The 144,179-nt window shown below is 37.2% G+C and overlaps 1 protein-coding gene across 1 annotated transcript; it reads left to right on the top strand.

Annotated features, from left to right (window-relative positions):
* Positions 1–27,368: 27,368 nt before the first annotated feature.
* Positions 27,369–135,792, top strand: FAM47E (family with sequence similarity 47 member E). The gene is made up of 8 exons (XM_007495747.3): positions 27,369–27,682; positions 43,015–43,381; positions 75,529–75,668; positions 77,214–77,358; positions 84,558–84,764; positions 92,932–93,087; positions 116,276–116,353; positions 135,549–135,792. Exons 1-8 carry the CDS (start codon positions 27,612–27,614, stop codon positions 135,699–135,701), a joined length of 1,317 nt encoding a protein of 438 aa, XP_007495809.1. The 5' UTR covers positions 27,369–27,611; the 3' UTR covers positions 135,702–135,792.
* Positions 135,793–144,179: the final 8,387 nt, after the last annotated feature.

The raw sequence follows: 144,179 nt of genomic DNA, 5'->3' as shown, positions 1-144,179 counted from the left end.
GAAGTGATGCAGAGCGAGAGGAGCAGAACCAGGAGAACATTGTACACAGAGACTAATACACTGTGGTATAATCGAACGTAATGGACTTCTCCATTAGGGGCGGTGTAATGTCCCTGAACAACTTTCAGGGATCCAGGAGAAAAAAAACACCATTCATAAGCAAAGGATAAACTATGGGAGTGGAAACACCGAGAAAAAGCAACTGCCTGAATACAGAGGTTGAAGGGACATGACAGAGGATAGACTTTAAATGAACACTCTAATGCAAATACTATCAACAAAGCAATGGGTTCAAATCAAGAAAACATCTAATGCCCAGTGGACTTACGCGTCGGCTATGGGGGGTGGGGGGGAGGAAAAGAAAATGATCTATGTCTTTAACGAATAATGCTTGGAAATGATCAAATAAAATATATTTAAAAAAAAGAAAAAAAAAAGAAAAGTCTATTAAACCAGATTGTGCCACAGTGTATCAATCTCTGTGTACAATGTTCTCTTGGTTCAGCTCCTTTCGCTCTGCATCAATTCCTGGAGGTCATTCCAGTTCACATGGAATTCCTCCAGTTCATTATTCCTTTCAGCACAATAATATTCCATTGCCATCAGATACCATCAGATACCACACTCAGCCATTCCCCAATCAAAGAAAATCCCCTCATTTTCCAACTTTTTGTCACCACAAAGAGCATGGCTATAAATGTTTTTGTACAAGTCTTTTTCCTTATTATCTCTTTGGGGGGTAAAAACCTAACACTGGCATGACTGGGTCAAAAGGTAGGCATTCTTTTAAAGTCCTTTTAGCATAGTTCCAAATTGCCCTCCAGAATAGTTGGACAATTCACAACTCCACCAGCAGTGTATTAATGTCCTAATTTTGCTACATTCCCTTCAACATTTATCACTTTCCTTTGCTGCCATATTGACCAGTCTGATAAGTGTTAAGGTGGTACCTCAAAGTTGTTTTAATTTGCATTTATTTAATCAGGAGGGATTTAGAACACCTTTTTGTGTGCTTTATTGATGTTGATTTCTTCTTCTGAAAACTGCCTGTTCAGATTATTTCACCACTTGTTTACAGGGGAATGGCTCTTATTTTTCATAAATTTGATTCAATTCCCTATGTCTTTGATTCTTTCTGACTGCCTACTGTAGTTTCTCCTTGACTTCGGGGGGGGGGGGGAGGTCTTGAATATAGCTGTTATGTTCCAGGGAGTTGTCCTTTGAGTATTTTTTTTCAGGAGGTGATTTGTGAGATTTTTCAATTTCTATTTTATTCTCTTCTTCAATAATTTGGCAGTTTTCTTTGATAATTTCTTGTATTATGATGTCCAAACTTTTTTTTAATTGTTTATCATGGCTTTCAGGAAGTCCAATAATTCTTAAATTGTCTCTCCTGGCTATTTTCTATTTTTTTAAATGAGATTGAAGTGGTACATTTCACAAATGAGTTCAAATACCTAGAATTTCAATTATTGGAACCATAATTTATTAATAAAAGAGAGAATTAAAGAATCTATCAGCTGGGACAGAATTCCCTAATGTAAGACTTCATCAGTTTGACATTAAGAGACAGTTTATATAGGGTTACAAGATACAAGTTATTTCTCTTCACATATAGGTTCTTATCTGACAACAAACAAACTTTAATACAGGAATTTGAGGTCAGAGATGAGGAGACCATCCTTAGATTTACTGGAGTTGTTATCTAAGGAGTGTTTATCTTCACTTAGCCAAATGTTAGTTTGATTCCATCCTAACTTTTTGATATTCCTGAAACTCCTCTTTGTCTCCTGACCCCAAAGCTAAGTAGAGACTAGTTTGTTATCTGCATAAACAGCTTGACCTCCTGGGGGAAGGAAGCCAGGTTTGTTTCCTGAAAAATGTTGACAGGGACCTATCTGCTTTATTTACTTTTAATTTTTCCATCTTTGCCATTTTGGGGGCTACTTCAAGATGTTTCATGTTTTTTTCTGTTTTTTTCCTTGTTATTTTGATTTTGTTTTGTTGTTTCTTGATTTATCAGATTAACTGGAAAAAATACAAAACTATTATACAGTCAGAAAAACCATTCTTTAATTTAGGAAAGGAGTTCAGTGCTTTTCTCAAGGCCTCCACACAGAGCTGCTCATTAAACACTCATACAGAGTGCCAAGACTCTGGTTGCTCTAGTCATTAACTCCTGGGAACACCAACAATACCCAAGAACCATTAAATTTGGGAAGCTTAAATACATTTTTAGGGGAACTGGGGCCTGAGGATAACAGAGGAGAGTTGATTGGTTTTACAATGGTAACAAAGAAAAATGAGGAGTCCCAGACAGATAACAGTGAGGGGCTGATGCTTTATAATAGACACAAAAGGGAAAGGTCCAGCCAAAGGCTGGGCTACCTTGGTAAAGGACTTTGACCTAAGGGGAGAAACCACTGGGACAAAAGAGATACTCAACAGCTGATGGGATTTGCCCTATGTTAGTCTGAGACTCCTGAAGATGGACTTACCCCTCAGGGAGAGACTCATGTAACAAGGTCAAAGTTGGGGCTTTTCACCTTTAAGCTAACTAAACTGGGGGTCATCAAATCTTACTAGGCTACAAATTTGGGGGCTTCTAGATTCCACACTGATAATTATGGAGTCATTAGCTTCTAGTTGCCCAATTCTAATTTTTAAAGAATAATTTTCTTACATCAGATTTTGAGCCTCCTTTTTCTCTTGGCCCATTTCTTCTTGCATTGCTTTTATTTCTCTTCCCCATTTTCCCTCTGCCTCTCTTAATTAGTTTTTCCTATTCATTTTGAGCTCTTCCACAACCTGAGTCCAATCATATTTTTCTTTGGGACTTAGTATGAGTTTGCTTTGCTTTCACTGTCCCCTTCTGTGTCTGTGCCTTGATATTTGTCTCCATAAAAATTTTCTGTCTAGGTGTTTGATTTTTAAAAAAAATATTTGCTCATTTTCTCAGCCTTTTTCTTGACTTTAACTTTTTTTTAAATGGTAGGTTCTATTCTCTGAGAGGATAGGGCACTCCCTTAAACTTCAATTCTTCCTTGATACTACCCTTAGCCTTATTTCTGGGTTTCTGCAAGTTTCAGTTCTTCCAAGATGGTATATGGGCTCAGAGCTCAGAGAGCCACCTCCCACTGCTGATTCAGTCACCCTCTGAGACTACTGATGGCTCAAATTCTAGCTTTAGGCTTGGCCCAAGCCACTTGGCTTTAGGCTTTTGATTACACTCTGGGCTTGATCAAATCTGGTACACCAAATACAGCAAACTGCCCTGCCCTGGGGCTCCACCTAGAACTTTGACAAAGGCTAGCCAGGCTCCCATAGGCCAGCACCCTGGGTACTATCCCTGCCAGAGATCAGAAGCCTAGCTCTGGGTCTTCCAACTGCTTTAGACTGGAATTCAGATCCTTACCACAAGACCAGCCTGGGACTCTTGGCCTTGCTCTGATCAAGATGTGCAACACAAACTGCCTTGCACTGGAATTCTGGACCTCACCTCAGGTTTGCTTGGAACTTTAAGGGGTGTGCCTTGAGTTGGACTGTTGTTAGTCCAGGCAGGGTGTCAGAGTCTGGATGTTGACTTGGGCCCAGATACAGAACCTGGGACAGTAGATGTGGAATGGGGGTGAGGGAGCTTGCTGTTGGCTTACTCCTCACTCCTTGCTGTAGCCTCCTGCTGACTGTGCTCCTCTCTCAGCCCTGTGTCCCACATGCTTTCTGCATACCTTTCAAGTTGTTCTCTTCATGAAAGTTACTTCACTCTGTCTCCTTGTTGTTTTTTTCACACCTATGTTCATTTTGTGCCATTATTTTAAGACTGGTTGGAAAGGATTCTCATGGTGGTTTCAAGCTTCCCTGATTCTGCTCTACCATCTTCCAAAGTCACTTCCCTTATATCTTTTAGAAATGAGGCCTTGTTCAGCAAAACTTGTTGCAAATGTTTTCCACAGTTTCCTGTTTTTCTTCTAATTTTGACCATATTCATTTGGTTGGGTAAAAGCTTTTAAGTTTCATATAATCAAACTTATACATTTAACTCTCTATAATCTTCTCTGTCTCTTATATGGTCATAAACTCTTCTCTTAATCATAGTACATTTTTCTACTTTCCCCTAATTTGCTAATGATTTTAGCATGGGCATTGTACCCCCAGAAACTCAGGCAAACTATTATCAGGGAAATTTCTTTGCTCCCTTACATCCTTGTGACTCCTAACCCAAAACATCTGATAACTTCTATAAGACCCTGAGAGGATTATCCTCCTTGGATTGTCCTTTAGATTTAAGATGAACAGAGAGATGCACCTCTAGGCTATACCTCGATAACCATTGGGCTGTATCTCAGACATCCATCTCTCCCCTAAACTATGAGAGTCACCCCCTTTGTTTACAGGCAGATCCGGTCAGATGACCAACCCTACTACTGAATGCCTGAGTGTTTACCACTCTAGGTTCACCATGGGACAGCATAACATCTAAACTATTGTAAAGAATATAAAATCCCCAGAATAGATGTCATCTGGGGGACAGCTTTTCCATCCATGCTGTGCTCCCAAGGAATGGCTCCACATCTTGCTGTTCCACCTTGCTATCTTCCTGGCCATTCTGAACCTTACTTTCTAAATTAATAAAGTTCTCTTTTTTATTTTTAAGCTATTTTGGAGTCTTGCATTCCTGCAAAAGGTATCCTTCCAGAACTCCAGGGGTTCAACTTTAGTACTCCACAGCAATTCTATTCCTTATGTTTAATTCATATACCCATTTTGACTTTATCTTGGCATATAATGTGAATTATTGGGTAAGACCCAGTTTCTGCCAAACTTCTTTATGGTTTTCCCAGCAATGTTTGTCAAATAAGTTTTGTCCCAAAAGCTTAGATTTTGGGATTTATCAAACACTAAATTACTACAGTCATTTTCTACTGTGTGTTATATACCTAATCTATATTATGTTCCACCATTCTATTTCTTAACCAGTACTAGATTGCTGTAATAAATACTGTCTGAAATCTGGCACTGTTAGCTACCTTCCTTCATCTTTTTTTTTTATTGAGTCCCTTGATATTCTTGACCTTTTCTACCAGATGAATTTTATCATTATTTCTAGTTCAATAAAATAATTCTTTGATAGCTTGATTGTTATGGCTTTGAAAAAGTAAATAAAAGACTTCCAGGTAAACATGGCAGCAGTCTAGACGTAAGACTCATCCTCTCCTCAGCACCCACTGATACAAACTACCTCAAAAGACTAAAAAAAAAAAAAACCAAATTCATAAGAATGAAGGGACTCTACAGTAGGGGACAGCATTGAAGGGGCATGGGATTGGGCATTTCCTGAAAAAGCTCCCACCAAAACCTGAGCTAATCTACCCTCCCCCACCCCACCTATGGAGCCAGAGTCAGAGCCAGCGCGCACCAGAATCAGCGAGTGAATGAGGGACACCTCTAGAGTGAGTAAGGGGCACCTCTAAGTCCTTGGGAGCTGACTAAGAACACCAAAGACCTGTGACTGAGAGAAGCTACACCTGAAACATCAGCAGGCTGAAGAGCGCAGACTGTGGACACTCATGGGAAGATAGCACAGAGAAGGGCAGCAAACAGCAGAAGCTGTGAAGATTTGAGAGCTGGCCTCAACCAAAATCCTTGCTCCTTAACTCCATACACAGAAAGCCTACCCATCTCACTTAGATTTCTGACAAAAAAGGGAAGGAAAACCCTTTGATGGCAAATTGCGCCCAGGAACAACAATCTCCCTTCACCAAGAAAAAAAAAAGAAGAAAGAAGGGATTGACTCTGGAAAATTTTTACAGAGGAAAAACCCAGGCTACAGAGGAAATAGAGGAGAAAATTCAAATAGATACACCAAAACCTTCCCAAAAAATGGAAATTGTTCATAAGCTCTTGAAGAATTTAAATTGGAGCTTATCAAAAAGATGGAAACCTTCTGGCAAGAAAAGTGGGAAATAGATAAAAGAGAAAAATAACAATTTAAAGGACAAGAACTCCCAATTGGAGAAACAGCTGGAAGCCATAAAAAACAGGATAGACCAAACTGAAAAGGAAAATCAGTCTTTAAAGACCAGAATTAGGTAACTGGAAGCCAATGATCTTGCAAAAGAATAAGAATTAATAAAGCAAAGTCAAAAGACTGAAAAAAATAGAAGAAAACATAAACTATCTCACTGAGAAGTGTAAACCTTAAAATTTCTTAGACTTATGAATGTTGGAAATTTCCCCATTGGGAAATCTCATACTGGAAAAAATTTCCTACTGATAGTAAGAACTCTATTGAAATGTGAACCCCCTTGGCATGGGAGGATCCTTCTCCTCCCTACCTAAGACTACTTTAGGACAGAAACCTTTTGCTAAACAATGGAAAGGGCTTTGACCTATGCTTAAGCATAGAACAGGAAGTTCTTTGAGTCATGATTGATTTTAGAATTGATACAATAGAGATACTTGGAATGACAGAACCAGGTCTTGGAACTTACAATCTCCACCCTACTCAGTCTAACAGGATTTAGGAAGGGCTGCAGCATAGATCAAGATTTAATTATTTGAGAATATGACCTACAACAGACATGTGCAAAGGAAAAAGCCCTTTGGGCAGTCCTGGGTTAAGCTAGAGCCACCATTGGCAGAGGGGAGAGATCGACAGTGATTGGTAGATGGGAGAACTGAGGGGAGGAGACTTAGATGGTTTCCTTAAAGATAGCAGGGTCTAAGGAGAGAAGAGGAGGAGGTTTTGCTCTGAGCAAGGTGGCTCTGAAGGAGGACTGAGGAGGTTGCTCTGTGGGAGAACCAGGAGAGAAGGCTGGCTCTGAAGGAGGAGAATGCTCTGGAAACATTTCTTGAAAAGGAGGCTGGAGGTGGAGGCCCCTGAGACTGTTTCTCCATTTTGGCCACGTGAGTGATAGGGACTGATCTCTTTTCTTTGCCTCAGCTATCTAAGGGCTTGGGCCTTTTGGCCCAGCCTAAACAGAGGGGTATTTAAGCCCTATTCCCTTCTCTCTCTCTCTCTCTCTCTCTCTCTCTCTCTCTCTCTCTCTCTCTCTCTCTCTCTCTCTCTCTCATACCTTTCTTCCTCCTGTTTGTAATTAAAAACTCCATAAAAGGTTGACTGCTGACTTGAGTTTTCATTTAGGAATTACATAGCTGAATTCCTTGGCGACCTTAAATTAATATATATCAGTCTTTTAAAGTGATTTCCTTGTCACAGAAGATGACCGATCAGGAAAACAGAGCAAGGAGAGACAATTTGAGAATCATTGGTCTACCTGAAAAACAAGAAATAAACAGAAATCTTGACATCATAATACAAGAAATCATCCAAGAAAACTGCCCTAATGTTCTTGAACAAGGGGGGGGAAATAGACATTGAAAGAATTCATAGAACACCCTCTACACTAAATTCTCAAAAGACAACTCCCAGGAATGTAATTGCCAAATGCAAGAGCTTTCTAGCTAAGGAAAAAATTCTACAAGAAGCCAAAAAGAGACAACTCAGATACAAAGGAGCACCAATTAGGATCACACAAGACCTGGCAGCTTCCACACTAAAACACTGCATAGCCTGGAACATGATCTTCAGAAAGGCAAGAGAATTGGGTCTTCAAACAAAAATCACCTATCCATCAAAACTGACTATATACTTCTAGGGGAAAGTATGGGCATTCAACAAAATAGAAGATTTCCAAGTATTTGTAAAGAAAAGACCAGAAATAAGTGGAAAGTTTGATATCCAAATACAAAGATCAAAAGAAACATGAAAAAGTAAATAAGAAAGAGAGGGAAAGGGGAAAAATGTTTTTTTTTTAATTCAAACTTTCTTCTATAAGGGTGACAATTAGATCAAATTATATATATTAATAAATGGGGAAAATGTTAGTTGTTACTATCAAAATTATATTCACTACTATAGTAATTAGAAGAATCATTCACAGGAAGATAATGAGGTAATAAGTGCTATAAGATGATACTCAAAAAAAAAGAAAGAAAGAAAAAGGCAGGGGGAATGGAAGATGGCACCAAGATATACCTGAAGAAATAAAATCAATAGGATAATCTTTATGACACAAAGATAAGCATGGGAAGGGGAGGGGACAAATACTCTTATAAGAAGGAAAGGAAGAGAGTGCTAATAGGTAATACTTAAACCTTACTCTCAGTGAAATCAGTTCTGAGATGGAAGAGCATCTAGATCCATTGGGGTCTTGAATTCTATCTTATCCTACAGGGAAAGTGAGAAGGGAAAACTAAGGGGGGGTACAAAAAGGGAGGAAAGAGGAGGCAGGGAACTAAACAGACCCTAAAAAAATAAGAATGGAACAAAAACGGAGGGGTCAGAAATGGATACATATTAAGGGAGGGGATGATTAAAAGCAAATCACTAGTTTAAAAGGATATAGCAAAAGAAGAAAGGAAGAAATAGGAGAGAATATAAAAATGCTGGGGAATACACACATGACAATCATAACTTTGAATGTGAATGGGATGAACTGACCCATAAAATGAAAACAAATAGGAGAGTGGATTACAATCCAAAGTCCTACCATGTGTTGTCTACAAAAAAATACACCTGAGGTGGGTAGATACTCACAAGGTTAGAATTAAAGGTTGGAGAAAAACGTATAGGGCCTCAACTGATAGAAAGAAAGCAGGATTTGCAATCATGATATCTGACAAAGCCAAAGTAAAAATAGATATGATTAAAAGGGATAGGGAAGGTAAATACATCCTGATAAAAGGGAGTATAGACAATGAGGAAATATCAGTAATCAATATGTATGTACCAAATGGTATACCATCCAATTTTCTAAAGGAGAAACTAGTGGAATTGGAGGAGGAAATAGATGGTAAAACTAAACTACACTATCAAATTTAGAGAAGTCAATTAAAAAAATAAATAAGAAAGAGATAAAAGATGTGAATGAAATCTTAGAAACACAAGAGTTAATAGATATATGGAGAAAAATAAATAGGGACAAAAAGGAATACACCTTCTTTTCAGCAGCACATGGTACATTCACAAAGAATGACCATGTACTAGGTCATAAAAACATGGCAAACGAATGCAGAAAAGCAGAAATAATAAATGCAACCTTTTCAGATCAAAACACAATAAAAATAATGATCAGTAAGGGTACATAGAGAGCAAAATAAAAAATTAATTTGAAATTAAATAATATGATTCTCCAAAATCAGTTAGTTAGAGAAGAAATCATAGAAACAATTAATAATTTCATTGAAGAAAATGACAATGATGAGACAAGCTTTCAAAATCTATGGGATGCAGCCAAAGCAGTACTCAGGGGGAAATTTATATCCCTGAATTCACATATTAACAAATAAGTGAAGGCAGAGGTCAAAGAATTGGAAGTGCAAATAAAAAAATTTGAAAGGGAACAAACTAAAAATCCCCAGAAGAAAACTAAATTAAAGATCCTAAAAATTAAGGGAGAAAATAACAAAAATCAAAAGTGAAAAAACTATTGAACTAATAAATAAGACTAGAAGCTGGTACTTTGAAAAAAAACAAACAATATAGACAAAGTACTGGCCAATCTAATTTAAAAAAGGAAAGAAGAAAACCAAATTGATAGTATCCAAGATGAAAAGGGAGACCTCACCTCCAACGAAGAGGAAATTAAGGCAATTATTAAAAACTATTTTGTCCAATTATATGGCAATAAATATGCCAATCTAGGTGATATGGATGACTATTTACAAAAATATAAATTGCCTAGATTAACAAAGGAAGAAATAGAATTCATAAATAATCCCATATCAGAAAAAGAAATTGAACAAGCCATCAAAGAACTCCCTAAGAAAAAATCCCCAGGTCCAGATGGATTCACAAATGAATTCTATCAAACATTCAAAGAACAACTAATACCAATATTATACAAACTATTTGACAGAATAAGCCAAGAAGGAATTCTACCAAATTCATTTTACGACACAAACATGGTACTGATCCCAAAGCCAGGAACTTTTTTACTGAATTAGAAAAAAACATAACAAAGTTCATTTGGAAGAACAAAAGATAAAGGATATCCGGGGAACTCATGAAAAAAAATGTGAAAGAAGGAGGACTTGCAGTCCCAGATCTCAAACTTGTAAAGATTAAAATTTAGGGGAGATGGGGAGACCGAGGCAGGTAGAAATTAGTTTCTCTCTGCAAGGAGTACTATATTTTTTAGAGGTTTATTAAAGGTTAAAGATTAAGAATATACAAGTAAGAAACATGTGCCTAGGCCAGAGGCCTAGACAAAATAACCTCACATCATGGAAGAGACGCCTCTGCTCCAAAACGCAAGTCCAAAAAAGCCCGAGCCCTTCAAAAGCCTTTCCTTAAATATCTTCTCGATCTCGGCCCAGGTGAGATTACAAGGCATTCTGGGGAAGTGGAGCAAAGGCTCATGGGGATTGTAGTCCTGTATTCGAGTCTATTTTTTACATCCCCCCATGTGATCATTTGTGGAAAAATTAATTTTTCCCCAAAAGGATCATAAAAACATAATAAACTTAAAAGATTACAATAGTGTGAGGATAAGAGAAAAAAGAATAAAACCAATAATTTCTGAACACATTGACAAAAAGCCATTAGGGGGCAGTCCCCTTTGGCATAAAAGTATACATACAAATAAATATTCAATCAACCACACCCAAAGTTCAATTTTGTGCAACTTGTGGTCTGGAGGCTTCTTCATGGTGGCTTCTCCAACAGTTCAGTTCTGGATTCAGAGAGGTAGCATCTTCTTCACCTAAAATTCTTCTCAAAAGGAATTTAAACTTTGCAATTTAAATAATGATATTTTTTACATTCCCCCGTGTTGTGGGTGATTGAAAGATTCAGAATCAGTTAGGGATGCATGGCTGAGGTATGAGGTATATGAATCAATTGGCAAGAGATATTAAAAAGACACCAGAAAATCCAAAAGAAAAGAAAAATTTCTGGATGAAAATATAGACTATCAAAGTCTTATGTGTAAAAATTCCAAGTAGAAGAAAAATAAATCTATAACAGGTCCTTCAATCAGGGCCCAATCAAAATGATCTAAGTAATGATGCATTTACCCAATCAGCGCCAGGACTACAGAAAGGTACCACACTATGAGAGGCAGAAAAGAAAGGGACCAGAGTATATAAGCCAAGGTTCCGGGAGCCAAGTTTGAGGTACTTGGTAGAATGTGGAACAAGGAAGACCTGCTTTTAACACATGTTAAACAGCCGCAACCTCGAACCCCAAACACGTTCAAGTCCTCTTTGTCTAGGCTCAAAGTGACGTCAATTTCTCCAGGATTGGTTGGTCTCTTTGACCTTATGCTCTATTGGCACTATGCAGTGGCTCTTTTGTGTATATCTTGTCCTAGAATCAGACAGAATCATTAAGCAAAGTCCCATAATTTATTTAAATAATTAGTGGCATAATTTTTATAGTCACAAGCTTTCTAGGGCATGCATTAGCAAATGTATTTCAAACTTGTAGCACTGAAAAGTCAAAAAGTTAAAGAAAATCTTAATGCTGGTGACATGTGCTTCAAATATAAAAAGGAGAGAAAAAATAATAAAACAAACTGAAAAAGTATATTGCACATGCAAGAAAAATATAATAAAAAAGAGCTTTAAAAAATTCAAAAATATAGCTTATAACCATTGACACTCTGTGTCAGTTAAGAAAATATAAAATACAAGGCTTTCTCACCAAAAAATGAGATCCATTTCCTCTTTGTATCTGGCCATGATCACTGTGAGTAGAAGGCAAATGAATTGAACAAGGTTAACAATTTTTTCATCTTTAAAAATACAGTAGTACAAATATGTAGATATCAAAATCCCCAAAATTCTCAATAGCCCAATTAATTACAATAGCAAACAAACACACTTTCATATTTCACATAAGTTGCTGTATGACATTAAAAAAACCTATGAATTGATGGACATTTGTCACAATTTTTACAAACATAGCAATCCTTCAACCTTGGTATTTAAACATATTTTTTAAAACAAAGTAAAACTCATCTTGGGTTTAGAACATAATCAAGAAATCTATATATCATTCTGGTAGAAGTAAAATAGTGAGCTGAAGAGCATAAATAAAGGTGCTCCTTTTTCTTGGAGGCTTTTCCCAAGGGTACAAATGCCCTGAAATTAACTGCCCAACTTCCATTCACATGTGGGAAGGTTGGGGGTTATAAAATACATTTCACTTCAGCTACTAGAATGGGCCTTACCTCGTGGTAGGGGCAGGCAAAAATAACCAGACTGTTAAAAAAAATTCCAAAATCATATTTAAAAAACCCTTAAAATCAAATCATTTGAGGTATTTAGCACATTACATTTTTCCAAGGTTGTTAATACAATTATAACCAGTTCTGAAGTCCATCTATCCTCAGCAAAATAAAAAAAGCTGTTTTTTCATATATGGGTTTATTCACAATAATATTTGTTCAACACAGTTATAGGGGAAAAACAACAGAATTTTAAAACTCAGTACATTCAAAATAAATTCAATCAACCTTCAGTTCAAGCAGAATAATATTCAATCCAGTAATATATGAACTTAAAATCACAAAGTTAAACCATAACAAAAAATGCAATAGAATACAGAGATTTTTTAATAAACCATTGGAGTCTGAAATGCCTTAGAGCCTTTAGTCTCTTCAAAGTTCCTTGGGTTGTTTTTTCTTGTTTGTTTGTTTTTAATTATCCATTTAAATGTCTATTGTCCGAAGGTAGAGTAGTAAAGGCTAGGCTACGGGGTTCAAGGGATCCGTCCAGGGCCCCATAGCTGGGAAGCATCGGAGGCCAGATTTTAACTAGAGACCTCCCGTCTCTGGGCCTGGCTTCCAGTTCGCTGGGCCACCCATTTTCCTCCCCAAAGTTAAAGTTGAATCTTTGGGCTGAGTCTGCTCCCAGACAGGCAGGTAAAATCAATGAAACTGCCAGAAGAGTCAAAAATCCTTTTAAACAGCCCATTGCTATTAAGTTTCTGTTTCTTCTCTTTAGTCTTTTCTGTCTTTCCCCTCTCTGATACCCCAGTGGCCAATACCCCCAGCCACGTGGAGGCTTAGCCTAAGGGAAAATTGCCCGTTCTCCTTTCCCTCTGGTCTCTCCCCTCCGCCCACGTGGCCAATACTGTTACCAGCTGGTCGCAATGAGTCCTCAGCGATCTGCTCCAAGGATCTGGGTGATGAGCCGGAAGCCAGATGGGTGAGAGACAGACTGCCGGGGTGGGTCGGGCTGGGAGCTGGAACACAGCTCAGGCACCAGGTGAGAGGCCAGGAGCAGAAGCAGGAGCTGGAGAGGGCCGCAGGCAGGAGCTGATCAAGATGGTTTTCTAAAGAGCATCTCGGAGAACCTTAGCTTTAAAAAAAAATTCTCTAGGCTAAAAATTTTTTGAGAAGATCTCATCCAATCTAGTGGTCGCCAACTGTAAAGATTAAAATTTAGGGGAGATGGGGAGACCGAGGCAGGTAGAAATTAGTTTCTCTCTGCAAGGAGTACTATATTTTTTAGAGGTTTATTAAAGGTTAAAGATTAAGAATATACAAGTAAGAAACATGTGCCTAGGCCAGAGGCCTAGACAAAATAACCTCACATCATGGAAGAGACGCCTCTGCTCCAAAACGCAAGTCCAAAAAAGCCCGAGCCCTTCAAAAGCCTTTCCTTAAATATCTTCTCGATCTCGGCCCAGGTGAGATTACAAGGCATTCTGGGGAAGTGGAGCAAAGGCTCATGGGGATTGTAGTCCTGTATTCGAGTCTATTTTTTACAAACTACACTCTAAAGCAGTGGTCAGCAAAACAATTTGGTACTGGCTCAGAGACAGAGAGGAGGACCAGTAGAATAGACTTGGGCTAAGTGACCTCAGCAAGACAGTCTATGATAAGTCCAAAGATCCCAGCTTTTGGGACAAAAATCCACTATTGCATAAAAACTGCTGGGAAAATTGGAAGACTGTATGGGAGAGATTAGGTTTGGATCAACATCTTACACCCTACACCAAGATAAACTTGGAATGGGTGAATGAACTGAATATAAAGAAGGAAACTATAAGCAAATTAAGACAAACACAGAATAGTATACTTGTCAGATCTTTGGGAAAGGAAAGACTTTAAAACTAAGCAAGAGCTAGAAAAAAATCACAAAATGTAAAATCAATAATTTTGATTACATCAAATTAAAAAGTTTTTGTACAAACAAAACTAATGCAGCCAAAATTAGAAGGGATGCAACCTATTGGGAAACAATCTTAATAACAAAAACCTCTGACAAAGGTCTAATTACTCACATTTATAAAGGGCTAAACCAATTGTACAAAAAATTAAGCCATTCTCCAATTGATAAATGGGCAAGGGACATGAAGAGGCAATTTTCAGTTAAAGAAATAAAAACTATTCATAAGCACATGAAAAAGTGTTCTGAATCTCTTATAATCAGAGAAATGAAAATCAAAACACTGAGGTATCACCTTTCACCTAGCAGATTGGCTAACATGACAGCAAAGAAAAGTAATGAATGCTGGAGGGGATGTGGCAAAATTGGGACATTAATTCATTGCTGGTGGAGTTGTGAATTGATCCAACCATTCTGGAGGGCAATTTGGAACTATGTGGAAAGGGCAATAAAAGACTGTCTGCCCTTTGATCCAGCCATATCACTGTTGGGTTTGTACCCCAAAGAGATAATAAGGAAAAAGACATGTACAAAAATATTCATATCTGTGCACTTTGTGGTGGCAAAAAAATTGGAAAATGAGTGGCTGCCCTTCAGTTGGGGAACGGCTGAATAAATTGTGGTATATTTTGGTGATGGAATACTACTGTGCTAAAAGGAATAATAAAGTGGAGGAATTCCATGGAGACTGGAACAACCTCCAGGAATTGATGCAGAGTGAAAGCAGCAGAACCAGGAGAACATTGTACACAGAGACTGATACACTGTGGTACAATTGAATGTAATGGACTTCTCCATTAGTGGCAATGCAGTGATCCTGAACAACCCAGACGAAACTACGAGAAAAACCACTATCCACATCCAGAGGAAACACTGTGGGAGTAAAAACACCAAAGAAAAACAACTGCTTGAATAAATGGGTTGAAGGCATATTGTTGGGGATGTAGACTGTAAATGAACATCCTAGTGTAAACAACAACATGGAAATGGGTTCTGATCAAGGACACATGTAATACCCAATGAAATTGCTTGTTGGCTGCAGGAAGAGTGGATGGAGCGTAAGGAGGGAAATAATGTGATTATTGTGACCAAGGAATAATGTTCTAAATTGACTAAATAAGCTCATTCAAATGAAAAAAAGAGTTGTGATTTAAAATCTAGATTTAATTATTCGCCAAATAAAATACCCAAGTCAGTCTAGAAATTTATGGTAATTTAATTAATATAGAGGGAAGGAATTAAGGAGAGTGAAGGAAGAGGATATAGAATTTCTCCCGCTTGGTCTGTGCCAGGAGGAAATTTAAAATCCCTGCCTCTATGTCTCTGAAGAAGATGAGAGGCTTCTAAGAGGATATAGTTGGAAAGTAAAGGAGGAAAATTCAGCCAGAAACTCACCACTGAACAGGATAATAGCTTGTAGCCATGGTAAGATGTAGAAAGGCTCAGCACGCTCTTCTCAGCTAACTCTCCACCACCAATATGGGAAAGAAAGTCCCTCCAATTAAGATCCTCTTGAAGACAGCAAGGGAACCAAATATATAGACCTTTCACCCTGTGCCTCCTCCTCTAAATGCCCATTCCTAGTTCTCATCTTCTTTTGATTAGATTATATCTTTAGAGTTACTTCACACTTCTTTGTTAAGTTCACTTTTTGTTAGTTACTTGACCTTTTTGTGATTAATTTAACCTTTATAGTTACCTAACACCTTTTTGTATTAGGATACTAAAAATAGACTTAGCTTAAAGTTCTACCTTTACTATAAGGTGAGGATATATAGCCTTCATTGTTCAATCAGGAGATTACAACTTTATCTTCCTATAAAGTAAGGTTTAAGAAGGGTGGAGTAATTTAAATTTAAAATTCAAGCTATTTGACAGAATGAGCAAAAAAGGAGTTCTACCAAATTCCTTTTATGACACAAATATGGTACTTATTCCAAAGCCAGACAGGTCAAAAACAGAGAAAGAAAACTATAGACCAATCTCCTTAATGAACATAGATGCAAAAATCTTAAATAGGATACTAGCCAAAAAATTCCAGCAAGTCATCACGAGGGTTATTCACTATGATCAGGTGGGATTTATACCAGGAATGAAAGGATGGTTCAATATTGGGAAAACCATCCACATAATTAACCATATCAGCAAGCAAACCAATAAAAATCACATGATTATCTCAATAGATGCAGAAAAAGCCTTTGACAAAATACAACACTCATTCCTATTGAAAACACTGGAAAGTATAGGAATAGGACGGTCTTTCCTAAAAATAATAAACAGTATCTATCTAAAACCATCAGCCAACATCATCTGCAATGGAGATAAACTAGATGCATTCCCAATAAGATCAGGAGTGAAACAAAGATGTCCATTATCACCACTATTATTTACCATTGTACTAGAAACACTAGCAGTAGCAATTAGAGAAGGAAAAGAAATTGAAGTTATTAAAATTGGCAATGAGGAGACCAAGCTATCACTCTTTGTGCATGATATGATGGTATACTTAAAGAATCCTAGAGAATCAACTAAAAAGCTAGTGGAAATAATCAACTTTAGCAAAGTTGCAGGATCTAAAATAAACCCATACAAGTCATCAGCATTTCCATATATCTCCAACACATCTCAACAGCAAAAATTAGAAAGAGAAATTCCATTTAAAATCACCCTAGACAATATAAAATACTTAGGAATCTATCTGACTAGACAAACACAGGAACTATATAAGAGAAATTCTATTTAAAATCACCCTAGACAATATAAAATACTTTGGAATCTATCTGCCGAGACAAACACAGGAACTATATGAACACAACTACAAAATACTTTCCACACAATTAAAACTAGATCTAAACAATTGGAAAAACATTCATTGCTCATGGATAGGACAGGCTAACTTAACAAAAATGACCATCCTACCCAAACTTATTTACTTATTTAGTGCCATACCCATCAAACTACCAAAAAATTTTTTTACTGAATTGGAAAAAAAACATAACAAAGTTCATTTGAAAGAACAAAAGATGAAGGATATCTATGGAAATCATGAAAAAAAAATGCGAAGGAAGGTGGCCTTTCAGTATCAGGTCTTAAACTATACTATAAAGCAGTGGTCATCAAAACAGTATGGTTCTGGCTAAGAGACAGAAAGGGGGATCAGTGGAATAGACTTGGGGTAAGTGACCTCAGCAAGACAGTCTATGACAAGCCCAAAGGTCCCAACTTTTGTGCCCAAAATCCAGTATTTGATTAAAACTGCTGGGGAAATTGGAAGACAGTGTGGGAGAGATTAGGTTTGGATCAACACCTCACACCCTACACCAAGATAAACTCAGAATGGGTGAATGACTTGAACATAAAGAAGGAAACTATAAGCAAATTATGTGAATACAGAAAAAGAAAGAAAGAAGGAAAGAAACAAACAAACAAACAAACAAACAAAGAAAAAGAAAGAGAGAGAGAGAAAGAAAGAAAGAGAGAGAGAGAGAGAGAGAGAGAAAGAAAGAAAGAAAGAAAGAAAGAAAGAAAGAAAGAAAGAAAGAAAGAAAGAAAGAAAGAAAGAAAGAAAGAAAGAAAGAAAGAAAGAAAGAAAGAAAGAAAGAAAGAAAGAAAGAAAGAAAGAAAGAAAGAAAGAAAGAAAGAAAGAAAGAAAGAAAGAAAGAAAGAAAGAAAGAAAGAAAGAAAGAAAAGGAAAGAAAAGAAAAGAATTGGTCTTTTTTTCTTTCTCTAATTATGCATATTGTATATACCATTGGAATTAATGATTCCTAAATGTTTGGAGGACAGCTAGATAGCTGGCACAGTGGATCTATATCCCAGGCCTTGACTGTAAAATTCTTTTTCCTGAGTTCCAATCTGGCCTCAGATACTTACTCGTTGTATAACCCTCAGTAAGTCCCTTAACCCTATTTGCGTCATTTTCCTCATCTATAAAAATGAGCTGGAGAAGGAAACACAGAGCACTAGAATATCTATAGAGTCAGTTAGAAGGTCTTCAACTTCTCTGGCTTCTCAGGGAGCAGGACTTTGGGGGTTTCTCTGAATCAAGAAGTTTGGGTAGTTAACTATTGAGAGTTGAAACTAAGATACTAAATTGAAAAGAAAGCTATTGCTGAGGGGGTTTCTTTTCCTTCAGAAGTCTGAGGGAGAGGTGCTGCATTGTCTGTGTCAAATGTGACAGGTTTTCTCCACTGTCCGTTAAGGAAGAAAAAACACTGTTAAAGAGGTGGGGGAGATTAATATGCAATTGGTTTAGTTTACATAAAATAGTAAATTGTAATCTGAGAGAGTGTAGGTTAGTTTAGGCCTGCTTTGTTGGGCAAGAAGATTTTAGATTTAGGGTTTCTTAGAGACTTTAGTATTAGGGTTTGGATTTAAACATAATATAGATTTAAGAGATATAATCTCCTTTTCCTTTCCTCCTACACCTATCCAACTTCTCCTCTGTAATAAATAGTGCTGCTGGTTTTCCATACTGATCTACAGACGTATTTCATACTCCTGTCAAAATTAATTAATGTAAGATAAGAGAGACTTTACATGGACAAAAGATCCCATCTCTTGAAGAGACCTGATGAAGGAATCTAATAGGATTATATGAAGAGAATATACAGTTATACAGAGCCACAAAATCAATATAAAATGAAGTTCCTAAATTAAATTATCTCTGACAGCTACAGAATAATTAATCCAGCAGGAGGCAGCCTGAGCACTGGGGTGGGAGGTAAGTCCTGCCTGGGGAGGGGGTCTGCAGATGCTGCCTTCTTCTTCCTGTCGTCTCCCTCCAGCTTGAGCTGAGGCTTCACTTTGCTAGGGTTACTCAGCTCCATTATCTGTTCCAGGAGTTATCCTCTCCAGGACTCGTTCTTAACCCCTCCGGAGCCAGCGACCGGGTGCTCTCTCTGGGTCTCTGTTTGAGTCCGGTCTCCAGGCAACAGGATTGTTGCTCCTCATAGGGGGAGGGCTGCTGATAGGTAACTAATATGAGTACAATGTGCACTGTCGATGTCTCCCCTGTGCGAATGGTGGCTCTAGTTTATCCCAGGACTGCCCAAAGGTCTGTTTCCTTTGCACATGTCTGTTGAAGGTCATATTCTCAAATAATTAAATCTTGATCTTTGCTGCAGCCCTTCCTAAATCCTGTTAGACTGAGTAGGGTGGAGATTGTAAGTTCCAAGACCTGGTTCTGTCATTCCAAGTATCTCTATTGTATCAATTCTAAAATCAATCATGACTCAAAGAACTTCCTGTTCCAATGTGCAGGCAGCAGGGTCCCCGTTCTTTCTGAGATCTTGCTGTAAAGTAGCGCAATTTCTCAGCAGCTAAGCTAAAGCCATTGGAAATATGTATTTTCTGATGACTTTAGGCAACCCCTGTGTTTTGGTCGTTCGACCCCCACCAGGTTGAGAACTGCTGAGCTAGATGATCTAATGGAAAATTCCTATTCTTTTTTTTTTAATGTCCAAGCAATATTTCACATCATTTCCTGCATTAGCATCATGGAGAAGCTACTCAGTTGGTTGCCAAAGGGTGGTTGGTCTAAGTATTTTCAGGGTGAATACCCACTAGTGGCCAGTATTGGGGAGTGAGGAGGGAGGGATTATACAGTCTTTTAGAAGGTTTTCCTATGACTGCAAAGACTTGGAGAATACTATTTGGTGACTCTAAAAGATGCCACCCATTGGACAATTCATCATACTCCTTTGATGGATAATTAATACAATGAAACCCTATCTTTCTGTAGGTAGCAGTTAGCTGAACTGATTTGTGCTTCTTATACTACTAAAAGTCTTCAAATGTCACAGGTACTAATTGTACCCTGTTACAAATAAAAAAGTGGTTGCCTTAAACTGTGACCACGGAAATATGGTTTCAAGACATTGTCTTGAGTTAAATCAAATATAAAGTGGTCTCCAGGGAAAAATTACCAAATATGAAATATACCCAAGTCAGTTGGGGTTTTTTTTGGAGATTTTTAATTAATACAAATAAGGAATTAATGAAAAAGAGATAGTAAGAGGAAACAATGAGAAAAGGGCTAGGCCAGCCTAGACCAGCCTAGGCTCAAGCCCTAAGAGAGAGATCAGTGAGTCTTTAATCCACTCACCACAAGATTTTTCCCAAGCAAGATTCTAATGTTCAGAGACCCACCAGTTCAGCTCCTGAGCTCCACTTCAGCTTCCAAGGCTGAAATCTTACTTTCAGCCACAGAGAAAGAGATCAGCCTCCAATTTAGTTCCATAGCTGAATTCTCCTTCAGAGGCCTTCTGATTCTCCTTTTAAAGAGAATTTTCTCCTATGTCACCTTCCCTAAGTTTTCACATCTACCAATCACAGTAGATGTTTTCATAGGACTGACCATTCTTAATTCACAGCTGAGTAGACTAAACTTTTGAGTAATTCACACCTGAGTAGACTAAAACCTCACACCTCTTGCTAAGCTTGCTTGAACTTTTAGTGATTAATTTGACCTTCATAGGTACTTAGCATCTTTTTGTATTAGATCTAAAAATAGACTTAGCTTAAGTGCTTGGCCTCACTATAAGTATGGGTTAAGTACTTTTCATTGTTCAGTAAAGAGTTTACAACTTTATCTTCCCCTAAAGTATGCTTAAGTATGGGTGGAGTAATGTTAGAGTTCTCACATTCCTGATCAAGTACTTTCATTGTTTTAAAATGGGGAATGGTCTTAACCAAATGTTCTAAGGTAGAGTCTGAGAATTTTTTTAATATTAACAAGTCTGAGAAATTTTAAGATTCACAACTCACAAAGGATTATATAAACCACAGGTGTGTTCTCTCTTCTCCCCTCTCCTAGAAATCTCTACTTTCTTTCAAGTATCAGCTCCTACAAAAGGTCTCTTCTGATTATCCCTGTTTTTAATATTTTTCTCCTTCCCTGAAATTACTTTCTGTTCATTTTGTATTTCCTAATCTCTGTACAGGTTATTTTCCCTGAATATAATGCAAACTTCTTGAGGATGGGAACTGTCTCATTTTTGTCTCTGTATGCCTATCACAGGAACAAGTATGTGATAAAGGCTTATTGAAATGAATTGAACTTGAGTGGATTGAATCCTTTGACTTTTTCCAAGAGATAGCACCCAGATAGCTTCTAGAAGCTAGAAGCAGAGAAGTTACTTATTCCCTGTGTGATTCCTTAAGCCTCAGTTTTCCTATCAACATTTAAGGTAAACTCAAAGGTTAAAAAGGTTTTTACTGATGCAAATATTTATGAGAGGAAAGGTGAAATACTGCATAGAGAACTAGGATAGAGAATTAGGAGAACCTGGATTGGAATCCTTTTGTAAACACTAGCTATATGACCCTTCTAGAATTCCATTGGGAATATGAGAAAAGTTCCCAAACTCTACAGTTTGAAAAATCATCTTCCAGCCAAGATGGCAGAAACAGAGAGGGAAGGAAGTTGAAGCCGAAGTCCGAGGTGCTCTCTTCTCCCTCCTTACCCTAAGTAATTCCTTCTCAAAGAATTATCTTTCTCCACTCTTTTACCAAATGCTAACTTGACTCTTGGTCACACTAGCATGACATTTATATGAATCCTCTAGGACAGGACAAAATTTCCTTGGTTAACTTTTACTAAAATCACTGCCAATTTAGTCAGTGCCCCATCAGTGACATCTAAATTGACCAAGGTCTTTTCATTCTTAGTTAGAATGCCTTTGTTTGATAGGATCGAATTTATTCATATTTGGGAAGGTACCAGAGAATTAAAATGATGTCATTTGATGAGGAAGAATGAGAATAATTTGGTTTACTTGATCAATATCTACTCTTACATTGGTATTTCTTTTGCTCAGTATGGTTGCTAGAATCTTTTATAAATACTTACTGACTATACAATGAACCTAGCAAAGGCCAGGAGAAATGTCCAGGAAGTCACAATTGGTACAGATAAATGGGTCAGAAAACAGAAGAGGCAGGGAGAAGAACTTGCCAAGGAAGCCAGCATACTTCACATGAATGGATAAGAGGTTAGCCAGCCAGAGAGTTTAGCAGAGAGGTTCAAAACCCTTTACTAAAGTGGCACAGTAAGTACAGTTGTTACTTTGGGGATAAAAACTTGGGGGCATATTACCTTGGGAACATCTCTTCTAATATCAATGATGTATTCTCTCACAAGTACAACATAAAACATAAGTTTATATATTCTGTAAGATTTAAAATGGTTGAGGTTGTAAACTGTGGCAGTTAAAAGAGTTGGGGTCATAAACTGTAGTGAGTAAAATAGTGGAAGATATAAATTATGCTAGATATATGAGTGGGTGAGTAGATTTGACCACAGAAAATATGTTTCGCTACAGTGTCTTGGTTTTAAATCAAATATAAGGTGGTCGCCAGGGAAATATTCCCAATTATTCAAATACCCAAGTCAACTGGGTTTTATAGGGATTTTAATTAATACAAATGTGGAATTAAAGAAAAGAGAGAAAGAGAGAAAAAGGAAATAAGTATGAAGGGCCTTAAGCCAACATGGCCTAGACCTGAGTCTTAAGAGAGAGAGATCAGTCAGTCAGTCTTTTATCACTCACCACAAGGTCTGTCTAAGCAAGGATTTTAGTGACACCAGGCCAGCTCCATCTCAGCTGACTTCACCAGAGAGAGTTCTAGCCAGAGTCCTCCTCAAAGAGAGATCCAGCCAGAGACTGTTTCAAAGGGCCTCTCTCCAGAGCCACCAGAGGGACAGAGTCCCCTCAGAGGAGCTCCAGCGAGACCTCCTTAGAGATTGTCCTCCAAGAGCTTCCCTTCTCCAGAGCCTCTCTCAAGAGATTCTTCCCAAGCGATCCTCATAAGAGCTTCCTCCAAAAGGATTCTCCTCAAGCGATCCTCATCCACCTCATAAGAGATTTCTCCAAAAAGATTGTCCTTCAAGAGATTCTGCTTTTTCTTATATAGGGGGTTTTCTCCTATGTCATTTCCCCTAAGTCCTTACATCTCCCAATCACTGTAGACATTTCCCAAAGGACAACCCATTCTAAAAACACTGCTGGGTCGACTTAATCCCTTTAGTAAGTTTGAATCAGAAAAAACACTGCTGGGTCGACTAATCCCCTCAAGAGAAAACCTCTGAATAAGTTTTCACCTCTTTGCTCCTGGCAAGTTTACAAGTTGCCCAACCTTTATAGGTACCTAGCATCCCATTGTATCAATTCTAAAAACAGGCATGGCTCAAAGAATTCCCTGCCTCATCATAAGCATTGGTCCAAGTACTTTCATTGTTTAGCAAGGAGTTTTCTCCCCTAAAGCAGTCTTAAGTATGGGTGGAGTAGAGAGGTCCTCCCATTTCTGATCCTGGCGAGTTCTTACATCAAAATGGGGAATGTTCCCGGTAGGAAATTTGTTCCAATGGAGGATTCCTCAATGTAGAAATTTTTAACATTCACAAGTCTGAGAAATGTCAAGACTTACAATTCCTTATAAGTTATATATGTCCACTTGGGTTATCTAGAAGTAGTTCCTGAGAGGCATTGATAGATATTTCTGAAATCTTAACTTCTCTCCAAGAAAAGCTGAGGGGTCAATTTAATAATACCCCTTTCAAGACTGAACATAATGCTACAGGGAGGAAAATGGATATTTAATAGAATAGAGGACTTTCAAGCATTCATGAATTTAAGTATGATAAAGATGTCAGAATTGAATAGATGCTTTGACACGTAAACAGGAATTGAGAGTAAACCAAAGCCATAAATATATTTGAAGATGGAAAAGGTTAAATAATTAAGTTCTTATATTCTTTTTTTCCCTTTTAAACCTTATCTTTTGTCTTAGAATCAATACTGAATATCAGTTCCAAGGCAGAAGACTGGTAAGGGGGAGGCAATTGGGGTTAAGTGATTTGGCCAGGGTCACACATCGAAGTTCTTACATTCTAATGGGGGAAGTAGTTGCAAATGTCTATTCAGAATCCTATTGTCTTCAAAAGTTACAGATAGAGTTAAATACAACAAGCACAAAGAAAAGAGAAGGGAAAAGGACTGCTGAAGAAAGGAAGAAGAAAAGGGAAGAACTATTTCTCATAAATGAAGTACAAAAAAGAATGTACAAACATAGAAGAGAAGTTGTGGGGAGTAGACATCTCATGGCCTCACTCTAAACCAAATAAAGAAAAGTTGAACATGCATGTAGACACAGTTTATGGTATTAGAAAAGAGAAAGGAAGATATATGAGAACATATATTTTAAAAGTGAATGTTCACAAGCAAAACAAATTCCAATGTTAAAGTATTGGTCTTGAAGGGTGATTTTAAAAGATAAAATAAATGTGAGACCCAGAGACAGCTCTGAATTTGGTGAATAAAGGAGGGGCAAAAGTGATAGTTTCAAGTCACTTCAGTTATAAATTCCCAGTGGCAATCTATTTCCTTCTCTTTCTCCAATTCCTTCTTTATAAACATGAAAGTAAGAGGAAAATGTATAAATAAGATTGTAATGGAGGAAAACAGCATTATAATAATGAGTGTAAATATGATGAACTTATCCACAAAATAGAGGATGTTAAATAGATTGGATTAGAAAGCAGAATCCAATTATATTTTACTTACAAGAAATGTACTTGAAACAAAGATTTACATAAAATGAAAATGGAGAGAGCAAGGTTTATTATACCTCAGGTAAATGCTGAGATGGTAATCCAGTGGTGTTTATCATACTTCTACAAAAGGTAAGAACATTGTTAAAAGATAGATGACTAAAACTTACTGAATTTATGTAAGAAGAAATATACATATTTCTCAACTATGTATGGCACCTTTCCAAAAACTGACCACATGGAAGGACTTAAAAACCTCAAAAATATAGGAAAGCAGAAATATTAAAACATCCCCTACTCACCACAACTTGACAAACATTATCATGGGCCTTTGAAAACATCACTGAAACTTAGATGCACCTTTGAAGTTCTTTCTGAGCTTTCTGGGCTGGGGGCTTGGTAAAAGATGACATTGTATTGATCCTAAGAAGGAAGGTTAGTGTGTATTGGTTCCAAGGCAGAAGTGCTAGGTAATGGGGATTAAGAGACTTGCCCAGGGTCTAAAAGCCGGGAAGTGCCTGAGGCCAAATTGAGGACCTCCCATCTCTAGGTCTGGCTTTCAATTCACTGAGCCACCTAGCTGACCCCAGGACCTTCATTCTTCATTGCTGAGTCAAATATGTTACTGAACGTTATCTCAGAAGCTCAGTTCAACTCCACCCATGTTCCATCTAATAGTCTTTGAAAGGCCAACCTTAGGCATGGTTGTTTGAATGTGTTTCAACCAAATTCTTGCTGCATAAGGCAGGGTGGAGGGGACCTCCAAACTACCAAACAAACAACTTACTGATAATTAAATCTATTCAAAACTGTTATGGACTGTCTTGGGAACCAGTGGGTTTCCTGATGCCAGAGGTCTCCAATTAAAAATCTGGATAACTACTTTTAGTAGAATGATTCTCTAATCATGTACAGTTTGGATTAGAACACAGAAATCTCTCTGATAAAAAAAAGGGGAGGGGTGACCTACTTGTACAAAAATATCTAAAGTTCCTCTTTGTGGTGACAAAGAATTGGAAATTAAAGGGCTGTCCATCATTGGAAAATAGCTGAACAAATTGTAGTATATGATGGTGATGGAATACTATTGTACTGTAAGAAATGATGAACAGGATGATTTCAGAAAGAGCTGGAAAGACCTTCATGGACTGATGCAGATGAAATAAGCAGAACCAGGAAACCATACACAGTAACAGCAATATTGTGCAACCACTAACTAAGATAGATTTAGCTATTATCAGCAATCCAAGGAACCAGGACCATTCTGAGGGATTTATGACAAAGAAAGCTCTCCACTTCCAGAAAAAGACCTGTTGGAGTCAGAATGAAGATGAAAGCATAAGATTTTTTCACTTGTTTATTTGGGTTTGTCTTTGAAGATTTGGGTTACAAAATCTTACAAAAATGAACAATGAACAATGTGGAAATTTGTTTTACATGATAAAACAGGTATGACCCTGACTGAATTGCTTGCCAGCACCAGAATGAGGAAGGGAAGGGAGGGAGGGAGATAAGTTCTATCATATAACTTGGAAAACTTGTGTGGAAATTTGTTATAACATGTAATTGGTAAAAAAGTAATTAATTTTTTAAAATCGCTTCTCTCAAATTCTGTATGTCATGTAGAATAAGGAGAGTGTGCATTTGGTGGAAGCAGGGTGGACTCACACTGAGGAAATCAAGATTTCATTTATGTCTTGAAATAAGACACTAAACTATACTTGTGGAGCAGTTCTTTCCCTTTACCATGCAGAAGAAAAGAGGATGTGTGCAAAATAGGGCCAAATTCAGTCTCAAGTCCATATACAGTCCTTGAAACATTGAAAAGCATCAAGATCTTGTAGCAGAATTCCCCTTCTGTGACTTCATGGTGTTGGCCAGGTAGTAGGATACAATAAAAATGCTGGAGTCAGTCAGCCTCAGTTGTATTCTCTAGTCCTTCCTTTTCTTCCTCTATTAAATTGAAACATTTGTACTACATGAGCCCTAAATCCTATTTTTTTAAATCATTCACCCCCCTACCCGAACTGTCCCCCCAAAACAACCTGCAGTAAAACAAATAAAACCTAACCATAGGAAGCAAGCAGTCTTTTACTTTTTTTGTAAAGATAGTTTATTTTATCAATTACATGTACCAAATTTCCACATACATTTTCCGAAGCTATAGGAACCCGATTGTCTCCCTCCCTCCCTCCTTTCCAGCCCTGCTCCTGGAGATGGCAAGCAAGGCTTAAAAAAAAAAAACGACAACTTTGCGTGAAACAAACAAACAAACAAACAAAACCCTCTAGAAATTCCTGAAACAACCAGCAATGGTCAGTTGAAAAAGAAAGGCAGGAAAAGGGGAAGTAAGGAAACAATTAATCCTTTCCCGGGGAAAGGAAAGGAGATTCTTCCTTTAAAAAATTAGAGGGGGCAACTTTGTAGCTCAGTGGATTGAGAGCCAGGACTAGAGACAAAAGGTCCTAGGTTCAAATGTATGGCCTCGCTGTGTGACCGGGCAAATCACTTAATCCCCATTGCCTAGCCCATAGCACTCTTCTGCCTTGGAACCAATACACAGCATTGATTCTAAGACGGAAGGTAAGGGCTTTAAAAAAAAAAAGGCTAGAACGCCACAGGTGGTCTGTTGCTGTAGTAACCGTCTCTAAGCGACGAGACCAACTTTCTTCCGTGGTAAACGAAGACTCGGTGGTAGCTGAGGTCCAGAAAAAGCTGGGAACGCGGGCTTTGCTGCCTGGGACAAAGGGCAAAAACAAAACAAAAAACAAACAAACAAAAAACCTTGCTGTAGTTGCGGGGAGGAAATCAAGGAAGAGGAGGAGGAAGAGGGAGGAGAAGGGCGAGGACCAAGAAGGCTCAGAGCAGAGCAGCTACGATGAGTTCCAGGAGGCTGCCTGAAGTGCAGACCCTGTGCCCGGTTCCCGAGGGCATGAAAAGCAAACCTTGGTAAGCAAAGGAACATCTCGATGGAGAGAAACAAGGATGCCAAAGGAGGTCCGCGCTGTCGAGTAGCATAATCCAGGGGCGCGGCTGAGGCTGAGTGGAAGGTTGTGAGAGTCTGGGGGACAAGGGAAGAGACGGGGAGGGAGAGGGAAGCCAATAGAAAAAGTTCACTAGCGGACAGATTATTGTTAATGTTATCACAAACATTAAATTTTGCTATCAGAAGATCTGAGTTCAAATCTCAACCCTAATTCTTAGGCTTTATGAATTTAGGCAAGTCACTTAACCTCACTTAGTCTCCATTCCCTCAACTGTTAAACTTATCTACGTAGATTAATAATTCTATAGTACTACTGTGGGAAGGACTGAGTGCTTGGAGCCCAAGATTTGGTTTTAATAGCTAGAATTTGGGGGCAGCTGGGTAGCTCAGTGGATTGAGAGCCAGGCCTAGAGATTGGAGGTCCTAGGTTCAAATATGACCTCAGACACTTCCCAGCTGTGTGACCCTGGGCAAGTCACTTGACCCCCATGGCCTAGCCCTTACCACTCTTCTGCCTTGGAGCCAATACACAGTATTGACTCCAAGACAGAAGGTAAGGGTTTAAAAAAAATAGCTAGAATTTATTTAGCACTTTAAGGTTGGTAAAGTGCTTTGCCAATATTATCTCATTTTATCCTCACAACAACCTATTCTACTTTCCACCCTGAAGCAAGTCACTTTTTATTATTATGAATTGACTTAATTATTATTAATTATTAATAGTCACTGTTGGGGAAATAATAGTAACAGGAACAATCCCAGTAATAACTGACATTTCTATAGCACTTTAATCTGGGTTGTAATGATGTATGCATCAGATATATCAGATATGTCCATTCTAGGGGTACAAAACTCTTTTAGGAGTCCTAGATAAATACTCTAAAAGAAAAGATAACAGTTTGGGCTACTAGGTGGCACAGCGAATAAGAGCCCTGGGCTTGGAATCAGGCAGATTCATGTTGGTGAGTCCAGGCTTAGACACTAGCTGTGTGGCTCCTGGCAAATCATTTCACCCTGTTTGCCTCAGTTTCCTTACTTGTAAAAAGAGCTGGAGAATGAAATGGCAAATCATTCCAGTATCTTTGCCAAGAAAACCCCAGATGGAGTCATGAGGAGTCAGACAAGACTGAACAAATGACAGATAGTTTGTTGTTCAACTTAATTACCACCCAATATTTATTACACAAAATATAATCACAGATAGTGAACAAACTTATTTATCTAAGTAAGCAATGAAACAAAAATCAGGGAAGTTTTAAAGATCAGTGGACACAATAAAATGCCTAAGAGTAAAAAGTGCTCTGTGATTGAGAAACAAGATAAAATTCCAATTCAATAGAGATAATGATCTCACCAGAGAAGTGGACTCTGGGAGTGCTAATAATGCTGCAAATCAAAGGATGTGTTGTAGAGGAGGGGTCCCTATCTTTCAGTATCTGTCTTTCTGTCTCTCTGTCTCTGTCTTTCTCTTGCTGTCTCTCTTTGTCTCTCTGTCTCTCTGTGTGTCTCTGTCTTTCTCTCTGGCTCTCTTTTTATCTCCTCTCTCAGTCTGTCTCTCTGTCTCATTGTCTCTGTCTGTTTTCCTCTGTCTATCTGTTTGTCTGTTTCTCTGTCTCACTGTCTTTGTCTCTGTCTCTGTCTTTGCCTCTCTGTCTCTTTGTCTCTGTCTATGTTTCTAGTTCTACACCCCCCACTCTCTCTCTGTCTCTCTCTCTTTCCCTGTATGTCTGCCTCTTTCTGCCTGTCTTTGCCTCTCTATCTGTCTCTCTCTTTCTTTTTCTGTCTCTTTGTCTCTGTCTCTTTCTCTTTCTAACTGTCTCTCTCTGCCTCTCTGTCTCTTTCTCTCTGTCTCTTTGTCTTTCTATCTGTGTCTCTCTCTGCCTATCTGTCTCTTTCTCTTTATGTCTGTCTTTGCCTTTGTCTCTTTCTTTCTGGCTCTCTGTCTCTGTCTCTGTCTCTCTGCCTCTCTCTTTCCTCTATACCAAGACTCATCTTCTTTATATATACTATATATAAGGTCATAAACTCAGAAGAGTCTCAGTCAATCCAGAGTCACATCCCCTTCCATGTAAGCAACATATAGCATCATAGGGCTGTCTTTCAAGGAACTGCTAGAACATTTGGGACTGTGGCTCCATTCTTATTACTACTAATAATACAAATTCCTTACAATGCAAACAACAAACTCTCCTCCTCCTCCCCAATCCCTCTATTAGGATCCCATTTCTTACTTTAGTAAGAAATTAAGGTTATTGATTACGGAATCCCTCATCTCCTATGTTCCACACACAACTACATTCACTCTTGTTCTTTATTCCATCTCTGAAGAAAAGGTGATCTTTCTCCTTTTTTTTTTTGAACATTATTTGGTCATTTTCAAACATTATTCATTGGAAACAAAGATCATTTTCTTTTCCTTCCCACCCTCCCACCACCTCTCCCATAGCCAACGCGCGATTCCACTGGGTATCACATGTGTCCTTGATTCAAACCCATTTCCATGTTGTTGGTATTTGCATCAGAGTGTTCATTTATAGTCTCTCCTCAGTCAAATCCCCTCAACCCCTGTAGTCAAGCAGCTGCTTTTCCTCAGTGTTTTTACTCCCACATTTTGTCCTCTGCTTTTGGATAGTGTTTTTTCTCCTAGATCCCTACAGATTGTTCAGGGATATTGCATTGACACTAATGGAGAAGTCCATTACATTCAATTGTACCACAGTCTCTTGTTCTCCTGGTTCTGCTCCTTTCACTCTGCATCACTTCCTGGAGGTTGTCCCAGTCTCCATGGAATTCCTCCACTTTATTATTCCTTTGAGCACAATAGTATCCCATCACCAACATATACCACAATTTGTTCAGCCATTCTCCAATCGAAGGGAATCCCCTCATTTTCCAATTTTTTGCCACCACAAAGAGCACAGCTATGAATATTCTTGTACATGTCTTTTTCCTTATTATCTCTTTGGGGTACAAACCCAACAGTGCTCTGGCTGGATCAAAGGGTAGACAGTCTTTTATCGCCCTTTGGGCATAGTTCCAAATTGCCCTCCAAAATGATTGGATCAATTCACAACTCCACCAGCAATGAATTAGTGTCCCTACTTTGCCACATCCCCTCCAGCATTCATTATTTTCCTTTGCTGTCATGTTAGCCAATCTGCTAGGTGTGAAGTGATACCTCAGAGATGTTTTGATTTGCATCTCTCTAATTATAAGAGATTTAGAACACTTTTTCATGTGCTTATTAATAGTTTTGATTTCTTTATCTGAAAACTGCCTATTCATATCCCTGCCCATTTATCAATTGGAGAACAGCTTGATTTTTTGTACAATTGATTTAGCTCTTTGTAAATTTCAGTAATTAAACCTTTGTCAGGGGTTTTTATGAAGATTGTTTCCCAATTTGTTGCTTCGCTTCTGATTTTATTTATATTGGTTTTGTTTGTACAAAAACTTTTTAATTTGATGTAGTCAAAGTTATTTATTTTACATTTTGTGACTCTAAGTCTTGCTTGGTTTTAAAATCTTTCCCTTCCCAAAGATCTGACATGTATACTATTCTGTGTTTGCCTAATTTACTTATAGTTTCCTTCTTTATGTACAAGTCATTCACCCATTCTGAATTAATCTTGGTGTAGAGTGTGAGGTGTTGATCCAAACCCAATTTCTCCCACACTGTCTTCTAATTTTCCCAGCAGTTTTTATGAAAGAGTGGATTTTTGTCCCAAAAGCTGGGGTCTTTGGGTTTGTCATAGACTGTCTTGCTTAGGTCATTTACCCCAAGTCTATTCCACTGATCCTCCTTTCTGTCTCTTAGCCAGTACCAAATTGTTTTGATGACCACTGCTTATAGTATAGTTTGAGATCTGGGACTGCAAGTCCTCTTTCCTTTGCATTTTTTTTTCATAATATCCCTGTATATCCTTGATCTTTTGTTCTTCCAAATGAACTTTGTTATGTTTTTTTCTAATTCAGTAAAGAAGTTTTTTGGAAGTTTGATGGGTATGGCACTAAATCAGTAAGTTAATTTGGGTAGGATTGTCATTTTTATTATGTTAGCTCAACCCACCTATGAGCAATCAATGTTTTTCCAATTATTTAGATCTAGTTTTAACTGTGTGGAGAGTGTTTTGTAGTTGTGTTCATATAGTTCCTGTGTTTGTCTCGGCAGATAGATTCCAAAGTATTTTATATTGTCTAGGGTGATTTTAAATGGAATTTCTCTTTCTAATTCTTGCTGCTGAAATGGGTTAGAGATATATAGAAATGCTGATGACTTATGCAGGTTTATTTTGTATCCTGCAACTTTGCTAAAGTTGTTGATTATTTCCACTAGCTTTTTGGTTGCTTCTCTAGGATTCCTTAAGTAAACCATCATATCATCCACAAAGAGTGATAGCTTGGTCTCCTCATTGCCAATTTTAATACCTTCAATTTATTTTTCTTCTCTAATTGCTACTGCTAGTGTTTCTAGTACAATGTTAAATAATAGAGGTGATAATGGGCATCCTTGTTTCACTCCTGATCTTATTGGGAAGGCTTCTAGTTTGTCCCCATTGAAGATGATGTTTGATGATGGTTTTAGATATATACTGTTTATTACTTTTATATAAGGCCCTTCTATTCTTATACTTTCTAGTGTTTTCAATAGGAATGGGTGTTGTATTTTATCAAAGGCTTTTTCTGCCTCTATTGAGATAATCATGTGATTTTTGTCAGTTTGCTTGTTAATATGGTCAATTATGTGGATGGTTTTCCTAATATTGAACCATCCTTGCATTCCTGGTATGAATCCTGCCTGGTCATAGTGGATGACCCTTGTGATGACTTACTAGAGTCTTTTTGCTAGTATCCTATTTAATATTTTTGCATCTATATTCATTAGGGAGATTGGTCTATAGTTTTCTTTCTCTGTTTTTGACCTACCTAGCTTTGGTATCAGTACCATGTTTGTGTTGTAAAATGAATTTGGTAGAACTCCTTCTTGGCTTATTCTGTCAAATAGTTTGTATAGTATGAGGATTAGTTGTTCTTTGAATGTTTGATAGAATTCATTTGTGAATCCATCTGAACCTGGGGATTTTTTCTTAGGGAGTTCTTTGATGAATCCATTCAATTTCTTTTTCTGATATGGGGTTGTTTAGGTAATTTATTTCTTGCTCTTTTAGTCTAGGCAATTTATATTTTTGTAAGTATTCATCCATATCACCTAGATTGCCATATTTGTTGCCATATAATTGGGCATAGTAGTTTTTAATGATTGCCTTAATTGCCTCTTCATTAGAGGTGAGGTCTCCTTTTTCATCTTGGCTAATGTCAATTTGGTTTATTTCTTTCTTTTTTTTAATTAGACTGACTAGTACTTTGTCTATTTTATTTGTTTTTTCATAGTACCAGCTTCTAGTCTTATTTATTAAATCAATAGTTCTTTGACTTTCAATTTTATTAATTTCTCCTTTGAGTTTTAGGATCTCTAATTTAGTCTTCATCTGAGGAGTTTAAATTTTTTTGCTTTCTAATTTTTTAATTTACATGCCGAATTCATTGACCTCTGCCCTTCTTAATTTGTTAATATATGAACTCAAGGACAACATATGGTAGGGTTTTGGATTCTAATCCATTCTGCTATTCGCTTGCATTTTATGGGTGAGTTAATTCTATTCAAATTCAGAGTTATGATTACTAGTGTGTATTACCTAGCATTTTGGTTTCTACTCCTGTTCCTGCCTTTTCTTCTTTCACTATTTCCTTCTACACCAATGTTTGTTTTTAATCAGTCCCCCTAGTTCCCACCCTTATTTTACTTCCCTTTCTACTCCCCTCCCTTCTTATCTCCCCCTTATTTTCCCTGTAGTCTTTCTAAAATTGACCCCCTTTCCCTTCCCTCCCTTGTACTACTTCCCTCCCCATCAGTCCGTTTGTTACCCTTCTACTCCCCTATAGGGTGCAAATCTATTCTCTGCCTTCAATGGATTGGATTGTTTTTCCCTCTTTGAGTCACTTTCAAAGCATGTAAAAGTTGAGTATTTCCTGTCTCTGATCTCTTTACCCTTCCCCCTCTCCCACCATGAGCTTCTTTGTGACATTTAAATTTACCCCCATTTGTTTCTTTTTCCATTTCTTTTAATATTAACCTATTTTTAAGCTCTAGTTATATATGTATATATATTCGTACACATGTGTATTTATGCATGCATATATCTATATACCTATTTATGTGTTGTCCTTTCATCCTATGCAGTTTGTCACTGTTCCCTCTAAGTATACTTCTTTTTCTGCCCAGATAATAACAACAGTTTTTAAGAGTTACCAATGACCTCTTTTTTTAGAGGGATACATATCATTTTAACTCATTGAGACTCTTAAAGAAAAGGTTTTTTTGTTTTGTTTTGTTTTTCTTTTTTCCCTCTTTTTTAATTACCTTTTGATGATTCTCTTGTGTTCTGTACTTGGACATCAAATTTTCTGTTCAGGTCTGGTCTTTTCTTTACAAATTTTGAAATTTTATTTTGTTGAAATTCCATACTTTCCCCTGAAAGAATATAGTCAGTTTTGCTGGGTAGTTGATTCTTAGTTGTAGACCTAGTTCCCTTGCTTTCCAGAATATCGTATGCCATGCCTTTCGGTTTTTCAGTGTGGAGGCAGCCATATCCTACATTATCCTCACTGTGGTTCCGTGGTATATGAATGACTTCTTTTTGGCAGCTTGTAATATATTTTCTTTGGTCTGATAGTTCTTCAATTTGGCTTTAACATTCCTGGGTGTTGTCAGATGGGGATTAAGTACAGGAGATAATCTGTGGATTCTTTCAATCTCCACTTTTCCCTCTTGTTCTAGGATATCTGGTCAGTTTTCTTTAATAATTTTCTGTAGTATGATGTCCAGGCTTTTTCTTTTGTCATGGTCTTCTGGTAGACCAATGATTCTTAAAATTTCTCTCCTTGAATGATTTTCTAAATCCTCTGTTTTGTGAATGAGATGCTTCATATTTTCCTCAATTTTTTCATTCTTTGGTTTTGTTTTATAATATCCTGCTGCCTTGTGAGGTCACTTAATTCTAGTTATTGTATTCTGGTTCTTAAAGACTGGATTTCATACTTTGCTTTTTGGTCATGCTTTTCCTTTTGGTCTGATTTTCTTTGGAAGTCATCTTTCATCCTCTTTACCTCGTCTTTCATCTCCTTTTTCTCATCTTTCATCTTCTTCACCACATCTTTCATCTCCTTTGCCTCATTTTCCATCTGGTTGATTTTGGCTTTCAAGACACTATTTTCTGTTTCCAGATGATTTATCTTAGTTTTTAAGTCCTTTTCCCAATTGTCTTAAGCCTCTCTTAATTGTGTTTTGAATTGCATTTTGAGTTCTTCCAAAGCCTGTATCCAATTCACTGGGTTTTCTGTTTTATTGCTTGGTGTTCCCTCCTTCTCTGTTCTGTTTGCTCTTTTTTCATTGCCTGTATAGAAGCTATCTTTTATGAGAGTGTCACCATCAGAGGATAGCAAGGGAGTGTTGGTGGGTTTTAATGGCCCATAGACAGTCTTGAGGGCTCTGAAAAAAAATTGCTATCAAGCATAGTTAAAACTATAAGGGAACAGTTTTTGTTCCCAAAGAATTTTACTGAGTAAAAACAAATTCATATTTGTTCTGTTTAATTCTGTTCCTGGGAGTGTTTATTTTCATTGGGCATTTCCCACTTTATTTATTTCTCCTCAAGAATAAAAAACAGAAAGCAAGCCTGCTTAACCCAAATGGAAAATTTTGAAAGAATGTTAAGTAAGATCAAGATGCATCCATCTTGATGTTCCCCATCTATGCCTCAGTCTGAATACCTACTCTCTCCCCTAGTGCAGCTCCTGGTCAAACCACCATTCCCCCTGTCTGTTCTCCCCACCCCCTTTCCTCTTGCCCTGCCTCCCCATCCCCAGATCAAACCCTCCCTCTCACCTCACCCACTCTTCCCTCTATCCCTCCCCTTACTTACTCTGTAACAACACAGACATCCTGCCAAGAGACAAAACCCACATAGTCCAGTTAAATAACTTTTCCCCTTAAGAGAAGTGCCCACTTTAAATAACAATGGAGAAGTGGTGACCTTAAGGCACCACACATCTTTTATCCCCACCCAAGATAGAAAGAGATTCAAGCAAAATACCCCTTCTTTTGGAGACAAGTCTATTGTAATTATTAAGACGCTTGACAACATTTTTCATATGTATGGTCCTTCATGAGTTGGACATACAAAATTTGCTTTAAGCCTTTTTGACAGAGAGAAAAATAAAATTGTTTCTCTTGTTAATAAGGCCCAAGAAAGAATGAGGTTCACTAGCCAGAGAAAGACCCTAGATGGGATATTAATGATGGGGGTGGGTGGGTGGGGATTATTTATAAGTATTCCAGACTAGAGAAGCATTACTAAAAGCAATGAGAGATTTTTCTGATAGGCCAGGTACATGGACCAAGTTTGAAAGTCTTAAGCAATCAGAGGAGGAAACTCTCTCCCAGTTTATGAATAGAGTTATTGAACTTAGAGGAAGATACATAGATCTAGATCTCTTCAAAGAGAGAGGTGTCAGGCAAATTAGGAGACACTTTGTAAATAACTGTTGCAAAGTGGTCAAAGACCATTTTAAGACAAACTGCCCAAACTGGCCTAATATGGACCTTGAGGAAATTGAGGAGAGTTGCAGTTTATCTAAAGCCCATGAACAGAAAAATGATGAGACCATTGAATTAGTAGAAACATTAAGGAAGGAAGGAAATAATTGAAAGATTTAAAAAAGCAAAAACGGGTCAAGCAGTGACCATTGCCCCTTTGCAGGAATCCAAAAATCAATCATTTACATGTCACTTCTGTACAAGAAGGGGACACATAATGATGAACTCTAAGTAGTGGAATCAGGTGATTAGAAAAAATAACTTTAGAAATAATAAATTATAGAAATAATAATTCAAATGATGAAAATGATAAATCACACCAAAACACCGAAGAACAATATATCCAAAGTGGGACTTGTCCATGCTATAATCAGGGTAAAAATGCCCCATCAGCATGGGAGATTACAGAGAATTACCCAAGGATCTTTATGAAGGTGGGGGGGGGGTGCTATAATCAGAGAGTGAAACCTTTGGTTACCCAGACCCTGATGTTTTAATACCAATTTTCCTTATCCATTCACCATACCCCATGGTGATGAACCTCATGTAACCCTGAAAGTTGGAAATATATATTATGATTGCCTTTTGGACACTGGAGCCTCTAGATTGGTATTGATTAATATGCCTGATTTTTATTGTGATTCCATTGGCTCACTAAATATAGTGGGGGTTTCAGGGCCACCCCTAAAAGTCCCAAAACTTTCTCCTTGAATGCTGTCTGTGGGACCCCTATCAGTAGAACATTCTTTCTTTCCTATAAATTTGCTAGGGAGAGATCTTTTATGCAAGCTTAGAGCCACCATAACTTGCTCTCCAGAAGGCTCTATGCCACTATAACTGTCTGAGGAATCCTTAAATTTTCTCCCTGTACTCCTTTCAGACAGATAGGAGATAAAGGAGCCATCCACCTTTGAAATCCCAGCTAATATATCTGAGTCTCTCTGGGCTACATTGTCTTCCAGTGTTGGCCTACTTAAATCAGCAGTTCCTGTTCAAATCAAGACAAAAGGTGGTCCACCTCTTTCCATTCCTCAATATCCTCTACCAAAAGAGGCAATTGAGGGAATTACCCTAGGGATAGATTCATTAATTAAGCAAGGAATAATAATTCCATGCAAATCTGAATATAGCACACCCATCCTACCTGTAAAAAAAGCCAAAATTAGGCCCCGATGGAAAAAACTGTCTATAAATTTGTCCAGGATTTAAGGGCTGTAAATAATCATGTCATAAAAAGACACCCTGTGGTTCTGAAGAGAGCCACAATTATCTCATCTATTCCCAGCACAGTAAAATATTTCACTGTGGTGGATTTGTATTCAGTTTTCTCCTCAATCCCTATTCATGAGAATTCCAGAAATATATTTGCCTTTACCTAGAAAGGTTTCAAATGGACCTGGTGTCAATTGCCACAAAGGTATGTGGACAATCTGATGTTGTTCTAACAGATTTTAACATAAGATTTATCAAATATTAAGTTTCAGGAGAGCTGTTTGATACATTTTGTAGATGATTTGCTCTTGGCCTCATCAAATACTACAGTATGCCAGGAAGATAACAGATATCTCTTTTTAGAGCTTCATAAGAGAGGCCACAAGGTCTCGAAGGCAAAGGTTCAGTGATGTCTTTCCAAAGTGAAATATTTAGGGTTTAATTGCTCCCACTCTATTTCCCCTAAGTGCATTGAAGATATTCAGAAATTGAGCACACCCTTCAGTAAGAAACAGTTGAGGGCAATTCTTGAAGCAACAGGATTTTGTAGGCAGTGGATCCCTTGCTATGGAGAAGTCACTAAATCCCTAATATCACTGACAAAAAAATTTAGTCCATGAACCACTATAGAATCAGAACACTTGTCAGCTCTTTCTAACTTAAAACAGGCTATCCCATTTGCCCCTACTCTAGGCATCCCAGATTAAAACAAGCCATTTATTTTGTATGTACACGAACAAGAGAGGTGTAGCTTTAGGTGTTCTAACTCAAACTTTGGAACCTGCTCAGTACCCTGTCACTTATTATTTGGCCCAGTTAGACCCAGTATCTTCAGGAGCATCACCATGTCTTAGAGGCATAACTGCCACAGCTTTGCTAGTAACTAAATCTGCTGATCTAGTTTTGGGATGCCTTTTATGAAGTTGAAACATTGTTGCTAAGACACAGAACACAGGCATTTTCTGATCAGAGACTTGCAAGGTAAGAGGTAACCTTGGTGGACAATGAAAATATTACCTTGAAACATTGTATAGTTTGAAATCCTGCAATCTTGCTTCCTGATTTACCAGTTTCAGGAGAACTTGCACAGTTGTGAATCTCTAGTATCCATGGCAGAAGAACCTTGAGATAATCTCCTGGACACTCCTTTAGACAATCCAGATTTAGTTTTATTCACTGATCATTCTCATTTCATGAAGGAAGGCATACACTACACTGGAGCTGCTGTAGTCACAGAATTTGCCACTCTGTGGTCAGCTTCACTGCCCTCAAATATAAGTGCTCAAGGTACAGAACTGATGGCTCTGAAAAATGTCTATATAATTGTCGAAGATAAGAAGGCAACTATTTACACAGACTCTAGATATGCTTTTGGAATATGCCATGCAGTGGGTATGCTATGGCTTCAAAGGGGATTTTTAACCTCAGATGGAAAATAAATAGCAAATGCATACATTATTAATGAAGTTCTTTCTGCCCTTCATCTCCATGAAGTCATATTTGTAGTTCATTGCTCTGCCCATACAGGTGGCACTGATCCTGTCTCTGGGGGGAGGGGGGAATGACTGAACAGATACTGCTGTAAAGCTAGAGGCCTTAGAAGGGCCTGAGTTAATTTTAACATTGGCAACTAGTAATGACTTAAATTTGTCCCTTTCTCATAATGAAAAGGAAGTGAAAAAATGGAAGCATAAATTTAAAGTGAAATCAATAAATGGAGTATGGGTATTACCTGAAGGAAAACCACTACTCCCTAGAAATTTTTATCACCAAATTTGCCAAGCCATTCACAAAAATGGTCGCTCTGCTATCCAGAACATTGTTGTCTCTGTTAAAAGAGTATGGATAGCCCCTGGCATAACTACCACAGCCTCTAAAGTGTGTACAGCCTGCCCTCTTTGCCAGGCATTCAATCAGCACTCCTTTAATGGCAAAGCTTTTGGTGGGCATCCTCTTGCTTATACACTTTTTGAACATCTTCAAATTTATTTTATCACTGTGCCAAAAGCTGGACAGTATAAACTTTGTCTGTTCATAGTGGATCAGCTGACCAGATGGCTTCCTACTGCCTAAGCCATGGTGGCTTTTGTTGTCAAGGTGCTCTTAAAAGAGATTATTCCTCACTTTGGCCTGCCAACAAGAATTGATTCAAACAGGAGAACTCATTTCACCAATTCAGTTTTGTCTCAGGTATATTCTTATTTGGGGATAACTCCCAAATTTCATGTACCCTACCATCCCCACAGCTCAGGCCAAGTTGAGAGAATGAATAGAGATCTTAAAACTATGATTAAAACTATGGTAAATTGTGTACAGAGACCCACTGAAATTCTCCCTCTGGCCATATTTTATCTTTGTAGCAGGCCCAGGGAAGATTTACACATCTCACCATTTGAGATGCTTTTTGGACATCCCCCTATGCAGGCTAAACCTTTTTCTCCTACATATGCATCATTACTAGGAAGAGACACTTCTATTGCCTCACATATCCAGGATTTGCAGATCAAATTGAGAGAACTCCATGAATCTGGAGCTGCTGTACAAGCAGGACCTATAGACTTCTCACTCCATGACTAACACTCAGGTGATAAGGTGTATATAAAGAACTTTTCAGCACACTGGGGCAATTCAGCCTGCCTGGAAAAGTCCATTCTAAGACCTCTTAACTACTTAAACAGCTATCTAAATTGAAGAAAAGGACTCATGGAGCTATTGCTCACATGTAAAGAGAGCACCTTCTTTAGATAATGAGTGACTGTATCCTATCATGCTTATTATATTTGCTGATTATTTGTTTTAAGATTTAATTTTGTTTTTAAGTTTATATATTAATTTATCTATAATATTGTTATACTATGTCATTTTCTGTTACTGTGTTTTTGCTATTAGCTATATATTCTGTTACACTGTCTTTATTTGTACTGTACTATGCTTGAATTAAAGAAAATATCATTATAAAAGCCCATCAACTAGTTGGACAAAACCTGTATTAAAACCTTTGGAGAAGTTGATGTGCTTATGTGATTTGGGGAATTTTGGTATTTCCTTGAATGTGTATTACCTGTGCCGGTTTTGAATTGATGTCCAATACTCCAAGTATTAATTTTATAAAGTTTATTAATAATCACTTGAAGTGAAGGAATAAAAGGGTAATTATCTAACAAAATATAAGGCCACATGATAGATTCTCCTGCCACTCAGCTCATGCCACCTCCACCAAATGGGATCACAAGAAGAGAGAGTGAGAGGTAGGGCTAGATCAGATTTATATCCTCCTTACATAAGCACATAATGTGAGAAGGAGCATGGGATGCTGGGAATTGGAGTTCTAGGGTATAGAAACTAATTACAGACCTGCTGTACTACTATTTTATAAAGCTGTTTACTTGGTGAAAATTCTGTGTAGTCATACTGTGGATCATGGCCAAGTTAAAAAGGAAATGGATCACATTTTGTGGTGAGAAGTCTTTGTGTTGTGCCTCTGCTTCACTAACAAAGAGTTTCATGGAATGTGAACAATATATATTTATTTTATTTTATTATTGTTTTTCCTTGTATGTGCAACGAGTATTTGAGTTTTCTTTTTTCTCTCATTTTTTTTACTTGAAACACATATTACCAATATTAATGTTTTTTTTTAATTTTATGGTAGGGTAAGTTTAAAATGTCCATTAGCCCTAATGTCAATGCATACCCAAAAGCTATATATTTATGGAAACTTGCCATTGATTGTTAAATATTATGGGACTTTGATTAATGATTATATTTAATTCCAGGAGAAGGGATCACAAAAGATCCACCACACAGTGCCAAGAAGCTCAAGGTCAAGACCAACCAATCCCAATGGGGTTGATGAGATTCTTTGCCAAGATAAGGGACTTGAACTTATTTTGGGGTTTGAGGAAGTGGCTCTTTGCAAAGTCAGATGTAGGATTCCCTCGTGCCAGATCCAGACTTCTACCAAGTACCTCAGTTTGGCTGCCATTTTGACTCCCCTGGCCCTAAGAGCAAAGGTAAAATCAGACCAAGGAATGATATTTCCCTTTCTGCTTCAAAATCTAGTCCCTTTTTGCTCTCTTTCATAGTGTGGCAATTTTCTGTAGTTGGCCTTGATTCTATGACCTGTTATAGGTTTATTTTTCCTTACTTAGAATTTTTACACATGAGGATTTGATGTTTTATGTTTCATTCAGAAGTTGTTTTTTTCTTTTATCTTTGGGTTTTTTGATGTTTTTTATTTTCTTTTGACATTTTCCTCATAACTCATCCATGTATTTCTGGGTGATTTGTGTGTTGGTCAACATTCTTCTTGGGGGGTGGGGATTATACTATTGCCATAAAATTCTAGATTTATAAAATTTTTTCTTATTTGAGAGTAATTTTAGGATGAGAAACCTGCTACCTCCCTGAATACAGAAAGTGAACTGTTTGGAGAAGGTGCCATAAAGAAGCCTGCAAAAACCACACACTGCACCAAAAGATCCAGAAGGAACTTTGGGATGTAGTGAAATTGAACTGTGGGGAGTTGAACATATTCATTTTGAATGTATACTCTTATGCCAAAGGGAATTGCCCTCAATTGGCTTCTTGTCAATGTTCCTAGCAATCATTGGTTTTGTTTTCTCTTTTTTAATTTCCCCCTTATCCCCAAATGATTGTAATTTCTCCTTAGAAACTACAATATTTTATTTCTTTTTAGTTAAAGATCTTTAGAGATATAACTTGGTTATGTGTACTGATTCCATGGGGAAACTAGGCATGTAAATCTGGGAGATTTCTATATGCTCATTTCCCAATAGAACCACAGGGGGGCTGTATAATTAAAATCTGCACCCCAGGACTCTCTCTCAGGATCCCCCTTTATCCTCACAGTAAGTCCTTACATTTTGGTGATAAAGTTTTTGTGTAACCCTCCCTCTCTCTCTCTCTTTCTCTGCTAATGAGGTTGGAAAAACTTCTCTTTACTCAGGCATTTTACTTTTGTCTTTTTATTTCTTCTACTTCAAGTGATTATTAATAAATCTTATAAAATATAATACTTGGAATTATTGGCTATTAATTTTAATCTTATATTTTATATAGCTATATCTACATAGATATAGAGATAGAGATAGATATAAATTTCTTTTACAACAAGCGTGTGAGAGAGGTGGCACATTTTATTATTTCCATTTTTCACATGAGAAAACTGAGACTCCAGAATGTTCAATGACTTGCCCATGACCACATGTTTCCTGGCTTCCAATCTGTGCCACACCATCTGACAAGGGCAATGTTTAGCATTCTAGACAGATAATTTTGCAGAGGGTAGGAAGGATGCCTAACCTTCCTTGAACTCACATTGCATCTCTCCTGAGTCATCTTCCACTCCTTTCCCTTCCCCCTGTGCCTTTATTGTCCATACTAATTAGATGTCATGTTTTCCAGGTACAGAGACAGACTGCCTTCCAGGTGTTTCCGGAGTTCCACAAAAGGGCTGAAGTTCACAGATTCTCTAAACAGTCAGCGGTGGATCTTCCTCAAAAGTGGCATTGATGACTTCCGCCGAGGCAATGTCCCTGCCTGTAGTGACCTCATTTCCCATCATCCAAGAGAGTCCATCTTTCCCCTCCTTTACCACAAGGAAAATCTTCCTGTCCAGAAGAGGCCACCTAAAAAGTCATTTTCAGACTTACTTTCAAGGCTCTCCTCAACCCAGAAAACCACCAGGCAAAACATTGAAAAGATTGACTACTACCTGGCCCAGCATCCGTTGGCTCTCTACCCCAACTTGGAAGAAAGTTTGCCCCTAGAGGTAATTAATTGTTCTCATTTTTCACTTACTGCTCTAAATGTGCCAGTGTCTTAACTGTGGACATGGAAATTGCTACTCCTTTGGATGACTAGTTGATACCCCTGAAGAGGTCAAACTAAAGGGGAAGGAGGAAAGGGTGTTTGCACAAGTTGAATGCCATAATCTCACCTTTGCTGCTGTTAAACAGTAATGATCTTACCCTTCACTCCTATTTGCTTTCTGTGGTAAGAGGGTTAATGGGAGCTATAAAGTTACAGCAACAGATCAGTGGATTTTTCTTAAAAGAGGTTCATTTCTTAAATTTGACTAGGGAAAGGGAAGGGAAAACATATTTTTTCTACAACTTTGATGAAAGTCAACATCTATGGAGTGTTTTAGGGGTTATAAAGATCTTTCTTCACAACACCCAGGTAACAGATGTTAAATAATAACTAGGTTTCTTTTTTAAGACAATTTAATTGATATCTCTTGCTTTTTCATCATCTTGATTCTCCTTAAATCTCCTCTTTCCTTCTGGAGAGTTATCCTTTATAACAAAGACTTTTAAGAGAAAGGAAAAGAAGAGAGAAAAATAGTCAGCAAAATAGAGTATCAGAAAAAAAATCTGATATCATATTCAACATTCCACCTCTTGGATCCCCAAGCTCTACCAAAAGGCAAAGAAAGGCCTTTTTTGTGGCTGTTGTAGATATTGAAAATATTGTTTTCCTCTGTTTATTTCACTTAGCATTACTTCACATAGATCTTTCCATGCTTCTCTGTATTCATCTCAGTTGTCATCTCTTATGACAATTATATTCCTTTATGTATACTTAGGTAGCATAATTTGCTTAGCCATTTTTTAATTGATGAGTATCTAGATTGTTTCTGATTCTTTTCTATCAAAAAAAGTGATGTAAATATTGTGGAGTATTTAATAGTGGAGCCTTTCTATTTATTAATAACATCCATATTATAGAAATAAGGAAATTTTACTCACTTCTTTTCCATAATTCCAAGTTGCTTCCCTGGTTGTGCCACTTCACATTTCCACCAGCAATGCATTACCATATCTGTCTTTCACCAAGACTTCCAACATTTACTACTGCTTTCTTTCATCATCTGGCAACTCACTGGATGTAAAGCGTAATCTCAGGGACAATTTGACTCCCATTTTTTTATTTTTTAATGAGTTAGGTCATTCTTTCATATGGTTGTTACAATTCTTTTGAGAACTATTTGTTCAGATCTGCTGGGTAGTTTTCTTTTGGAGAATGGTTTTTGGTCATATGTATTTCTGTTATTTGTCTTTTTATCTTGGATATCAAACCTTACAGGAGATAATTGATTACAAATTTTTTTTTTATAATTGACCAGATTCTTTTATTATCTTAAATGCTTTCATTTTGTTTGTGAAAAAAAGCTTTTCAATTTTGCATAATTAAAATTGTCTATTTTATTTTTTTAATGGCCTCTATACTTCAGTTAAGATTTCACCCCATTCTCCATAGCTCTGAAATATAGATGATATGTTCCTACTCTAATTTTTTATGCTCTGATATTTGTTACTTATGTCACATAATTAATTAAATTTAATATGGATTATAGTTTAAAATACTGATTGGTCCAAGGCAAATTTCTGAAAGATTTCTTTTTTTTCTCTAGGAATTTACATAAAATAGGGAGCTATTTTCTAGATTAATTATGTTTTCAGGTTTATTTAACAGAGTTATTTAGTCAATTTATTTCTGATTCTTCCTGATCTAGTATACTCTGTTTATTTTTTAAATAACCAATAGCAAACAATTTTGATGATTGCTACTTTATAATATAGATTGAAATCTAGAAGTTCAGTTTTCTCCTTTATTTCTGCCTTTATAGTCCTTCACATGAATTGTGTTGTTATATTTTCTAACTCTGAAAAATACCTTTTTGGTTGTTTGATTAGTATACCATTAAATCTGTAAGTTAACTCAAATAATGTTCTCCTCTTTATTAAATTGTCACAGTAAATTCCTCCAGCTTTTGAAATTTTTGTAGGAATGCTTCAAATATACTTCTTTTATTGAATGTCTTTTTTTCATTGATGAATAGGTTCTGGTTTGCAGGGTATGTAATTTTGGGGTGCTTCTTGAAGTCTTTTGATTGGGGGAAATTATTCTGAGCCCTTCTGTGTATCCTATTCCTAAGAATATCCCTGAAGATTTGTGGTCAAAGTCTTCCACAGATGTAAGTCTATTGAAATCAGCTACTCCAGTAAGAATGAGAACCAAGGAAGGAACAGTTCCTTGTGTACCTCAATATCTCTTGAGTAAAGAATCAATAGATGATATCAGACCTATCATTGAGTCCCTGATCCAACAAAGGATCATAGTACCATGCTTCTCAGAATATAATACACCAATACTTCCAATAAAAAAAGCCAAAGCTAGATCAAAATGGCAAAATCATCTACAGATTCATCCAGGATCTGAGAGCTGTAAATAATCATGTAATAAAGACACATCAAATAGTACCACACCCAAGTGCTATAATCTATTACATCCCAACCCATACAAGATATTTCACTGTGATAGATTTATGCTCAGAATTTTTCTCAATTCCAATCCACAAGGATTCTCAAAAGATCTTTGCTTTTACATGGGAGAAAACACAGTAGATGTGGACTCATCTTCCACAGGTATTCTGTGATATCCCAAGCCAATTCTCACAAATTTTGAACAGAGACCTTAAAACAATAACATTCAAAGAAAGTAAAATAATGCACTTTGTTGATGATATCCTCCTAGCATCACCATCTGCTAAAGTGTGTTTAAGGGATAACAAGATTCTTTTGATTGAATTATACAAATATGGGCATAAAATCTCTAAGGCAAAACTACAGTGGGTATTTCCTCATGCTGAATATCTTGGCTTTGTGTTGTCAGAGGGTTCAAGAAGTATCACGGAGAAAAGAATAGCTGATATCCATAAACTGAGTGCACCTAAGACCAAGAAGCAACTCAGAGCTATTCTTGGAACAACTGGTTTCTGTAGACAATGGATACCTGGGTATAGTGAAATTACTAAATGTTTAACAGATCTTACCAGGAACACAGGAAACTCAAACCTGAACATCTGCAAGTCTTAAGTAAGCTTAAGGAAGTGATTTTATCTGCACCAGCCCTTGGAATCCCAGACTATACTAAACCTTTTCAACTGTTTCTGAATGAGACCAAAGGAATTGCTTCTGGTGTACTGACACAGACTTTAGGACAAAGCTATCATCCAATTGGATACTATAGTTGTCAACTAGATCCAATTTCTTCTGGTACAGTTCCTTGTCCAAGGGGTGTAGCAGCTGCAGTGTTAGTCCAGAAGTCAGCAGATTTAGTTTTGGGATGTCCATTGACTGTATATTGTTCACATCAAATAGAAGCACTAATGAGGACATTTAGTCCTCAAGCATATTCAGACCAATGAATATCAAAGTATGAAATTGTGCTTCTAGGTAGTGAAAACATTGAGTTTTCTGATTTGCCAAAGAATGGCTAACCATTACATGAATGTGTAGAAGTAGTAGATTTAGTGGATATGCCTAGGATAGATTTAAAAGACACCCCTATCAATAATCCAGACTTGGTTTTATTCACAGATGGTTCCTCATATTTGTGTAATGGAATCAATGTACAGGTGCTGCAGTTGTCACAGAATTTGGAAAGTAAGGCACAAAACTCAAATGGTCAAGGGCCAGGCTGTCCTGCTGGAAGGAAGCACACACTGTGGTGTGGCTCATTACCTAGTAACCTTAGTGCTAAAGACACAGAATTGTTCACTTTAAAGCAAGCATGTCTTCTGGCTGATGGTAAAAATGCAAATGTTTCTACAGGCTCCCATTATGCTTTTTCTATTTGTCATGCTACAGGAAAGATCTGGAAACAATGAGGTTTTATTACTGCATTGGGAATACCAATGGCTCATGCAGAAATAATAACTGAATTGTTGGATGCTATCCAGAAGCCTAATCAGCTAGCAGTAATCCATTGTAAAAAGTCATACTTATGGCAAGGATTCAATCTTCACAGAGCTGATGTAACTGTGAAATTTGCTGCTAAAAATGCTCCGGTGTATATCATGAACTTATCAACTATAGAATCTGATGATCTAGAAAAAGCTTATGTAAACTCAGAAATACAAAAATGGAAGAAGTTTGGAGCTAGGAAAGAACATAGCATATGGGTTTCAGATACTGGAAAACCATTGTTACCTAAAGACCTGTATACATATGTGTTTTAAGTCATCCACACAAAAGGTCATTTTGGTACTCAAACTGTTATTGACACCATAAAGAGACAATGGGTAGTGCCTGGAATAAGTACTGTAGCAAATAAGATCTCTTCAAGCTGTTCTGTTTGGCAAAAATTCAATCAAAGGGCATTCAGACTGAAAGGTTTAGGTGGTAGACCTTTAGCATACTGTCCATTTGAGAGTCTGCAAATTGGTGACATCAGCATGCCAAAAGCTGGAAGATACAAATTTTGTCTAGTAATTATTGACAGATTGACCAAATGGCCTGAAGCTTTTCCATCAAATACAAATACAGCTAGCTTTGTGGTGAAAGTGTTGATTAAGGAAATTATACCTACATTTGGAGTACTGCTAAGCATAGACTCTGATAAGGGATCTCATTTCACCCAAGACATCCTGAAAAGAGTCTATGAGAATCTAGGAAAAACACCAAAATATCATGTTCCTTATCACCCACAAAGTTCAGGTCAGGTGGAGCATGTAAATAGGGAACTCAAGACTATGGTGGGGAAGATCTGTGCTGAAACTCATCTCAAATGGCCAGAGAGTCTTCCCATAGCTTTGTTTTACCTATGTACAAAACCAAGAGCAGATTTACATATATCATCCTATGAAATGCTCTTTGGACATGCTCCACTACAGGCAAAAACTTGTAAGACAATTTATACATCTCCCTTAGAAGGAGATTGTCAACTTGCTTCTTACTTACAACAAAGACTCAAAGAATTACATGATATTGGAGCATTAATTCAAACTGGTCCTTTGGATTATTCTCTCCATAATTACAAACCAGGAGATATGATACATGTAAAAATTTTGCTAAAACATCAACAACACAAGAGTTTTGGTTAGTTCCTTACACTGTTGTATTATTTTCTTCATCTTCAATAAAAGTTTTGGGTAGAGATTCGTGGTATCATTGTTCACATATCAAATTAGCATGTGGTATAAATAATGAAAATGTACAAATCATCAAAGAAGAAAATGAAGAAGAGATTGTAGAAAGTTAGAATCATCAGTCAAATTGAGTCTGCAGTCAAAAAGATTAGTAAGGAGAGGACCATTTCTGCGGAATAGAAGAGGACAATGAGGATGAAGAGAAGAATTCAGGAATTAATGGACATTGTTAAAAGACTGAAAATTTATAAATTTAAAGACTGAGAAATTTGCAATGAAGAGGAGGATCACAGGATTAATGGACTGATGAACTGATACTTTTGGGTAATGTATAATAGCATAAAATAACATAACACTTATTCACACACAAATATATTTATTACTATGGAATTGAAAAAGAAGAATTCTTCAAGCAAGAGGAGATGAGCAGAGAAGAAAAGATCTGAAGAAGTAGTAAGTATATATTGCATGCAATAGTAACATAACACTAACATAACAGTAACACTGATATTACACTAGCAAAACAACATAACATAACAAAAGTAACAATGTAACAAAACATAAACATGGTTAGGTTACATTGAATCACTACTTAAATGAGTGAAACAATGTATAGTTAGGGTACTAGCATTGTTATGATTAGCTATAGATAAGTTGGTTACTAACAAAACATAGTTAGATACTTAAATTTCATTTAAGTATTGAAATCTAGTTAGAAGAATTTTGAAGATAGGGATTAGTTAAGTAGGATTAAGTAGATAAAATTAGATACTGAATTGCACTACATCATACATTACACAACACAAATAACATATGGCATCACATAGCAAACAAAATTGTAAATATATATGTAAATATATGTAAATTGTGTGTATAATAGGATTATAATTTAATTGTATTATAGTGTATGTGTATGTATACATGTAATATATGTGTAAAATATGTATAAATATGAAGTGTATATATGTGGATGTGTATAGCTTACAATTATATGTTGTATATATGTACTGTATTTGTAATGTATGTATATGTGTATGTACATATGTTTGTAAATTATGTACATAGTTCAATTATATCTAGTTACATGTATTTGCATGAGTGAGTTTAATGTTTGGTTTGATTTTCAGTATAAAACTTATGCAGTGTTGTGTTTAGTGCAATATTCAAATATTTTCTCTAAGTTCGATGTACATGTAGTACAATATAGTACAATATTAGTAGAATATTCTGTATTAGCTGATAATAGTAGTATTTTGAGTTTGATGTTTGTATGTATTTGTATTTGCATTTTGATTTTGATGTTATTTTCTTGTGCTTTTGCATACATTTGATCTGTATTTTGAACTTTGTAGTAATTGTTCATTGTATACTTTCCCCTTTTTCCTTTCCTTTATTAAATTCCTAGAATAGGATAGCATTAGATAGGATAAGATAGTTGAGTTTAGGTTGTTTATTATTTGGGGTAGAAATTTTAGGAAATGTGTAAGTATGTTAAGTGCACAAATGCCAAAATAGTGTTTTTAACATGATTTCAGTTTTTTGCAAAGGGGGGAATGTAGGAAATGTTTTCTAGCAGTTTGGAAGGTAAAGGAGAAAGAATCAACCTAAACTCTATGAGAGTTCAGTAAGATGCCTTACCTGAACTTGGCTACTCAGCTTCCTCCTGTATGGTATCAAGGAAAACTCACCATTAAACTTGGACAATAGCAGCCGCCACGCCAAGATGCCGAAATGCCAGCCATCTCTCCTCCTCCAAAGAGGCCAGAGAGAGGAAATGACATGAATATATTGATAGTTTTACATCACTTTCCTGCATCTCACATGTACCAATGGTAGTTTAAGCTTGACTTGGGACAGCCCAGGGGTCTGTCAATTGTTTCTGATTTGTCATTTGCTAGCACATGTCTGTCATAGGCCATCCTCCTAAATACTTAATCCTTAAGTATGGATGTAGACATTCCTGTTTTTGTTAAACTAAGTAGGGTGTAGTAATCTAAAGTTCACACCTAAATAAAGGGTAGCCACAATGGGGAATTAGTTGGATGATAAGTCAGGTTAAGCAATTTTATTTGGTTGAATCAACTCAAGATAGCCTCAGTACCTATCCTTGTTTTGAATATCATCCTTCTGTTATGGCCAAGTAAAATCCTTTTTTGTTTATTTGTTTGTTTGTTTTTTAATCTCTAAATGACTTATGTGTCTCATTTTGTTTCAATATTGAATCTAAACTGTTATCAAGTCCAGATTAAGACATCTATCTAACCTAAATTTTTATATGCTGCTTTTTGCAGACTTGAGAAGGGAGCAGATATATATTCTATGTAGTCTTTATAGCCTTGAGGTACCCTATCATGAGGACCAACCCAGGCTTCTTGAGGACAGAAACTTCCCTTTGCCTCTTTTTGTTCCCCTAGTGTTCAGCATAGTAGGCCCATTATAGGAGTGTAAAAAATAGACTCAAATACAGGACTACAATCCCCACGAGCCTTTGCTCCACTTCCCCAGAATGCCTTGTAATCTCACCTGGGCTGAGATCAAGAAGGTATTTAAGCTGATTCAAAGGCTTTTGAGGGGTTCTCTTGGCTCTTGGACTTCCGTTTTGGGGCAGGTGTGGTTTTTTTCATAATGTAGGTGAGGTTGTGTCTAGGCCACTCTATGGCCTGGACACGTGTTTCTTATCCTGTATTTCTTTAATCCTTAATCTTCAATAAACCTCTAAAAAATATAATACTCCTTGCAGAGAGAAACTAATTTCTACCTGCCTCAGATGCCTCAGTCTCCCCATATTTCCCTAATTTTAATCTTTACAGTTTGGCGTAACCACTTCGGGAAAATGAAATATCTCAATCTTCTGATTTCTTTTCTAATCTTTAGTTTAATCTTTAATATCTAGTACCTAGAAAAAAAAATTTTTTTTGAGCCATATCTCTCTGGCCAAGGTTTTTTACCCTCGCAAAGCTGCTGCTCAATCCAGACTTGTTGCATTTGCCACCCACCCCACCCCACCCCACCCAGCTCAGCCACTCTTGCCTGCGGGCGTTCAGCCCCCCCCGATCCAGACCTGATTCAACCAAGATTGCAATCACCTGGTTCCCGATCTCCTGGCCCTCTGGCCCTGCCTGCCTGTTTCTGCTCCCCAGACCCACGAGCTCGACACCAGCCGGCTCATCACCCAGATCCTGAGCAGATTCACTCATCGCTCAGGACTCATTGAGACCAGCTGGTAACAGTATTGGCCAAGTGGGCGGAGGGGAGAGATGAGAGGGAAAGGAGAACGGGCAATTTTGCCTTAGGCTAAGCCTCCACGTGGATGGGGGTATTGGCCACAGGGGTATCAGAGCAGGGGAGAGAGAAAAGAGAGACTAGAGAGAAGAAACAGATCTTTTCAAACAGAAACCTAAAAAGCAATGGGTATAAAAGGATACCTTTTGACTGTTCTGGTAATAGCATTAACTTCACCTGCGTGTCAGGGAGAAGATTCAACTAACTTTGAAGGGGAAAATGGGTGGCCCAGCGAACTGGGAGCCAGGCCCAGAGAAGGGATGCTTTCCAACTATGGGGCCCTGGACGGGTCCCTTGAACCCCATTGCCTAGCTCTTACTACTCTGCCTTTGGACAATAGACATTTAAATGGATAAACCCCCAAATAACTTTGAAGAGACTAAAGGCTATATTCTAAGGCATTTCAGACTCCAATGGTTTATAGAAAATCTCTGTATTCTATTGCATTTTTTGTTATGGTTTAACTTTGTGATTTTAAGTTCATATATTACTGGATTCAATATCATTCTGCTTGAACTGAAGGTTGATTGAATTTATTTTGAATGTACTGAGTTTTGAAATTCTGTTGTTTTTCCCCTATAACTATTGAACAAATATTATTGTGAATAAGCCCATATATGAAAAAACAGCTTTTTTCTATTTTGCTGAGGATAGATGGACTTTAGAATTGGTTATAATTGTATTAACAACCTTTGGAAATTTAATGTGCTAAATACCTCATATGATTTAATTTTAAGGGTTTTTTAAATATGATTTTTGGAATTTTTTTTAACAATCTGGTTATTTTTGCCTGCCCTAAGGCCCATTAGCTGAAGTGAAATACATTTTATAACCCCCAACCTTCCCACATTTCTAAATATGTGAATGGAAGTTGGGCAGTTAATCTCAGGGCATTTGTATCCCTAAAAGCCTCCAAAAAAAGGAGCATCCTTTTATTTATACTCTTCAGCTCACTACTTTACTTCTACCAGAATGATATATAGATTTCTTGATTATGTTCTTAACCCAAGATGAGTTTTACTTTGTTTTAAAAAATATGTTTAAATACCAAGGTTGAAAGATTGCTACATTTGTAAAAACTGTGACAAATATCCATTAATTCATAGGTTTTAAAAATGTCATACAGCAACTTATGTGAAATATGAAAGTGTGTTTGTTTGCTATTGTAATTAATTGGGCTATTGAGAATTTTGGGGATTTTGGTAACTATATATTTGTACTACTGTATTTTTAAAGATGAAAAAATTGTTAACCTTGTTCAATTCATTTGCCTTCTACTCACAGTGATCAGGGCCAGATATTAAGAGGAAATGGATCTCATTTTTGGTGAGAAAGTCTTGCATTTTATGTTTTCTTAGCTGACACAGAATGTCAATGATTATAAGCTATATTTTTTAATTTTCTTAAAAGCTCTTTTATTGTTATATTTTTCTTGCATGTGCAATATACTTTTTCAGTTTTTTTTATTATTTTTTCTCTCCTTTTTATATTTGAAGCACATGTCACCAGCATTAAGATTTTCTTTAACTTTGTGACTTTTCAGTGCTACAAGTTTGAAATACATTTGTCAGAGCATGCCCAAAAAGCTTGTGACTATAAAAACGATGCCACTAATTATTTAAATAAATTATGGGACTTTGCTTAATGATTCTGTCTGATTCCAGGACAAGATATACACACAAGAGCCATTTCACAGAGCCAAAGAAAAGCCAATCTAGGATGGATTGATGCACTTCTAGGCCAATACAAAGGTCTTGAACCTAGTGTGAAGACTCGAGGTTACTATGTTTAACGTGTGTTAAGACATAGGCTTTCCTTGTGTCCACACTCACCCTGAAGATACTCACAGACGAGTATCCCCAAAACCTTGGCTCCTACTTGGCTTCTATAATCTGGTCCCTTTCTTTTCTGCCTCTCATAGTGTGGTACCTTTCTGTAGTCCTGGCTACTGACTGGGTAAATGCATCATTGCTTAGATCATTTTAATTGGGCCCTGATTGAAGGACCTGTTATAGATTATTTTTCTTTTACTTGGAATTTTTACACATAAGACTTTGATAGTCTATATTTTCATCCAGAGATTTTTCTTTTCTTTTTGATTTTTCTGATGTCTTTTTAATATCTCTTGCCAATTGATTCATATACCTCATACCTCAGCCATGCATCCCTAACTGATTCTGTATCTTTCAATCACCCACAACACGAGGAAATGTAAAAAAATATTATTGTAAATTACAAGGTTTAAATGCCTTTTGAGAAGACTATTAGGTAAAGAAGATGCCACCTCTCTGAATCCAGAACTGAACTGTTGGAGAAGCCACCATGAAGAAACCTCCAGACCACAAGCTGCACAAGATCAAATTGAACTTTGGGTGTGGTTGATTGAACATTTATTTGTATGTATACTTTTATGCCAAAGGGGACTGCCCCCTAACAGCTTTTTGTCAATGCGTTCAGCAATTATTGGTTTTATTCTTTTTTCTGTTATCCTCACATTATTGTAATCTTTTAAGTTTATTATGTTTTTATTATCCTTTTGGGGAAAAATTAATTTTTCCAAAAATGATCACATGGGGGGATGTAAAAAATAGACTCAAATACAGGACTACAATCCTCACGAGCCTTTGCTCCACTTCCCCAGAATGCCTTGTAATCTCACCTGGGCTGAGATCAAGAAGGTATTTAAGCTGATTCAAAGGCTTTTGAGGGGTTCTCTTGGCTCTTGGACTTCCGTTTTGGGGCAGGTGTGGTTTTTTTCATAATGCAGGTGAGGTTGTGTCTAGGCCACTCTATGGCCTGGACACGTGTTTCTTATCCTGTATTTCTTTAATCCTTAATCTTCAATAAACCTCTAAAAAATATAATACTCCTTGCAGAGAGAAACTAATTTCTACCTGCCTCAGATGCCTCAGTCTCCCCATATTTCCCTAATTTTAATCTTTACAGTTGCCAATGGATTAGAAAGCTAAGTATCTCTCTACCTCTCTCCTACTCTTCCTCTCTTTACTACTACTACTACTTTTGATTTAATAAAGTTATTAAGCTACAAACAGTCTCATAATTTTAAATATTATAACATTTCTATTCCATTGTCTCATCTGTATATTGACAATATGGAGCTCTCCTCTTAAGTCTGTTTGTGGAATGAATGAATGAATACCAAAGCATTTGTTAGGTGCTTATTATGTGAAAAGTACTGTTTGTTCTAAGTACTCAGGACATAAATAGAAAAAAAGAGATCATCTCTGCTCTTTGGCTTACCTTTTAATTGGAGACAGAACACAGTTAAGAGATTTCACCACAAGTCAGATGAAAAGGTCTTTAATCTATTATTGTGAGGTAGCAAAGTACATGATAACACATCTTTAATGTCATTGCTATTGATAAAATCATATCCATTTCTGATCCTGAACCATTTGGCAGTGCCACAGCACAAGTTTTCACTTTGATAGTGAGAACTTTATTTTCTGGGTCCTTAAAAGCTATGATAATTCTTGAGGAGGAAGGCATTTCAGTACCTGCAGAAGCTCCTCTTGACAGGTTTTATTTACAATGGTATTTCCCAAGTTGATGGTTTTAGGAGATGAGCTATCTTAATAAGAGTCTGAAAGAACCTCAGGTTTCAAAATAGTTGTGGTGGTTTGCCTTACCTGGCACATACTGTTTCCCATGTCTGCCAAAAGAGGCAGCTAGGAGGAACAGTTGGCAGAATACTTGGTCTAGAATTAAGAAGACCTGAGTTCAAATCCAGCCACAGATAGTAGCTGTGTAAACCTAAACAAATTGCTTAACCTCTGTCTGCCTTGATTTTCTTGCAATATTGATATAGGGTCAAGAGAAATAATATGGTGCTTGGCACATAATAGCTACTCAATAAATGCTTCCTTCTTTCCTTCCTTCCTTCTCCCTCAGAATGCATTGCTGCTTCATCCAGGCTGGCTTGCCTGCTCTGTGAATGGCAACTAGTTGGCAATAAAAGGTAGAACTTCTCAGAGCACGAGTAAAGAAGAGGTCTCCTTCCTAGCAGTCTAACGTTGGCTTCTCTTTACTAAATTTCTCCTCATCATTGATACCTACACATAATATGATGAAATTTGCTTTTCCCTATCTGCACCAACACTCTTCTATGAGATGGGCCTCAGATGGTCAGTTACCCTTCAGGATTGCTTACAAACTCATTAGAAACATGATCATCAAAACATAAGTTAGCCAGGAATTTCATCTTTGATGAGAACAGTTGGAAAAACTGGAAGGCAGTCTGGAAGAAAGTAGGTTTAAATCATCATCTTACATCATATTCCAAAAAGGAAATAAAAATGGATACATGATATGAATGTTAAAGATTATACCATAAACAAATTTGACAGGAAACCGATCATATACCTTTCATAGCAATGGGTATGAGATGAATTCTTAACCAAACAAAGGATAGCAGCAATTACAAAGAATAAAATAGATAATTTTGATTACATGAATTGAAAGGCTTTTGTGCAATCAAAACTAATACATCTAGGATAAGAATGAGAACTCTCACATTGGGGGGAAAATCTTTGTAACAAATATATCTAAAAAGAGTTTGAGATCTAAGATATACAGATAGTAAACAGAAGTTTGTGTCCAGAAGCCAAAAGAGGAATAATTGAATGTTATAAACAATTCTTACAAGATTTGCAAAGAATGTTCAAAATCACTAAATAAACCACAAATCAAAATGATCATGAAGTTTTACCTTACACTTACCAAACTGGAAAAGATGACAAAAAATGGTGGTAAATATTGGACAGGTGGCAAAAAGACATACACACTAATGCAATGTTAGTGGAGCTATGAAGTGGGAGACAACTTTGAATTATGCAAATGAAATAACTAAAATGACCATATTCATTGACCCAGAGAGTCTGTGTTAGGCATATATCATATGGAAACTACTGACAAAAAGAAAGGCTTCAATACTAAATATGTGAAAATATTGATAGCACTTTTTGTGGGTAGCAAGGAACTGAAAACAACATAGATGATCAAGTAGAGAATGGCTAAACAAATTGTGGAACGTGAATGTAATAGAATATCATGCTGCAAGAAATAATGTATGTGGGGCTGTTAGGTGGCTCAGAGGATAAAGAATCAGGCCTGGAGACAGGAAACCCTGGGTTCAAATTTTACCTCAGACACTTCCTAGCTGTTTTACCCTGGGACAGTCACATAATCCTTGTTGTATAACCTTGCCATTCTTCTGCCTTGGAATTCAGTATCAATTCTAACCAGAAGGTAAGGGTTAAAAAAAAAAAAGATAACATGTGATGACCACAGAAAAATATGGAAAGATATACATAATAAAGAGTAAAGTGTGCAGAGTTTAGAAAGCAATTTGCACAGTTATATTATTAATGGAAAGAACAATCACCTCAAAACAATTTTAAAAGAATGCTGCTCAATGGTAAAAATCAATCTGCATCTCAAAAAATAGATATGAGAAGATCTCTTTCTTGCTTGATTTGATTCTATATTTCCTTCTGTTCCTTTGTATAGATTTGGGATCCATGGTATAGAACATTGCCTATGATATCAACATGTTTAGATGTGTTGATTGGTTTTGCTAAATTGTTATCATCTCCTTTTTTGAAAAAAAAAATCTTCCATTTAAAGGATAACTGCTTTAGGATGAGATTAGGAGGAGGTGCATAGGGGAAATCTAGGCAATGGAGAAACTAAATATATTAATTTTTTTAAATTTTTATTTGGTCATTTCCAAACATTATTTATTCATTGGAAACAAAGATCATTTTCTTTTCTTCCCTACCCCTCTCCCACCACCTCTCCCACAGCCGAAGCGCAATTCCACTGGGTATCACATGTGTTCTTGATTCAAACCCATTTCCATATTGTTGGTATTTGCATTAGAGGGTTCATTTAGAGTCTCTCCTCAGTCCTATCACCTCCGCCCCTGTAGTCAGGCAGTTGCTTTTCATCGATGTTTTTACTCCCACAGTTTATCTTCTGCTTGTGGATAGTGTTTTTTAGGCCCCTGCAGATTGTTCAGGGACACTGCATTGCCACTAATTGAGAAGTCCATTACCTTCGATTGTACCACAATGTATCAGTCTCTGTGTACAATGTTTTCCTGGTTCTGCTCCTTTCACTCTGCATCACTTCCTGGAGGTTGTTCCAGTCTCCATGGAATTCCTCCACTTTATTATTCCTTTTAGCACAATAGTATTCCATCACCAACATATATCACAATTTGTTCAGCCATTCCCCAATTGAAGGGAATACCCTCATTTTCCAATTTTTGGCCACCACAAAGAGTGCAGCTATGAATATTCTTGTACAAGGCTTTTTCCTTATTATCTCTTTGGGGTACAAGCCCAGTAGTGCTATGGCTGGATCAAAGGGCAGACAATCTTTTATCACCCTTTAGGCATAGTTCCAAATTGCCCTCCAGAATGGTTGGATTAATTCACAACTCCACCAGCAATGAATTAGTGTCCCTACTTTGCCACATCCCCTCCAGCATTCATTACTTTCCATAGCTGTTATGTTAGCCAATCTGCTAGGTGTGAGGTGATACCTCAGAGTTGTTTTGATTTGCATCTCTCTGATTATAAGAGATGTAGAACACGTTTTCATGTGCTTATTAATAGTTTTGATTTCTTTGGCTGAGAACTGCCTGTTCATGTCCCTTGCCCATTTATCAATTAGAGAATGGCTTGAATTTTTGTACAATTGATTTAGCTCTTTGTAAATTTCAGTAATTAAACCTTTGTCAGGGGTTTTTATGAAGATTGTTTCCCAATTTGTTGCTACCCTTCTGATTTTAGTTACATTGGTTTTGTTTGTACAAAAACTTTTTAATTTGATGTAGTCAAAATTATTTATTTTACATTTTGTGACTCTTTCTAAGTCTTGCTTGGTTTTAAAATCTTTCCCTTCCCAAAGGTCTAACAGGTATACTATTCTGTGTTCACCTAATTTACTTATAGTTTCCTTCTTTATGTTCAAGTCATTCACCCATTATCTTGGTGTAGGGTGTGAGGTGTTGATCCAAACCTAATCTCTCCCACACTGTCTTCCAATTTTCCCAGCAGTTTTTTATCAAATAATGGATTCTCATCCCAAAAGCTAGGGTCTTTGGGTTTGTCATAAACTGTCTTGCTGAGATCATTTAAGCCAAGACTATTCCACTGATCCTCCTTTCTGTCTCTTAGCCAGTACCAAATTGTTTTGATGACCACTGCTTTATAGTAGAGTTTGAGATCTGGGACTGCAAGTCCTCCTTCCTTTGCATTTTTTTTCATGATTTCCCTGGATATCCTTGATCTTTTGTTCTTCCAAATGAACTTAGTTATGGTTTTTTCTAAATCAGTAAAAAAGTTTTTTGGAAGTTTGATGGTCATATTTATTATGTTAACTCGTCCTACCCATGAGCAGTTAATGTTTTTCCAATTGCTCAAATCTAGTTTTAGTTGTGTGGAAAGTGTTTTGTAGTTGTGTTCATATAGTTCCTGTGTTTGTCTCGGCAGATAGATTCCCAAGTATTTTATATTGTCTAGGGTGATTTTGAATGGGATTTCTCTTTCTAGTTCTTGCTGCTGAGCTGTGTTGGAGATATATAGAAATGCTGATGACTTATGCGGGTTTATTTTGTATCCTGCAACTTTGCTAAAGTTGTTGATTATTTCGAGTAACTTTTTGGTTGATTCTCTAGGATTCCTTAAGTAAGATTTCATTCACTTCTCTTATCTCTTTCTTATTTATTTTTTGGTTTGATTTATCTAGTTTGGATAGAGGAAGGTTCAGATCTCCCAGTAGTATAGTTTTTCTATCTATTTTGTCCTTGAGTTCCTCTAGTTTCTCCTTTAGAAATTTGGATGCTATGCCATTTGGTGCATACATGTTGAGAACAGATATTTCCTCACTGTCTATACTGCCTTTTATCAGGATGTAATTACCTTCCCTATCTCTTTTAACTAGATTTATTTTTACTTTGGCTTTGTTGGATATCATGATTGCAACTCCTGACTTCTTTTTGTCAGTTGATGCCCAATAGATTTGGCTCCACCCTCTTACTTTCACCCTATGTGTATCTACCTTCCTCATGTGTGTTTCTTGTAGACAGGATATGGTAGGGTTTTGGATTCTAATCCACTCTGCTATTCGCTTGAGTTTTATGGGTGAGTTCATTCCATTCACATTCAGAGTTATGATTACTAGCTGTGTATTTCCCAGCATTTTGATTTCTGCTCCTTTTCCTGCTTTTTCTTCTTTCACTATTTCCTTCTACACCAATGTTTGCTTTTGAACAGTCCCCCTTGTTCCCACCCTTATTTTACTTCCCTTTCTAGCCCCCTCCCTATTTATCCCCCCTTATTTTCCCTGTAGTCTTTCTAAAATTAACCCCTCACTCCCTCCCTCTCTTGTACTGCTTCTCTCCCCACCAGACCTTTTGTTACCCTTCTACTCCCCTATAGGGTGCAAATCTATTCTCTGCCCCCAATGGATTGGATTGTTTTTCCCTCTTTGAGTCACTTTCAAAGCACGTAAAAGTTGAGTATTTCCTGTCTCTGACCTCTTTACCCTTCCAGAGTATTGATGTTCTCCCCCCTCCCACCATGAGCTTCTTTATGACATATAAGTTTACCCCCAGTTGTTTCTTTTCCCATTTCTTTTAATATTAACCTATTTTTAAGCTCTAGTTATATATATATATATATATATATATATATATGTGTGTGTGTGTATATATATATATATATGTATATATATATGCATACTCATGCATATGTATTTTTGCATGCATATATCTATATACCTATTTATGTCTTGTCCTTTCATCCTATACAGTTTGTTGCTGTTCCCTCTAAGTATACTTCTTTTTGCGGCCCAAGTAATAACAACAGTTTTTAAGAGTTACCAATGACCTCTTTTCTTATAGGGATACATATCATTTAAACTTATTGAGTCGCTTAATAAAATTTTTTTTGTTTTTCTTTTTCCCCCTCTTTTTTAATTACCTTTTGATGATTCTCTTGAGTTCTGTGCTTGGACATCAAATTTTCTGTTCAGGTCTGGTCTTTTCTTTACGAATTCTTGAAATCCTTCTATTTTGTTGAATGACTATACTTTCCCCTGAAAGAATATAGTCAATTTTGCTGGGTAGTTGATTCTTGGTTGTAGACCTACTTCCCTTGCTTTCCAGAATATCGTATGCCATGCCTTTCTTTTTTTCAGTGTGGATGCAGCCAGATCCTGAGTTATCCTCACTGTGGTTCCTTGGTATCTGAATGACTTCTTGGCAGCTTGTAATATCTTTTCTTTGGTCTGATAGTTCTTGAATTTGGCTATAACATTCCTGGGTGTTGTCAGTTGGGGATTAAGTACAGGAGGTGATCTGTGGATTCTATCAATCTCCACTTTTCCCTCTTGTTCAAGGATTTCGGGGCAGTTTTCTTTAATAATTTCCTGTAATATAATGTCCAGGCTTTTTCTTTTGTCATGATCTTCTGGTAGGCCAATAATTCTTAAATTGTCTCTCCTTGAACGATTTTCCAAATCCTCTGTTTTGTGAATGAGATGCTTCATATTTTCCTCAATTTTTTCACTCTTTTGGTTTTGTTTTATAGTGTCTTGCTGCTTGTGAGGTCGCTCGATTCAAGTTGTTGTATTCTGGTTCTTAAAGACTGGATTTCATCCTTAGTTTTTTGGTCATCCTTTTCATCAGATTTTCTTTAGAGGTCATCTTTCATCTTCTTCACCTCATCTTTCATCTGCTTTGCCTCATGTTTCATCTCCTTTGCCTCATTTTCCAGCTGGTTGATTTTGGCTTTCAAGACACTATTTTCTGTTTCCAGATGACTTATCTTAGTTTTTAAGTTCTTTTCCCAATTGTCTTCAGCTTCTCTTAATTGTGTTTTGAATTGCATTTTGAGTTCTTCCAAAGCCTGTATCCAATTCGCTGGGATTTCTGATTTTTCCTTTGCTGGGTCCTCCCCCTCTGTTTCATTCGCTCTTTGCTCATTACCTGTGCAGAAGCTGTCTATTGTAATTTCTTTCTTCTTTTTCTGTTGTTTGCTTGAGTTTATCCCTTCTTTGCTCCCCGTATTTGGCTGTGCTCTTGCTCCTCTCATTTTGTTTTGGTTTTGGGGCTGTCAGTCACCCCTCTTGGAGCTTTGTCAGATCTCTTGGTACAGTCTCTAGGGGAGGAATGTTAGCTTTCCTGTCCTCTGGAGGCTTTTGATTGGATTGAGTTCAGGTGGGTTGGGCTGTATGTGGTATGAAGCACTGAGGCTCTGAAGACTCCTAGAAGGCTGGGCCACCCAGGCACTCTCCAGTTCTCTCCAGCTTCTTCTCCACTATCTGCAAGTGCCTTTGCCCGCCTCCCTAAACTCTGAGGAGTTCTGATGGCATTAGTTCAACTGGATTGGTCTGGATGTGCCTGAGGCAAGGGTGAGACTGGAGCCTGATGGAGGGACCCAGCCACCGCCCGTTTCACCCTGGCTTCCTCCCCACTGTCCAAGCTGGATGCTCCGAGCTCCGAGCCCGGCGCCTCGCTGCTCACAAGGTAGATCCTCCAAACCAGCACCTTTGCCCTCTCAGAGGTTCCCGCTGCTGCTGGGGGCTCAGCCCTCTGGGTTGTGCGGGAGGGGTCCTGGGACCTTTGCTCTGCCTTCCCCTTAGCCCTGAGTATTCTCGGATTCCGGCTTTTGGGGGGCGTACTTTTTGATTTGAGTCCAGAAGGAGGGTTCCCCACTTCTGTCCTGTTGTTCAGATTGAATTTCGGTGCCCTAGGAGCATTCAGTCTGTATCGGTAAGGAAGGGTCTTCCATGAGATCTGAACTTTTGATGCTTGCTAAGCTGCCATCTTGACTCCGCCCCCTAAATATATTAATTTTTAAAATGTGAAAGGTCATCAGTATGCCATGTAATCAGCAAGACAGCAGAAGAATCACTTTCTCTAAACTTTTGTCAACCCTCTAAACCTTCCATAAAGAATTAAGCATCAGTTGTAGTCTGCTTTTAGCAGGCTCAGTCAAAATTTCCAACAACAAAATCCTTTATGATTTGATACTGAGGAAATAAAAAACTTAGAGAGTACTCATTCAACATCTCACCTGTAAGGGAAATTGGTAAACTGTAGGGAAAACTGAAAGGTGGATGATAGACTGTATCCAAATTCCCTTACTTTGTAACTGTTGCTAAAGCAATCTGTGTTCGAACTGAAGAGAGAGTTGTATAACTCTGGTAAAGCATTCCTTGGAGGCAGATTACAAAAGCAAATTTTATTTATTATGTTAAGGTTTAAAAGGAAGAAAGGATAGTAATAAGAGTTTTCAAAATTAGGGTTCCCGAAACTCTACCAGGGGTACTAAGCTGTTGTTTCCCACTTCCCTCTAGGCCTCACAGCCTTTCTTCTTGCCTTGAGTAAACTAGAACCTTTCCTATTATTCTATCTTCAATTTCCAACTATCTGATATAACCTACTTCTAAATATCCTTATCAATTAACTTATATGTTGCCTCCAAGGTGGGCCCTGGTGGGCCAAAATTGGCTCCTGGCCCAACTTGGGCCAAGAGTCTGTCTCCATATGGATAGGTTCATAAAGACCTGGAAAGAAAGATCTTTGCTTCTTTCTCAGTTGGTAATATCTCTTTGATCACAGTCACACAGTCCCTAAATACTAATATTGGTATTCCTGAATTGACACAGAAAATGCCAAGAGCTCCTCCTTTGCCAAAGCTCCAATGGGTCAGAGCACTCCGCAAAAAAACACTTCAGTATTCCACAGAACTCTGCCTTGTAACCCCACCTGTTGCTTGCAATTTTTTTTTTGCTTTTTTATTTTTATTTGGTCAATTTCAAACATTATTCCTTGGTTACAAAAATTATTTTCTATTCCTTCTTCCCCTCCCCCGCCCCTCTTATAGCCTAGGTGTAATTCCACTGGGTATTACATGTGTAGTTGATCAGAACCCATTTCCATGTTGTTGGTATTTGCATTAGGATGTTCATTTAGAGTCTACATCCCCAGCCAATATCCCCTCAACCCATGTATTCAAGCAGTTGTTTTTCTTCGATGTTTCTACTCCCACAGTTTTTCCTCTGAATGTGGATAGTGTTCTTTCTCATAGATCCCTCCAGGTTGTTCAGGATCACTGCATTGCCACTAATGGGGAAGTTCATTACATTCGATTGTACCACAGTGTATCAGTCTCTGTGTACAATGTTCTCCTGGTTCTGCTCCTTTCACTCTGCATCACTTCCTGGATGTCATTCCAGTTCCTAAGAAATTCCTCCAGTTTATTATCCTTTGAGCACAATAGTATTCCATCACCAACATATACCACAGTTTGTTCTTCCATTCCCCAATTGAAGGGCATTCCCTCATTTTCCAATTTTTTGCCAAAGAGTACAGCTATGAATATTCTTTACAAGTCATTTTTGCTTATTATCTCTCTGGGATTCAAACCCAGCAGTGCTATGGCTGGGTCAAAGGGCAGACAGTCTTTTAGTGCCCTTTGGGAATAGTTCCAAATTGCCCTCTAGAATGGTTAGATCAATTCACAACTCCACCAGCAAAGAATTAATGTCCCGACTTTGCCACATCCCCTCCAACATTCATTAGTTTCCTTTGTTGTCATGTTAGCCAATCTGCTAGGTGTGAGGTAATACCTCAGAGTTGTTTTGATTTGCATTTCTCTTATTATAAGAGATTTAGTACATTTTCTCATGTGCTTATTAATAGTTTTGATTTCTTTGGCTGAGAACTGCCTGTTCATGTCCCTTGCCCATTTATCAATTGGAGAATGGCTTGAATTTTTGTACAATTGATTTAGCTCCTTGTAAATTTGAGTAATTAGACCTTTGTCAGAGGTTTTTGTTATGAAGATTATTTCCCAATTTGTTACTTCCCTTCTAATTTTGGTTACATTGGTTTTGTTTGTACAAAACCTTTTTAATTTGATGTAGTCAAAATTATTGATTTTACACTTTGTGACTCTTTCTAAGTCTTGCTTGGTTTTAAAATCTTTCCCTTCCCAAAGGTCTGGCATGTATACTATTCTGTGTTCACATAGTTTACTTATAGTTTCCTTCTTTATGTTCAAGTCATTCACCCATTCTGAGTTTATCTTGGTGTAGGGTGTGAGGTGTTGATCCAAGCCTAATCTTTCCCACACTGCCTTCCAATTTTCCCAGCAACTTTTATGAAAGAGTGGATTTTTGTCCCAAAAGCTGGGATCTTTGGGCTTGTCATAGACTGTCTTGCTGAGGTCACTTATTCCAAGTCTATTCCACTGATCCTCCTTTCTGTCTCTTAGCTAATACCAAATTGTTTTGATGACCACTGCTTTATAGTAGAGTTTGAGATCTGGTACTGCAAGGTCACCTTCCTTTGCATTTTTTTTTTCATGATTTCCCTGGATATCCTTGATCTTTTGTTCTTCCAAATGAACTTTGTTATGTTTTTTTTCTAATTCAGTAAAAAAGTTTTTTGGAAGTTTGATGGTATGACACTAAATAAGTAAATTAATTTGGGTAGGATGGTCATATTTATTATGTTATCTCGTCCTACTCATGAGCAGTTAATGTTTTTCCAATTGCTCAAATCTAGTTTTAGTTGTGTGGAAAGTGTTTTGTAGTTGTGTTCATATAGTTCCTGTGTTTGTCTTGGCAGATAGATTCCTAAGTATTTTATATTGTCTAGGGTGATTTTGAATGGAATGTCTCTTTCTAATTCCTGCTGCTGAGAAGTGTTGGAGATAAATACAAATGTTGATGATTTATGCGGGTTTATTTTGTATCCTGCTAAAGTTGTTGATTATTTTCACTAGCTTTTTAGTTGATTCTATGGGGTTCTTTAAGTAGACCATCATATCATCCACAAAGAGTGATAGCTTGGTCTCTTCATTGCTAATTTTAATACCTTCAATTTCTTTTTCTTCTCTATTTGCTACTGCTAGTGTTTCTAGTACAATGTTAAATAATAGTGGTGATAATGGACATCCTTGTTTCACTCCTGATCTTATTGGGAATGGATCTAGTTTATCCCCATTGCAGATGATGTTGGCTGATGGTTTTAGATAGATACTGTTTATTATTTTTAGGAAAGACTCTTCTATTCCTGTACTTTCTAGTGTTTTCAATAGGAATGAGTGTTGTATTTTGTCAGAGGCTTTTTCTGCATCTATTGAAATAATCATGTGATTTTTGTTGGTTTGCTTGTTGATATGGTCAATTATGTGGATGGTTTTCCTGATATTGAACCATCCTTGCATTCCTGATATCAATCCTACCTGATCATAGTGAATAACCCTCCTGATCACTTGCTGGAGTCTTTTTGCTAGTATCCTATTTAAGATATTTGCATCTATGTTCATTAAGGAGATTGGTCTGTAGTTTTCTTTCTTCAGTTTTGACCTGCTTAGCTTTGTAATCAGTACCACATTTGTATCATAAAAGGAATTTGGTAGAATTCCCTCTTTGCTTATTATGTCAAATAATTTGTATAGTATTGGGATTAGATGTTCTTTGAATGTTTGATAGAATTCACTTGTGAATCCATCAGGCCCTGAGGATTTTTTCTTAGGGAGTTCTTTGATGTCCTATTCAATTTCTTTTTCTGATATGGGATTATTTAAGAATTCTATTTCTTCTTCTGTTAATGTAGGCAATTTATATTTTTGTAAATATTCATTCATATCACCTAGATTGGCATATGTTTATTGCCATATAATTGGGCAAAATCATTTTTAATGATTGCTTTAATTTCCTCTTCATTGGAGGTGAATTCTCCCTTTTTATCTATGATACTGTTAATTTGGTTTTCTTCTTTTCTTTTTTTAATTAGATTGACCAGCACTTTGTCTATTTTGTTTGTTTTTTTCAAAATACCAGCTTCTAGTCTTTTTTTTTTAAACCCTTACCTTCCATCTTGGAGTCAATACTGTGTATTGGCTCCAAGGCAGAAGAGTGGTAAGGGCTAGGCAATGGGGGTTAAGTGACTTGCCCAGGATCACACAGCTGGGAAGTGTCTGAGGCCAAATTTGAACCTAGGACCTCCTGTCTAGGCTTGGCTCTCAATCCACTGAGCTACCCAGCTGCCCCCACCAGCTTCTAGTCTTATTTATTAGTTCAATAGTTCTATCACTTTGGATTTTATTAATTTCTTCCTCAATTTTTACACTGCCTACAATTTCTAAGGTGAGATGCAGCTTTCCAGAACTTAACTTTTTGAACAAAACTCAAAATCTTATTCTAACACTTCCTAAACATTCATTATGTACCTGTAGCAGGAGCACAAGCAAACTTGGGAATTTGTGGGTGGCCACACGTGTATAGCCATGGTGGTGTATTTTATCAAAGGTTTTGTTGCATTCCTGGAATAAAACCAAATTTACCAAAATGAATAATTGTAATTAAAGCTTATCTGTTGGTTAATATTTTATTTAATATTTTTCATCATTCACTAGTGATATTAGTTTATAGTTGTCTTTTTCTTTTTTTCTCATATATTGGTGTGAAGTCCACATGTGATTTGTAGAAATAATTAGGCATATATTTGAGAACACCTTATTTAGAATAGAGATTGGCTTTTTCTGCCAATATTTCATTGCATTGACTTGTCAATATGACTGGTACTGTTGAGTTTTCTCATGTCACTTTATAAATGGTCTATTCAACTTCTCTTTCTCAGATTCTGTTATTTAGATTATCTTTTTCTTATTTTATTCATTTTAAGCATTTCATATTTTTGTAAATGTTTATCTACTTTTAATGTTCTGTTAGCATACAGTATAAGTTTCAAATAATTTAAATTTTTTGTCTGTGTTTTCTCTTTTTTCATTTTTATTTTGGTCATTTGGTTTTTCCCTTCTATTTTAAAATTAAATTATTAATGATTGGTCACTTTTATTTCTATCTTTAAAACCTGTTTGCTTTATTTAGTAATTTAATTTTTAAATTCTATTTCTTTTTTATTTAATTTTTCAAATGTCATCTTTTGCACTTGTTTTGGGTTTATCAATCCAATTTTAATTTTCAACTCTATGTCCTGATCATTTTTCTCCTTGTTATTTCATTAATATGATTATAATGCCTACTTGGGCAGTATCTCAAAAGATAACCCAGTTATGTGTGCTGCCTACAAGAAAGGAGATATAACTCCTAATTGGGAGAAAAAATGTTGAACTTAATACTACATACCTCAGAAGAGGCTTACTGGATTGATCCCAGACAAACTGCTGGAGAAACACATGAAGAAAGGATCTCCAAGGAGGCAATGGAGGAAAACAAAACAAACCAACCTTTGGAATGGCAGAGACACTTGGAAAACCTATCCTACCAAGACCTTGAACTTGCTTGATATTCTCAAGATGACAAAGAATGGACCTTTTCTGGGTGAGATAATTTCCTTTCAACTTGAATGAACTAAGATCTTATTTCACTCTCAGTTGAAGAACTTATTCCCTCTGGTGTATTGTTTAGTATAATTTTATTTCTGCAACTTTTCCCATTGCTGTTTGTTATTTTTCTTAGATAAATTTGTTTATTTGCTCTTTATTATTTATAATCCCTATTGGAAAGGGGTGGAGTTGATGAAAAGCTTATCCTTCCTCTTAAGAGTGAGGAGGGATAGTGCCTCTTTTGTTCTGAATTTCACAATTGCAGATATGGAAATATTGAGGTATGATGGATAAATATAACTATAGCCCAAAACTCCTTTTGGAAATAGATGAAATAGGGAACAAATATCTAGTAAAAATCACAGTCTCTTTTAGAGAGGTGTAAGCCAGATTCCAGAGAAATTTATCTATCAATCACCTCAGTCAAGCTAGCCATCTTTTATGGATGTCCATATATAGATGTATTTTGTATAAAGATTTAGTTATATAAATTAACCTAAATATTATTTTAACTGTATCTTATTCCTTTTGGTATTGTCTTGTTATCATTGTAATCATTGTAATGTAATTTTGTGTCCATGATTTTTCTTAATCCCCTTATTATTTAGCAAATCCTTCAAGTTTTCAGTTTTGTTGGCATTTAACTATAATTACTAGTTATTACAAGGCTCTTTCCTTTCCATTTAGTGTAAATTTTCCTTCATTTTTTATCTTTCAATTTTGATGTACTGTCTCTCAAAATTAATAGTGGTTTCTGAATTTTATTGGTATTTTAAAATTTGGGGTTTTTTAATAGCTCTATAGCATTTTTACTTTTCAGTTTCTTTTATCTCTGCTTTTATTTTCCAAATGTTTACTTTTGTACTTGTTTGTTGCTCAGAATCTCATTTTTCCCTAGTTTATCTTTCTATTACATTTGTTTAAATCTGACAGACATGTTGTAATAATCTAAATTTTTTAGTAATTCATTTGGCACTTTTTATAAGTATACTATAGGCCCTATACCATTTGGTATACACACACATATTTACTATTGAAATTGTTTTAATTATTTCTGTTATCTTTTAGCATGATGTAGTTTCCTGACTATCACTCTTGGCTATATCCACTTTTATTCCTATTTTGTGAGATCATAATTCCTATTCCTATCTTTTTGATACCGACGAAGCATAACACATTTTATTTCTCTCTTAAATTCAATTTTATTTTTTAATTAATAATTTTTCTCACCCCTTCCACTCCATAAAAATATTCTTTATAACAAATATATGTAGTTAATCAAAACAAATTCCCTCCTTGGCCATATCATATTCACACATGTCTGTATATACATATATATGTGTATGTTCCAGACTGCATCTTGTCTCCATTCCATCCATGTAATAATATATATAGTATATGTAATCATCAGCATTTCTCTGGAATCATAAATGGTCACCTCATTGAACAGTTTTTACAGCTTTCAGAGTTGTTTGTTTTTACAGTGTCATTATTATAAAAATTGTTCTCCTAATAATGAACTGGAGAAATTCCATGTGAACTGGAACGACCTCCAGGAATTGATGAAGAGCAAAAGTAGCAGAACCAGGAGAACATTATACACAGAGACTGATAAACTGTGGCACAATGTAATGGACTTCTCCACTAGCAGCAATGCAAGTGATCCAGGACAATTCTGAGCGACTTATGAGAAAGAATGCTCACATTCAGAGAAAGAACTGTGGGAGCAGAAACACAGAAACAAAACATGATTGATCACATAGTTCAATGGAGATTTGATCAGGGATGTAGACTCTAAATGATCACCCTGGTGCAAATATTAATAATATGGAAATTGGTCAATGATGCATGTAAAACCCAGTGGAATTGCTCATCAGCTCTGGGAGGGAGGAGAAGAGGGAAAGAACATGAATCATGTAACCACGGAAAAATAGTTTTTAATTAGGTAAATAAATTTAAGCATAATAAAATAATTTGTTCTCCTAGATCTACTCACTTCATTTTGCAAGAGTTCCTGTAATGCTTTATATATGTGTATATATACATATATATCTTCAAACTAACCTATTTGCTTATTTTTTGTAGCATCCAGTATCCCATTACATTCACATACCACAAAATTGATGGGCATTTCTAGTATTTTGCAACTGCAAAAACAACTACCATAAATATTTTTGTACATATAGAATTTTTTCTCTTCTTTGTTTTCTTTGGCATATAATCCTAGTAGTAGTATAGCTGGGTCAAGAGGAATGCATCTTTTTAGTAACTCTTTGTTTATAACTCCAAAATGATTTGCAGGATGATTATACCCATTCTCAGGTCCACCAATATTATATCACTGTTTATTTTCCCACTGTCCCATCAACATTTGTCTTTCTCTTTTTTGTTATCTTTTCCAACATGATGTATGTGGTATGGAACCTCAGAATTATTTTAAGTTGATTTTTCTAATTAGTGATTTGAAGCATTTTTTCATATGGCTATAAATAATAGTGAAAATAAAATTTTTTGAGAATTGTCAATTCATTTCCTCACATCACTTGCCAACTGAGCAATAGCATTTATTCTTATAAATTTGACTTAGTTCCTAATATATTTTGGAAATAAGATTTTTATTAGAGAAAATTCCTGTAAAGATTATTTCCATTTGTTTACCTTTTAATCTTTAGCTATATTGGAACTATTTAACAAAAACTTTTAAATTTTATGAAATCAAAATTATACATTTTCTTTTCTGTAGTCCCTTTCTATTTCTTGATTACTCAAGAACTTTCATCCATAGAGCTGACTGGAAACTGGAAACTATTTTGTTTATATGAGACCTTATGATATTTAACTCATGTACCAATTTGGAGTTTATCTTGGCATAAGGTGTGAAATTTTAGTCCTAATCTAATTTCTTCCATACTGCTATCCAATTTCCCAGACAATATTTTATCAAATAGTGAGTTCTTATTCCAGTATCTGGGGTCTTTTTGTTCACTGAATGTGAGGCTACTAGTTTGGTTTCCTTCTATTTGTTGTTGTTTTTTAATTTAATCTCTTTCATTGTTCTCTTTTTCTAATCAGCACCAAATTTTCTCAAGAATTACTGCTCTTCGTAAAGTTAGAGGTCGGTTCCTGCTATATTTCCTTTATTCCTTTTTTTAAAAACTTCTCCCTTTGAGATTATGGACTTCCCATATGTGTATGTGTGTGTGTATGTATCTTGGTGGGTAGACTTCTGAATATTTTATACAATCTTTAGTTATTTCAAATAAAATTTCTCTATCTCTTCCTGCTGGGCTTTATTTAGAATATTTATAAATATTTGCTGATAATTTGTGTGGCTTTTTTTATATTTTGCAAATTTTGCTGAAGTTGTTCAATGTTTCTATTAATGTTTTAATTGATTCTTTAGGATTCACCAGTATATTATCTACAAAAGTGTTAATTTTGTTCTTCTTTACCTCCACCTACTCCCTCAGCTTCTTTTTCTTGTCTCATTGCTATAGCAGTATTTACATTACTATGTAATGAATTATTCATAGAAATTTCTATTATCATGTAATGGTGGTGATTCTAAAGAAACATACTGTTATTATGGGAACTTGCCCTCCAGATGAACCCCTAATGGATCCCTTATCCCAAGAACTAAGATTGACATGTCCTTATTTATGTAGTTTCACAAGGACATGTTATCTCAGAACTTCAGGTTTCACAAGGATATGTTATCTCAGAACTTTAGGGTTCACTGACCTGACCTAGGTCACCATGACCATATTTTAAACATCTGGGTATCAAAGACTAAGATTGATGTGTCTTCCCTTTTGGCCCCTGGGTCTCAGAACAATCCCCCATCCCTATCCCCTCTATATAAGCCAGGTCTAGGAAAGGCTCAGAGTCTTCCTCTTCTTGTGGAGGCCCAAGCTATAGGGGTCTTCCACTTCTTGTGGAGGCCCAAGCTATAACTTGAATAAAGTACCTCTTATATATTGCATTACCATGTGTATCTCCTCCTTGGAATCTGAACCAGAACTGGACAGAACAATTCAAAGTAATTTCTATTACTGTATAAGAGTCATATAGGTAGCTTTAGCTACCTACTATTTGAATAGTAGTCTTTTCTGCTCCTTTAATTATGTAAACACTGGAATATCACCTACCTCTTTTAAAATACCCATAGTTATTTACCTTTATTACTTTTCCTTTTTCTGCTTCATCTATATTTCAAAGTGAGCAAAGATTTTCTCATACTTGGGGGGAATCAGTGGATTGAGAGCCAGGCCTAGAGATGGAAAGTCCTAGGTTCAAATGTGGCCTCATACACTTCCTAGCTGGGTGACCCTGGCAAGTCACTTAACCCCCATTGCCTAGCCCTCTCTTCTGCCTGTTTCTAAGACAGAAGGTAAGAATTTTTTTAATAAAAAAAATAGAAGAAATACTTGGAAACCATAAATACTGTTAAGAATCAATTTCTCCCCTATAGGATTATACTCAGATTTGAAGTATATGTTTTCCTTGAGTATAGGTTATTTTCCTTTGTTTTTGTCATATTTAAAATTTTCCTTTCTGATGATAGTCTTGAGTGATTCTGTTATTCATTATTTCCTAATCCACATACAGTACACTGTGACATTTAAAAGAGTAGATGCCATAAACTGTAAGAGTTAAAATAGTTGAGGTTGTAAACTGTAGTGAATAAAGTAGTGGAAGATATAAATTGTGATAGATATGAGTGGGTGAGTAAATTGTGACCACAGGAAATATATTAAGGTGGTCGCCAGGGAAATATTCCAAATTATGAATATACCCAAGTCAACTGGGTTTTATGGAGAATTTAATTATAATACAATGAGAAATCAAAGAAAGAGAGAGAGAGAGAGAAATGAACAAGTATGAAGGGCCTTAAGCCAACATGGCCTAAACCTGAGTCTTAAGAGAGAGATCAGTCAGTCCTTAATCACTCACTACAAGATCTGTCCAAGCAAGGATTCTAGTGACACCAGGCCAGCATCATCTAAGCTGCCTCCAGCAGCTCAATCCTCCATCTGAATGTTTCAGAATGAGTCTCGAGAGAGACCCTTCAAGGCAGCCTTTCCCAGCTGACTGTTTTTCTGCTCAGATTTCTCATCTCCTTATATAGGGAATTTTCTCCTTTGTCACCTCCCCTAAATTCTGACATCCACCAATCACAGTAGATGTTTTTCAAAGGACAGACCATTCTTAATTCACATTTTGTTATCACCTTCTTAATTCACATCTTGCTCTCACCTTTTCTGGGTAGACTAAAACTTCTGAGTAATTCACATCAGGAAAGCTCTGAGTAAGTTTTCACCTCTTTGCTCCTTGTAAGTTCACAAGTTGCTTGACCTTTATAGATACTTAGCTTAAGAAAAGTATGGGTTTAAGTACTTTTCATTGTTCAGAAAAGAGTTTCCAACTTTATCTTCCCCTAGGGCAGACCCAAGTAGGTGAAGTAGAATTCTCACATTCCTGCTTTAAGTAGAGTTCACTGCCCAAATGGGGAATGGTCTTAATCCAATCTTATAAAGTAGGGTCTGGGAAATTTTAAGGTTTACAACACACATGTACACACAATACACACAGGATACATATACAATATACACATGAACATAATGCATGCATATGTATATGATAACATGGCTGCATTTATATATATATATGTATACTTTATATATATGTATGTATACATATATATATATACATACATGGAGGGGATTGTTTTGTTTTTTACCTAGAAGAGTTTAATTGGACATCTCATAGCAGGGTTTGTTCCTCTAGGGTAGTATTCTGTATCTATAGATTTTTCACCTTACCCTCTATTTGTAAGGAAGGGACAATTTATTAAATGCCTACTATGTGCCAGGAATTGTCCCAAGTCCTTTAATAAATATTATCTCATTTAATTCTCATAACATTCCTATTCCTGTTATTATCATCCCTAGTTTAAAGCTGAAGAAATTGAGGCAGTAGTCAAGTGACTAGTACATAGTTACATGGGATTTGAATTCATATCTTCCTGATTCCAGTCTCTTTCCACTACACTATTTGACTTCTTCAAGGATTTTTTATGACTTCCTAAGATAATGTTCTCAAAGGCCCTCCCAAAGAGACTCAGAGGGAAGGAATCGAACACAAAGGGCCACAGTCAATATCGTTTGCTCAATTTACCCTAATATGGAAGCTAATTCTGAAACAGAGTTCCTCTTGTGAGGAGGGGAAAGATGCAAGGCCCCTCTTTCTTTGCCTCCACAATCCTGACTAAATATTTGTTGAATTACTAAAAGAAAAAAATTGGAGCATCAATGGAATGAAATCTATCATTTGATTTTCTCAGTCCTTGAAGATTCTGGCTTAATCATTTTGCCCAATTCTCTTTAGGAGTGAGATAATTAAATGAATTCAGAATATGTGTGGGGCAGAATTAGATGACTATTAATCCTGTGTGATGCTTAGCAATCAGCAGTCATTTCTCCAGGAGATAGGAAAGGCTGCGTACTATCATGGAGACTGACAAGTGTCAGTCAGTTCAGGCTCTAGGTCTGATGTTGTTCTCTCTATGGAGCACAATACTCCTCTTTTCTACTGTGCAGTGACACATAACTTCCATTGTTACTCTTTTTTCTTAAGCCCTTCCGTCTTGGAAACAATACTGTGTATTGGTTGTAAGGCAGAAGAGCAGTAAGGACTAGGCAATGGGGGTTAAGTGACTTGCCTAGGGTAACACAGCTGGGATGTCTTAGGTCAAATTTGAACCCAGGACCTTCTCATCTCTAGGCCTGGCCCTCTATCCACTGAGCCACCTAGTTGTTCCCCACCCCATGTTACTCTGTAGGCAGAAAGCAACATTAATAATTGGGAGAATCAGGGAAGGCACTTAAGTTGAACTTGGAAGAGAGTTAGGGACTCTGACAATGGGCAGTGAGGAGGTAGAGTCTTCTAGAGAAAGGAAAGAAATTTTGCCTGTGCAAAAATGTAAGAAGGAATATTGCTATGGCAACAGAAAGTAGGCCAATTAGACAAGAATGTAGTGTTCATGATGGGAGGAAGAAGGGTTATTTGAGCAATCAGCCTAACAAAAATCGGTTTAGTCTTGTGTCTTTCTCTTTCATTGTGGGGTTTGGGGCCAAGTCTTACCAAGCATCAGTTCCCCATTTAATTCAATAAATGGTCCTGACTGACCAGGAGTAAGAGACACAACAAAGGAGGACTGGGCTGATTTTCCCCCCCTGAAAGTGGGTCCATTTTATGCCATCTTTTCTTCTCATCCTACAAACAGTATATAATTTGTCTTTGTAGCTCCTTAAGCAGGTTCTGAAAATCCTTGATCCACATAAGTGCTTGGAGGATGAATGGGCTTATTGTCAAGATGGCATAGAAATCAAGAGACAGCCCTGGATTGGAATGGTGAAAACCCCTGAGTGTTTACCATTGGAAATGTGAGTATCGTTCTAATTACCCTTAGGGATACTTTTAATCTCAGGGCAGCGCATCTTGTAGGTTCACTGCCTTATAGTCATTTTAGAACATAAGGAGCAAGGAAATGCTTCCAAAGGAAGCATTTCCAAATGAAACCTCTTCCTATTGAAGGAGAGAAGGTACTACTCAGGCCAACTGATCCATAATTTTGAAGAATGGAAAGGACTGGGCCAAAAGACTCCCAACTAGGTGACTGAAAATGGCATAATTCCTTCAGGCTGGCTAATTGGGGTCATACTTGAGTATTCCAGAGGCCTGTGATTTCATTAACCTCACAACTCTATCATTCCTTTCCTTGTTTTTCTCATTACTACCACACTGAGTTAAGTTGATTTGTGTGGTTGGGTGGTTAAACAAAATCTTCTAATGGCGATATTTTACACTCAGAATGAATGCTTTGGAGATTCCCAATCATCAACAAGACTGGAAGATTTGTCTGCTTCTGGGTTTAATTGTAAACTGTAAAGCAAAGCTTTCTAGGTTTTTTTTTTAACTTTGCAATAATTCTATTTCATTATAATTGTTTTCCTTTAAAATCATATATATTTTGTTCTGCATTTAAAAACTAATGTTTTCTGAGGAGTCTGTGACAGACCAAAAAAAAAAAAGGTTTGAAACCACTGGTTTTAAGAATGCATAATTGGGGACAGCTATGTGGCTCAGTGGATAGAGATCTGGAGATGAGGATCCTGGGTTCAAATCTGACCTCAGACACTTCCTAGCTGAGTGACTCTGGGCAAGTTACTTAACTCCCATGTACGAATCTTCACTGCTCTTTTGCCTAAGAACCAATACATGGTGTTGATTCTGACAAAAGGTAAGGTTTTTTTTTTTAATGCTATATTATTATGTGTACACACAATTTTATATGTGATATGGCATTATCTATCATGATAGATATTATACATCACTATATATCATGATATACTATTCATTATTATGTATAACATTATATATAATCATTTATAATATGTATCATTATAAATAATAGTATATATTATAATATAATAATAATGTTATTACTATTGTTACACTTTTCATCAGCATGCCAAAGGGGTACCTAATACCAAAGAAGAGTTAAGAACCCTTAGTTTTGAGAATACATTATTATTGTGTGCATAAAATTATAATTCTGTTAATATGCATGATATATCACATTATGTAATATATTATATGTGATATTGCATATCATACATAGTATATTTTATTATGCATGACAACATTATTATTATTGTTATACTTTTCACCAGAGTGCCAAAGGGAAGATTAATACCAAAGAAATGTTAAGAAACCCCTAGCTTTAAGAATGCATTATTATCATAGTTTACATTGACATCATCCCAAATTATCGCTAGTAATAATAATATGGAATTAAGTTGGAGAATTTGTGACCTTGTGAGACCTCTGGATTTTAGATGGCCTTTTCTGTCCAACACCAAGAGTTCACAAGGCCCCAGGCTTTTCTGTAACTAAATGACTTTTTGTTATAATCTTATCTTCTTCAGTCCCAAGCCACAACCAGTGAAGAGCCCATACAGGTCTTTTCGTGGGGAAGAAAAGGCAGAAGAGGTAGACATGGGCTACTTGCCGGCGCTAGAAGAACACATACAACGGGCTGCTAAAGAATTCTGTGAATGGGTTTCCTCTTTTGTAAGTCAACAACCACTCATAAATTTTCATCATTAGGGCCAACTTGAAAAGTGAATTTTATCACTTTGGGGACAAAATCTAAGGGAATTCGTCAGATTTAGAATATAACTGTTCCCCAACCACCAAATAATTTTGTCATAACAAAATTCACATAATTCAAAATTTGTTATCTCTATAATTCTTTGAAGATTGTAAGACACTATCTTCAGAGAAATCACTGTGAGATGAGTAGTGCAAGTATAATAATGGCAACAACTAGTATTTTAATAGTGCTTTGCCAAGAACTTTACAAATATTATCTCATTTTATCCTTACGATAGCCTTATATCATAGAAAGTGCTCTTAAAATTCCCATTTTATAGTTGAGGAAACTGAGTCAAATATGGGTTAAATCACTTGCCCAGTGTCATGTAGCTAGAAAATTCCTGAAGCAGGATTTGAACTCAAATTTGAACTCAATTTTAAGCCCAGGGCTCTATCTACTGTGCCCCCAAACTGCCTCCATTTTTAAAATAAGGAAACTGAGGCTTCAGCTAAGTAACTGGACCAAGATTGCACAAGATTAAAGTGATAGACCTGGGATACAAATGCAAATCTTTTTTTAGACCAAGCCCAGTGTCCTTTCAACCATATTATGTTGACTTTCTCATCATTTAATTTACAGTGAGAGCACACCTAATAAACCATGTTCAGATAGATATTTCTAGGCATATAAAAAGTAGGGCAGCTAGGTGGCGTGATAGTGCAGAGTATCAAACCTGGAAACAGAAAGACTTATTTTCCTGAGTCCAAATCTGAATTCAGACACTTACTAGTTGTGTGACTCTGGGCAAGTCACTTAACCCTGGTTGTCTCAATTTCCTTATCTCTAAAATGACCTGGAGAAAGAAATGAAAAACCAGTCCAATATCATTGCCAAGAAAACCCCAAAGGAAATAACTCTCCAAATTCATATGCCAGAACTGAACCTCTGGATTTACAGTAACAATGTTCATATTTGAAAGGCTTCTCAATAATCACCTTTTTCATGAGCCCCTGCCCAGAATTTCCCCTAGAAATATCACAACCTGTTTCATGTCTCTGCAAAAAAGGAAAGATGTCATCCTAGCACTCACAAAAATTTGAATAAAGGATAAGCTTTCTTTAATTTGACTTTTTTTTTAAGGCACAAAAGATTCATGCCTAAGCCCATCAACAGTGGAAATAAATATCCTTCCCTCTTTTCTAGGCTTCTCCCTCCCCTAGAGACTGATATAATCCTCCAGGCTTATCTCTCTCTCACACACACACACACACACACACAGACACACACACACACACAGACACACACACACAGACACACACACACACACACACACACACACACACACACACACACACACACGGAAAGCCAAACATTCAGTCTTGCTATGGATCTGATCAACTATTAGGAGTTGACTTATTTCAGGTTCACACCCTCTTCGTTCAGTTTAAATGTGGTAACAAAATAAGGCACCCAAAGGTCATTCAACAGTTAACAAAGGGAAGTTCCTTTAGCCATCCCCATAGAAACAATAGAGGGCAGCAGCACTTGAATAGGTCCTGCCTCCCTGGGTCTCTCTATGGAAAGGTATGATCAGCAGGGTAACGCCTGGGGACATCTGCCAAGTCTGAAGAGCCCTGACTCAAAGGGGATGGGCTTTTTATACCCCTCTATGACCAGGAAGTCAGCCAATACTCAGCAAAACCAGTCAAACTTGTAGAAGAATTAGGACAGCAGCCTACCCCTTCCCAAAGGATTCAATTCCTTTGTCCAGAACTGTAATACAAGTCTGGGGCTGAGGGCACATTCCAGAAGACAGTACTGGAAGTTTTTAGATCATTAAGCAACTCAACCCTCCAGTTAGGCCCGACTCTCCTACAAACCATATTGGGCCATTCTAATTTCCTCTTTTTTGGCAGGGTTGCCAGACGGATGGATCACAGGGAATGCTATTGATAGTCATACTTAAATTATAATGAAGCGTTTGACAAAATCTCTCACCCTATTTTTTTAAAGATAGATATAGGTTAGATGACGACAGTATAACTTGGTATATTCAGATTGGTTGAATGGAAGGGCTTCAAGAGTAATGACCACTAATTTATTTAACTGGGCACTTTTTAAAGGCACAAACGATTCATGCCAAAGCCCATAAACAATGGAAATGTCATTTTGGAAGGAGATATCCAGTGGAGTGTCCCAAGGCTCTGTGCTTGATATTGTGGCACTTAAAATTTTTAACAACTTAGGCATAGATGGCAAAATCATCAAATTTGCAGATGACCAAAGGTGGGAGGGAGAGCTAGAAGGCTGGATGATGGAGTCAAGATCCAAAAAGTTTCTTGACTGGCCAGAATGGCAAAACAAAACATAGGAATATTAGCAGGAGGAATGCATAATCTTACACTTGGGTTCAGATCATCATCTTCCCAAGAAGGAAAGGAATAGATGCATAGTAGTTTGTCTGATAAAACTATCTGGAGGTTTTAAATGGTTTGGAAACTCAATATGAGGCAATAATATGATAGGAAAGCCAAGAAAACTAGTGGAATCAGAAAGCAGAAAGAGAGCACACTGTCTAGGAGTGGAGAGGTGACAGTTCTACTCTACTCAGGTCAGGCCACATTAAAAACATTGTACTTAGAGCTAGCTAGGGGACTCAGTGGAGAGAGCCAGGTTGAGATGGGAGGTCCTGGGTTCAAAGCTAGCTGCAGATACTTCTTAACTTCAGTTACCTTGCCTTTACCATTCTTCTACCTTGGAACCAATATTTTTGTGTTGATTTTGAGACAAAAGATAAGGGTTTCAAAGAAATATTATTCTTACCTCTATATGCCACATTTTAGGAAGGAAAGTAATCAGCAGAGAGGGGCCAAGGATAATCAGGCTATATGTTAGGGACTTTGGTCACTGGCTCTTGCATAGAATTATTTTAGTAATTGTAAGAGAGGAACTGGACTTAATCTGCCAGAAGAACAAAGAGAAGCAGATCTGGCAAGCTGAAGAGTTCTGCAGTAATGGGGGAAGGGCAGGAAGGAGAGAATTCTGAGGAAGAGGGGAGGAAGTGAAGTAAACTGGATAGTTAGAAAGATTCTTCTCCTCTCAGAGGAGCCCTCAGGAAGGTGGACTGGAAGGGATCACTGAACCAGTACCTATCTCTTCCTGTGAATGCTTGCCCCAATATCCCAAAGAAGACAAACAAGTGAATAGGACTGAAAGCTATTCACAAGAAGAAAGATTTCCTCCAGATTCCCTAAAGTCCTGTACTGTTACAGCTTCCGAGGCAGTTAGAGCCAGGACTTTAACCTGACTCCAGGGGTCAGATCAACAAAGCCTGACCTGCCAGACTTTTGGGAGAAGGGGTTTCACTTAGTTTAGGGATCCCCTGCTCCCTCATCCTTTCTGACCCATTCTTAAACTTATCTGCCCTATCCCTTATCTTGTTCCCTTAGAATAAACAGTTTAATAAGAACAAGTAACTGACTCCATTACATATAGAGAAAGACTTGAAGTTTGGGGGAGGAAAGGGACATCTCTCTCTCTCCAGAGAGAGGGAAGCTAACAGTAACTAGCTTGTTTAGTCAAGGTCTGTGGGGGAACAGTTAAGGTCTGGAAAAGGCAACCAGAGTGGGGTTTGTCAAGGAGAGCTGAGAGGGAAGACAATCCACCCTCCCTCTCTACTTGACTCAACTCCATCTTCACCTCACTCTGGTCCTGACCCAGCAGGGAGGGAAGACTCCATTCTTTCCCTGCCCTCATATTGCAGCTATATTACATAGTCCTATGTTCCGAAAATTCAAAATATTATTCATTGAATCAATCATTGAATTATAGGATCTTAGACATTCAGAAGTGTGAGGAGTTGGTGCCTATCTGACATAGACAGACTCCTTGGCAAATTAGTTGTCCTTCCACTGCTCCAGACCATTTTCTAAATCTAAAAGTTTCAGGGAAGCTATTCACAGAGGGAATCAAAGGTTCAGTTCCTGCTTTGTTGACAGACCCAGCTCTTGTTTTGTTGGGGGGGTTGTTTGTTTAGTTTTATTATTTTTAAATTAAATTAAATTTTTTAATCTTCATATTATTCACTCTTATAAATGAACAACCCCATAAAAAACAAATGTTTGCCCACATAATTGAATGCTTCCATCTGCAATTCCTACTCCAACAATTCTTTTTCTGGAGGTGGATTCATTTTCATAAGTCTCTCAGAATTGTCCTAGATCATTGTATTGCTGTTAGGAGCAAAGTCCATCACATTTGATCATTCCACAATATAACTATTACTGTGTATAATGTTTTCCTCATTCTACTGACTTCACTCTGCATCAGTCTGGTGCATGGAGAGGGGAAAGAGAACAGCTCCGCCAGAGTCCCTCTGCCTTTCTAGTAATGAACTGGGGTAGGGAGGAGGGGGAAGGATGGCATGTATGCCCACAGAGAGCATTCTGTGTGCCATCTTTGACACCTGTGCCATAGGTTCACCATCACTGACCTAGCCCTTACTGTTTTTCTGCCTTGGAACCAATACCCAGTATTGATTCTAAGACAGAAGGTAAGGGCTTTTTTATTTTGTTTTGTTTTGCTTTGTTTTTAATTTGTACTCCATCAGGGTGAGGGAAAACAGAGAAAGTACAGGGACCATCTGATTTCTACCAAATTACTCTTCTAAAAAACTATGATATGAGGCCTCAGGATGAATTCTGGAGCAGCATAATCCACAAAAAGAGTGAGGTGAAGTCAATTTTCAACCTAAAACCACTTAGAAGACCATTCCAAGGAAATGTGAAATATCTCATTGGAAAAACAATTGACATAGAAAATAAATCCAAGAGAGATAATCTAAGAATTATTAGATTATCTGAAAGCCATAATCAAAAAAGAGCTTAAACATTATATATATCCAAGAACCAGAGGGCAAAATAGAAATTGAAAGAATCTACTGATCATCTTCTGAAAGAGATCTCACAAGAATAACTCCCAGGAATCCAAATTCCAGAACTCTCAGGTCAACAAAAAAATATTTTAAGCCACCAAAAAGAATTGTTTCCCATATCATGGAGCCACAGGAGCTGAAGAGTTCTGCATGATTTAATAGCTCCTACATTCAAAAATCAGAGGGCGTGGAATATAATATTTCAGAGGGCAAAAGAGTTAGGACTTCAAACCAAAAATCACTTACCTAACAAAACTGAGCATAATCCTTCAGGGGAAAAGTGGGTATTCAATTAATTAGAATACTTTCAAACATTTCTGATGAAAAGACCATAGCTGAATGGAAAATTTGACTTTCAGTTACAAGACTTGAGAAACACAAAAAGGTAAACAGGAAAAAGAAATGAAAAGATTCAATAAAGTTAAATTATAAATATCCATTCATGGAAAGATGATTCTTGTAATTCCAAAGAACTTTATCATTATTAGGGTAGTTAGAAAGAGGGCAAGAGTGTGAGTTGAATGTGATAGGATGAACAGTAAAATTAAGGCATGAGAAAGAGAAATGCATTGGGAAAAGGGGTAAGGGAAAAATAGAATGGGGAAAATTATCTCACATAAAGAGGCATGAAAGAGCTTTTACATTGAAGAGGAAGATGGAGGCAGAATGAAGGGAGCATTTGAACCTTACTCTCATTAGAAATGGCTCAATGAGGGAAGAACATACACAATCAAATCAATACACAAATAAAACTATCCTAACCCTGCAGAAAAATAGAAGATGAATGGGAAGTGGAGCTGATAGAAAAGAAGGCAAATTGGAGAAGATGGTAGTCAGAAACTAAATTGGAAAAAAGAAGATGGAGAGTAATACGCAGTAATCATAATGATGCAAATTTTGTGCCAGTCTCTAATAAAGACTTATTTCTCAAATACTTAGAGGAAATGAGTCAAATATACAAGAATACAAGCCATTCCACTACTGATAAATGGTCAAAGGATATGAACAGGTAGTTCTCAAATTAAAGCTCTCTATTGGCATGCAAAAAGCATGTTCTAAAAAACCATTAATTAGAGAAACAACTCTGAGGTACCATCACACACCTATCATATTGTTTATTATGACAGAAAAGGAAAATGACAAATCTTGGAGGGAATGTGAAAAATTTGAAACATTAATACACTGTTGGGGGAGTTATGAAATGATTCAATCATTCTGGAGAGCAATTTGGGCCTCTGCATACCCTTTGACTCAACAATACCATTACTAGGGTTATATCCCAAAGAGAAAAAAAAAAGGAGGAGTATCTATATGTACAAAAATATTTAAAGTAGCACTTTTTCTGGGGCAAAGAATTGGAAAGTAAGGGAACACTCATCACCTGGGGAATGACTGAGTAAGTTATAGCATATCAAATAGAATACTATTGTGTTGTAAGAAATGACAAGTAGGAGGAGCTCAGAAAAACCTGGAAAGACATGAACTGAAGCAAAGTGAAATAAGCAGAATGAAGAGAACATTTACACAGTGAGAGGAATATTGTGCAATTAACAATTGTGAATTAACAGCTATTTTCAGCAATACAGTGATCCAAAACTATCCCAAAGAATTCATGATAAAAAAAAGGGGGGGGGGGCAGCTGGGTAGCTCAGTGGATTGAGAACCAGGCCTAGAGATGGGAGATCTTAGGTTCAAATCTAGCCTCAGACACTTCCCAGTTGTGTGACCCTGGGCAAGTCACTTAACCCCCATTGCCTAGCCCTTACCACTCTTCTGCCTTGGAGCCAATACACAGTATATATATATATATGTATATATATATAATATACAGTATATCTATAAGGGTTTAAAAAAAGAAATAACTTGACTGGCATCAATTAAGGAATGCAAAACATTTTACATATCTCATTTGATCCTCACAACAACACCCACTTTACAGATGAGTAAACTGAGGCAGCAAGAGGTTAAATGACTTGCCTAGGGTTTTACTGCCCATAAATATGAGTAAGGATTTGAACTCAGTTCTTCCTGTATGAGACTTACACTGCTCTACCTAGTTGCCCAGAACATGGCAGATGCTTAATAAATGCTTGTTTCAATGGTAACTTTTCTCTAAATAAGTTCCACTTCCTCTTCAAAATATCCCAGACCACAGTAATATCCCCCTAAATAAAAAGCATAAAATTGTTTGCTTTTTCATTGCTTAAAAGTAATGCTTACAATGTGATCTTGATAAATTAGGGAGGAAATGAGTCCATAGATGTGGCCACAGTCCTGAAACTGTTTGAAACGAGTTATGAATATCCAAAGGGCTACAACATCCTCCATTTGATGAAAATGAACCAGATGCCATTGGACCTAAGGCAGGGTGTGGGACTAACAAGGCTGCAGGAGATGCAGTGTGCCGTGGAGGAGTTGGACTATGAAAAGAAAATGAAGAGGACAAAGGTAACTTCATATTTTTTTCTCCATGGAAAATAAGGAAAACAAAGTATTGCAGGCAAAATCTGGCAAGTCTTTGAGGCTTTTCTGAATTCTTGAGCTGTGGACAGTTATCTACTCTTTGCATTTTAATTTTTAGCTTTCATTGGGGACCTTTTTGAGCAGTAAGTAGCAAACTTATAAATTCCTTAATGGCACTTTATCTTTTTCTTACTGTGATATGGAAATCACTTTAAAAAACTGATATATATTAATTTAAGGTCGCCAAGGAATTCAGCTATGTAATTCCTAAATGAAAACTCAAGTCAGCTGTCAACCTTTTTATGGTGTTTTAATTACAAACAGGAGGAAGAAAAGTATTAGAGGGAGAGAGAGAGAGATGGAAAGAGGAGAGAAGGAAATAGGGCTTAAATACCCACTCTGCTTAGGCTGAGCCAAAGGCCCAAGCCAAGGCAAAGAAAAGAGATCAGTCCCTATCATTCACATGACCAAAATGGAGAAACAGTCTGTGGGCTCCTCCACTCCAAGCACCAGGCTCCAACAACCCTTTTCCTCCACACAGGAAGTCCTCAGCACTCCTGAGCTGTCCTCTACCTCACTTCCTGTCTCTCCTGTGCCAATGGTGGCTCTAGCTTAACCTACGACTGCCCAGAGGTGTGTCCTTTATGCACATGTCTGTTGAAGGCCATATTCTCAAATAATTAAATCTTGAGTTTTTGCTGCAGCCCTTCCTGATCTTGTTACCCTGAGTAGGGTGGAGATTGAAGTTTCCAAGACCTGATTCTGTTATTCCAAATATCTCTATTGTTATTGATCAGGAAATAGCTAAATCCCATCTTCTAAAGAATGGTTTGAATAGGGTTGAGTATTTTTGAAATTTACAATCCCCCCTGAGGCCCAAGGAAGTCTAATCTCTCTGATGGGTCTTGTAAGCATACTAGCTATGAAATTACAATACTTAGAGATAAGGGGAAAATAGGAGAGATAGAGAGAGACAGCAAAACCAATGTTTTGAAGGGCACATTGACAAAAGCCAATTAGGGGGCAGTCCCCTTTGGCAGAAGAGTGTACATTCAAAATAAATTCAATCAACCTTCAGTTCAAGCAACCACACCCCAAGGTTCATTCTTGATCTTGATGTAATGTAGGTTTTCTGGCATCTTTTTGCAACAGTTCATTCTCTGGATTTAGGAGTTAGCAAGCTTCTTCCTTGAAGATGTTTCTCAAACAAAAAAAAAAAAACTTTTCAAAATCTTGGAGTTTTATTAAAATACAATCCCCCCTGAAGTGGGTGTTTAAAAAAATCCAGTTCAGCTCAGGATGTATTGTTGAGTTATGGGGGTGTATGAATCAGTTATTAAAAGAATTCAAAAACAATAAAAACAAAACAAACTAACAAAAAACAAAAATATATAAAGGAAAAAATATGGAAGAAAGTTAAACTTTTGAGAGAAAGGGAAGAAAAAAATTTCAAAATCAGAATCAAAATTAAAAAATCTATGTATAAAATATTGAGTAAACAAAAATAACTTCATAATGGGCCCTTGTAAAGGTCCAATTTAAAGTAATTTCTATCCCACAAGTCTGTAGGACAGAATGCAGTAATATTTCACTCACCCATTTGCAGCCAAGACTACAGGAAGTTGTCATATTACAAGAAGGAAAGGAACTAGAATTCTATTTTGATAGAGAAGAGTCATTCCTCGGTCTGACTTTTTTCATTCTCAAGGATATAGGGAAGCAGCAAATTTTTGTACTTATATAAAGAGTGTAGATACAAGGAAGTCCTACGACTTAACGTATGTCAAGCATCGCAACCTCGAGTCCACATTAGTATTTCCTGTGTGGTCTTTTGGCACTATTCAGGTAAAGTCTGTGCTCCTTGTTTTTATCCTATATCCTGGAATCAGACACAAACATTAATCATAGTCCCATAACATTTTATCAATAAATGGCAGGTTCCCACAGTCTAAAGCTGTTTGGGTATGTATATTTAAACTTATATTACTGGAGAGAGAGAGAGAGAAAAAATTAATTGTATGTACCTTTTGTACAAGAAATAAGGAAAGGGGAAAAAATTCAAATATTCAAAAGAAAAGCAATAATAAAAAAATAAGGGAAAGAGAAGAAAAAAAATCAGAAATTCAATGTGTTTTTGAAAAAACAGCATCCACTTCTCAATGGATTATTATCTTCAATGCATGTGATAGGATACAATCAATCAGTCTCAGCAGAAAATGTTCTCAATGTCCTTGTAAGATGGATTATACTGAAAAAAATATGTCCCCCATCTTTTTTGTTACTAGAAAGGGATCTTGTTTATATGTGGGGATATTTCATGTAAATTCATTTATTTCTTGGGGAGTAAACGATATCCTGTGTCTTAAAGTCACCACATCTCCATTCCGTCCAATTTCAGGTACTTTTCTTAGAGGAAACAGGCCTCTAGTTGAATTTTGTACCTGTGGGTCAGTTTGACAAGGACAGGTTTCTCTAGGAGGATGAGGTTTCCTTTGGGCTGGAATTTTGTTTTCTGTAGGAGAGGGAACATGAGAAACTGGGATTGCAGGGGAAGAGTTTTGGGGATTAAATTCAGTCAAAATTTGCACTACACAAGAGAAGCAGTCTGTTAACTGAGCTATAGGGAAGGTGTTTTCCATATATACAGGGAAGGAAATTTCCTCATTCAAAGGTTCAGAAACAGGTCTGTTTCTGGTAGAGTGGGTGTTTGCCAATTGATCCTGTAAGAAACATTTTAGATCTTCTAATTGGGCTTGCATTTTATCCTCAATTTTTTTTTTATTTTAGCATCTCTAAATACAGTATTGAGGAGTACAAAAATGACATTACATATTAATATAAAAAATTGGAGGTATCCTGCATTCCTCAATGCCCTTAATTCTTCAACTGCCATATAAATGTCAAAGAATGTAGTATTCATTTATATATATATATATATATATATATATATATAGTAATTATTTTTCTAACAGTCTTCACAAAACACGTGGGGAGCAGGACAAAGCAAAAACTTTCCACATGGGTTTTGTTTGTTTGTTTGTTTGTTTGTTTTTACTCCTAATCTAGGCAGTTATTCCTTAAGGGAAAGGATATTTAGAAACAGCTCTCTCAGCCAGGACTTTAGGGTCCTGTTGCTAAGATTTAAAACAGCTGTTTTCTATCTAACTATCAGAGTCACACAGCTGGGAAGTATCTGAGGTCTGATTTGAACCTAGGACCTTCTGTCTCTAGGTCTGGCTCTCAATACACTGAGCCACCCAGCTTCCCCTTAAGATTAATGGGAAGAAAAAGAAAAACTGCTGATTCCAATTTAACTTAAAGAGAAAAGAGAAGAGAGAAGAAGTTTTTTATACTCACTTGTTCCAGCAGCTATGTCTTTAAGCCGAGTTAGCTGTTAAAAAGGACTGAGTGATAAGAAAGTAGAGTAAAAAGGCAAGAAAATTCAGAAAGTTTATTGAGGGAACTCATTAGACTCCCGTGGTCAGCCACAATGTGATATGGAATTCACTTTAAAAGACTGATATATATTAATTTAAGGTCGCCAAGGAATTCAGCTATGTAATTCCTAAATGAAAACTCAAGTCAGCTGTCAACCTTTTTATGGTGTTTTAATTACAAACAGGAGGAAGAAAAGTATTAGAGGGAGAGAGAGAGAGATGGAAAGAGGAGAGAAGGAAATAGGGCTTAAATACCCACTCTGCTTAGGCTGAGCCAAAGGCCCAAGCCAAGGCAAAGAAAAGAGATCAGTCCCTATCACTCACATGACCAAAATGGAGAAACAGTCTGTGGGCTCCTCCACTCCAAGCACCAGGCTCCAACAACCCTTTTCCTCCACACAGGAAGTCCTCAGCACTCCTGAGCTGTCCTCTACCTCACTTCCTGTCTCTCCTGTGCCAATGGTGGCTCTAGCTTAACCTACAACTGCCCAGAGGTGTGTCCTTTATGCACATGTCTGTTGAAGGCCATATTCTCAAATAATTAAATCTTGAGTTTTTGCTGCAGCCCTTCCTGATCTTGTTACCCTGAGTAGGGTGGAGATTGAAGTTTCCAAGACCTGATTCTGTTATTCCAAATATCTCTATTGTTATTGATCAGGAAATAGCTAAATCCTATCTTCTAAAGAATGGTTTGAATAGGGTTGAGTAGTTTTGAAATTCACATTACTATCTATCTATCTTTTCTAGTTCCTTACATATATCAGTCACTTAGTAAATGTGCACTGAATTGAAACATATATTTATATATAAATTTTTATTGTAGTGCTTTTGAAAACTTAATTTCCTTTTAATATATTTAATTGGATATATCTTTTGATCTTATATGTAACAATTTCTTTATATTTTGCATATCAAATTTTATCAGTGATATTTGATGCAAAGATTCCCTCCCCACCATAAGATGATTTCTTTTCTGAAGCATGTAATAATTCTATTTTTGTAAAAACTTTTAAATTTTATATAATTGAAATAGTTTATTTTATCTTTTATGGCCTCCTCTGTCATTTGTTGGTTAATATTCTCTTCATAGCAGAGGTATAAAAATTAATGCCTGTTCTTTTCTTGTTTTTTTTTCTTGTTTTTTTTAAATGATGAAGCACATTATATTTAAGCCATGTGTCCATTTGCAGTTTATTGTGGTATACAGTATAAGATGATAGTCTAAATATAATTTATGTCAGCCTTCTTTGCAATTTTCTCAGAAGTTCTTGTCCTTGCTCCAGAAATTGTTCTTCTTGATTCTCTCTATATTCCAGATCCCAAAACCCATTGATGTAGGTCTCTCTCTTTATTGGTAGAGATCAATGTCCTCTGTCTGTATGAGGGGTAGAGAAGTTGGTGAGAGTGGAAGAGAGAACTCTAGGCTTTTCCAGTCTCTTGAAGTTCCTTTGGGCTCTTCAGTTTTTTGGGGTTTGGGGCTCTTTTGACTTCCATTGTCAAGAGAGAAGATGGGTGATGACAACCCACTTCAGGTTACTGAAGGAGAAATCAGACTCTAGAAATAAAAACTATAATTTCTTGCAAAAATAAGAGACCAGAAGGTATATTCTTGTGGAAAGAGCCCCAATGTGTATAGCATGGGGTATCCGTATATGTTTCAAAGAGAGGCAGAATAAGGTATCTCTAGCCTCTTCTCCCAAGGAGACCTTATTTTCTTACAGGAGGGGAAGCAGGAGGTTGGATCCAGAAACTGAGCCACTCTGCTCTCCTCAAAGAGAAGGGATACCAAGTTAGAGTTAGATCTAACTACTCTCCTAAATATTGTTAGTATAGGGGTTATAGCTTTCAAATTCAAGCTAATCTTGTTATCGCTATTTCTTAGTGGAAAAAATGAGGACTTCAAGTTTTCTATGCACGCTTTGAGTTCCTTCCCACAAAATAGTATAACACACACATAACAATTAGCAAAGACATCCATTTAGCCAACAGGAAAGCAGAAATCAGCATACATAGGAAAATATATATCACACAATACAGAGTGAAGGAACTCTCCCATTGGGAGCAAGAAGAAATTCCCTGAAGTTTCTGGTGTAACAAACTAAGGGTAGGGGGATATTGAAGACTGCCAGCTTCTTTCAGGCTGGCTTTTCCACCTCATTTTCCCTTCAGCAACCTGAAGTGAGAGGTTGGCACCTGAAGAGAGAAGCTGGAAGTCAGAAGAGTCCAGAGACTGAAGAACCCCAAGAAACTCAAAGGGACTCAAAGAGCCGGGCACTTTCCTCTCTCCTCCTTTTATCGTCCCTCAAAAAGTTGCAGGGAATTTATCTCCAACCAGTGAAGAGAGAGGCATGAGCCCATACTAATGGGTTTTGTGTCAGGTTACATATCTACTGCTAAGTAGCTGTGTTTGATTGTCACTTTGTCTTACTTTGATTTGGCTAGAACCAAATGGTTTTGATGACTACTACTTTATAATATCAATCAATTAGTATTGCCCTTACTATGTGCTAATACCTGGGAATACAAATACAAGAAGACAGACAGTCCTGCCCTCAAGGAATTTACATTCTAATGGTGGAAGAAAACACAACTGGAAACTAAACAGGGGTTGGACAAAAGTATCTGGTGAAGGAGTGGGAGGGCATGGAAGAAAAAAAGTCCAGAGGGTATCCTGAAGAAGGATATGGCTGTCCTGGGTCCCCTTCTTAAATGGAGCTTCTGGAAGGAGCCATTCAATTAGAAAGAGAAGCTACCAGGTTAGAGGATAATTCAAATGTATGAATTTCAGGACTGGAGCAACCTTCCAGGATGAAGAAGTTTCTGGGACATGGTAGAGAAAATTCAGGAGTATAGTCTAGAGAAGAAAGTAATATAATATGCATTTCAGTAACGTGCCCTCTTTATTCCAACTTTTTTTTCATTATTTTCATTGTAATAGCATTTATTCCCCCAAAAGAAGTTGTAATTCTTTTCTCTATATCTATAAAGTATGCCTTTGTAATTCATTTAGTGTTGTTCTAAACCTCTAAATTATTTTAGGTAGTATGATTCTTATTATATTGTAATGACTCAACGATGAACCCAGCATATTTTTCCAATTATTTGTCTTCCTTTTTTTCTGAAAAGAGTCTTTTGTACTTGTATTTATATGACCTGAGTGTCTCTTTATAGCTAAGCTCCCAGATATTTTCACAAAATCACAGCATTTTAGAATTGGAAAGAACCTCAGCAGCAGCAATGTAGTCTGATTCATACCCAAAAGAGAATTTCTACTCTGTATTCTTTATGGAATTTCTCTTTTATCAAATTCCTTTTTAGTTTTTATGTGTTCTTTATTAAAAAAAAAAGATGGGCTTTTGTGGATCTATTTTTCATACTGATATTTTAGTGAAACTACTAATTATCTCTAGTTCCTTTCTTGATTCTCTGAGGTTCTTCCAAATAAATCATCATGTTATCAGCAAATAGGGATATTTTTGTCTTTGTTTATAGCTTTAATTTCTCTCTCTTGTTCTATTTATAGCTAGCATTTCTAGAGCTATGTAAAATAAGAGTAGGGAGAAGGGGTGTCCTCTTTGTACTGAGTAACCATCTAGTGTTTCTTCACTACGAGTACAGTAAGTAATAAAATACCTTGGTTTCAGACGACCTTTGATGATATTTTTAAAAGAGCTTACCTTTACAACTGTAACCCATGTTGTCAAACTGTGAGACTGTTGCTCCTCATTTCCTACATATATTGTTTTCCTTTTTACAACATTAAGAAGAGAGTCATCAGTCCATAATTTTGTTATAGGGAGAACATCAAATAAGAAAGTTGGCAGAATCATAATAGTGTCCGGTTCCTCAGCAATATCCTGGAGTCAGGCTTTCCCTGGAGACTTCATTCAAAGACATTGAATGGCTATTATAATCACATGCATATAGAGAGAGCGAGCAGGGGGTTTAACCTTTTTGTGTGTCCTAGATCCCTTTGCAATATACTAAAACTTATAGACTCTTCAGAATAATGCTTTTGAATGCATGCCATAAAATACATAGGATAACAAAGGAAACCAATTATATTGATATAAAGTTATCAAATTTAAAAAGATCATACACCCCAGGCTAAGAACTCTTGGCATAGCGGCAAGCACATTTTCCACTCCTAAGTGCTTCAGAATGAGCATGAGAAACATGAGGCTTCCTTCTTTCCTTGCCCACCTGAAAAAAAGGCATAGGACTTGAATTTATTGAACTACAGACTCACAGTACCAGGCTAAGTAAATACTTATCTATTAACAACTATTGTGTAAGTTCAGTGTTAATAATATGACTAGGAGATTTATAATTGTATTCATTTTTATCTACCATTTTGATTTTAACTATTGCTGCAGGATAGAGATGTTTTTAGAGTAATAGGCTGAAATCTTTCACAATGAATGTGATTATAGATTTGCTGTCTTTGTGTAAAATTTAAAATGCTCTGGAAACAACATGAAGCTAAATCTAATTGAAGAAATAGTTTGGTTATTGATAAAGACTGAAACCAATGAAAAGTATCTTTCCTAAAATACTAGGGCAGGAACTAAATGTAAGTACACACACACACACAGGATATTGTTTGTCTTATCAATTAGTAATTGAATCAAGGAACCAAAGACTTACTTTTTGAATCACTGTAGTAACAGACCAGAGCATCTGAAACAATGTTGGTAATTGCTTTCTTTCTACAGAATCCTTATAAACCAGACTGGGTGAAGATCAGCTATGGGGCCTGGTACCTGAATACCAATTTATGGAAAAAACGAAGAGCAAATGAACCTCTGTTGGATCCTAAAGCAGAAGCTAGCTCTAATTATGAAAAGTTGAAAGCTAATCTTCTAGAAAGGGTATGTTCACACGTCAGAATCTATAATCTCATTTTCATTTGGGCTAAATATTACTTTATTCCATCTGTGACCCTTCCACCTGATTCTGGGATCTTTTGAGAAATATGTAGTTTTAAGGGACAGTTAGGTAGCTCAGTCAATTGAGAGCCAAGCCTAGAGATAGGGTCCTGGATTCAAATTTGACCTCAGAAACTTGCTAGCTATGTGACCCTGGGTTAGTCACTTTAAGTCCCATTGCCTAGCCCTTGCAGCTCTTCTGCCTTAGAATTAATAAACAGTATTGATTCTAAGAAGAAGAAAAAAGAAAGACATATAATTTTCCTATAACCTCAGGACAACTTCTACCATGAGTTCTACCATTAAGTAATTAATTAATTATTAGAAGAGATATATGTTAAATTCCCTCACTGCAGATGAACTTTAAGAATATTTGAATAATATTCATTAGATGATTGTTTCTATGAGTATCCTCTGATGGTCCTTCCAGTATCCTCTGATATCCTCTCTCCCAGAGAGTCACCTCTTCTATAGTATTTTAATATTATTTTAATATTTTATTTAGTATATTATGTTTATATTATATACTATTTTAAAAAAGGAAAAATAAAATATCAACATACGCATCAAGAGAAATCTGAAAATACATGCAATGTGTAACAATGTTGGAACTTTCACCTCTGCAAAGGAGTGGGATGGGGACATTCTCTAATCTCTTCATGCCTGTTCTTTGTAATTTCACAATATTCACTTTTGACTTTGTGTATATGTGTATGTGGTTATTCTTTCTATTTACATTGTTGTAGTTGAGTATATTATTTTCTTAGCTCTGCTTACTTCATGGAGAGTTTTTGTTGATTATCTATGTTCATCACATTTGTCATTTCTTATAACACAGTATTATTCCATTACATTCACATACTACAGTTTGTTTAGCCATACCTCAAATCAGTGGCCATCTACTTTGTTTCCATTTCTTTGCTCTCACAAAAAAGTGTCACTATAAATATTTTGGTATATATGGGAACTTTCTTCTTAGCAGCAGCCTTCTTGGGATATAAACCTGGTAACAACACCTCTGGGTCAAGGTTATGACTATTTTAGTCAATTTATTTGAATAATTCCAAATTTCTTCCTGAAATGGTTGTATTGATTTCTAAGTCCACCAGCAATGCACTAGTAACTTTATCTTTCCACAACTCATCCCACATTGTCTATTCCCACTTTTTTTAAATTTACAGGATGTGAAGTAAAACTTCAAGGCCGTTTTGATTTATATGTTTTTAATTAGTGATTTACACCATCATTTAATGTCTTTGTGAATACTTTGCAATTCTATAAACAAGAACTCTTCATGACCTTTGACCACATATCTATTGGGGAATAGCTGTTAGCCTTATATATATATTTATTCATTATTTGTATATCTTGGATACCAAACCCTTATAATAGAACATTTAAAGAATTTCCCCCATTTGACCACTTCCTGTTTTTTATTCATTTTGTTTGTGCAGGTTTTCAGTTTCATGTGATCAAAGTTACCGATTTACCTTTTATAATTGCTTTTGTTCCTTGATTGGTTAAGAATATATCTCTTGTCCGTAACTGTGAGAGGTATATAATCTATTTTTCTTCTTATTTTCTAAAGTGTGATTGTTAATATTGAAATTGAATACTAATAATAATAGCTAATATTTATATAACATTTATTATGTGCCAGGTACTATGTTAAGAGCTTTACAATTATCACCTCATTTAACCTTCACAACAAACATGGTAGGTAGGTGCTACAGCTGGGAAGTATCTGAGGTCAGAATTGAATTCAGGTCTTTCTGACTCCAGGCCTGGCGCTGTATCTACTGGACCACCTGACTACCCACATGTCCATTTAGAATATATTATGGAACATGATGCAAAGTCTAAGACTAATTTCTGCCAGACTGCTGTCAAGCTTTTCTAGCAGTGCCTTCTTAATCAACTAGGGGATTTCTTCATAAGTCCTTTGTGTTATCCAATTATTGAATACTGGGTTATTGAGTTCCATTATTTCTGATTATTTCTTGTCAACTCTGTTGCCTAGAGTGTAAAGTTTTTTTAATGAATTTTTATCAATGTCTTTTATTTTTATTACATCTTAACACCTTCAGTTTGCTGCTGTGAGTAAGAGATGGGTAAATAGTCTCAGGTAGAGTGTTTCAATTAGATGGTAAATGTTGCAGAACTAAAAAAAAGTTAGCAATCATGAACGACTTCTGTGATATTCATCTGCCTTTAAAAATATATATACTGGAATCATTGTGGATATTTCTGCCACTAGTGTAGATTACAAAGACAAAGAAAACGATTGTCTTGTGGGAGAGTTATAACCAGGATAGGGCAACTTGGTACTAAAATTTAGAAGGTAGAAATGACACTTTCATATCATATCCTGGAAAGCACTGAAATCTACAATTAGGAATGGGAAGTTTCCTTCTCTCTTAGTGGCTGCAATGTAGGTGAAAGCACTTCTTCATCAACTTGATCTATTAGTGATCAAAGAAGATAAAGAGGAAGAGAAAAAAAATCTTTGATCAGAGGCAGCAAGTTTCTCTGATAAAGGTCTCATATTTAAACCATATTAAGGAACTGGTTCAAATTTATAAAAACACAATGATTTCCCAATAGATAAAAGGCCAATGAATTTGCACAGGCACTTTGAAAAAGAAAAAGCCCAAATGAACAAGCTTAAGAAAAAAAAGACTTCACATCACTGAGAAAAACAAAATAACTCCTAAATTCCATGTCATACTCATTAGACTGGCAAACATGATTAAAGGGGGAAAATGGCATTTGTTATAGGGGCTGTGCAAGGACACACACACACACACACACACACACACACTAATGCATTATTGGTAGAACTGTGAATTGGTCTATTCATCATGGAAATGAAACCTGCATCTCAAAGCTCATAGGTATGTGACTCTCACCAGATTGGTAGAGCTTGATCTATGCCTACATAAGGGCCAGTGTTGGCAAGTATGGGAGTGAGAAGAGCTCTTCAGTTTTCTGAGTCACTGAGTCTTTCCAAGAATCTTTCAGTTTCAGGCATTGGGCTTCTAGTAAAAGGATGGAAGAAGCCAACCGCACTTCAGGCTGCTGAAGGCAAAAACTATGGGAAGGAAGCCAACATGAGGGGAGCTTGAAGTCTCCATCATACTCTATCACTAGCTTGCTACACTAGAAATACTGGGTAATTTCCTTTAGGTGAAATCTAGGACTCTTTCTTTTTTTCAACTGAGTTACTTTACTCTCAGTGGGAGAGTTCTTTCACTCTGTATTGTCTATTATATCTTCTCCTATATATGTATTCAATTCTAGCCTATGTCTCTGAGAAGTTGATGGCCTCAACCTCCTCCTTTCCTGCCTGAAAATAAACTTCTTTGGTAAAAACTGAAAGAAGAGGCTAGAGATACATACTCTGCCTCTCTTAGAGCCTCACTCCCATGCAAATATGAGGTAGACAGTTTTCATCACAGAAAGTAATTTGGAACTGTGTCCAAAAAAGTCACAGAACTGTGTATATATATCATTAGCATTTTCCATAAATGTAAGTGGTTCCTTATCACCTCCAAGATTAAATATGAAACTTCTGATATTCAAGTCCCTTTATAACCTAGCCCAGTAATGGCAAACCTTTTGGAGGCAGAGTGCTGGGCCCCTCCCCCACACCAAATTCCAGGTGCACCCTGCCCTCCCCTTACCCCACACAGGGGATAGAGAAAGCAATTTTATTTTATTTTCAATTCTAAAGTCTATCCCTCCCTCTCTCTCTTCAAGAATGCCTCATAGAAATATGTAGTCATAGCAAATTCCTGTATAAGTCATATGAAAAGAAAGAAAAAGGAAATGAGAGAAAAGAAAAGAAGAAATGAGAAAAGAAAAGAAGAAAGGAAAGGAAGGAGGGGAGAGGAGAGGAGAGGAGAGGAGAGGAGAGGAGAGGAGAGGAGAGGAGAGGAGAGGAGAGGAGAGGAGGGGAGGGGAGAGGAGAGGAGAGGAGAGGAGAGGAGAGGAGAGGAGAGGAGAGGAGAGGAGAGGAGAGGAGAGGAGAGGAGAGGAGAGGAGAGGAAAGGGAAAAGAAAGAAAAATTATTTGATTCCTACTCTGGATACTCCACTTCTTTATCTGGGGGTGTATAGGATATTAGTCCCTTGGAATTCTGGGGAATCATCATATTGATTAGAGTTACTAATTCTGATGCAGAGTGGTTTTCTTTACAATATTGTTGTTATTGTTTAAATTCTTCTCCCAGTTCTGTTCACTTCACTTTGTATCAGTTCATATGAGTTTTCCCAGGTTTTTCTAAAATCATTCCCTTCATTATTTCTTATAGAACAATAGTATTTCATACTATTATTCATATACCTTTATATTCATAATATTCATATGCCTTAAACTATTCAGTCATTTGAAATAAAATCCTTCCTCCAAAGGGAGGTGGATTGTTGGGAAAGACCTAGATGGAGGGGAGATGAGAAACATCCACTTAGGGACCTCCCCAGGGCCAGCAAAGCACAAAACCCTTGGGCTTTTGAAACCAAGTTTATTTTGAAAATTAGAGTAAAGGGAAAGGATAGGAAGGGTCCTCAAACTATAGATCTAGACTCAGTAACACCTTCTACGCACCTCATGAGAGTCATGAGAGGTACTCTTTGTTGCTTCTGTAGGCCCTGCTTATCCACTCCCTGATCTTACTTAAAAACCCAAATGCTATCTGACTATCTGCTAACCTAACTACCCAGATTGTCTTTAAGAAACCTAAGGAGACAGGACTCATCAGTAACCTGAATCCCCTCTCAAGCCTGGGATTAGTTTCTTAGGTAACCCAGAGTCCCAGGTGACAAACCCTTGGGATTACCTTAACCAAGTGGATCTCTGACCTGTATTCTCAGACAGGTGAATCCTAGTACTCCAGGGAAAAGGCAGTCTACTCCAAGGCAAATTCTCCAACCCAGGAATCTCTAACCTTCCCACAAGATCTTCCCAGGGGATGCCAGAGCAAAGAACCTCCTTCCAGCTCAGTGAAAAACCAGAATCAGGAGCGACAGTTAAAAAGTCAAATTCCAAGATCCTTCTCTCCTTCCAGAATCTCCCCCCTCCTCCAGGGCTTATCTCCAAATTCTCCTTTCCTCTTAAAGACAATCTATGAATTTTTCTCTATCCTTTATTCCTTACATTCCTACATTCTCCAATTGATGGATATCCTCTCCAGCTTCCAATTCTTTGCCACCACAAAAAGAGCTGAAATAAATATTTTTATGTATAAGGGTCCTTGTCCTCTTCTTTTTTTAAATCTCTTTGGGGTATAGATTTAGTAACAGAATTGGATATTCCTGTATCATAGGATAAAAGCACAGCTTAATAGCCTTTTGGGCATAGTTCCAGATTGATTTTCAGAATGATTGGATCAGTTCATAGCTCTATCAATACTGCATTAAAGTATTTATTTCCCCACAGCCCTTCCAACCTTTGTCATTTTTCTTCCCCCCCCAACTTGTTCAATCTGATGGGTATAAAATTTTGACTCAGATTTCTCTCATTGTCAGTGATTTCGAACATTTTTCACATATCTATTTATAGCTTGAATTTCTTCTTTGAAAACTGCCCATTTAAATCCTTTGACCATTTCCAATTGAGGAATGACTTTTATTCTTATAAATTTGGCTCAATTCTCTATATAGGTTATAAATGATACCTTTATTGGAGAAACTTGCTGCAAAATGTTTTCCACAATTGCTTGCTTCTCTAATTTTAGATGTATTTGTTTTGTTTATTCAAAAACTTTATTTATTAGATTTTTAATTAAAAAATAGAATGAAGCATTTGTTTCTGGACATATCCAATACAGGAATTTGTTTTGTTTGACTATGGATCTTTTTTTTCATTAATTTTTATTTTATTAAATATTTCCCAATTACATATTGAAAGAAGGAAAAGACAGGTAAGGTCTCTTTTGCAGACATCAGCTACATGGCTTTGCAAACCAAAGTTGGCTCACACACAGAACTAAGCAGGAGAGATTCTACAGAGTATCAGGAATGGATATAAGGGTTCTCACAGTCAGGGAGTGTTCCAGTCTCTTCATGAGTTGGGAGAGAACACTTCCTACTGTGGGTTACTGGACTTTCAGTGGGAAGCTATTTGCTCTGATCCTGTGATTCTTCAATCAATCATCCTGTCTCTGAGATAGAGATCCTATCCACTGGATTTCTTCTGTTCCCATCAACCTAGTTCCTGAGTTCCAGTATCCTAATAGATTTCATCTTGACTAAGAAGTCTACCAGAGCCCAGAGATCTGTCTGTCTGGAGGTGAAGATATAGCCGTATTTGGCTGGACCCACTAGGGTCAACCTATCTATTCCAACTGAACTATAAACTTGTCCACTAATAATATTTGGGGGGCCAGTAGTCAAGAAGATAGAATTTTGGGGTTTTAGGTAGACAGTGTAGGATAAGCAGCAGCAAGAACAGAAGACAGATCCATGAGGATCCCATAGATTAGAGGGAGAAGAAATAGAGAAACTAGTATTTAGGATATCCTATCCCTGGCCCTCCTTTCTTTCCCTGTGTTGAAATATTCAATAAATCCATCTACCTTTCTGTACAAAATCAACAGCAGTCTGATTGTGGTATACCAGTCTATCAGTTAGTGAGGCCTTCCAGACCGGCCCACAACTGACAGAACAGAGTATACTATATTTAAAAAAGATAAAAGAAAGGGAAGTTTGTGCCCCAGGGGAAGCTTGGACTTTTGGTATAGAGAGGGGGAAAGAGAGGAGAACCCCACTTCCACAAAGTGGGGCTCAGGGGAGACAGCAGATGTAATGGGTTGGCTCAGAGAGAGGAAAGGGGGTTCAAAGATTTTCCCCCTTCTGCCTTCCCTTCTTAGCTAAAGCTGCTCTCCCCAATTCGCTCTTGTCCCTCTTGTCCCCCCCTTTTGGGAGACCAAAAGATCTCCCCTTGATCCATTCACTCACACTCAGCTTAGGGAACAGATAACTTTTAATGTTAACTCAATCAGGTAATACAAAAGGAATAACAGGCAGGGAAGAATGGAAAAAGGAATGTGGGAAAAGGGGGTCCCTGTCTCTATCTAAATCCTCTTCCTTCCCTCCTCAAGTTTGGAGGGAACTCAGGCCTTGGCAGCATGAGCCCCCTGAGAGAAAGTCAGGTTGACTCACCCCTGGGCAACAGGAGCTGAGGTCAAGCCTGCTCAGGTTTCTCTTCAGAAAAGTCATTGGGAAGTGTTGGGGGAAAGATTTCCAGTCACCAGCAGGAAAAGTGGGTAACCCTCAGGAGAAAGCCTTTTCCTACCTTCTTTCTTCAGCGTCTCAAGATGGAGAGACCCTCACTGTTCTCTCCTCCAGCCAGAGTCTCCCTCCTCTGGCTTCCACTCCTGGGACCCCTCCCCCATTGAGGTGATTAATTTCCCATACTCTTTAGCCTGGCACTTTTTCCTAGTGCCAGCCTCTATCACAAATCCTCCATTTCCTGTTGTTCGCATTGTGCCACCTTGGCCCACACCAGTTACTTATCTCCTATGTCTATTCTAATCTATGCTATTTATTGTTTGAATCTAACCTCTCCCCTCCCAAAATAATAAATCTTACCCTAATCTGTCTATTTGCTAATCTAAGTTCCTATTTTATGCTAAGACTGAGTTGTGGGAAGAGGGTTAGGATTATGTGCCAACAAAATTTTGACAATATAACAATTTCTTAATACAAAAGTCATTCCTATTGCAATCAATATAAAATTTAAATCTTAAGTAAAATTGAATTTATGCCTTAAATAATGCTAATTCCAATGTAACAATTCCTAACATATATTAACTTGTATCTAATGAAATCTGATTTATTCTGTCCCTATGTTACCTCTCTAGTTACAATATTCCCTTTTCCACCCTAAACTACTCTGTCCCTGTCTATTAACAGTTAGTATTTTAACTCTCCTTTCTATCTATATTACTGGATTAGATCATTATTATGATATATATATATACATATATATATGTCTGCTATTTGTACACATTTACATGTCACATGTTATTTAAATACATATATACATATATATCCACTGGTAGTAGAGATTTATTTACAGATATACAATTTATGGGTTGTCCTTTTTTACAGCGCAGCCCCTAATGTCAGTGTGAAATTTGTTCATGTTCTAGATATGTTGTGGTGGAGGCATATTCATTCCAATGTGCATGTACTTCCCTATATGTGAAGTTAATGTAATCGGCAATTAATCTTACGTGACCCATTTTCCTGAATTTCATTCCCCATAATGTCTTTGATTCAAAGTTCTTTCCAGTTGTCTGTGTATCTTCCATCCTTTGGGATTGCTTGGAGTTTGTCACAGGTCCGGGGTGCCTTCTCCTTTACAGGATACTTAATTGCCTGACGTTTCACCTTGAAAGATGATCTCAGGTATCTGGAACTACAGGATCATGTGCATGTGTAAGATTAATGTGTGCATACATGTAAGAGTGAATATTTTGATGCATGTGAGTGAAACTTTATAAAGGATGTTTGTGCCATCCTCAGGTGTGCAAGTGGTATTCTTTTTTATGTAATGAATAAAGGTAACTTTCTTAATGTGTGATTGTAAGGTGATTATTCTATTCCTATGTGATTGATTGTAGAGGTTAATGATATTTTAGTCTAAGCTTGAGATTGAAATTCATATATAGGTTTAATAATTCTAAGGGGTTCTAAATCCACCCAAATAAACTCCTAGGTTCTGCAAGGAACCGCTTCTCCAGTGTTTCACAGGCAACACTAATCCTCCCTGATCTAACTAACACAAATTTATACTATCTGTTTTGGGCATTATTCTGTATTGGTTTCATGCAATAATTTTATTTGGGTAAGATGCTCCAAAAGCACCTTGGATGTTTTTCATCTACATTTACTGGGGTTCATGGACTTGTCTCAGTTGGGTTTTTTTTTTCAGCCAGGAATTGTCATTATGGGCTTAGGGGTTTTTCTGATTTGATTAAAGTTTCTTCGTGGATCATGTGTCAGATCTTATGCCTAGTCCTATCTGGGTTCTTATAAGCTTTTGTGTTGTTTGCTAACTTATAGAACTCAAACCAGTCCTGCTACCCAGTTCTCTATCCTATTACTTCCAATTCAGTATCACTGTCCCCTAAGTCATATTTCTTACAAAATTCTTCATAACTTCATATCTATTGACTCCTACAATATACAGTATTTCTTCTACTGAGTTTCCTATGTTTTCAATTGCTTCATCAGAATCAGAATTGTTTGTTCTGAATCCAAGTGTTCACTATGCCAATTTGCATCCCACTCATCTAAATCTTTGTGAACTTTACTATAAAGCTTAATGTACTCATAGGGCTCCTGTTCATCACTTTTTTGTTCAACTATTATTGTACCATTTCGTACTGTATCATCTGGGTCTGAGTCTGACTCTTGGTCACTGATTTCTGTACTCTCCAGGTCTTTCATTAGCTTTCATTCAGTGATCTGTTGTAATTCTGTGTCAGGTGTTGTTAACCCAGGTTTTGTGTCTTGGTCTGACCCTATTCCAGTGATTTCTGTATTTCTCAATCCTTTTTCTATCTGTTTCCCAGTAATATTCTCTAATTCTGTGTTCTGTGATGACAAATTTCATTCTTGTGGGTTTATTGCTTCCTGCAGACCTGCTATTATGTTACTGGAATGCACAGGCTTTGCCATATCTTTTGGATCAGGTTCTTGTTTATTTTGTGACTCCCTCTTGTGAATCTGTTGACATATAAACCATTCCCTCTATGGTGGTATCTTCTGGGAATGACTTCAATAAAGATCCACCTTGCCCTGTATCACTGAGAAGTTTGTACTTTTATTCTCCCACTTCTGTCCCAAGATATGATTCTGGAGCTATTATGGTGTTTATATACACAGATTTCCTATTACCATCTTTACTTTCTTGCCCCAGGATTTGTAATGCACATATATAAATAGTGGATATTTCAGGTTTTGTAGATGTTATAGTGCAAACTACCATCCCCTCTTCAGTTATTCCACCCCCATTTGATACACTATTATTAGCTAGCTCTGTATCACTTTGGACCACTGCTGTCTGTGAGCTAACAGCTTGCTCAGGGCTAAGGTTTGTGTTTGTGTTTATTTCAGTTTGAGAACTGCTTGGGTGATGTTTCATTGTCAAAGACTCTTCAATTCCCATCCCCTTAGATTGTTTTGCAGTCTCTGGTTCAGGGGATGGACAGATATTGGTAGTTTGATATCAGTCTGTGCTAAACCTATCCCCAGGACTGGTATCTTTGAGTGTTATAAGATTTCATGGTTAAAAGTCTTTGGCTTTTGGATTTAAGGTAGTTCTCCCCTCATTTTCCTTTCTTTCCCCTCTTAGATGTATAAATGTATCAGCTCCAAAGTCTCTTGTAACAATGTCTCATTTAGCTATCTTGTCAGAATGGTCTGGATACTTAAGTTGCTGTTTGAAAGATTTGCTAGCCCCATTTGATTTCCCACTGCCTAGATCCACTCTGCAAGCTAAAAAATTTTCCAAAAAGGATTTAATCTGTTCTTTGCTTTTCTCCATGAAGTTTTGTGTGTCCATGTGTTGTGAACCATAAATGTCAAGTTTCATGTCGGCTATTATCTGTGCAATTTCATTCTCTACCTCAATTATAAATTTCTGTCTTGTACTTAAGTTGCTTCCCTTGGCATCTTGCCCAATTATCTGTTTCTCCTCCAATAAAATTTTAAAGTTTTCATTTTCCTTTCTGCCATCTCCCTTTTTTCCCTTTATGCTTATGCCCTCATGTTGCCTCCCTGGGGTGCCTCCCCCATTGGTCTCTCTTTTACTAGATAATGCTAGAGCCTGGCATCATGGAGTATAATGATTATTCCTCGCTACAACTTCTGAATAACAGGGTTTTGCTCCAGAAGCTATTGCTGCTTCCATGGATTTCAGGTCTGGGGTCTCCTGTTCTCTAAGTCTGCAGTGAGAGCAACACTGCTTGCTATTAGAGTCCTGTCTCCCATAGTTTTTGTTATTATATACTTTTCCATGATAATATGCATTTTGATCTTTCCCATCTCTCTTATTGTGACCCTCTTCAATAGTGATGTTTTATTGGGCAGTTTCTTACTATGTGTGCTTGATGAGAACACAAAAAAGAAAGTCCTGGTATCTCTTTGCACCCTCTGTTGACTTTGGGGTGTCTATCTATACTGTGTGGTTTGTCTGTTAAATGTCTTAATTGTAGCCAGGTTTTTAACAACCTCTAATTCTTTCTGTCTTAATTTTTCAGAGGTCTCTTGGAGCTTTTTCTTTAGATCATTCTTTTCTTTTTCTTGATCTACTTTGTTATCATAAAAATAGGTGGCAGTGTCTACATCTGCTGTCTCCCCTGAACCCTGCTTTGTGGAAGGGGGGGGTTCTCCTTTCTTTTCCCCTCTCTATACTGAAAGTCCAAGCTTCCCTCAGGGCACAAACTCCCCTTTCTTTTATCTTTTTTTAATACAGTACTTTACCAGACTACCATCAGCCCAGGTCTGTTTTTAGCAATAATTTTTAGGCTTTTTAGTTCTTTCCTGTCCCACCCCTCCTTGAGAAGGCAAATATTTTTATTTCAATTATACATATGAGGTCATGCAAAACATAATATCCATACTATCCATGTTCCAAGAGAAAACACAAACAAAATAAAATAACAAAAATACATTTTTTTAAAAGTATACTTCAGTATTCATTCAAAGTCCATTAGTTCTCTCTGAAAGTGGATAGCATTTTTCATCATGAGTCCTTTGGAATTGTCTTGGATCATTGTCTTGATCAGAACAGCAAAGTCTCTCATAGTTATCTTTATAATGTATTTATCTTTATAATATTTTTATAATATTGCTTTAATAAATTTATAATATTGCTATTATTAGAAACAATATTGTCCTTCTCCTGTTCACTTCACTATGCATGAGATCTTATAAATTCTCTAAGATTTTTCTGAACCATACTGTTCATTATTTCTTATAGTCCAATAGCATTCCATAATAATCATGTACCACAACTTGTTCAGCCATTCCTTAATTGATGGGCATCTCCTTGATTTCTATTTCTTTGCCACCACAAAAAGAGTTGCTATAAATATTTTTTAACTTTTTAATATTTGTTTAATAATGAATATGGTGAGAAGACAATGAAATCTCTTTTGTAATTTTGTTTCCTTTAGAGATTTCCATTTTATTAGCAGCTAATAGTTTACAGGTACTAAAAATGATTACTTACGTAACTGAAAATAGATCAATGTGGCTCAATTTTAAAATGGAAACACAACATGAATCAAAAACCATTCACTAGGTCTGTATTATTTTTATTTATTTTTTAATTTTATAGTATTTTATTTGATCATTTCCATGCATTGTTCATTAAAGACAAAGATCATTTTCTTTTCCTCCCTCCCACCCCCCGTAGCCGACGCGTGATTCCACTGGGTATCACATGTGTTCTTGATTCGAACCCATTGCCATGTTGTTAATATTTGCATTAGAGTGTTCGTTTAGAGTCTCTCCTCTGTCATGTCCCCTCAGCCACTGTAGTCAGGCAGTTGCTTTTCCTTGGTGTTTCTACTCCCCCAGTTTGTCCTCTGATTATGGATAGTGTTTTTTCTCCTAGATTCCTGCAGATTGTTCAGAGACATTACACTGCCACTAATGGAGAAGTCCATTACATTCGATTATACCACAGTGTGTTTGTCTCTGTGTACAATGTTCTCCTGGTTCTTCTCCTCTCGCTCTGCATCACTTCCTGGAGGTCGTTCCAGTCTCCATGGAATTCCTCCACTTTATTATTCCTTTGAGCACAATAATATTCCATTGCCAACATATACCACAATTTGTTCAGCCATTCCCCAATTGATGGGCATCCCCTCATTTTCCAATTTTTGGCCACCACAAAGAGCGCAGCTATGAATATTTTTGTACAAGTCTTTTTGTCCATTATCTCTTTGGGGTACAGACCCAGCAGTGCTATGGCTGGATCAAAGGGTAGACATTCTTTTATCGCCCTTTGGGCATAGTTCCAAATTGCCCTCCAGAATGGCTGGATCAGTTCACAACTCTACCAGCAATGAATTAATGTCCCTACTTTGCCACATCCCCTCCAGCATTCATTACTTTCCATAACTGTCATGTTAGCCAATCTGCTAGGTGTGAGGTGATACCTCAGAGTTGTTTTGATTTGCATCTCTCTGATTATAAGAGATGTAGAACACTTCTTCATGTGCTTATTAATAGTTTTGATTTCTTTTTCTGAAAACTGCCTATCCATGTCCCTTGCCCATTTATCAATTGGGGAATGGCTTGATTTTTTGTACAATTGATTTAGCTCTTTATAAATTTGAGTAATTAAACCTTTGTCAGAGGTTTTTATGAAGATTTTTTCCCAATTTGTTGTTTTCCTTCTGATTTTAGTTACATTGGTTTTTCTTTGTACAAAAGCCTTTTAATTTGATGTAGTCGAAATTATTTATTTTACATTTTGTGATTCTTTCTATGTCTTGCTTGGTTTTAAAGTCTTTCCCCTCCCAAAGGTCTGACATGTATACTATTCTGTGTTTACCCAATTTACTTATGGTGTCCTTCTTTATGTTTAAGTCTTTCACCCATTTTGAATTTATCTTGGTGTAGGGTGTCAGGTGTTGATCAATTCCTAATCTCTCCCACACTGTCTTCCAATTTTCCCAGCAGTTTTTATGAAAGAGTGGATTTTTGTCCCAAAACCTGGGATCTTTGGGTTTATCGTATACTGTCTGGCTGAGATCACTTGCCCCCAGTCTATTCCACTGATCCTCCTTTCTGTCTCTTAGCCAGTACCAAATTGTTTTGATGACTGCTGCTTTGTAATATAGTTTGAGGTCTGGGACTGCAAGACCCCCCTCATTTGTGTTTTTTTTCATTATTTCCCTGGATATCCTTGATCTTTTGTTATTCCAAATGAACTTTGTTATGGTTTTTTCCAAATCAGTAAAGAAATTTTTTGGGAGTTCCATGGGTATGGCACTAAATAGATAAATAAGTTTGGGTAGAATGGTCATTTTTATTATATTGGCTCATCCTATCCATGAGCAGTTAATGTTTTTCCAATTGCTCAAGTCTAGTTTTAGTTGTGTGGAGAGTGTTTTGTAGTTGTGTTCATATAGTTCCTGTGTTTGTCTCGGGAGGTAGATTCCTAGGTATTTTATTTTGTCTAAGGTGATTTTGAATGGGATTTCTCTTTCTAGTTTTTGCTGCTGAGCTGTGTTGGAATTATATAGAAATGCTGATGACTTATGTGGGTTTATTTTGTATCCTGCAACTTTGCTAAAGTTGTTGATTATTTCAATTAGCTTTTTGGTTGAATCTCTAGGTTTCTTTAAGTAGATCATCATGTCATCTGCAAAGAGTGATAACTTGGTCTCCTCCTTGCCTATTTTGATGCCTTCAATTTCTTTTTCTTCTCTAATTGCTACTGCTAGTGTTTCTAGTACAATGTCAAATAGAAGAGGTGATAATGGGCATCCTTGTTTCACTCCTGATCTTATCGGGAATGCATCTAGTTTATCCCCATTGCAAATGATATTAGCTGATGGTTTTAGATATATACTGTTTATTATTTTTAGGAATGACCCAGAAGGGAATAGAAATTCCTATGCTTTCTAGTGTTTTTAATAGGAATGGGTGTTGTATTTTATCAAAGGCTTTTTCTGCATCCATTGAGATAATCATGTGGTTCTTGTTGGTTTGCTTGTTGATGTGGTCAATTATGTGGATGGTTTTCCTAATATTGAACCAGCCCTGCATCCCTGGTATAAATCCTACTTGATCATGGTGGATGACCCTTCTGATCACTTGCTGGAGTCTTTTTGCTAGTATCTTGTTTAAGATTTTTGCATCTATATTCATTAGGGAGATTGGTCTATAGTTTTCTTTCTCTGTTTTTGACCTGCCTGGTTTTGGAATCAGTACCATGTTTGTGTCATAAAAGGAGTTTGGTAGAACTCCCTCTTTGCTTATTATGTCAAATAGTTTGTATAGTATTGGGATTAACTGTTCTCTGAATGTTTGATAGAATTCACTGGTGAATCCATCCGGCTCTGGGGATTTTTTCTTAGGAAGTTCTTTGATGGCCTGTTGGATTTCATTTTCTGATATGGGATTATTTAAGAATTCTATTTCTTCTTCTGTTAGTCTAGGCAGTTTGTATTTTTGTATATATTCATCCATATCACTTAAATTGGTATATTTATTGCCATATAATTGGGCAAAGTAATTTCTAATGATTGCCTTAATTTCCTCTTCCTCAGAGGTGATGTCCCCCTTTTCATCTTTGATGCTGTTAATTTGCTTTTCTTATTTCCTTTTTTTAATTAGATTGACCAGTACTTTGTCTATTTTGTTTGTTTTTTTCAAAGTACCAGCTTCTTGTCTTATTTATTAAATCAATAGTTCTATCACTTTCGATTTTAGTAATTTCTCCCTTAATTTTTAGGATTTCTAGTTTGGTTTTCTGCTGAGGGGGTTTAATTTGGTCACTTTCAAGTTTTTTTATTTGCATTTCCAATTGATTGATCTCTGCTCTCCCTAGTTTGTTAATATATGCCCTCAGGGATATGAATTTTCCTCTAAGTACTGCCTTGGCTGCATCCCATAAGGTTTGAAAGGATGTCTCGCCGTTGTCATTTTCTTCAATGAAATTATTAATTGTTTCTATGATTTCTTCTCTAACTATCCAATTTTGGAGTATCATATTATTTAATTTCCAATTAATTTTTGATTTGGCTCTCCATGTACCCTTACCGATCAATATTTTTATTGCCTTGTGGTCTGAAAAGGCTGTATTTATTATTTCTGCTTTTCTGCATTTGTGTGCCATGTTTCTGTGACCTAATGTATGGTCAATCTTTGTGAATGTGCCATGTGGTGCTGAGAAGAAGGTGTATTCCTTTTTATCCCTATTTATTTTTCTCCATATGTCTATTAATTCTAATTTTTCTAAGATTTCATTCACTTCTTTTACCTCTTTCTTATTTATTTTTTTGATTTGATTTATCTAAATTTGATAATGGTTGGTTCAAGTCTCCCACTAATATGGTTTTACTGTCTATTTCTTCCTTCAATTCTCCTAGTTTCTTCATTAGAAATTTGGGTGCTATATTATTTGGTGCATACATGTTGATTAGTGACATTTCCTCATTATCTAAAGTCCCTTTTAACAAAATATAATTACCTTCCCTATCCCTTTTGATCAGATCGATTTTTGCTTTGGCTTTATCAGATATCATGATTGCCACTCCTGCCTTCTTTCTGTCTGTTGAGGCCCAGAAGGTCTTACTCCATCCTTTAATTCTGACCTTGTGGGTGTCTACCCGCCTCATGTGTGTTTCTTGGAGACAACATATGGTAGGGTTTTGGATTCTAATCCATTCTTCTATTCGTCTACGTTTTATGGGTGAGTTCATCCCATTCACGTTCAATGTTATGACTGTCACTTGTGGACTCCCTGGCATTTTGATATCCTTCCCTAATTCTAACCTTTCTTCTTCAGCTCTACCTTTTAGTCCAGTGATTTACTTTAAATCAGTCCCTCTTGTATTTCCCTTTCTACCCCCCTCCCTTCTTATTCCCTCCTTTATTTTCCTCTGTAGTCTTTTTAAAATTTCCCTCCCACCATCTCCCTCCCTTGTACTGCTTCCCTCCCCACCAGTCTGTTTTTTACCCTTCTACTCCCCTATAGGGTGCAAATCTATTCTCTTCCCCAATGGATTGGATTGTTCTTCCCTCTTTGGGTCAGTTTCAAAGTACGTAAGAGTTGAGTATTTCCTATCTCCAACCTCTTTACCCTTCCAGTGTATCAATGTTCTCCCCCCTCCCACCATGAGCTTCTTTGTGACATATAAATTTACCCCCATTTGTTTCTTTTCCCATTTCTTTTAGTCATAACCTCTTTTCTTTTTTAGCTTTAGTCATGTATATATATACATACACATGTATATGTATTTATGCATGCATATATCTATATACCTATTTATGTCTTGTCCTTTCATCCTATACAGTTTGTCACTGTTCCCTCTGAGTGTAGTTCTCCTAGCTGCTTAGGTGATAGCAACAGTTTTTAAGAGTTGCCAATGACCTCTTTTCTTATAGGGATACATATCATTTTAACTTATTGAGTCTCTTAAAAAAAAACCTTTTTTGTTCTTGTTGTTGTTTTTCCCCTCTTTTAATTACCTTTTGATGATTCTCTTGAGTTCTGTGGTTGGACTTCGAATTTTCTGTTCAGGTCTGGTCTTTTATTTATGAATGCTTGGAACTCTTCTGTTGTGTTAAATGACCATACTTTCCCCTGTAAGAATATAGTCAGTTTTGATGGGTATTTTATTCTTGGCTGTAGGCCTAGTTCCCTTGCTTTCTGGAATATCATATTCCATGCCTTTCGGTCCTTCAGTGTGGATGCAGACAGATCCTGTGTTATCCTCACCATGTTTCCATGGTATCTGAATGGTTTCTTCTTGGCAGCTTGTAATACCTGTTCTTTCATCTGATTGTTTTTGAATTTGGCTATAACATTTCTTGGTGTTGTCAGTTGGGGATTAAATACAGGGGGTGATCTGTGGATTCTTTAAATCTCCACTTTCCCCTCTTGTTCTAGGATTTCAGGACAGTTTTCCTGGATAATTTCCTCTAGTACTATGTCCAGGCTTTTTCTTTTGTCGTGGTCTTCTGGTAGTCCAATTATTCTTAAATTGTCTCTTCTTGAACGATTTTCTAAATCGTCTGTTTTGTGAATGAGATGCTTCACATTTTCCTCAATTTTTTCGTTCTTTTTGTTTTGTTTTATAGTGTCCTGCTGCCTTGTGAGGTCACTTGATTCTAGTTGTTTTACTCGGGTTCTTAAAGATTGGATTTCATCTTTGGCTTTTTGGTCGTCTTTTTCCTTCTGGTCTGAGTTTCTTTGAAGATTGTCTTTCATCCTCTTTATCTCGTCTTTCATCTCCTTTGCCTCATCTTTCATCTCCTTTGCCTCATTTTCCAGCTAGATGATTTTGACTTTCAGGACACTATTTCCTTGTTTTAGTTCAAGTGCCTCTGTTTCCAGATGACTTATCTTAATTTTTAAGTTCTTTTCCCAATTGTCTTCAGCCTTTCTTAGTTGTGTTTTGAGTTCTTCCACAGCCTGTATCCAATTCGCTGGGATTTCTGGTTTATCGTTTGCTGATCTCTCCCCCTCTGTTCCATTTGGTGAGTAGTAGCTGTCTATTGTAGTTTCTTTCTTCTGTTTCTGTTGTTTGTTCAAATTCACCCCTTCTTTCCTCCCCGTATTTGTCTGTGCTCTTGTTCCTCTCATTTTTTTGTTTTTTGGGGACTTCTATCAGTCTCCCCTCTTGGAGCTTTAACAGAGGATCTCTTGGTGTAGTCTCTGAGGGAGGGTTGTTGGGGATTTGAGCTTTCCTGTCCTCTGGAGGCTTTTGATTGGCTTAGAGTCCAGCAGTCAATGAGGATGGATGGGGAGCCTAGGCTTCCCTGTGTTCTGGAGACTTTTGATGGGATTGAGTTCAGCTTAGTTGGGCTGGGTTTACTCTGAGTTTTAAACTTCCTGGACGGCTGGAGCAGATATGGAGGATCTCTAAAGCTCTCGCCAGGCTGCCAGGTCTATGTTCCTTCTAGGCTGCCATCTTGACTTTGCCTCTAGGTTTCTGTTTTTTTCAGAAGACCCAGCTCTCTAAGGGGGGAGGGGTTGTTGCTTGCCTGGACTCTGAGGGCTCCTGATGGGATTAGGTTCAGGTGGTGTGGGCCTAATGATCCCCGAGCCAAAAAAGGAAGAAAAAAAAAGCAGCAACCTCCTCTTCCACAGTCTGTGTTGAGTGCCCAGAAACTGGCCCGGGTTACTTTCAAGGTAAGCTCTTAGGAGCAACCCCTTTGCCAGCCCTGAGTTTTCTGTCCTTTCAGTAGCTCTGAGGGCTCCTGATGGGATTGGGTTCAGCTGGTTCCCTAAAGCTGGGACCTCCCTTGAGGCTCAGATGGAAGGACCCAGCCAGGGGGCTACAGGCTTCCCCCTTCTCTCTATGTTTCCCTGCCGTCTGTGTTGGGTGCCCGGAGACTGGCTCAGGTTGCTTTCAAGGTGGGTCCTCAGAGCCCTGAGGTTCCCGCTGCTGCCGTGGGCTCAGCACTCTGGGTTGGGGGGGATGGGTCCTGGGACCTTCTTTCTGTCTACCCCTTAGATCTGAGTGGTCTAGGGTTCTGGCTTTTGGGGTGTGGTACCTTTTGATCCAGGTCCAGGAGGAGGTTTCCCTAGGTCTATCCTGTTGTTCAGCTTGAATTTCGGTGGCCTAGGAGCACTCTGTTTGCGATCGGTAAGGAAGGGTTTCCAAGGTCTGAACTTTCGCTGCTTCTACACCGCCATCTTAACCGGAAGAGCTATAAATATTTTTATACAAATAGGGGCTTTTCCTTTTTCTCTGATTGTTTTGGGACACAAACCTAGTAGTGGTATTTTTAAAAATAATATTTTGTTTTTCCCTCTATTACATATAAAAACAATTTTAATTCATTTTTTTAAAGTTTTGAGTTCCAAATTCTCCTCTTTATTGTGACCCTCTCTCCCCGAGATGGTAGATTGTACATGTATAATCATGCAAAACAGTTTTCCATATTAGTCATCCTATGGAAGAGATCTTAAATGGGGGTGAAAAAAGAAAAAGGAGAAAGAAAACAAACTATAACTTTAGTCTGCATTCAAACTCCATCAGTTCTTTCTTAGGGGATGGATGGCATTTTTCATAATGAGTCTGGGATTGTCTTGGATCACTGCAGTTCTAAGAAAAACTAAGTCATTCACAGTTATTCATCAAGCAATATTGCTGTCACTGTGTACAATGTTCTGGTTCTACTCACCTCATTTTGAATCAATTTATGTAAGTCTTAACAGATTTTTCTGAAATTATCCTATTTGTCAATTTCTTATAGCACAACAGTATTCCCTCAGTAATCATTATCATCTACCACAACTTGTTAAGCTATTCCCCAAATGATGGACAACCCCTCAAATTCCATTTTTTTGTTGCCATAAAAAGAGTTGTAATAAATATTTTTGTACAAAAAGGTCCTTTCCCTCACCTTTTTTTTTTAATTTCTGGAATACAGACTTAGTAGTAATATTGATAGTATGCACAGTTTTATAATCCTCTGGCCATAGTTCCAAATTATTCTTCAGAATGGTTAGATCAGTTCACAACTCTACCAACAATGTATTAGTGTCCCAATTTTGCCATATCCCCGCCAACATTTATCACTTTTCTTTACTGTCATGTTAACCAAACTGATTGATGTGAAGTGGTACTTCAGAGTTGTTTTAATTTATATTTTTATGATCAGTAGTGATTTAGAACAACTAATCATTTTTATTATATTTGCTATATTGTATTATTTTTATATTATATTACATAGAAATACTGATGATTTCTGTGGATTTATTTTATATCCTGAAATTTTGCTGAAGTTATTAATTGTCAACTAGTTTTCTAGCTGATTTTCTAGGATTCTCTAAGCATACCATAGTATCATTTTCAAAGAGTGATAGTTTGACTCTTTTGCCCATTTTTACTCCATTTCTTTTTCCTGTCTCACTGCTATAGTGAACATTTCTAGTACAATACTGAATAATATAAGGGTTAAAATTAATGGTTTGACTAAAATATGAGAGAATGTGGTTGCCAATATTATAACTCAAGTCAGAATGGCCTTTTATTTATCAGCTTTATTTACAACATAGAAAGAGTAAAGTAGACAAATGTGAAAGAGTAGCAGTCATGCTTATCACCCTAATGTTTCTCCAGTGCCTGGCTCAACTCAGGTTGGGAGGGCCCTCAGTTAGATGGCCATTTAGCCAGAGGTCCTGGTGGTGAATAACCACAAGGCTTCCACAAGACAGAGAAGCCTCTCTGAAAACTAATCTCTCCAGAAGCCAAGAAAGGAGGCAGCCTTTTCACTCACCCACATTATAGTCCAAAGGGAAGATCCAAGAGCAGTCTTACCAGAAGCAGTCTGAGGTCCCAAACCAGAGATCCTCCAAGGCCAAGTTCAAAGGAGGAAGTGTGTTTTGGACAGGAAGTTCAGGGTTTTCATAATGCTTTTCCCACATCACTTCCTATCCTTTCCTCCACTTTACAGAGACCAATTGCAATCTTTAAATTTGCTTACCACCGCCTGGGGGAAGTCAGTCACTTCTGAGTTACCACCCACTTTTTTTTTAACCCTTACCTTCTGCCTTGGAATTGATTCCAAGGCAGAAGAGTGGTAAAGGCTAGGCAATGGAGGTCAAGTGACTTGCCCAGGGTCACACAGCTGAGAAGTGTTTGAGGCCAGATTTGAACCTAGGGCCTCCCATCTCTAAACCTGGCTCTCAATCCACTGAGCTACCCAGCTGCCCCCTTGTCATCCACTTTTGCAAGTGACTTATGGATCTCCCTTACTTAGAAGTTAAGTAGGGGTGTCTTCCCTTTGGAGGCATAAACTTGTGTACTAAGTAGTTTGTGGACTTCCTTTTAGGGTTAAGAATAGGTGTATTCTCTTTTGTTGATTAATTCAAAAGCAGATAAAGGGAAAGTTAATCCTATCTTCATGATAACAATGATGATAATGGACATCCTTGCTCTACTCCAAATCTTATGTTTTGAGTTTACCTCCATAATAATGTTTACTTTTGCTTCAGATAGATGTTACTTATGATTTTTTAAAAGGTTCCATTCATTCCCATGCTTTCTAGTGTTTGCGACAGAAATTGGTGTTGCATTTTGTCAAAAGATTTTTCTGAATTGTTGAGATAATTATATGATTGATGTGGTTATTGTTTTAGTTATAGTCAATTATGATGTTGGTTTCCGAATACTGAATTAACTCTGCATTCCTAGTATAAATCCCACCTCATATCATCATAGTGTATGATCTTTGTGATTTATTGTTAAGCTTACTTAAAATGTTTGAATAGACAGGGTGTGATCAAAGTTTTCTTTAGGAAAAAAATGGAAGGAAGAGATACTAACCATATCTATTCTTGCCTCCCTGTGAGTCACATCTAGATAGACCCATGTGGACATACATAAGTTACATAGGCACCCTGAAACTAGCATCTACACCTCACACACCACACACCTAATACGTCATCATGTAGTAATTTATTTACTATAAGGTTGAGCTTTTGGGGAGGTGTGAATTGTGAGAGGAAGTAGAAGAGCAATGAGAAAGAGAGAGGTGGGGAGGGAGAAGAGAGAAAGACAAGAGACAAGGAGAGAAAGATACAAACAAAACATTAAAAATTAAAATATATTGAAAAGAACCGAAAGGGACACAGATAGACAGAAATACTTTGTCAATTTTAATACATATACAGATTTAAAACTGAAAGGGATCTTAAATGTCAAGTCCTTCATTTTATAAATAACAAATTTTAAGCACAGAGAGTTTTACGTAAATTTACTTAGGATTACTCAACTGAAAAGTGTCTAAAGTAGAATTTCTACATAAGTATTCTTGATCTCCAATCTAGGACCATATCCACTCCACCACACTGAATTAACACATTAAATAAAGATTCATCATGTCAAGTACAATCCTCCTTTGCTTTCTTTTTTTTTAATAAGGTAATGTTTAATTTTGTGACTTAATAATGGTTTTAGAAGTAGTGAAACAATTTCAAAAAAACCCAAATGTTTATATTCAATAAAATGTAAAAGTCTGGATATCTCAATATGAAATATATATATCTTTAATAGTGAAACTTATTTTCAATATTTTGATATAGCAAGCTGCCCTATGTCACTGAGTTAAAATGTTACATTATTGTGAGACTGCTAGAATTGACCTGATAATTTCTGGATTTTTTTCCTACATAAAACTTGTTAAGTTAGTTTAGAATTGTTTCTTCTTTGAATTTGTTGTTTTGACTAGCTTCATGACTTGAAAAAACTTCATCTTCATCTGTTTGCTATTATTTGCAATTTTTCTATGTAAAGAAATAGTGCTTTCTTTCTAGTCTTTCATTCATTTGTCATGCGGTTTGAAAGCAGTGCTCTCATTCAGAGGTATTATAAAAATAAAATCATGATGACTGGCCTCTTAAACTATTTTTGGTTTCTTTTTAGGATGCAACACTCATGGAGCTTCATGGAACAGTTGCTTTCAAAGAATTCATTGAAAGAAAAGGCTATAGGATGCCTACTGTGAGTAAAATAGGGATTTGGGTATCAGTACAAAGCCTGTTGTTGCATGCTAAATTAGATGGAGTGTGACAGTTTAAAAGTAGAGCTGGATAGACACATAAAACACCATGAGTTCTTTTCCTTGTTTGTTGTTTTTTTTCTCCAGGTTCAAAGTCAGTCTAAGCAGTATAATCTGGACTATAGCATATATTACCAAAAATGCAAAATTCTGTCATAAGATTTTGTATTGGATCATCTTTCAATAGAACCAGAAATCTGGGAATTCTTGAAAAATGTGAAACCCACACACATTCCAGTCCAAAGTCTCTATTATCCCTGGGAAGTCTTCCTGAATCTTTTGGTTCTCTACAAACCAAGGTTCCATGAGTAAATGAACACTTAAAATTTAACTTAATTTTTACTTTCAGTTCCAAATTATCTCCCTTCCTCCACCCTCTCCCATACCCTTTGAGAAGGCAATAAATATGATACCCATTATATATATATATGAAGTCATGCAAATCATATTTCCACATGAGTAATATTGCAAAAAAAGCAAGAAAAATGAAGTGAAAAAATATGCTTTAACCTACACTATACTTATTTTGTATTGTATAATCATAGCCTTTTGGCCATCTTGTTCTCCAGACTGGTTGGGCAAATTTACAACTCCACAAACAGTACATTAGTATACCTATTTTTCCACAGCTCTTTCAGCATTTTTCATTCTCCTTTTGTAGTACCTCAAGGATGTTTTAATTTACATTTCTCTACTAGTCAATTAGAGCATTTTTTCACTTGGCTATTTATAAGTTTGATTTCTCCTTCTAAAAACTACCTACTTGTATTCTTTGACCACTTGTCAGTTGGGGAATGGTTCTTATTTTTTATAAATTTGGCTCAATTCCTTATCTATTTGAGAAATGAGGCCTTTATCAGAAGAACTTGCTGCAAAAATTCTTCCCCCAGTTTCCTGCTTTCCTTCCAATTTTGGCAGCATGGGTTTTATTTGGGCAAAAACTTTTTCATTTCATGCAATTAAAATTATCCTTTTTACCTCCTGTGATTTCCCCCTCTATCTCTTTTTGATCAGGAAAGTTTCCCTTATTCCTAGATGATAATATTCTCTGATCCTGTAATTTATTTATGATATCATTTTTTATATATAAATTGTGTACTTATTTTGAGCTTATCTTGTTATATGGTGCAAAATGTTGACCTTGCCTAGTTTCTGCCAGACTGATTTCCAGTTTTCCCAGCAGCTTTTATTAGTGATTTCTTGCCCCAATATTTAGATCTTTGGGTTTATCCAACACTACATTACTTGGTCATTTACTTCTATATATTATGTACCTAATGTATTCCATTGATCTTTATTTCTTAGCCAGTACAATATTATTTTGCTCATTGCCATTTTGTAGTATAGTTTAAGACATGATATTGGTGGGCCACCTTCTTTTGCATTTTAAAATTTTGATTCTTTGATGTTTGGGGCCGTTTGTTCATCCAGATGAATTTTGTTATCATTTTAAAGTACTTTGGTAGTTTGATTGGTATGGCACTGAAAAAGTACATTTACTTAAGTAGAATTGTCATTCTTATTATTTTGGCTTGGGCTACCAATGAGCAATTACTATTTCTCCAGCTGTTTAGAGCTGTCTTTATTTGTGTAAAAAGTGTTTTGTGACTGTGTTCATGTAGTTACTGCATGTGTCTGCCAGGAAGATTCTCAAGTATTTTTATATTGTGTGCATTTATTTTAAATGAAATTTCTCTCTCTTCCTGCTATGTCTTATAGAAATTCTAATCATTTGAGGAGGGATTATTTAATGTTCTATGACTTTGTTAAAGTTGGTAATTGTTTTGACTAATTATTTTGGTTTATTCTCTAGGATTTTTTAAGTACACCATCACCTAAATAAACACTTTGGAAGAAGTTATTTAATTTGAAGATCATTACAAAACTTAAATATGTCTTTAAGAGAAGGGAATTGAAAAAAAAAACAATTTGCTGTATTCTCTTTACTAGAGAGAATGCAAAATGGCAGGATATGTTTCTCTATTTTTTAATTTTGTTTTTATATACATTATAGTCATTTCCTGAGAAACAAAACCCACCACTTTCTTACTTCACTTGGTAATCTCATCAGTTCCCATATATTTAATTACCATCTCTGTTCTGATGACTCTCAAAACCTCTCAAAACTACCTTCTACCCCATCTCTCTGCTGATTGCCAATCTCACAACTCCATGTGCCTTTAAACATCTCAAACTGGATTCCACTTGACATATTAAACTCAATATGTCCAAAATGGAACTTATTACCTTTTCTTCTTCTTTTTTTTTTAAACCCTTACCTTCCGTCTTGGAGTCAATACTGTGTGTATTGGCTCCAAGGCAGAAGAGTGGTAAGAGTAGGCAATGGGGGTCAAGTGACTTGCCCAGGGTCACACAGCTGGGAAGTGTCTGAGGCCAGATTTGAACCTAGGACCTCCCGTCTCTAGGACTGGTTCTCAATCCACTGAGCTACCCAGCTGCCCCCTATTACCTTTTCTTCTAAACTCTCCCCAACTCCTACCTTCCTTATTACTGTAGAAAGCATTCTTCTAATTCTTCAGGCTCACAAACTAGGAGTCATTTTGGATTTCTCAGCACCCTCCCCCCCCCCATATCTAACCTGTTGATGAAGACCCTCATCATTTTATACTTGGATTCCTGCAAAAGCTGCTGATGGGTCAGCCTGTTTCAGGTCTTTCTACACTCCAACCCATCCTCCATTCAGCCAATGGAGTGATCTTCCTTAAGTGCAAATCTGATCATGACACCCGCTGTGTCATCCTCAACTCCTCACTCTCACCTCCTTGCCATTTCTAATTACAGGCATACTTCAGAGATATTGCAGGTTCGGTTCCAGAGCACCACTATAACTGCAATAAAGCAAGTCACATGAATTTTATGGTTTCCTAGTGCTTAGAAAAGTTATGTTACAGGGCAGATGGTTGGCTAAGTGGATAGAGATCAGGCTTAGAGACAGGAGATACTGGGTTCAAATATGGCCTCAGATACTTCCTAGCTATGACCCTGGGAAAGTCATTTAACTCCAGTTGCCAAGTCTTTACTAGTCTTCAGCCTTGGAACTGATACTTAGTATCAATTCTAAGACAAGATAAGGATTTTTTAAAAAGTTATATTAATACTATATTGTAGTCTATTAAGCATGCATTATGTCTTAGTATTATGTCTACAAAATGTACATACTTTAATTTAAAAATACTAGATTGCCAAAATTGCTATCATCTGAGCCTTCAGAAAATCATAACTTTTTAACTTGTGGAGACACTTGCCTCAGTGTCAGATCAGGGTGGCAACTGCTGAAGTTTTGGATGTCTGTGGCAATTTCTTAAAATAGAGACAACAATTAAATTTGCCTCGTCCACTGACTCTTCCTTTCATCTGAACACTTGGGGGCCATGGTAGGATTATGAACTGGCCTAATTTCAGTATCATTGGGTCTCAGAGAATAGGGAGGTTTGAGGAAAGGGAGATGGGGAACAATCAGGTGGTAGAGCAGTCAGAACACACACATTTGTTGAGTTCAATGTTATATATAAGAGCAGTTCATGGAGCCTCAAAACAATTATAATTAGAAACATCAAAGATCAATCATCACAAATCACTCTAACAGATGTAACAATAATGAAAAAGTTTGATATTATAAAAACTACCAACACGTACAGAGACACTACATGGGCATATGCTTTTGAAAAAAAAAAATAGCACCAGTAGACTTTCTAGAGGCATGGTTGCCACAATCTTTGATATGTTTAAAAAAAAAAAAAGCAATATCTGTGAAATGCAGTAAAGCAAAGCTCAAAACAAGGTACACCTAGAAATTGAAATTGCTTTCCAAAAACTTCCAGACCAATTCCTAACTCCACAAACGGTGCACAATTGTGGCAACTGGGGCAGTATGGAATTTCTAAGTTTTTTAGGATCTTTGCTACTTTGGCAGCTGGGGGGAAATGAGGTGAACTCTCAGAATTGCTTTCTGGTGGTCATCTGGAACATGTTTTCCCTTGAGAATAAATCATTTATATTTCAATGACTGCATCTTACACAGAGTATATATGTTAATGCATATTTGTAAATTGAAGTGTCTATTGAGATCTTTTTTGCATTTATTTGGAAATATGCCAAATCTTTTTTTTTCTTTTCCTTTGCATTTTCCTATTCTCTCTAAAAAAGAAGAGGAAGGCAGAAAGTATGGACATGAATTGCCCAAGATATTAATATAGAAATAGTTGTCTAAGCAGTCTCCTTTGTATCCCTTTTGCTTAGCACAGTGGCTGGCATACAGGGAAGAGGTGATTATTAACTGACTAAGGCCATTCTCATGTCACACCATGAGGGTAACATTTTTTAAATTAAGTTTTTAAAAATGAGTCAAAACCTACCTTCTTTCCCTTTGGCCTCTCTCCTTCCATTTAAAAGGAAAGAAAAACAAAGCCTTTGTAACCAATATATATATATACATATATATTTGTTTCTGCTCTCTTCACTTTGTATCAGTTCACACAAGTCTTCCCAGGTTTCTCTAAAACTATCCCTTTCATCATTTTTTAATGACATAGTATTATCTTGTTCCATTTATAAGCCATAACTTGTTCAGCCTTTCTCCATATTTGATATTTGAAGGATATTTGAAAAAAAAGAGAAAAGATGTCAGAGATGCTAGTGGTCATGACCTCCAGGGGAAATTTGGACAGTGCAAGTATGGGGGTAGTCACTCCTTTCAGAATGATTGGGGGAAAGTGAACCCTGAAAGAAGACAGAAATGGTACTGGCCTCAGAATCTCTGATGATTATCCTGCTGAAGCAAAGAAGCAGAGGGCTTTCACTTGGCTTGTCCACAAGTATCATGGAGCATTTTGATAATTTTGATCTTTCACTATGAGGTTCTGAAGGAGAAGTCCTGGAGAGTTCATCCTTTAAAAGGAATTCAGGTACATCTATGAAATACCACTAGGGAATGGAAGTAGAGATTTCAGACCTAAGAGTGGCATTCATTTCTACTTGGGAGTTTTAAAAGCTGACATTGTTCATTTTATTTTCACTATAGTATAAAGGGTAATAAAGCTGAAATTTATGTAAGGTTTTGGAGCAGCAAGGTGGAGTGGTAGATAGAGTGTCTGGCCTGAAGTCAGGAAGACTCATCTTCCTGAATGCAAATCTTGCCTCAAATAGTAAGTACCATCTGTTTAGTACTGGTCAAGTCACTTAACCCTATTTGTCTCAGATGTATCATCTGTAAAGTAAGCTGGAGAAGGAAATGGCAAATCACTTCATATTTTTGCCAAGAAAACCCCTAATTGAGGGACATAACTATGCAACAACAAAATAGCATTTACTGTGTGCCAGACACTGGGCTAAGTGCTTCACAATTGTTCACATTTTATCCTCAAAATGACCATGGGAGGTAAGTGCTATTATTATCCTCACTTTACAGATGAAGAAACCGAGGTAGACAGAAGTTGAATGACTTGACCAGGATCCCAGAGCTAGGATGTGTGTAAGGCCATATCTGAACTCAGATTTTCCTGAGTCCTTGGTTCTATCCAATATTAGTACCATATTCTTCTATAAGCATCTATGATGTTAGGATTCAAATGTGGTGATCCTATTATCCTTGATGTAAAAAGCTTTTTGTAATAATGTAAGGACTGAAATTATAAAAAGAGGCAGTATATCTTAATTTTAAGATAATTTATTAATCAACCCCTCAAGACAATCTAAACTGAACAGTACACAATTTAAATGTCACCAAAAAGAGCAAACAGGGCAAAAAAAAGCAGGTCCTAAGAGAGTAGGACAAAAGAGCTTACATGGCCAGAAAAAGACCCCTTGGGTACACCAATATATATTCTTCGTGACCTCATCACTCACTCCCCACCTGGATATCCTCAGACATCTCTGACTGGTAAATAGCCATCAAGAAGGAAAAAGTGGGTCTTAAGGATACCAATTGTCCCTTTCCCTCCTCACCACATGACTGGATCACTGTAGTTCAAAATGGCAGCTAGAACTTGTTGATTTCATTACCAAATATCTCAAATGGGTCAAGCCAGTGCTCCAGTCCTAAAATCCTGTTATCCTTTAAATATATAAACAAAAGAAGGGAGGACCCAATCCAGTTTCATAGCCTTGGAGGAAGGACCTGTTTCCTTCTTAAAAATCAAACTGTTTAGGGTGGGAATTGGGGGCTTTTTCACAAAAGATATCATAATTCAATATTAATTTTCCACAATATTTTTTGCAAATCTTTTCCATTTTCTTGTTTTTGTGATCTTTCCATTTTCATCCCTGAATATCCTTGAAATGACTTTGCTTAGATTTTCTTTAGACTAGTCATAACATTTGACTTCTCTCTCCTTTATGAGATGATACTCTTCATAACTCCTTTTTGGTAAGTTTATATCTTAACTCTTGTGCTGCCTTTCACACTCTTATTTCTTTGCATAGCAAGGGAGTAAAATATTCACTGATTAAGATTTCTTTTTGATCTCCTAATTGTGATAATTAATTTATATTGGCTTAATTTGTTGATATATTTCTTATCCATTCCTGATTTTTCATTTTTAGGAACTTGTTCAAATGAATAATTTAAGAGTTCCTTATTCTAACAAAAAATCACACTTTGAGCATTCTCTAATAATTGTTTTTGTTTAATTGTGTCTGACTCTTTGTGACCCCATTTGGGGATTTCTTAGCAAAGATACTGGAAGGGTTTGCCATTTCCTTTATTTTGTAGATAAGGAAACTGAGGCAAACAGAATTAAGTGACTTGCTCAGAGTCATATAGCTAGTATGTGTTATGAGGCTGGATTTAACTCATGAACATGAGTCTTCCTAATTCCAAGCCTAGTACTATATCCACTTTGTCATCTAGATGCCTCAATAATTGTTTTTATTTCTTCCTTATTCATGATTTCCCCTTCCCTATTTTTATTTAGGCAATTTGGTTTTCCTTCCTTTCATTGGCTGGTTTTGGTCCAGTTAGTCACCTTTCTAAAGAAACATGTTATTTTCTTTATTTTTCTCTCTACATCTGCCTCTGTCTGCATTCAATCAGTTCTTCATATAGTTGCCAAAGTGGTCTCCCTAAAGGACAGATCTGATCAAGGCTCCAGTGCCATTAGGAGAAAATCTAAACTCTTCTATTTGGCATTTAAAGCCCTTCATAACCTGATCCTAGCCTACCCCTTCATTCACTCTGTACTCTATGTAAATTAGACCATTCACTGTTCCTGTACATACGCTTTTGCTCAGGCAAGCATCTCATGGCCAAAATGCTGTCCTTCCTCATCATGATCTCTTTGAACCCTTGGCTACCTTTAAGGTCCAGCTTAAGTGCTACTTCAAAAGGATTTTCTTGATCCCCCAGATGTTTACCCTTCTACCCCAAAAATGCATATTTATCTTGTATGTGTTCTATAGATATTTGTTTGTATGTATTTTTATGTATTTACTTATCCATGTTTATGTTCTATCCCTTTTGCAGAAGCCTCTAGAGGTTTCAGAATTTCTGAATCTGTATTTCGATCGTCTACCTCAGTGCATCACACACAATAAATATAATAAAACGCTTGGTACTAAATGAATGTTTATTAATTAATTTAAACTTGTTTTGTCTTAATTCTATTATATTTCCTCTTTGATCTTAGTGATCTCTTGGAATATTACTAATTTGTTAGGTCTCCTAACTTTTAAACTGAAAAATAGGAGAGTAATCTTCTCTTCTCTTTCTCTTTTGTTAACATATGCCTTTAGAGAAATAACTTAGAATTTCTATCCTAGAAAGATGTATTATGCTAATGTCAGAATTTTCAGTATCGAGAAATTAATCTTTGAGTCATTCTTAAGCAAATCATTTATAATCTCCATTCTTAAGGTGTATTTACTCCTTTTTTTTAACACCATCATTTTTTCCTGACATTAGTAGTAGTCTCTCAGAAGCCGAGAATGACGATTGTCTTTGTGCATTATCATCTATTGATGTACCCTCATGTGGCTTTGAAGTCCAAAGACTGAGGCGCAAAGTTTGTGGCACATGGGGCATGGGACACCAGTTGCTATGGGAGGTGCGGTTGTGGCCTGGTGTCGGCATTCATGTGCAGCGGCAAGACGTCAACGTCATTTGTCTTCAAAGGTGGTGGCGGCATGGTTAATGTGGGTACGCCAGCTGCTTCTGTCAGAAGCAGCAAGTTCTAGTTGCTTTGGTGTAATGCCAGCCCACTTCAAGTTTGACTTTAGCTGATCCTTGTATCTTTTCTTTGGTCAGCCTTGTTTCCTGAGTCCAGCTGACAGTTCACCATAGAATACCTGTCTTGGTATTCACTGTGGGTCCATGTGGATGACGTCTCCAGACCATCATAGCTGGGTTTTGAGGACCATTACTTCAATGCTGGTGGAGTTGGCTCTGTCGAGGACTTCCTGATTGGCGATTCGGTCCTGCCATCGGATCCTCATGATTGACTGGAGAGAGCATTGGTGGAATTGCTCCAACTGTTTCATGTGCCTCCGGTACAGTGTCCATGTCTCACTACTGTACAGGAGCGAGCTGAGGACCACTGCGTTGTACACTTTGAGCTTCGTCGCAGTGCTTACACCGCTGTGTTGGAGGACTTTGGAGTGCAGCTGCCCGAGTGCCTGGCTGGCCTTTTGGATCTTGGCATTGATCTCATGGTCTAGGGACCCTTCGTTGGCAATGGTGCTGCCCAGGTACTTGAAAGTGTTGACATTAGAAAGCTGCGAATCATTGATAGTTATGCACGGCTGGTTAGTTGGCCTCCCTGGTGCAGGTTGAAACAGCACCTCTCTTTTGCTGAGGCTGATGGTCAGGCCAAACAGTTTTGTTGTGGTGGAGAACCTGTCTACAATGGTTTGGAGATGATTTTCTTGGTGGGCCATGAGAGCACAGTCATCTGCAAAGAGAGCTTCCAGGATGAGTCTCTCTGTTGTCTTTGTTTTTGCGGTCAGGCGGCGAAGGTCGAATAGTGAGCCATCCAGTCGGTATTTGATGTAGACGCCCAGGTCTAGATCCATCACAGCATGTCGTAATACTTGGGTGAAGTATAGATTGAATAGCACCAGAGCAAGGACGAGCCTTGTTTCACACTATTGGAGATGTTGAAGTGATCAGAAGTCTCTCCACCAGATAGGACTTCCCCTGTCATGTCGACATGAAAGAGCTGAATCAGTTTGATGAATTTTGCTGGGCAGCCGAGCTTGCTAAGGATCACCCACAATGCGTCCCTGTTCATTGTGTCGAACGCCTTCGTCAGGTCTATGAAGCCAATGTAGAGACTCAGGTTCTGCTCAAGGCATTTTTCCTGCATTTGCCTCACCGTGAATACCATGTCGATGGTGCTGTGATCTGGTTGGAAGCCGCATCATGATTCAGGCAGGTTTTGCTCTGAGACAGATGACAAGAGTCTGTTGAGTATAACAAAGGCGAGGATCTTTCCAGCAGTGGAGAGTAGTGAGATGCCTCTGTAGTTGTCACAGGCTGCTCGTGTGCCTTTGTTCTTGGATAGGACTATGATAGAGGCATCTCTGAGTTCTGAGAGCATGTCTTCCTCTTCCCATATGCTGGTCAGCACTATATGGAATGCCTGAAGCGCCTTTCCATTTAAGACCTTGTACACCTCGGTTGAGATCCCGTCTTTACCGGGTGCCTTGCCTGCATTCATTTGTTTAATGGCTTTTTGGACTTCTAATGAAGGAGGGACATCAAGTTGCTCGATGATGTGGTTTTGGGGGATCTGGTCAAGAGCCCTTTGGTCAACTGAGGAGGGTAGGTTGAAGAGCTGGCTGAAGTGTTCTTTCCACCTGTTGCTGATGCCTTTTTTGTCTTTTATAAGAGTGTCACCGTCAGAGGATAGCAAGGGGGCGGTGGCGGATTTTAATGGACCATAGACAGTCTTGAGGGCACTGAAAAATTGTTTATATTTTTCATGTCAGCAAAGCACTGGATTTCTTCTGCCTTTTTTTCCCACCATCAGTCTTGCATTTTCCTGATCTCACACTGTGCCGTGGCTTGGAGGGACTTAAATCTGACCTTTTTAAGATCAGAGTTTGGGTTATTTTGCCACTCCATAAAGACTTTGTTCTTTTTGATCAACAGGTCTTCAATAGCAGTGTTGTTCTCGTCGAACCAGTCCTGGTGGTTGCATTGTTTGGGGCCTAGGACTGCTTTTGATGTTTCTGTCACCACATCTCTGAACTGGTTGCATTTCTCCGTTGGACTTCCAGTGAGTGGTCCATTGACAGACAGCTTGTCATCCAGACAGGCCTGGAATGTTTGCAAATAGGATGGATCTCTGAAATGACTCACGTTGCAAGACGGCGCTCAGGTCATAGTAGAACTGCTTGATGGTGGTCTCTGTGCTGGTCAGTGTTGGGGCATATGCGCTGATTGTGGCATACTGGTCTTTGCTGAGAGGTAGGTGGATCTTCATGAGCCTCTCGCTGATGCCCACAGGCAAGTCTGGCAGCTGTTTAAGCAAGTTGGTCTTCATGGCCAGGCCAACACCGTGGATTTTGTCTTCACTTGTAGCTCTACCTTTCCAGAAGAAGTTGTATCCAGTGGTGGGTTCGCTGAGTGATCCCTCTTCTGGTAAGCGTTTTTCGCTTACCAGATGTCAACGTTATATCGCGCCAGTTCTTTACTGATTAGAGCTGTTCTTCTCTCAGGTCTTGGGGTATTCTCTCCGTCAAGTAATGTCCTGATGTTCCATGATCCTAGTAGGAGTTTCTTTGTGTTTTATTTTCTTTGGTTTTGACCACTTAAAGGGATGACCCATCAGCCGCGGTGTGCTGACTGGGTGTTTGTAGGGCAGACAATGTTTGGGACACCTTTTCTAGTCCCCTCCCATGATTAGGGTGAGTATTGCTGTCCTAGAGAGGGCTGGTCAGTCACCCAGGATGCTGCCAAACATCTCTGCTGCCGTGGGTCCAGGGCCGAATGACCACTATTCCGTGGGCCACCTACGTGCAGGATCGTGACTACAACTGCCAGTGGTCACCTCCACCTGTTGCGTCGCCACTCCCCCATCGCCGCAGGTCTTGAAAAGGGTAGGCAGGGTTGGAATAGATGAGTGTGCACAAAGATACTTGTGTGTGAAAGAGATTTAAGTGGAAAAGTCCATGCACAGAGACAGTCCCACTCTCTTGGCGTTGGAAGCCTGGGTCCAGTGGCACGAAAAATCGTTACTCCTGGAGACTTCCTCAGCTGCATTGGGTGGCCGTGTTGTCTTTTGTGCTCCAACATGCCCTAAGCACTCCACGGTGCCTTGCTGCATCGCCATCTCAGCCGTTGAACCTTCTTGTTGGTTTCTTCAGCCTGTTCCGCCGAAGCAGTCTTCACATGCTGGGTGAGCAAAGCCCTAGTTCACCAGGGGTCTACAACCCGATGGCTACCGTCACAAGGTTTGGCTGGCCTGTCGAAGCCGTTGCCTGGGGTGTGGCCACTGCTGCATGCTAGCAGCTACTGGGAGCCACAAGTGAGAGCTGAGTGTCAGGTGGGGGTCAGAGGCTGGAGAACTGCCCTAGGAGGGCATGACAAGCCCTCCATACTAAGGGTGCTACCCCTCCCTGAACACCCCATACACCCCTGACATACTGAAACCCAATACCTCCTGACAATTGAACTCCAGGAAGGCAAACAGTGATTCCATCTCAGTAATGAGACTTTCTCTTTTTAGCTGTTTCTCTTCTCAATTGCCAAGCATGACTGTGTTCTCAGAACTTGCTCTGACTTTTTTAAGGTCACAAGAATTATTGCTTTAATTAATTTCTCTTCTTTATTATTATTCCAATTGAGTGTGAATACTGTTTAAGATTTCTCTATATTTGGGGGTTTTATTCTGTTTTTATTTTCAATAATTATTTTATTTTTTAATCCTAAAAAATATATAGTACAAAGGTGACCTAATAGTACAATAAAAAATGTTGTTTTTCAAAAGTCTTACTTATTGTCCTAGTTACAACTCTAAGGCAGAAGGGCAAAGGCTAAGCAAATGAGGTTAAGTAACTTGCCCAGGGTCATACAACTAGGAAGTATCTGAGGCCAGAGCAGAACCCAGGACCTCCCGTCTCTAGGCCTGGTTCTCTATCCACTGTGTCACCCAGCTGCCCTATTTTTGAATATTTTTAAACGATCATAAACTTGATGATTTTCCCCAACTCTAATACACTCTTGATATATCTTCAGTCAGCATTCCAGTCAAGTGCACCAAAGTTTGGGAAGAGCCTGCTTCCCACTCTCTTTTAGATATCATCTGTTTCTTGTCAGCAAGGATAACTGAGGAGTTCCTTGTCTTTGGTGACCAAAAGTCTTTTAGTGGCTGGTGAGCAGGAATTCTATGGTTACTGTCAGGGTAATCCTTGCCCCCTCAGGCCTCTTCTTGCCAAGTTTGGAGCATATAGAGTGGTCTGGAGAGTTGGATAGAAGGAGATCCCTTCTTCATCCACTGCCATGAGCCTGTGCCTATCTAGATATGTCTGAGCCTAGAATGGGGCCACATCTCATTTGTGCATCCTCTCCTTTGGTACCTCGCAAAGCCTTGAACCAAACCAAGACACTCCAACTTCCACCCTTGGTACTAACATGAGTTAGTACTAACATGAGTTATTTAATTAACTCTACAGTTTTTTCTCTATCATCTGTAGCTCTTCTGGTTCTATGGCCCCTAAGCAAACTATTTGTTCTGAGTCAACCTAGGTCTTGCTTGATATTTATGATGGTTACTAACATGGAATTCTTTTCCTTGGTCCCCTCGATATGCCTTTTAGCATATTTACTGAATAGATGAATGTCATTTGTTTGTTAATTTATTAGTTACTGTCCCATTTCTTCCCAAATCCACTTCAAATCAAGTCAATAGGGATTATCAGTTGCCTGCTATGTATCAGGCACTGTGCTGAGCTCTGCAGATACAGAGAAAGACAAATGGTCCCTCCCCCAAGGAGCTTCCAGCCTAATGGGGGAGATGACCTGCAAACAACAAACAAGATATATAGCCAGATTAAACAGGATAATTTCAGAGGGAAGGCACTAAGATTAGGGACATCTTCCCACCAAAGACAGTGGCAGATTTCTGCAGCTGACACCAGTTTGTTAGTTCAGTGTAATATTTACATCAGTTCTCCCTCTTGACTCATTCCTTGCAATCATCACAGATCATAACAATTATTCTGGATTTTTATTTGGACTGAACAAAAAATGATTACTCAAATATAACAATCTAATATTTATTTATTTATTTAGGACTCCAAACCCTAAACTTTCTCCCTAGTCCTTAAAATAACTCTCAGTCATGGAACTTTAAATATTGTTTTGTGAAACCCATATGATCTTTACACAGATGCTCCCAGCAAATCAGTGATACCTGGTGTTCACCTGATCCATGTCAAATGTTCCCCAAATAGTGTTGGCTTTTCGGAAATTACCAAATCAAATTGTCTTTTTTCTGTATATAATAGAAATCATGTCACAGTACTTAACCCAAAGGCACAGGGACAAGAAGGTTTCCAGGACAGGTTATTACAGAGATAATTTAGGTAGATAAGATCTAGGATGTGGAAGGCCCCTTCTATATCTCTCTGAGAAAAACTACATCAAGCATCTTCCAGCCAGAAATTTGACCAGACAAAGGAGAATTGCTCCCACTGGGCTGCTGGGCAGAGGGGCAGGAGATGTGAAAAAATGTCCAGGCATGGTGGAGAGGGGGAGTAGCTCTGGCTGAGTCTCTCTACCTTTCTAGTAATGAACTCTGGGGTGGGAGAGGAAGGCAGCCAAGCACCCACAGAGCATGATCTATGTGTCATCTTTGGCATCTGTGCCATAGGTTTGCCATCACTGCTCTAGGAGCACTAGATTGCCTAAGGAAGATTAAATCAGCAAAACTTGGAAACAGAGCAGAACAAAGCTGATTTAGCCTGGACGAGATTGGGAGAGTGAATCATTAACACCCAAACATATGCACAGTTTCTGGCCTAAAATTCAATTTGATAAACATTTTTAAGCCAAGTATTGGTGATACAGATAAGAAAAAGTAAGACAGTCCCTTTCCTCAAAAAGCATACAGTCTAAAGAGGGAAGACAAAAATATAGGGGGAAGATAAAAAGAAGCTCAAGTGGGGAGGGCACCACAGGGAACCCTTCCAGGAAGGAATGATGGAAGCCAGGCATATCCCCTAATGGAACATGGAAAGTCTATTTTAACCTGTAGTCAGATTAACCTAAAATGCTCAACTATGCAATAGGTTCCTTATTTTATAGATCAGGAAACTGAGTCATAGACAGTGACTTACCCATGATCACATAGCTGGCAAAGTAACAAAGATAGCATCTGAACTCAGGTCTTCTGATGGGGGCAGAGTGCCAGGCCTGGATTCAAAAATTGTCATCTTCCTGAATTCAGATCTGGCCTCAGACACTTACTAGCTGTATGACCCTGGGCAAGTCATTTAACCCTTTTTGCCTCAGCTTCCTCAACTGTAAAATGAGCTTGAGAAGGAAATGGCAAACCACCCCAGTATCTCTGCCATGAAAACCCCAGAAGGACCAATCAGACACAACTGAAAACAACTGAACAAAAACTAAAATGTTTATTTATGTTATATGTTCTTTGCATGTAATTTGCATAGGTCTAATGATACACATGTTAATTACTGCATGCCCTGAAATATGTTTGCTTAATTATATACTAATGTTATACAAGTACTATAGCTAACATTAATTCTTAAGTGTGTTATGTATCTTGCATGCAATTTAGACAGGTAGTCACTGAAGGAAGGAGCCTTGTTAAGCCTGAGATAAAGCTATTGCATGTGCCATTGATACATATTTGCTCCAAATGGCATCCTGAAGTAATTTCTTGATATGTTGATTTGATTGCCATTATTCTTTCAAGGAGTGAAAACTATTTTCTCCCCAGGGAGGACTGTAATCCACCTTTTAGTCTTGAACTCAGTGCAAAGGATGGAGTATGATCTATGGATTAGCTAGATAGTCTTTGACCTACCATTCCCTAATTTCTGAAAGGTTTTAGACCTGACCTGAGGGACATATTACTCAGAATGACTTTGTCTTTAGAATAGTTATGGGGAAAAGAAAAGTATAAGCCAAGAATAACAGAGATGTAGAGGAGTAGAGACTTTCTGACCTTGGTAGATGGGAAGAGAAAAAGGCATGGTAGAGTCTGCTCTTGGTGTTTATGTCATTGAGATGTCAAGGATCTCAGCCACCTAGAGCCATGGGAATATGTTCTCCTGCCTGTCAGTACCGCACTGTGAGATTCTAGAACAGGGTCATTGCTGAAACTTCCTTGTGCTTTCCTGAGAACTGAAATCTTTTTGCCTAATCGCCTCTTTATTTTATTCCCTAACTCTTACCATTCCCTAATAGAAAGATTGAAAGAAGGCAAGCCAGTCATACTGCCCCTACCAGCATCCCCTTTTTCCAGCTTTGGGATAGTCATGACCACTTTAAAGGCAATTGTTTCCTTAAATAGTATTATTCAGAATTATCTCAGGATGAGAAAATATGTTCAGTGCTTTGCAAATTTATTTTTTAAGTTAATTTATTTAATCGATTTAGAACATTATTCCTTGGTTAAAAGAATTATATTATTTCCCTCCCTCCCTCCCCTCCCCTCACCCTTCCAGCAGCCGACATGCAATTTCATTGGTTATTACATGTGTCCTTGATCAAAACCTATTTCCATGTTGTTGGTGTTTGCATTAGGATGCTCTTTACATCCCCAGCCATATCCCCTCAACCCATGTAATCAAGCAGTTGTTTTTTCTTCTGGGTTTCTCCTCCCACAGTTTTTCCTCTGAATGTGGATAGTGTTCTTTCTCATAGATCCCTCCAAGTTGTTCAGGATCACTGCATTACCACTAATGGAAAAGTCCATTACATTTGATTGTATCAATCTCTGTGTACAATGTTCTCCTGGTTCTGCTCCTTTCACTCTGCATCAATTCCTGGAGGTTGTTCCAGTTCCCATGGAATTCCTCCACTTCATTATTCCTTTGAGCACAAGAGTATTCCATCACCCACATATACTACAGTTTGTTCAGCCATTCCCCAATTGAAGGGCATCCCCTCATTTTCCAATCTTTTGGCACCACAAAGAACGCAGCTATGAATATTCTTGTACATGTCTTTTTCCTTATTATCTCTTTAGGGTACAAACCCAGCAGTGCTATGGCTGGATCAAAGGGCAGACAGTCTTTTATCACTCTTTGGGCATAGTTCCAAATTGCCCTCCAGAATGGTTGGATCAATTCACAACTCCACCAGCAATGCATTAATGTTCCAACTTTGCCACATTCCCTCCAGCATTCATTACTTTCCTTTGCTGTCATGTTAGCCAATCTGCTAGGTGTGAGGTGATACCTCAGAGTTGTTTTGGTTTGCATTTCTCTGATTATAAGAGTTTGAACACTTTTTCATGTGCTTATTAATAGTTCTGATTTCTTTAACTGAAAATTGCCTATTATGTTAGCTCATCCTACCCATGAGCAATCAGTGTTTTTCCAATTGTTTAGATCTAGTTTTAATTGTGTGGAGAGCATTTTGTAGTTGTGTTGAGTTCCTGTGTTTGTCTCGGCAGATAGATTCCTAAGTATTTTATATTGTCTAAGGTGATTTCAAATGGAATTTCTCTTTCTAATTCCTGCTGCTGAGATGTGTTAAAGATATATAGAAATGCTGATGACTTATGTGGGTTTATTTTGTATCCTGCAACTTTGCTAAAGTTGTTGATTATTTCCACTAGCTTTTTAGTTGATTCTCTAGGATTCTTTAAGTAGACCATCATATCATCCACAAAGAGTGATAGCTTGATCTCCTCATTGCCAATTTTAATTCCTTCAATTTCTTTTTCTTCTGTTATTGCTACTGCTAGTGTTTCTAGTACAATGTTAAATAATAGAGGTGATAATGGGCATCCTTGTTTCACTCCTGATCTTATTGGGAAGGCTTCTAGTTCATCCCCATTGCTTGGCACTCTGGGGAGGGGGTGTCCTGGGACCTTCCTTCTGCCTTCCCCTTAAATCCAAGTATTCTCAAATTCTGGCTGGGGGGAATGGGGGGTGGGGCTTATCTTTTAAATTGAGTACAGCAGGAGGGTTCCTTGGCTCTGTCTTGTTGTTAGGTTTGATTTGCAGTCCTCTAGGAGCATTTAGTTTGTAATTGGTAAGGAAGGGTTTTCAGAGGTCTGAACTTTCAATGCCTCTGTTCTGTCATCTTGACTCCACCTCCGTGCTTTGCAAATTTAAAGCCCCATATAAATTCTTGTTGTTATCATCATTGGGTGTTCCATGTGACAATATCCTGAGAACACAGTACAGTAGAGAAAGATAGAGATGTGTGTGCAGGGCCATGTTCCTCATGAGATATGCTAAGGGGCAAACTGTGAGTGCGTTTTACTTGCCTTTAGCCATACCCTTTTAACATGCTATAAGAAATGAACTCAAAGAAAAGCCTCACCTTCCTTTAAGAAGAGAGTTTCTCCCTGACTCCCACTACCCCCAATTCAGTACCTTGACAGTTTAGTCAGCCTTGCTTTCTATCACTACCAGCTACATTCAAGTTTTTTTTTTAAGGTATTCATTTATACAACTGTGTTATTTTCATAATTTATTTTATTGTGTGGTCTGTTGGTAGATTGATAACACAATGGATAAAGCACTTGGTGTAGTGTTTGGAAGAAGAGAGTCCAAATCTGACCTCCAACAGTTACTAGCTGGGTGTCATTGGGCAAGTGACTTAACCTTGTTTGCCTCAATTTCCTCATCTGTAAAATGAGCTGGAGAAGGAAATCGCAAACCACTCCAGCATCTTTGCCAAGAAACTCCCAAATGAAGTCACAAAGAGTTGAAAATGACTGAAACAACTGTAGGACAACAACTATTGAGCTTAGTTTTACTAATGTTGAACCATCTTTGCATTTCAGGCATAAATCCAACACAGTAATGGGGAAAACCTTTTTGAATATGCATTTCTTTGTCTTCTTTTCTAATTACTTATTTTATGTCAATATTAATTAGTGCTAACAGCCTGTGGTTTTCTTTTTCTGCTTTATCTTTCCCTATGTCCCTATTTTTAATCAATAAAATATCAACTATAAAAGGGAAGAAACTATTATGATAAACAATATGTTTGTGTAAAGGTGCCATATTCACTAATAGCATGCATTTGTTTCTATTGACTTCCATTATAAATGTAACAATAATTCACATTTAAACAGTACTTAAAGGTTCATTGCCCTTTCCTCATAACAACACTGAGAATAGGTAAAATATTATATATGAGAAAATTAAAGCTGGCTAGCTCTATTAACTGATACAGCTAGCAAGTAGAGAAGCCAAGTCTCCTGATTTCCAATCCATGTTACCAGACTACAGGATCATAGCACCATAGATTTTAAGTTGGAAGGAACCAGAAAAGACCCCTAGTTCAGCTGCTCTCTTTACAGATGAAGCCCCAGAGGTGAGGTGACTTGCCCAAATCATACAAGTAGTAAACAGAGGAGTTAAAATTGGAACTCAGAGCCTCTCACTCAATACTTAGTCTTCTTTCCATCATGTTATGCTGACTTTCACTAGGTTGTCTTATTACAGGTTCGATGTTCTTTCCATTATAAGGAATATTCTCTCCATGATTATGTATGCCCCTCTACACTTAACACACACATCCTGCACACATACACAGAGAGAGAAATACACATAGACAACTTCCCACCCAGCTCTCCATGATTATCTACTTTATAACCATTCACAGCCTCCTTCCGCACCATTACTCAGTTGAGTTGGCTGCCAATTATAGAGGCGATCTGAGGAAAATTGAATCTGGATGCAAAATGGACTAATTGTCTAGAAGACTTTTTACTCTTCCTCTGTATATTACATTACATAATGTACATTACATTAGCACCCAGATAAATATGGGGAGGGAAAAGAGGGTGGTCTCAGGCATTTCTACCTTCAACCAATTCAAAAAGTGCATCTTCAATGAGACAAGGTATGTGTATGTGTGGGATGGAGTGGGGGCTGGGGGTGGGGATAATAAGTAGGGGACATGCTCTCTAAGATCCAAATTTGCAAACTAATGCTGACACTTGCTTCTTTTTGCTGGGATTCTAGTTCCTTTCAAGATTATTTGCCAAGAAGGATGATAAATGCTCCCCAGACGTAAGTCGGAGGCCTTCCCCTCAGGATTCCCAGATACAGCTACAGCTGAAGCCCAAGAACAAGAACAAAATGAAAGAGGGGAAGCTAAACAGAAGTAACAAATAGAAAGCAGGATTTTTCTTTCTCTTTTATTTGTTTTTCTCTCCTCCTTTGTTTCTAAAACCATTAAATAAACTTGTCAATTAGAGCACCCATTTGAAGTTGTTATATCTGGCTTTTACTTGGTGATATGAGACATTGCTACTAATGTAGAGGACACAGCACATAGAAGACCATGGAATGATTGTGACCTGGGTTCAAATTCTCCTTCAGATAACTTATTATGTGTACGTCAGATAACTTACTCTCAGAGAAGTGGTAAGGTGATGCGATAGATAGTCCTGGACTTGGAGTCTAGAAGACTTGAGTTCAATTCCCACCTCAGACACTTACTAGCTGTGTGAACCTGGGAAAGTCACTCACCCTCTTTGTGCCTCAGTTTCTTTATCTGAAAAATGGAGATAATAACAGCACCTACCTCCCAGGGTGTAAGGATAAAGTGAGATGATGTGGGTAAAGTGCATTACTAATTTTATGTTTCATAAATGCTAGTTATTATTGTTATTTAACTCATTAAAACAATCCAACATCTCTCTGAAGCAAGTTAATAACCATTTTTTCCAACGGGATATTTATACATATGTAGCTGTAGATACATATATACATAAATGTAGAGATCTATATAGATATTTATTTAGGGTATGTATGTATGTATGTATGTACGTATATGTGTGTTCTCCCCCGGGTTTCATGCTGATTATTGCTTGCCATGATTTTGTTTTTCTGTTGAAGGAATGTTTGTCTTAGCAACAGATTTCTGTCTTAAACTATGATGTAAGGTTATAGGGACTTAAGAGAAGCTCCTAAAGTCACACAGTCTGTGGTATGTGCTGTGACATACTGAATGTCCTAGGGAACGAAGACTTTAACATTTTTCTTTGAGGGTTTTCTTTTCTTTTCTTTTGTATCAGGAACCTTGGCTCAGAAGTCTATTCCAGAATTAGGATGAGCACAGTTGCTTGCTTGTGGTTGGAGTTGGAGAATGCCTCTGTGAAATTTGAAGCCAGGGCAGCCCCCACGTGCCTGCTCTTCAGAGGAAGGGTTTATTTCTGGGCTCAGTCCATCCGACCATGTGAAGTCAGAGAATCTGCAGTGCTGGCAGATAGAAACTAACAGGTGCTGGTGAACTTTTTTTCTCCTGCCTGATCTGTGATTTCATCACTGTGATGATAGCAACTCTCTCTAACTTGGAAATGACTATTTCTTAGAGCAGGACTTCTTAGCCTGGACTCTACACATGACCACAGATTCAGTGAGACTGAGATCTTGGATGGTAAAAAAAAATACAGGATTGTTGAGGGGGTTTTCACTAACCTCTAACTGAAATTTAATATTGCCTTCAATCATAAGTGTAGGTGACAAACCACAGTACTGTGACTGTCACAAATAGAGAGAGAGAGATTTTCGTATCATAATACATTCGAAAATTGATTGGTTGTTCAACACATTCCTGTTGCCTTGTCAAAGAATATTCCATGGTTGAAATGGTCTTACTAAATTTAGCCAATCCACAATGGTCTTCATATGATATGATATAAAAAAATAGAAATTAACTTTAACTTGACTACATTTTAACTATTATCTTGTCACTGGATGTGTCAATAAAGTATATAAGTTGTGCCATAAGAAATAATACTTTTTTTAAGCTTGGAAAGAGCTATGTGAGACAATGAAGAATGAAATTAATAGAACCAAGAGAACATTATACACAGCTACAGGTTTAATATTTGAAGAATAACTTGTGAATGTTCACCTCCAGAGATTGAAGTAGAAACATGAAATATATATAGTCAATGTCTTCTCTCATGTGAAGAGGGGAGGGAAGAGATGAATAAAAACAGAAAGTACATATATTACATCACAAACTTCAAAAATATTTTGATAATTGTATTTTAATATAATTGGTTTCTTTTGTAATCCCATGTGTTTTATATTTTTGTATTTAAGAATGTTATTCCAAGAAGGAGTCCATCAGACTCCTGTCATAGGTCATTTCCTGAAGCAGTGAGAGGTTAAGTAAATATCCCTTAGTCACATAGCCAGTATAGGACAGAGGAATAGGCATGCATTGCCTAAGGAAAAAGGGAAGAGGCAAAAGAAATATTTGAAATAGGAACTCCCAACTCATTTTTCATGCCAACAGTTTTGATCATTTTTGTACTTTGGCAGTCCCCCCCCCAAATTCATAGAACCCCCCTTGAAGACATTTGTGGATTTTAGGTTAAGAAGTCCTGAACTATGGTCTTTCTGACTTAAAAATGTCACTCAAACAGGTTAGTTGGTGACAGTGGAAGTTGGGAGTAAAACTTGAATCTATCCACAATGGGTAGTTGTTGGGGTTCTTTAAAACTGCTTCTATCATATCAGGATCCAGAATGTTGGAGAAAAACATAATCTTGACTACCTCTATAATTCACATTTTGAAATGTGTAGATATGAATAGAAAGTCATAATTCTTTTTTTATTAAAGTGCTTTTATTTTCTCAATTATGTATAAAAATAATTTTTAACATTTATTTTTTATAATTTTTGAGTTCCAAATCCTCTCTCCTTCCCTTTTTCTTCTTCCCACTCCTTGAGAAGGCAAGCACTTTGATATAGATTATACATGTGCAGCTACACAAAGTATATTTTTATATTAGCCATGTTGCAAAAGAGAACAGACCCACCCTCCTCCAAATAAAACAAGAAAGTCAAAGAAAGTTCTTCAATCAACATTCACACAGTTCTTTTTCTGAAGGTAGATAGCACTTATTACCATAAGTCCTTCAGAATTGTCTTGCCTCTTCATAGAGATAAAAATAGCTTGGTCATTCACAGTTGATCATCATACAATATTGCTGTTACCATGTCCAGTGTTCCCCTGGTTCTGCTCATTTCACTTACATCAGTTCATGCAAGTTTTCCCAGGTTGTTCTGAAAGTATACCACTCATCATTTCTTATCACAAAATAGTATTCTATAATAATCATACTTATCTAACCATTCCCCATTTGATGGGTATCCCCCCTATTTCCAACTCTTTACCACCACAAAAAGAACAGCTATGAATGTTTTTGAACATTTAGGTTCTTTTCCTTTTATCTCTTTGGGATACAGATTTAGTAGTGGTATTGCTAAGTAAAAAGATAATGTACAGTTTTAAAACTGTTCCAAATTGTTCTACAGAAAGGTTTGGATCAGTTCACAACTCCACCAAGAGTTTATTGGTGCCCCAATTTTTCCATATCCTCTCCAACATTTGTCGTTTCCCTTGAAAGTTAAAATTCTTTATATTACTTAGCCTTTTGTTCTTTTTCTTTCTTCTTTTGTTTTTAAAATCATTAATAATAAACTTGTCTATTTGAACACCTGTTATTCTTTCCTATTAAGTTTTTGTCAACAAAAAAATGAGCAATGAACTAATCAATAAGCCCCTCTGTGAAATCTTGCAAAACAGTGAAGCCCCAAACACAACGGATCTATTAATAATATTTGATGCTCTTAATTAGTGTAAATTACTGTATTACTCACCTCTCAATGGTAATTATTCAGTATCAAAATCCCAGGTGAGCCTGGCTGTGTGCAGCCTAATTCTCTACACAACTTGGTGTACTTTGCTATAAGAAAATTCTTCCCAAAAACATACTTAAAAAAAAGTATTGACAGAAACAAAAGAATGGCTGAGCCAAAGCATATACAAGCCTTGAATCCATCTTAGATGATACAAATTATAGCATTAGAATGTTCTCATCTAGACTCTGCTGATACAGGAAAGTCACATTATCATCCAAATGTACATTTGCTTTGGTCCCATTTTTTATGGCTCATAGTACCCTCTGTCACCCAGCATCCATCTTTGTGATTTTTGTTTCCCTCCTGACCTCATTGGTGGTGTTTATTAAAGGCAAAGTGATAAGAACAGCACTTAGGAAGATGTGCATTCAAATTTCATCTTGAACATTCCCCAAGTGAGTGACCCTGGGCAAGTGGTGTAATCTCACACAGCCTCAGATTGAAATGGAACAAGAATTCCAGCCTTATATCTAATCCAGCAAAATAGCTCTCTTAAAAGGTCAATGTGAAGCTTAAATGAGATGTGTCCTAAACATGTTGCAAACTTTAAAGCCATCTAAAGGTCAACTTATTATAATTTAGGGAATTCAAAGTAGTATTTCATTGTTACCAAATTTCCCTTGTATGTTTTGAAATTGCAGCCTGGCTGACTGTTTGGGTACATGGTTGTCAAGGGAAATGGTAATGAGGTATCTGTTAAAGGCCACAGGTCAAGGTGGAAGGGGGATTTATAGAAATAATCTGTCAATATTCCACAAATGAAGAATTCCCAACATAGTGGGATGAAATTATCAGTACTTCTTGGTGATAATTAAGGTTGATAGGAAAGTTCCCACTGAGTGAGAGGAAAAGTGTTAGTTTTATAGTCAGGGAACCTGGGTTTAAATCACAACTCTGGGTCCTTTGGATCCCAGTTTCTTCATAAGATGAGAGAGTTGTGAATATTGATGCAAAAATCTTAAATAAAATACTAACAGGGAGACTACAGCACTATGTCACAAGGATAATTCACTATGACAGGTGGAATCTATACTAGGAATGCAAGGCTGGTTTAACATTAGGAAAACTATCAGCATAATTGATCATCAAAAATCAAACTAACAAAATAACATGATTATCTTAATAGATGCAGAAAAAATCCTTTGACTAAATACAACACCCATTCCTATTGAAAACATTAGAAAGCACAGAAATAAAAGGACCTTTCCTTAAAATAATAAGTCGTATTTATTTAAAACCAGAGCAAGTATCATCTGTAATGGGGATAAGTTAGAAGCCTGCCCAAGGATATCAGGAGTGAAGCAAGGATGCCCATTATCACCACTGTTATTTAATATTGTACTAGAAATGCTAACTCTAGTAATTAGAAAAGAAAAATAAATCAGAGGAATTAAAGTAGGCAATAAGGAAACTAAACTATCACTCTTTGCAAATAATTAGGTAGTATACTTAGAGAATTATAGAAAATCAACTAAAAAACTAGTTGAAAAAATGAATAACTAGAAAAATTGCAGGATACAAAATAAATCTACAGAAATCATCAGCATTTATATAGATATATAGATATCCAACAAAGCTCTGCAGCAACTCAAAACTCAAAAGATCTGAGTTTTTGGGAAAAGTACTCACTACTTGACATCTACTGGGAAAAGTGGAAAATAGTAAGATAGAAACTAGGCAAAGGCCAACATTTCATACCAAGATAAAGTCAAATATATATATATGATTTAGAGAGGGTAATACAATAAATTACAGGATCATAGAATAGTTTACCTGTCACATGTATGGATAAGGGAAGAATTGATGTCCCAATAATAAGACACAGAGAACATGTAATATTAACATTAAAAGGTTTTTTCACAAACAAAATGTAACCAAGATTAGAAGGGAAACAAAAACCTGGGGAAAAAATTTTATAGCAAGTGTCTCTGACAAAGGCTTCATTTCTTAAATATGTATAGAACTGAGTCAAATTTCTAAGAATACAAAGCATTCCCCAATTGGCAAATAGTCAAAGGATATGAACAAGCAGTTCTCAAAATGTAGAAATTAAAACTATAGTAAGAAGTAAAAATGCTCCAAATTACTTTTAGAGAAATGCAAGTTAAAATAACTTTGAAGTACCACCTCACATCAATTAGATTGATGAATATGATGACAAGAAAAATGATAAACGTTGGAGGGAATGTGGAACAATTGGGACACTAATGTTGGTGGAGCTGTGAAGTGATACAACCATTCTGGAGAGCAATTTAAAACCAGGCCCAAAGGATCATAAAAAAGTGCATCAGCAATACCACTGGTAGGTCTGTATCCCAAAGATAGGGGAAAAGGACCTCCATGTACAAAAATATCTATAGTGGCTCTTTTTGTGGTGGGAAACTAAATGGATGTTCATCAATTGGGGAATGGTTGAACAAGTTTTTGTACATGATTATAATGGAATATTATTGTGATATAAGAAATGATGAACAGACTGATCACAGCAAAACCTGGAAAGACTCATATGAATTGATACAAAGTGTAGTGAGCCAAGCCAAGAGAACATTATATACAGTAACAGCAATAATATATAATGATCAAGTATTGAATGGTTTGACTATTATCAACAATACAAGCATCTAAGACAGGGATCCCCAAACTTTTTACACAGGGGGCCAGTTCACTGTCCTTCAGACCATTGGAGGGCTGAACTATAAAAAACAAAAACAAAAACAAAAAAACTATGAACAAATCTGTATACTACTGTCTGGGATAGTGGAGGCTGCAGCGCTGGCTGTGATGGGCCTGTCACACCTTGTACCACTATAGGAGGCATCAGTATGCACAGTGCAGAATCCCCTCCCCCCCAGATAGCTGCTCACCGTGCTGACATCTTCCACTGTGTAGCCACATAATCCTTTGTGCGGAGCCTCATTCTCATCCAGTTACTCTCAGAACAAGGTGCCACACAAAGGATTATGTCACCGGAAGTAGTACTATACCTGAGTGATGCTGCACTTTGCGGTGGCTCCACATACAGTGCTCCTCTCACTGACCACCAATGAAAAAAGTATCCTTTCTGGAAGTGTGGTGGGGGCCGGATAAATGACTTCTGGGGGATGCATGTGGCCTGCAGGCTGTGGTTTGGGGACCCCTGATCCAAGACAACTACAGGACTCATGACAAAGAACACTATCAACTGCCATTGAAAGAACTGATGGAGTCTGAATGCAGATTGAAGTGTACAATTTTATTTCCTTCATGAGTTTTTTCTTGTATAAATGATGTGTCTTCTTTTATAAGATGACAAACATGGAAATATGTATCACATGAGAGCATGTGTATAAATATATCATACAACCTTCCGTTTTGGAGAGAAGGGAATAACGGGAAGGAAGAAGAGAGAAAATAAATCACAAAATCTCAGAACATGAATATTGTATCTATGTGTAATTGGGAAAAAATATTTTTAAAAAGAGTATAATCAGCCATATCAACAACAAAACAAACAAAATAATATAATTTCAATAGTTGTGAAGAAAGGCTGTTGACAAAATATAATACCAACTTAAAAAGCACAAGAATAAATGAAATTTCTCTTAAAATAAGTAGAATCGATCTAAAACCAATAGAAACCAAGATCTATAATGGGGATAACCCAGAAGTCATTCTGATAAAATTAAGAGTGAAGCAAGAGTGTCCATTAAATTAGGCATACAATATATAGAAGCAATGAGCACAATAATCTAGTGTTTGATATATCCCCAAATCCCAGCTACTGGGATAAGACACCACTGGATTAAATCATGTGAAATTATTGACATTGCATTTTTAAGAGTTAATTAAATTTTAAGTTATATATGGAAATAAATTTTTTTAAACCCTTACCTTCCATCTTGGAGTCAATACTGTGTATTGGCTCCAAGGCAGAAGAGTGGTAAGGGCTAGGCAATGGGGGTCAAGTGATTTGCCCAGGGTCACACAGCTGGGAAGTGTCTGAGGTCAAATTTGAACCCAGGACCTCCCATCTCTAGGCCTGGCTCTCAATCCACTGAGCTACCCAGCTGCCCCCTGGAAATAATTTTTGATAATTGTTTTCTGACATTTTAGGATTCAGATTTTCTCAGTCCCTCCCTCCTTTCCTCTCCCTCTACTCAAGACAATAAATGGACTGACATAGGTTATACCAGTGCTTTCATGTCATACCTATTTCCATATTGCTCATGTCATGATTGAAGACACACATCACATACAATAAAAACAACTCATGAAATATAGTGGAATATGGTGTAGTTTCATCAGAAATCAGACTCCAGCAGTTCCTTCTTTGGCTGTGGAAAGCATTTTTGCTACAAAGATTTTCTTTTTCTTTTTCAATTGGAAGATAGGGAAGGGAAAGAATGTAGATTATTAGTCATTGAAAAGACAAAACTAAACTTAAAAAAAAATTAAGTTCCTTATTCTGTTTACCAGAAGATGTTTAGAGTTTATCCTCTCTGATGAGAAAGGCTTGAGATAAGGAGTTTTTGGTAGAGAAATAGCACCATCTCCAGCAATTGATGCCAGGGGCCTGAGCCAGTAATCCTCATGTAGGATGCTCCATTTTCTGCCTTTGCATTGGTTTTCTTCCATGCCTGAAATATATTTTCCTCACTTATGCCCCACTGAATTTCTTTCCTCCTTCAAGCATGATCTTCTACGTGTACCTTTTATTCATCCCCCAAATGCTAGTGCCCTCCTGCCTTTTATTTGCTTATATTTATTCTGTTTATATTTATTTCTTATAGACATGTATATATGTTAATACAGAATAAATATCAACAGAGGAGACAATAGGGATATAGGTCATGAGTACATTCTGTTTGTATTTATTCTCAATAGATGTGTATATGTTTATACTGTGCTCTAGGAAATGACAACTATGATGAAAGCAGATAAGCACAGACT

The sequence above is a fragment of the Monodelphis domestica genome, chromosome 6 (assembly GCF_027887165.1).
Source record: "Monodelphis domestica isolate mMonDom1 chromosome 6, mMonDom1.pri, whole genome shotgun sequence".
Classification (NCBI taxonomy): Eukaryota; Metazoa; Chordata; class Mammalia; order Didelphimorphia; family Didelphidae; genus Monodelphis; species Monodelphis domestica.
The sequence above is the reverse complement of the archived record's forward strand: the minus strand, read 5'-3'. Positions and strand labels throughout refer to the sequence as shown.

Excerpts from the sequence above, each read along its gene's own strand:
- FAM47E (XM_007495747.3), top strand. The coding sequence starts at position 27,612 with ATGAGTTCCAGGAGGCTGCCTGAAGTGCAGACCCTGTGCCCGGTTCCC. Across the intron at positions 27,683-43,014 it reads GGCATGAAAAGCAAACCTTG|GTACAGAGACAGACTGCCTT; the intron begins GTAAGCAAAGGA and ends CATGTTTTCCAG. Across the intron at positions 93,088-116,275 it reads AAGCTAATCTTCTAGAAAGG|GATGCAACACTCATGGAGCT; the intron begins GTATGTTCACAC and ends GTTTCTTTTTAG.